The sequence below is a fragment of the Elephantulus edwardii genome, unplaced genomic scaffold, assembly GCF_000299155.1.
Source record: "Elephantulus edwardii isolate Elephantulus edwardi_28Jun2011 unplaced genomic scaffold, EleEdw1.0 scaffold00113, whole genome shotgun sequence".
Taxonomy (NCBI): Eukaryota; Metazoa; Chordata; class Mammalia; order Macroscelidea; family Macroscelididae; genus Elephantulus; species Elephantulus edwardii.
Genome location: NW_006399863.1, coordinates 10,320,232 through 10,444,031, shown reverse-complemented (window position 1 = coordinate 10,444,031; position 123,800 = coordinate 10,320,232). Strand labels below are relative to the sequence as shown.

General features: G+C 46.4%; 3 protein-coding genes across 5 annotated transcripts in view; all 3 read left to right on the top strand.

Moving 5' to 3' along the window:
• Positions 1-8,824: 8,824 nt before the first annotated feature.
• On the top strand, positions 8,825-70,782 carry RAD54L2 (RAD54-like 2 (S. cerevisiae)). 2 transcript variants are annotated; one of them, XM_006892268.1, is made up of 21 exons: positions 8,825-9,016; positions 40,073-40,274; positions 41,499-41,638; positions 42,074-42,190; positions 42,716-42,942; positions 43,654-43,836; positions 43,986-44,119; positions 45,403-45,599; positions 46,636-46,978; positions 47,679-47,856; positions 48,983-49,234; positions 49,700-49,818; positions 51,701-51,819; positions 58,017-58,116; positions 58,982-59,187; positions 59,522-59,694; positions 60,190-60,386; positions 63,198-63,397; positions 65,209-65,298; positions 68,071-68,163; positions 69,617-70,782. In XM_006892268.1, the coding sequence occupies exons 1-21, from the start codon at positions 8,878-8,880 to the stop codon at positions 70,609-70,611; spliced, it is 4,404 nt and encodes a 1,467-aa protein (XP_006892330.1). In that variant the 5' UTR covers positions 8,825-8,877; the 3' UTR covers positions 70,612-70,782. The 2 variants fall into 2 exon arrangements, with proteins under 2 accessions (XP_006892330.1, XP_006892331.1); XM_006892269.1 differs by lacking the exons at positions 8,825-9,016; positions 40,073-40,274; positions 42,074-42,190 and having other exon boundaries at positions 41,564-41,638; positions 69,617-70,651.
• A 10,272-nt stretch (positions 70,783-81,054) lies between these two features.
• Positions 81,055-109,024, top strand: TEX264 (testis expressed 264). 2 transcript variants are annotated; one of them, XM_006892266.1, is made up of 4 exons: positions 81,055-81,312; positions 91,620-91,841; positions 105,210-105,378; positions 108,735-109,024. In XM_006892266.1, the coding sequence occupies exons 1-4, from the start codon at positions 81,055-81,057 to the stop codon at positions 109,022-109,024; spliced, it is 939 nt and encodes a 312-aa protein (XP_006892328.1). The 2 variants fall into 2 exon arrangements, with proteins under 2 accessions (XP_006892328.1, XP_006892329.1); XM_006892267.1 differs by lacking the exon at positions 91,620-91,841.
• Positions 109,025-111,848: 2,824 nt separating this feature from the next.
• GRM2 (glutamate receptor, metabotropic 2) overlaps positions 111,849-123,800 on the top strand; it is a 12,241-nt gene continuing 289 nt past the window's right edge. Inside the window, exons 1-5 of the mRNA XM_006892265.1 lie at positions 111,849-111,942; positions 113,575-114,174; positions 117,258-118,095; positions 120,516-121,591; positions 123,585-123,768. Coding sequence (XP_006892327.1) covers positions 113,725-114,174; positions 117,258-118,095; positions 120,516-121,591; positions 123,585-123,768 — 2,548 coding nt within the window. The 5' untranslated portion in view covers positions 111,849-111,942; positions 113,575-113,724. The remainder of the gene's footprint in view (positions 111,943-113,574; positions 114,175-117,257; positions 118,096-120,515; positions 121,592-123,584; positions 123,769-123,800) is intronic.

Sequence of the window (123,800 nt, the reverse complement as noted above, 5' to 3'; positions counted from 1 at the left end):
CCATCTTCTTTTAATACTTCCTGGATCATTTAATATTCTGCCCAAAGCATCCTTGATTACAGCAACTCTAGGTTTGAATCTTAAAAGAAGATGGAAGAAACATATTAATAGTTGAAAATAGAATTTTCCAGAAAATGACACTTGTAAATTATTTTAAATTATAAAATGATCCATGTAGGGTTCTTTCAGTCCATGCTTCCATTGTCTTATTGTCTTCTCCTAATCTACTCTCAGCTTGTGGGCCTTTGGTATCATATTGTGCTACATTTTCAGTCATCTCATATGCACATGAATGCTGGTCCCTGAATAAGGAAGATGGATAAAGAATTGATGCCTTTGAATTATGGTGTTGGTGAAGATTGAGTATACACCATGGGCAGCTGAAAGAATGAACAAACCTGTCTTGGAATAAGTACAGCAGAATAGAAGGCTCTGTAAGAGTTGAAGATGGCAAACTCTTTCATGTGCTTTGGTCATGTTACCAGGAGGGTCCAGTCCCTGGAGAACACCAAAGTGCTTGGTAAAGTAGAGAAGAGGGTCAATGAAAAGATGCAAGATCCTAAGTAAGATGGAGGGACTCATTGGCTGCAACAAATTGTGAGGACAGTGCACGATTGGGCTGTATTACATTCTCGTACATGGGGTTGCTATGAGTTAGAACCAACTTGATGGCATCTAACAACACCTTAATTGAAAAAAGAAAACAAAACAAACCCAATCAAAAACCCACCAAACTTTTATTTGCCGAAATGCTACTTAAACAGAGCTTCTCAGAATTGTATCTAGGGTAAGATAAGTTAACTAGATTTAGAGAAGTCTTCCTCACAGTTCATACTGAATACTGGCAGAGCTCTGGATACCTGCTGTGTGGGCCCGAGTATCTGTAATTTGAACAAATGCAGCTGTGTGGACAGAATTATAGGAGTCAGAACATAAACTCAAAAACCTCCTTGCTGTCAAGTTGATTCTAACTTATAGTGACCATCTAGGACAATGCCCCCTAGGGTTTCAGAGGCCGCAACAGAATCAGACTACCACACCTTCTCTCTCAAGAGCAGCTAGAGGGTTCAGACTACCAGTCTTTTGATTAGCAGCCCACCACAGCTTCATCAGGACTCCTTAACAGTAAGTTATTTAGCTAGAATTGCTTTAGCTCTTGCCTTATCTCCTGTATTCAGAAATTTGTTTCCTTACCCTTTTTACCCACCTCAGATTATATACTATTTTTTTCTTTGTGTTTGGATGAAAGAAGGAGGGAGTGTGAGGGAGAGTTTTCCAACCTAGATTTGTACAGTGGAAATTGCCTGTGTTATAAGGGTCTTCTCACAGTAGAAATTGTCATCCCTGCTTTAGCGTCTATCTTTCCAACCCAGTTGTTCTCTTGGGAAGGCTGTAGCTGACTGGAGAATTATATTAGCCTTTCTTATGCACCTCTTACCATATCCTTCCAGGGCTTTAATCCTATTTATCTAGAATGTCTGGAATCGATCCTATGGGGATGTGCTGCTCATTGACCTCTTGGATGAAGGGCCTAAGCTGTGGGAACTTTGGGAAAAACCCAGCCATTGGAGATTATCAAGGGTGTGGATAGCAGAGGCATCATATGAGAAAGTTTGCTATTTACACTTAAGAAACAATCTATTGGTATCATTTTTAAGGAGCTCTAGTGGTACAGAGGTTAAACACTGAACTACTAAATTGTCAGTTTGAACCCATCAACCACTTCATGGGTTTATAAAGTCCTAGTAAGCAACTTCTGGTCTCTTGGTGGTAAGGAGCTGCACTGCCCACCCAAAGGCAAGTGGTTCAGATCTACCCATTGCTCCCAGAGGAAGATGGACAGTCCCCTCCTGTGCAGTTTATTGCTTCTGAAAACCCACTGGAGGGTCAGTTATGAGTCAGTTTCAAATCGATGGTCCATTACACAGCAATCTACTTCAAGGAGAATACAGCTTCGGAAACCTTATGGGACTTTCTGCTTTGTTCTGTAGGTTCTCTTAAGAGTTGGGCTTGACAGTATACAGTGACAGTATACCAACAGATCTGAAACCTTGCCCTATCCTGAGACCTTCTCAGATCTCTGATATGCTCAAGCCCATTGTTTCAGTGATTGTGTCAGGTGAGGGTCGTCTTCTCTTTCACGGACCCTCAGGCTGTGCCTACCCTGTCTTGTACCTGGGACCAGAAGCTCTCAGAGCTTCTTATGGCAAACTGTGCCACACCTGGCCTGCTATCAGCTCCTAGATTAGTGAGAGCACCTCCTCTGACTGCTGCCCTTCTCACTTACTGGGCACCCCTACCTGACACAGTCCATGGCCACCTTTGTTCACACTTGTATGACTCAGATCTGCAGTGACTGTCTTCTTATGCCAGCCATCAATGACTGGGTACCCTACTTTTGCTCATGCCTTCAACAGGCAGACACCATCTCTAGCCAGGCAAACTAACTAGCCTACACTTCTCTGAGGCCAACAGAAACTCTTCTCAGCCTGGGTTCCCCACCCCTTGAAACATCCTATTACATAGTGGTTGGCTATTTGCATTTTAAAGAGCTTTTCCTTAGAGTTCCTTGAAATAGCTGGTTCTCCAGATTAATTTAAAATAGAATCTGATTCCCAGAATTTGCCTCTTAGAAACAGTACTCATTCTCGCAAAACAAGGATAATTGATGTTGTCTACAACGTCTCCAGTAATGAACTGGTCTGAACCAAGACTCTAGTGAAGAACTGCATCATGCTCATTGACAGTACACCGTACTGCCAGTGGTATGAGTCCCACTATGCGCTACGAAGGGGGCTAAGCTGACTCCTGAGGAGGAAGAGATTTTAAACAAAAGAATGCAGAAATCAGCAGTCTTCCAGAGGAGCGGTTCCAACAGGGCAAGCTTCTTGCATGTATTGCTTCCCTCCCCGGCCAGTGTGGCCACCCAGATGGTTATGTGCTAGAGGACAAGGAACTGGAATTCTACCTGAGGAAAATCAAGGCACAGAAAGGCAAATAAATCTCCCTCCCATTTTAGCACATGTATTAAAGGTGTTTATTCTAAAAAAATAAAAAAAAGAAATAGTACTCATTAAGGTGCAGCACACCCATAATTGCCCTGCAAGTTTCTCTGCATATTAGAGGCTGAGCCCCTCCACACTTGTCAATGGGCAGTGTTTCACATGAAATGAGGACTGACCCTCCTATTGCCTCCCATGGTTGGCTTTTCCTGCCGCTTCACTTTATTGACTTTCTGAAGATCAACCAACAGCAAAACTAGTTCCTTCAGTAGTTGGTATGGTTCCAAAGAGCTGAGAAAAAGAATTTATGGCATTATATCTATTAAAAAAAATTAGTGGCTTATACAGGAGAAAGAGAAAACCAAACTTTAATGAGGCTTTAAGAACTCCATCACTTTCCAGCCCTGTCTCTTTTACGGATATAAGTCTTAAGTACTGATTTTGGGGGGTTTTAAAAAAATTCTTTTGGTTTTTTTTTTTGTGTGTGTGTATGTGCCTGCACCATCAAATCAGATCTGACTGGTACAGGAGAAGATTGTCCCTCCTTCTCCAGCACAGCATCTGGTGGTTTCAAACCATGCACTTTTGGGATTGCAGTGCAGCTTCTTACCACTAGGCCACCAGAGCTCCCTTAAGTATTGTTTTAAAGTGGCTAGTTTTTGGGTTGGAGGCTGGACTAGTGTGTTTCTGTTCTAAGTGGTTGTCAGAGGCTTGATTCTGTCAGGAACTTGAGGCAGAAGATTTTTTTTTTCTTTCTCTAATTTTTAATTGGTATTTTAACAGAAGTTTACAGACAACTTGGATTTCCATTCATTCGTTTTTAAACATTCTCCCCCACCCCTAGTTCACCTTTCTCTTTAAAAAGATGCTTTCATTGTTGCTGAAGATAGTTTGAAAATATTTGTTAGAGATTCCCGTGTCCTAGTCTGGACCATGTTGTTTTGCCAGCCAAAAACATCTCTGGCGTTTGAATCCACCAGTAGCTCCAGGGGAAAAAGATTGGCACTCTCCTCCTGCTAAGATTTGCAGCCTTAGAAATCCGGATGTGAGGCGAAATCAACACGATGACAGTGAGTTTGAGTTTTGAGGGGTATATAAACAATTTATCCATGTCCTTACTTATCTCTGGTGTTTTTTTCTCTAGGAAGATAGGCATTTAGATTACTTGAAGGTACTTGCTAATGAAAATTTATTCTATAAAAGCCACTCTTTAATCAGCTAAACCTGCTGCAAGCAAAGCATCCTTATCTCATGCAGTGTAGATGAAAAAGGGTATGTTGATTAAAAAAATTGACTTCCAAACACAGAACAGTTACTGATGAGTTGTCATCATACTAATAGTCAAATAAATTATACCTCCAAAGCTGTTGACAGTATCTAAATTATTGATTGTGTCCTTCTTAAAATTTACTAAAATGAACCCAAGACAAAAAGATAATAATTCCCATAAAGAATGATTATCCACCAGCTGCTACACGGGAGAAGGATGAGCAGTCTCCTCCCGTGCAAATAACTGCCTCTGAAAACCCGCAGGAGGGTCAGCTGTGGTTTGGCTCCAATTCGATGGCACACAACCCAAACAGCATAAAGATTTATAATCTGCCTTGGTACCTGGTATTACCTCACTAATTGAGTATTTCATTATTCAACATTTCATGTTATGAAATAGTAAAATAATCTATAACTTTTTTGCTTTAACAATGTCTGGTAGCAATGAACACTGAACTGTGAGATGAAATTAGCACTGGTATTGATGACGAAAGTATGTGTAAGTTTGTCTGGGTCATGATTCTCAGTAGATGGTGTAGCATCTTCCATTTTGTGCTGTGATGTATTTATCCTCAATACATAGTGGTTTGGCCTAGAGTAGGTGTATTCGTATGTATTTATGGCTCTCCTTGTTTCCCTGTGTCTTAATGCCTTTTGCAGAGACTTTTGGAAGCATTATATGCAAAAATTTTTATTTTGTTGCTACGTTTTTTCACATCTGTTCTTTGTTGTTGTTGTCCTGAGAAGCTAAATATATAATCTATCTGGATAATAAACTCATCATTGTTATTTTGAACTCTTAGCAGTTCTAAACATATTAAAGTCTTGGTTTTCAAAATTAAAGGATCCAGTTTGCTTCATGATTTGATTGTTTCTGCATGTTGTTGTTGTTGTTGATTGCCGTCAAGTTGAGCACGACTCATAACGACCCTATGAACAAAAGACCTGAAGCCCCTCTACAACTATTCACATTTATTAAAGTTCATAGAGTTTCCAGAGGCATGTTGTTTAGTAAGTGGATGCTACTACTGCTTCCATAGGAATATACATATGTTGTTTCAAATTTGAACATTGATAAGATATTTTGATTTGAGAGTAGTTTTTTCTTTAAGAAAATAGACAATGTACTTCAGCTTTTCTTTTGAGCAATGAGAGGAATGTAAGGATAATTTGTTGATATTGTTGACCATATTTGTCTTGTAAAAAATGATCTACTTTGTTGTTCCCCACCCTAGTATTTTTTTATAAAATTCTGAAACATACAGAAAAATTGTAATGAATGTGCATTTTAACATTTTGCTATATTTATCACTTAGCTGTTTCTTATAAGCCTCAAAAAGAAATTGCCTTTATAGGTGGTGTTGTTATTAGGTGCCGTTGAATCAAATACAACCCATATCAGTCCTATGAACATTCTGAACCTTTTCCCATCCTGTGCCATTTTCACACTTCCTGACATTTTTAGAGCCCATTTTGCTAGTCCACCTCATCAAGGTCTTTCTCTCCTTCGTTGACCCTCTACCTTTCTGGGCATCATGTCCCTATCCAAGGAATCGCCTCTTCTAGCAGCATGCCCAAAGTCTGCAAGGCTTCATCATCTTTGCCTCCAAAGAGTACTCTGGCTACACTCTCTCCAAGACATATTTGTTGTTCTTTTGGCCCTCCATGGATTATTCAGCGCTCTTCTCCAGTACCACATCTCAAAGGCATTAGTTTGTCTTCTGTCATCCATATTGATTGTCTAGCTATCATATATATAGCAAGTGATCGGAAAGACTATGGTCTGAATTAGACACACTTTAGTCCTCAAATTGACATCATTACTCTTCAATAATTTGGAGGGATCCCTTTTCTGCACTTAAGGCCTTTATGAGTAGCAGATAGTTAAATACTACTTAAAGCATTCAGCTGTCAGGGGTAGAGGCACTGACTAACATTTTCCCTACCCTGTGTTTCTGTCTATTGGGAACTATATTGTTGATTTCACTCACTCACTCACTCACTCACTCACTCACTCACTCACTGCCATTGAGTCAGACTCATAGCTGACTCCTCAGTGGGTCTTCAGAGACTGTAAATCTCTTGGGAGGAGACTGCCTGTCTTTCTCCCAAGGAGCCTCTTAAAGGATTTGAACCACCAGAGATGCTACCTTTGAGTTAGCAGTGCAACACCCTATGGATTACACCACCACCCTATAATGAGAATTTGAGTACTGATTGTTGTGTACTGTCTGGCCAGAACCAACCCATAGCTGACCCTCCAGTGGATTTTCAAAGGCTGTAAATTGCATGGGAGGAAACTGCCCATCTTTCTTCCAGGGAGCAGTTAGAATCCGATAGGTTTGAACCTTTGGATTGGCACCTCTGTTCCTTAAGCCACTTAATTCGGGAGCTCTGGTGGCCTAGTGGCAAGAAGCTGTATTCCAATTCCAAAGGTACGCAGTTTGAATCCATCAGTGCTCTGTGGGAGAAGATTGGGCAATTTCCTCCTGTGTGATTTGAAAACCCACTGCAGGTTCAGCTGTATGTAAGAGATTTTCTGAGAATGCTAGAGAACTGATCTTTTTGTTATCAAATCATGCATTATATAATTTCCCCATTATTAACAGAAGAATCCTGGTCTCTGAAGGTAGAGACTGTGTAGAAAATCTCTTTGGAGGATTTAGTCTCAATGCTGAAGTAAAAGAAATGAGCAGAAGTTTTCAAAGGGCAGCTCGAGAAGACAAAGCAAAGTATTATGATGGAATGTGCAAAGACCTAGAGTTGAAGAATTAGAAGGAAGACTTTATTTAGCATTTCTCATACTGAAAGAACTGAAAAACAAATTCAAGCCTCAAGTTTCAATACTGACAGACACTATGAGAAAAGTCTTGAATGATCCAAGAAGCATCAAAAGAATGTGGAGGGAATACACAGAATCACAGTACAAAAAAAGAATTGGCTGACACAGAATCACTTCAGAAAGTATATGGTAAAGAGCCAGTGGTGATAAAGGAAGTTCAAGCTGCACTGAGGAATCAATGGGATATATGTTCCAAATCACAGATACAGCCCTGGACATGCTCACTAGTCTGTGCCAGGAAATTTGGAAGATAGCTACCTGGTCAGCTGATTAAGAGAGATCCATATTTGTTCCCATCCTCAAGAAAGATGACTCAACAGAATGTGGAAATTACTGAACAATATCATTAGTATCACATGCAAGAAAATATTCATCATCCAAAAATGCTTAGAACAGTACATTGACAGAGAATTGCCAGAAGTTCTGTATGTTTAAGCACTATGTGTTGTGCTTGACTTGATGAAACAAGTGTCTGCAATAGATTCAGACAACAGCACTTGGGAAGATGACCAAGATTGTTTCTTTCTGTTGGAACGTAGAGTAGCTGTGAATTGGAGCTGACTAAACAGCATCTAATGTGATTTACTGCCTCCAAAAACCTACTAGAGGGCCAGCTATGGGTTGGTTCTGACTTGACAGCACACAGCAACAACAACCATAAGAGTCTAGGTTAAGTACAGCATGTGCCACCTGCAGGTCAGCACATCAGAGAGTGAATGGTTAATAATCTGCATCCTTCTAACTCTAGGATAAAAAGATACAATTCTTGCTACTTACTGGTGGGTCAGGAAGACAGAAAAGCAGTTTGCCAAATCGCCCCTATGAAGCTTTCAGAAAGGTTGATAATGGTCATCAGTGCCACCACAAAGGAGGATGCTTCCAGAAGACTGGGACAGTTAACAAAGACTTTTTGGAAGAGATGGAGCTGGAAGTGGACCAAGAAGTAGGATAGGACCCAAGGGTAGGGGAACAATCCAAACTGGGCATGCTGGGGGCCAACTTCCCCACAGTGTGGGAGGAGTGACACTCAAATGAAGAGTCACCTGTCAAACAAACTTTCATTCAGGTGACTCTAAGGAGACTACCTGTGTATTGCTCCAGGTGGTACCGACCTGTTCTCCAGACACTCCCAGACACTGTACTCCCAGACACTCCCACTGCAGCAGGGCTTTGTCCGAAACACCGTCCTTCCAGGTATCTGTGTAACTCTGTCAACTTCTAGCTTCTGCTGAGTCCCTGACCCTTACAGAAAGTAGTCTCTCCTAGGTACTTTCTAGTGCCCTAGCATTATTTTCTGTTCCTAACGCCGAGAATAGTACCTGTAGTTTTATATACATACTTATGCACATGTATAAATAGGTAATAGGTATAGAAAGTTGGTACTCAGGAATTAATTCGTGCATGAAGGAATGAACACATGGGAGATTCGAAGTATGTAGTGATTTGTTGCAGTGATGGGTTTTTTGGTGTGTTCCTCCCCCCCCCCCTTTCATTCTAAGTATTTACTTATCCAAGCAGCTGAGAAAAAATCTGAGATTGAGGGAGAATTCTCAGGGTGAGTGCACTTGTGGAGATGGTTGAGGCTTGAGTGAGGTTAATTTGCCCTCCTTTGGAAAGCTCCAGGGAATTCAGGTTTGGCTTCTTTCTTTCTGAAAGATTAGCATTCCTAAGTGACTTTGGTGATTCTGATGCTTCTCTCCTTCCCCTCAGGACATCTACAGTGGACCATGAGTCGGTAATGCCCACTGAGGTCCTCTGGGAGCCATGTCAGACGAATCCGCCTCAGGGAGCGATCCAGACCTGGACCCGGACGTGGAGCTGGAGGATGCGGAAGAGGAGGAGGAGGAGGAGGAGGTGGCAGTGGAGGAGCACGACAGGGATGACGAGGAGGACCTGCTGGATGGTGAGTGACTCTGGTGACTGCCAGTCAGCCTGATCTTTTGTCTGATGCCATTTTTTTTAATTAATTATAATGAAAGTTTATAGAGACTTTGGATTTCCATTCATTCATTGTTGTACTTTTCTCTCTGCCCACCCCTTCCCCCCAATTCATACTTTTCTTTGAAAAGTAAAAGAAAAATTTTCATTGTTATACAATCCCTTCCCCCAAGTCTACTCCACTATGGAGCCTTCATTCTGGACTCCTGTCATGACAATAATACCGAATCATATATCCCTTTTAAACAGTTCTTTCCCTCATCTCTTTTTTTTCTTAAATTTTTTATTTTATTTTATTTTATTATTTTTGTGTGCGTGTACCATCAAATCAGATCTGACTGGTACAGGAGGAGATTGCCCCTCCTTCCTCAGCAGAGCATCTGGTGGATTCGAACCGTGCACCTCTGGGATTGTAGTTGCAGCTCCTTGCCACTAGGCCACCAGAGCTCCCCTTCCCTCATCTCTTTTAATGCAGTATACATTATTTATCGCCTCTTTCTCAGTCTCCCGCCAACCCCAATGTCAGTCCCATTTTACAAGAATGACACTGTATAATATTTGTCCTTTTGTGACTGAGATATTTCACTCCGCGTAATATCCTCCAGGGTCACCCATTTTGTATACTCTTTCATGAGTTCTTGTTTTTCAATGCAGCATAGTATTCCATTGTGTGAATATACCACAGCTTCTCTACCCATTAGTTTGTTGATGGACACTTGGGTTGTTTCCATCTCTTTGCTATTGTGAACAAAGCCGCAGTAAACATGGGTGTGCATATACCTGCTTGGATGTCAGTTATGGTCTCTTTGGGGTATATTCCCAGCAGTGGAATTGCTGGGTCAAGTGGTATTTCTATTTGCAACTTTTTGAGATAGTGTCATACTGCCTTCCATAGTGGTTGCACCATTTTATACTCCCACCAACAGTGAATAAGGGTTCCAGTTTCTCCACAACCTCGCCAGCATTTGTTTGCTGTTCTGTTAAATTTTACTATTCTTACTGGGATGAGATGATATCTCATAGTTGTTTTGATTTACATCTCTATTAGAGCTAGGGATTTTGAACATTTCTTCATGTGTTTGTTTGCCATCTGAATGTCTTCTTCAGTGACGTGTCTGTTCATATCTTGTTACCATTTTTCAGTTGGGTTGTTTTCCTTTATCTTGTGGTACTCTAGTATTTTATAAATTCTAGAAGGTCCTTATCTGACATGTCATTACCAAATACTTTTTCCCAGTCTGTGGCTTCCCTTTTTACCTTATTGGAGAAGTTTGTGGATGTGCATAGGGATTTGATTCTTAGAAGGTCCCATTCATCTATTTTATCCTCTTCTGCTTGTAGAGTCTGATGCCATTTTTTGCTGAGAGAGCATGATGTTTTGGTTGGATTTTGTAGGACATCCGTGGTGAGAGGACACTAATGGGTAATGCAGTTCTCTGCAGAGAACTCTTATACTTGTTCTCAGGAGTGGATTGATGCCCTTTATAGAAGCCTCATTTAGTCCTGCAAGGACCTTTAGCGTCCAACTCATGTTTGACAGATTTGAAAAGGAAACATACTTGTCCAGGAATGTTGAGGAGTCAGTGGCAGCATTCCTGTGACAAGAATGATGGCTTGAGGGTCATGGATCTTTCAAATGGCCATAAACAGTATGGGAGTATCTGCAAGTGGTCTTTTTGAGCGTCCTAAAGTGACACAGTTCTTTGTGTGTGTGTGTGTACTTAAAGGACTCTTCTCCAGAGAGATCCTCAGAGAAGTTCATAGCCCAGGAAAGCTTACTTCACTTCCTGCAGAGCTACTTCACCTCCTGGCCTCTTCTGGTGGCTGTAAACTGCCTTGAGCGGGAACTGAACCACCGTAGCTGATGGAATCTTCTGGACTTCTGTTTGGATTGCTCACTCCTTTGCCCCCAACCTACTAAAACGATTGCAGAACTTCTCAATTAATTAAAGCCTTACATAGCATGAGATTTAGCTGCTTGTAAGCTTCCTACTAAGAGTTTCTATATAATAGTGCATCCTAGTGGAATGAACCATTGCCTTAGATCATCATTAGGTATTTGGAGCTGAAGGGGCTTAGAAAATGCAATTCTGATATCCTCCAGATTTCTGGAGGATGAAAATATTGATCCTCTTTCCTTGCTGATGTTACCATCTTCAGTTCTCATTCTTCTTAATAACTGCCACATGGCTCCTGAATCTACTTTTTCCTCCTTTATGCTGACTCTGACTCTATGCTTCCAGGCTCACTGGGGATCCCATGAGATTGCAACTGGGACCCCTTAGGAAAGGCTGCCTGTTGGAGCCCCTATGCAGGGCATGAAACCCAGCACAAATTGATACAGTTCTGTGTCAGTTCCAGCGCTGACACTTCTCCCTGGTTATATAACCTTAGCTAGCTGTGGTGTCTGGAACCACTTTATTCCTGGTAGTGCTGAATGTAGGTGGGGGAAGCACTGCCTGTTAGTGATTCTGAAGTTTCCAAGAATAAGTTAGTTTAGTCTTTAATTCTATTTTTATTTCTTTCATGTGGGATCACTCATACTGAGGGAAGTAAGCAAGAAATCCCCTTATTTCTGTCTTCTCATGCAGTTACCCACCATGTTTATTTTTAAAAGGCATTTCCTAGAGATTTTACTCTTAGAGGTAAAATTGGAAGAGAAGCTCCTGAGAAAACAGTGTCTAGCCATTGTCACTTACGTCCTTTGGCATAGTCTGAAAGGAAGGACTGTGCCCCTAGGAAGCTGGCCAAAGACTGCCAGTTGTCACAGGTAGCATGTTGCTCTTCAGGGAGCGTTAGCTGTTCTGGGCGGACCAAGCTCTCCACATTCAGCTAACTAGGCAGTGGGACTTCCCTCCTGTGTTGAGTGGTTTTGGTTAGATGTGGGACATCTTTCTGACATTCTCAGAGATGAGAAGAATGAGGAAATTCTTGTATAGTATGTGGTTTAACTGTAACAGACAAACTTATTAGGTCTTTATTCACGATTGTTGGAGTTGATAGGGGACTACTTTAAGAATTAAGGTCAAGATTGCAAACAGGAAATTTTTTCATATTTGTATGTGTTGTCTTTTAAATTTGGACTAGACTAATCCTTTATTTGTATTAGAAATAATATCTAGTCTAGTTTGCTTAACTTTGTTCATGGTATTCTTTGTTATAAAGAAATTTGCCATTTGATTGTAGCCAATAAGTAGTCTTTTTCATTGTTTAATCACAACTTGTGATCTTTTTCATTGTTTAATCACACTTTGTGAGTGGAAAAAGAGCGTTGAGAAGAGGCATATTTTGAAGTTTGGAACATAATTTCCATCAGCATCATCAAGCCAACAATGCTTTTATTTGGATTTTTTTAGTGAAATTCCTTACACTACCCGTCTGTAAGATTTTTGTAGAACCAAACATTAGCTTTACATTTTCTTGTACTCCTCTCCATGTTTCTCAGAAATTAAAATAGAATTCTTCAAGGAATCAGCCTTAATCTTCTTTACTTTTAGCTCAGAATTTCCTGCTGTTGGCTGGTTTGCTGGGAACTCTGTAATTCTTGCCTGTTGTTGCAGAGATGGCCAGAAATCTTCCATCATGTTGCTAGCAGAGATGGCCAGAAATCTTCCATCATGTTGCTAAACAGGGTTAACATGAAATTTGTGTGTCGTATGTGGCTGGAGCATCAGATGGGCTGAAAAGATAGATATTTGTGTTTGCTTACAAGCATTTTTGTTTGTTTTCTATTTTTAGCCTTCATTTTACTAAAACCAGTGGTTTTCATCCAGCAGTGATTTTACACCCCAGGAGACCTTCAGCAGCTTTGGGTTGTCACAGTTGGGGAGGTGCTACTGGCATCTATGGGGTAGAGGCCAGGAATGCTACTAAATACCCTCCAGTACACAGGACAGCTTCCCACAGCAAGAGTGTTATCCAGCCCCTAATGCCAGTGGTACTGATGCTAAGAAGCCCTGTGCAGCTGTGGCATCGTTTTTTAAATGGCTTACAGTTGTTTTCCTTCCTAGTGAGAACGGAGAAAAAGCTCGCTGTTTCTTTATATCAGGTTGGTTTGTTTCATAGGTTCGTCAGGATGCTATTAGTGCCTGTGCTCTCAGATCTCATTTTCAAAGATGTATTTAATTTAAAATCCACTAAAGCTCTTTAGTGTTAGTGTTAAGAAGATTTATTTCTTCCCCAAAAAACAGTGAGAATGCAGTTTCCCACTCCTGGCCCTCAGTCTGGCTTCTGTGACCATTGTGAAGGTAAATCACATTTTGGTTTACATGTGTTTATCATGGCAAATATATTGACTTTTGTGCCATTTCTAAAGTCATGGACTGCTTTGTCGCACAGAAACCCTCAATCTGTGGATGCAGATAGTAAAGAAACCTAATGGAAACAGCTCTCTTTCATCTCGCTGAGGGTATTTACTCAGGTTTTTCTCTAGTGACAACTTCTGACAGAAGAACAAATTAATTAAAAACAAATTCAATAGTTATTGGGCATTTATTAGTACTAGTTGGTTTTTTTTTAAAAGGCATTAGAAATATAGTAGTAGATGAGATTACAGAATTATTTGCTTTTAAGGAGTTACCTTTTGGAAGGAGAGACAGACTATAAACATCTAATCAAACACGTTACTAAAATTACATCTGATCATGATAAGAAGAACCATGAACTTAATAAAGGAAGAGAATGAACCTCAGTGATAGGGAAACAAGCAAATGAAACATCTAAACTCACTGCCATTGAGTCCAGTGTGACTCTCGGTGGCTCTTTAACCTTACAGGCCTGTAGGTCAGCACACAGGTTTCCAAGGCTGCCCATCTTTAGGGAAGCAGGTTGCCACACTTTTCTCTAGCAGAGTACCTGGTGGATTCGAATAACTGACCTATCTTTTTTCAGTTAACAGTCAAATGCTGTGACTACTGTGACCAGGGCTCCCTCAGTGCTAGGGAAGAGTGATTAATTTTAACCGATAGCTCAGGGAGCTAATCTGGGAAGACGACATTTGTGTTCAATTTTCAGAGGATTAACTTTTAATTTGCTTTTAAAATACTGTATAAGACTGTTATTGTAATGTATTTGAACTTTGTAAGTAAACCGGTATAAAATAAAAATTTAAAAAAAAAATTAAGCTGGTTTTCTTCTTCATGACTCTACTCTCATATACGGGAACTCTGGTGGCCTAGTGGTAAGAATCTGCACTGCCATCCCAAAGGCACATGGTTCAACTCCAGTAGTTGCTCCACGGGATAAGGACTTCCCTTGTGAGTAAACTGCTTCTGAAAATCTTCTTGTGGGTCGCTATTGGTCTGTCCTTACTGTATGGTACTCACCAAAAACAGCTCTCATAGATATATAATAATAATGATGATATATAATAATTAAAAAAATTTTTTTTTAGTGTCCTGTGTGGTGTTCTCCCTGCTTTGGGTGTTTTGTTTGTTTGATTTGATGTCCCTGGGTGGACAAAATGCTTTAGTTTAATTAAACCTCTTTGAGTTTAATTCCTCATTATTTTTCTGTTTTAACAGAAAATGTATATTCTGTCTTTTGTTTAGTTTTGAGCCTATTCATTTAAAGTTATGGATTTCCCTTTAGTAGCAATATCAGGAAAATTTATTTTCAAAGGAAAGCTATTATATAATTTACATCTAGTAAAATTCACATATTTTATTTACACAGATTTCATGGTTTTTCATATATATGTACACCCATGTAATCACCACCATAAATCAGGGTGGTGGTGTTGTGTACCACCAAGTTGGAGCCAACCCATAGCTGATCCTCCAGTAGGTTTTCAAAGGCAGTTAATCACACGGGAGGAGATTGCCCATCCATGTCCTGCAAAAGCAGCTGGTGGCATTTGAACCGTGGACCTTCAAGATTGCAACACAGCTTCTTGCCACTAGACCACTAGAACTCCCTCAGGATATAATCAGAATAGAGAAAATAATCATCTCTGAAGAATGTTCTCTTGTCTCCCTTTGTAGTCCGTTTTCAAATAACAACAGGACTGATTGCTATTGTCATAGAATAGTTTTGCCTGTTTTAGAATTTAAATAAAATTGTCCTATAAGTACTTTTTTGTGTTTGACCTCTTGTTCAGTATGATGTCAGGGGTTTTTCTGTTGCATGTACCCATGGTTGTTCCTTTTTATTGTTGATTAGTTTTCCATTTGCATGAATACACTACAACTTGTTTATCCAGTCACCTGTTGAGAGACAGTTGGCTCTTAGGAGTAAAAGTGTTCTGAACATTGCGGTCAGGTTTTTGGTTTTAATTAGACTTATGCAACCTATGTTTTCATAGCTGTTGAGTAAAATACCTCGAAGTGAATTAGAAGGTCATAGGGTAGGTTTGTTTAACTGTACAAGACGTTGTCAGCATGTTTTCCAGGGTGATTGTACCACTAGATGCTCTGCCAGCACTGTATGAACGTCCTAGGTGCTCCATTTCCTGCCTGCACTTTGAATGGTCAGTCTTACAAGTTTAGCCATCCTAGCTAGAATGCTTGTGGAATTTTATGGCAGTTTTTAAAATATTTATTTGGCTACTGATATTGGAGGGATGCATCCTGTCTCCATACCTTTTCAACATGTATGCAGAGCAGATTATCCGAGAGGCTGGGCTCTATGAGGAGAATTGTGGCATCAGGATTGGTGGAAGGTCTCTTAACAATCTCCGTTATGCAGATGACACAACCTTGCTTGCTGAAACTGAGGAGGACCTCATGCACTTGCTGCGAAGGGTCAAGGACTGCAGCCTTCAGTATGGACTAAGGCTCAATGTCAAGAAGACAAAGATTCTCGCCACTGGACCAATTGGCAGCATCAGGATGGATGACGAAGAGATTGAGAGTGTTCACAGCTTCAGTTTGCTCGGCTCCACAGTCAACACTCTTGGCACCAGCAGTCAGGAAATCAAAAAGCGTATCGCGATGGGAAAGTCTGCTGTTAGGGACCTCTCTAAGGTACTCAGGAGCAACAGTGTCTCTCTATGGAGACTAAGGTGCGCCTGATACAGGCCATGGTATTTGCAATCGCTTGTTATGCATCAGAGAGTTGGACAATGACTAGGGAGGACAGAAGGAGAGTGGATGCTTTTGAGCTGTGATGCTGGAGAAGGGTACTGAATTTACCCTGGACTGCCAGGAAAACAAACAGATTCATCTTGGAGAGGATTAAACCAAGCTACTCCTTGGAGGCAAGGATTCTGGGGCTTCGTCTGACATACTTTGGACATGTTGCCAGGAGGGACGGACGGGTCCTTGGAGAGGGACATCATGCTTGGGAGGGTGGAGGGACAGCGCAGGAGGGGAAGACCCTCTATGAGATGGATTGATTCGGTGACTGGGGTAATCAGGATGGGTGTGTCAGAGGCGGTGCAGTTGGCGCAGGATAGAGTAGGGTTTAGGGCTGTTGTGCATAGGGTCGCTATGAGTCGGAAACGACTCGACAGCACATAACAACAACAACAACAACTGATATTGGTCAGTTTTTTCATTAATCGTTTGTGTGTCTCCTTTTTTGTCCTTTTTTTAAATTGGGCTTTTCTTAACTGTGTTGTAAGGTTGATTTGTATGTTGTGGATACAAGGTTTTGTCATACATATTACTAGTTTTCTTCAAGACCATGCCTTACCTCTCTCTTTCCTTAACAATCTTTTTTTTTTAATAAAAATAAAATTTCATTTTGTGATTTTAACAGACGTTTACAGAGAAGTTAGATTTTCACTCATTCATTGTCTTGAGTGTTTTTTAAAAATAATTATTTTATGCTGATTTACTTACAAAGTTCATACACATTTTTTTTCACACTGGATCTTTCCCATTTCCTTTACCCACTGCTCTCCACCCATCAAATTGTGAGACTGTGATTAACACCTCCACCCTCATCCCCTGCCCATCCTCACCCCTCTGCTCCCACCCTCATACACGGTCTACAATAATGGTCTTCTGCAGTATTTGTCTTTATGGGACTGAGTTAGTTCACTTAGCATAATGTTCTCTAGTACCTAGCAATAATCTTTCGGAAAGCAGAAGTTTTAAATTTTGATGAAGCACATTTTACCAATTTTTTTTTTTTTGTGATTTGAGCTTTTTATATCCTACCTAAGATATATTTAACCTATCCCAGGTAGGTTAATATTTTTTAACTGTTTTTTATTAAAAGTTTTAGACCTTTGGTTCATTTTGAATTAATGTGTTCATATGAAATAGACTGAGGTGAAGGTTCAGTCTTACTGTTTTTTCCTCTGGATAACTATCACAAATGGATAGGTTGGAAAGATTGGTCTTTATCCCACTAAGTATTTTAGGATCTTTTTAAAAATAAAAATAACTGAATATAAATGTTGATGCATTTCTAGACCCTAGTGCCCTTTTGAATATCATGATTAATGTAACCTTAATCAAGCATTTAATTCCAACTTTGTTCTTTTGCAAAATTATTTTGGTCATTCTCAGACCTCTGCATTTTTTATGAAACTTTTAGTTCAGCTTGTCAATTTCTATTTTTAAAAATCCTGGTGTTTTGGTAGTGATTAAAAAAGGTCTAGATTAATTTGGGGAGAATGAACATCATAAAGTGTTGAGTCTTCTGTTCCATGAACATGACATAGCTTTGTTTATTTTTCTCCTTTTTGATTTGTCTCAGTATGTTATGGCTGTTTCAGGCTTATTGATTTCTTGTGAGGTTGTCAGGTAGTGGCTATGGTTAGAATAGCAAAAAAGGTGAGCACTGCATTGCCTTTTAGATCTGGCTTTGGAAGTTATTCACTGTCACTTCTGACTCATTCATTGGACTATAAGCATGTCACAAGCTCACTCAAGTTCAAGGGAAAGAAATTAAAATATATTTTTTTAATAGAAATATCAAAGTCACACTCCAGGAAAAGAAAAAGAGTGAGCTAGCAATCTTTGGAACCTGCTACATTTTGTCCACAAGACACTGTGATTCATAACACTCTCACATGAAAAATTTAGTGTTTCCTCTTCTCCAAACTCTGAAAATCTCATGCCATTACAACATCAGCTCAGAGCCTTGGTTGTGTTGTTGAGTACCATTGAGTCAGAACTGACTCATAGCGGACCTTCCAGTGGATTTTCAGAGGCTTTTTATTGCTCGAGAAAGATTGCCCATCCTTCTCCCACGGAGCAGCTAGTGGATTTTAACCATGTGCCTTCAGGATTGCAGTGCAGTTCCTTACTATAAGGCCACCATATTGTTATCTAAAACAGATCCATGTGTGAATATGATTCTCAGATATATTTCTTTGGGTCCAGTCCTTAAGTATAGTTCTTGATATGAAGACCTTTATAAACTTAAAGGGATAGTATCTGTTCTCTATCCTTTACAAAATGTTGAGACAGACATAAGGTAGACAATCCTGTTCAGAAGGTATATTTCTGGGGAAAGATCTGAAATTCTTAGCTAAACATACTTCCAATTCCCTGATTAAAAGCCCAGGATTGCTTGTTGTTATTGTTGTTGTGTTGTTTTTTTAAATTTTTTTTTTAACAGAGGTTTTGGATTTCCATTCATTCATTGCCGCAGTTTTCTCTCTGCCCACCCCTCCCCACCAGCTCACTTCCCCCTCTGAAGAGAGAGAGAGAGAAAAAAAAATTCCTTCATTAGTATACAATTCCCACCCTGAGTACACTTCTCTATGCAACCTTAATTCTGGATTCCTGTGCTAACCATAATAATCATATATCACTTCTAATCTATTCTTTCCCTCATCTGTTTCAATACAATATACATAATTTATCCAGTTTTTTCTGTCATACCCCCACCCTGATGTCAGACCCATTCTACAACAGTGGCAGTTGTTATTGTTGTTAAGTGCCGTCAAGTCATAGGCGACTCATACTGACTCTGTGAATGAAAGTCTTCACCACTTGTGTGACTTTTATCCTTTCTCTAGGTTCATAGGGTTTCCTGAGGCAAGCTATTATGGAAGTGGATGCCACTCCTGCTTCCAAGCTTGTTTTAATTGGGGAGCTCCACCACACACTGTCCGCCAAGGGTAACCATTAACACATTTGACATATCAGTGCCACTGTGTTCAGCTTCACAGTTACCACAAGTTACCTCTGTATGGCAAGTGGACACACCAGGGCTATATGACCTAGAGGAATGTTTCACCAAAAACAATGAAAAACAGGCCCTTGGGATAGGCCGTTGGTCCCTAATGTATTTTACCATTCAGGCATACCCAAATACTGGCAAACTCTGGGCCTACCTGAGGCCCCCAGTTCATCTGGCAAGTCCAACCTGCTAACACCCACTGGTGGCAAAAAGAAAGCCACAAGCGCCCTGAGAGTTCCATACTTGCCTCTCTTCAAGACACAAGAGGCCGCATCCAGCTGACACGAAGACTCCCCCCAGGATCGCTTACTGATACTAATTCTCCAGGACTTTTGGCTCTGGGCTTGTACTTCCACCCTCTGAGTAATTTCTTTTCTTATCACAAAAAAATAATTAGTTTACAGCTAAATAGTTTTCTCAGCTGGCTGACTGACCATTGAAGTTAGGGTTCAATCATTCTTTTAATTTCTTACTGTTTGTTTCAGGTCAAGCTGATAAATTCCTGTATACAGTGTGGAGTCTTATTTCATTAGATACTTAACAGATAGTTAAGATAATCCCTTTTCTATTTGGATTTCTTGAGAAGTTGCTCTGGAACAGTCTCTTGAGAATTGTAAATGCTCTATTGTTTAACAGAGGAGGTCTGTTGGACATGCCTTTAAGATCTTCAGAAGGCCTTTTATCTATTTGAAAAACCTGTAGGCATTACCTTAAATATTACTTAACAGAGATATTAACAGATGGTTTTATAGGCTCAGGCTGGATTTGTTTTACTGCAAGTGATAAGATTGCTAAACTTTCTGCCACATCATAATGTCTTCTTTTTTCCAATTTCTAGTAACATTTCTCTTTAAATCTTCCCTGCTAAGTCGTGAGGTCCTTTTAGATTGACTCCAAATACAATGCCATAGTTGCTTTTTTTTTCTTGTGGCAGTACCCCAGGTACAAAATTTGTTTTTATTACATCAAAAATCAACCCCAAATGCAATGATTTCAAACACCGTTGTACTGTCATTCAATTTCTGTGGGTAAGCAGTTCAGGAAGGACTTGGCTGGCAGCCCTCTGCCTCCAGTATTACAAGGGGGAAGAGAACCCCATCAACAGCCCAATTCCTGTGTGGTCAAACATACCTGTCATACTCCATGTTCTAATCTTGGGCCAAGTCTAATATAGAGTGTCCCTGACTTGCTACAACATTGCTGCGCTGAAAGGGAAGCCTCTCTTTCCTGGGTCTCTGCCCTGCTCAGGCAAACGTTGCAAAATTCTTTTATTTCTGCCAAATACCTACCCACGAGTGCTCCCATTCTGCCAGTAAGCCCAGGCTTGAAGGCACCCAGCTCTAGCTCCATGGGTTGGAAGACCTAGCTCCTCGATAAATGACCAGTGATGTCCACTCTGCCAGCAACACTCAGTTTTCTTGCTTTGTGAGCTGGGAGCTGCCACTGCCGCCACTGCCATTCTTTCCTCTTGTGCTTTGCTGCCTGTGGTCTGTACGATCTCTCCAGTGTTAGGGTTCTTCAGTTCTGGTTTGCACAGGGAACTTGGGTCCACAGGACACACTGCAATCTTTTGTTCGTTCTTCATAGTAACAAGATTCCTATTTTCTGCCTCTGATGACTGCTTTAAACTCTGGCAGGATGGCAAAATGATCTAATTCCATGTTAGCATTCTACACACTTTATTTGCATGGCCCCATCGTTATTAACAAACTATACAGTTCCCTTGGTAGGTCACAAATGCCTCACGTTTGCATAGTAGTACATAGTTATTGTGAGATGCTGTGGAGTTGAGTACGACTCATAGTGCCCTATGACCAACAAACTTGAATCCCGTCCTATCCTGTACCATCTTCACCATTTCTGATACACTTGAGCCTGTTGTTAAAGTTATCACATCAGTTTATTTCATTGGCAGTCTTCCTCTCCTTTGTTGACCCTCCATCTTTATAAGTATGATATCCCTTTCCAAGGAATAGCATCTCCTAGAAATATGTCCAAAATATGAGAGATGAATATTCACCATCCTTGCCTCTAAAGAACACTCTGGCCGCACTTTTTCGAGACATACCTATTCATTCTTTTGGCAGTACATGGGATAGTAAATACTCTTCTCCAGTGCCACTGTTGAAAGGCATCAATTCTTCTGTCATCTTTATTCGTTGTCCAGCTCTCAGATGCATAGCAAGTGAAAGACAATGACTTGAATCAGGAGCACCTTAGTCTTCATATTGGCATCATTATTCTTCAGTATGTTGGAGAGATCGCTGACAGCAGACTTTCCCATTTCCTAATCTTCTGACTGCTAGTACCAAGGGTGTTGATTATGGATCTAAGTAAGATGAAATTATTGACAATTTCAGTCTTTTCTCTGTCATGATATTACCTATTGGCCCAATGCAATGGTAAGGACCTTATTTTTCTTTATGTTGAAATATAAGCCATATTGAAGGTTGTAGTCTTTGATTTTTTTTTTAAATTTTTTGTTATTTTTGTTTGTGTACCCTCAAATCAGATCTGACTGGTACAGGAGGAGAGTGCCCCTGCTTCTTCAGCAGAGCATCTGGTGGATTCGAACCGCATACCTCTGAGATTGCAGTGCAGTTTCTTGAGTCTTTGATCTTTTGCAGCAAGTGCTTCATGTCCTCTTCACTTTCAGCCAGCAAGGTTGTATCATCTGCATAACGCAGGTTGTTGGTGAATCTTCCTCCAATCTTGATGACACGTTCTTCTTTGAGTCCCGCTTCATAAATTGATTGCCCAGCATACAGATTGAATAGGTGGTGAAAATTACAAAGCCAAGAGCTTCAAAGCTGTATTAAATAATCCATTGCATTTAGCCATATATGGTTTAGATTTCTTTTAGCAGAAGTTTATCTTGATTATGGATTACACATTTTTATTTCTTTGTATGTCTAATGATTTTTAATTAAATAATTAGATTTATGAGTAATATGTTGTTGTTGTTGTTGATTGCCTTCGAGTTGAGCATGACTCATAGTAACCCCATGAACAAAAGGCCTGACAGCCCCTCTGCAACTATCAACATTTATCAAAGTTCATAGAGTTTCCAGAGGCATGTTGTTTAGGAAGTAGATGCCACTCTTGCTTCCAAACCTGTAATAGAATGTTATTGGTTGAGTCTCCTGTGATGCATAGCAACCCTGTGTATAGCAGCTGTGAACCCTTCCCTTTCCTGAGACAGTCTCATTAATTCTGACACACCAACCCCAATTACCCCAGTCACTGTATCAATCCATCTCATCTTGGATCTTCCTCTCCTGCACTGTCCCTCCATCCTTCTGAGCTCCAAAGACCAATCTCTCCTGGTGCCATGTGCCCAAAGTAAGTGAGGTGGAGCTTCAAAATCCTGGCCTCCAAGGAGAGACTTGGTTTCACCCTCTCCAAGACAGACTGATTTTTTTTCTTGGCAGTCCATGGTATGTTCAAGGCTCTTCTCCAGCACCACAACGCAAAGGCATTTTATTCTTCTTCTGTCATCCTTAGCATTTTGGTATCTTCTTCTGAATAGTGTTCAAATACTCGTTAGTCACCATGTGATAAAGTGAATCACTAACCAAACACACTGATGTCAAATCCATTTTAAATCTATTGGCTTTCTGAGGTTGTAAATTGTAATGAGAACAGACTGTTGCTACTTAGTCCTACATAATGACTGGTAGATTTGAACCACTAACTTTTTAGTTAATAACATAATCAAACCTTCCTTCACAGGATCTACAGGGAGGCAGAATTTAGAGCTTTAAAAAAACAACAGCAATAACAAACCAGTTACTATCAAGTTGATTGCAACTCACAGAAATGCCAGGTCTTGCAGGCATAGAGCTAACTCTACCACATACAGCTTTCATTTGTGTTACCTACAGAACCACATCTTCAGGCCCTTCTTCTGAAGTGCCTCTGGGTGGGTTCAGATTGACAAAACTTTTTGTCTTAGGAGCCAGTTGCTTAACTATTTATGCCACTTAGGGATTCTTGCCAAATTAGAATTGGGATATACTTTGGGTTTTACAAAGATTGTCATGCCAAAAAGCATAAGCCCAAAGCTTCCTGATTGAACACTCTTGAAAAGGGAGCTCTGGTGGCTAGTCCAAGGAGTTGCATGGCTTATTCAAAGGTGGCACCACAACTCTGGCAAGTTGTGTGGGAGAAAGATGGACAATCTCCTGTGTGATTTAGAGCTTTTAAAACCCCACTGGACCATCAGCTGTGAGTTGGTGACAGCAGTAAGAGTGAGCTTATTTGGAAGAACAGAATGCTTAGCCTCTATCATGTATTACTCACATTATAAATTATAATTCACATAAAGCCTGTTATTAAATCTTTTAAAAACTCACTATACTTGGAAAGAATCAAGAAAATGTGAACCTTACTGTAGACCAAATTCAGTTAAGAGAACCTAGCCTTCATGGCCTAGTTCTTAGACTGCAAACCAGTCCTTCCTGAGTTACTTACCTACTTGATAATAGAATTACTGTTGTTTAAAATGGTTACATTTTGGAGTGACTTATGAAACAATAATGACAGACAGTCAAGACAGTAATCTGATGTCTAGGGGCACTGTCACAATAAAAAATGAATCCATGTCATTGTATGAGAGATCAAGGAGCAATAGGAAATGGGAATGAAGGAATGAAGAGAGCTGCTATCAGTGAAGATTAGTAGTGAAGGCTGAAAGAGAAGTGTTACTAGAAAGCGGAGGAAAGGAAACATGATGGTAGACGTTGGGAGAGCAGGCTGGGGAACCCTGCTGGTGCAATGGCTAAGTGCTTAGATGCTGAGGAGTAGTAATTTGAGCCCAGTAGCTATTCTGTGGGGGATGAATGTGGCAGTCTGCTTCCGTAACGTTCTACAGCCCTGGCAATGACTTGGTTTTTAGGGAGGCTTACATCAAAGGTATTGTAGTGTTTGAACTGACTCCATTACTCTTTAGCATTTTGGAGAGGTGCCAGTGGTGTTGATTGTGACTCCAAGTAAAATTAAATCCTTGACAGTTTCAGTCCTTTTTTCCATTTTTCATGTGCATTTTTATTTTCTTGATAGTGAGTTGTAATCCATATTGAAGACTCTATTTCATCTTTGATCTTCTGCAATAAATTCTTTGAGTCATCTTCCATTTCTTCAAGCAGGGTTGTATCATCTACATAAGGGGAGGGCAGGGAGAAAAGTCCAACAATGAATGAATGGAAATCCAAAGTCTCTGTAAACTTTCATTAAAATCAATTTAAAGAAAAAGATCTTTCCACTCTGGCAGGTCAGGAACTCCCAACTTGCCCTGGCATTGCTCTTCCCATTTCACTGCCAGACAGGCTTCTGGTGTCGCTGGACTACTCAACCCAGCAACTGGTTGCCACTCTCTTGTAAACCTCGGTTGGTTTCACTTTGTGGTACAGTAAAGCCTGTAGCCGTAGGCTTGCAAGGATCTCCCATTCAGATTTCCGGGCCCACCTTCTTCTGTACAATTTCCTTCTCTTTCATGCCCATTCTCAAAATTTTAATTACTTCCGGTGCCCCCAAATCCCAGTCTCTGTCTCCTCAGCTTAGTGCTGCTTTGCTTGAACTCCAGCTACTTCTGTCACGTTAGTAAATTGTTCCTCGGCAAAGTGGGTGATTGTATGAATCCAAGTAAAAGGAATATTTTTAAAGAGAAAGAAAAAAAAAAATTAAAGAAAAAGGAAAGTTTCCAAGTAAAAAGAAGCAAGCATGATTGTATCATCTGTATAATACTAGGGGCAGTTTACTACTGTGACCTATATTGTGATTCCTTCCCCCCCCCCCCCTTTTTTTTATTATAGTCTTGAGTTGCCTTTGAACAGTGCCTGAAAACCTTTTTTCATATATTTTGTTCATTATTATAGTTAACTTCAAAGGGAGAGTATTCCAGTTACTTGAAGGCCCTCTATGAGGTGGATTGATTCAGTGACTGGGATAATTGGGATGGGAGTGTCGGAGACAGTGCGATTGGCACAGGACAGAGCAGAGTTTAGGGCTGTTGTACATAGGGTCGCTATGAGTTACAAGCGACTCGACGGCACATAACAGCAACAACAACAGTAACAGATGACTCTAAAACATAACCATTTAGAATATATGAATGTCTAGAACACACTGTACATGAATGAAACACAATGTACGTGAATGAAACACAGTGTAAATGAAAGAGTATATAAAACGGCAATGTACGTGAACAAAACAAAATGTATATGAATGATTATAGTAAAGCAGTAGTAAAATAAATAAGAACTCTCTTGAACCGTTAACTCCATTATGGTCATAAGTAGAAGTTTATCCCTCCAGTTCCTTTACATTATATAGTTCTCATTTACTCGACTCAACACTTAACAACAGCAAATTAGAAGGAAAGGGAGCTCCGGTGGCTTAGTGGATTAGGAGTTGCATGTCCACCCAGAGGGAAGCCTTTTGAAACTACCAGCTTCTCCATGTCAATCTCTCTTGTTGAGGGTCTTTTCTTTCTCTGACCCTCCACTTTTTCCACCTTACGTCTTTTTCCAAGGACTGGCCCCTCCTGTAACATGTCCAAAGAATGTGAGAGGAAGTTTCACTATCTTTGCATCTAGGAGAAATCTGGTTGCACTTCTACTGAGACAGATTTGTTTATTCTTTTGGCAGTCCATGGTGAATTCAGTACTCTTTTTTTTTTATTATTATTAAATTTTATTAGTTTTAATGAACATTTACAGGGATTTTGGGTTTTCATTCCTTCATTGCTGCACCGTTCTCTCTACCCTCCTCCCCCGTTTGTTCTTCTTCCCCCGCCCTCCGAATGTCTGTTTTAATTGTCCAATTGCCACAGTGCTTGTCAAAGCCAGTTCTGATTCATCTCCTTTGTCAGTGTGTCCTTTGCCATTCCCTATCACTCCTCCCTGAGACTTCACCCTGATTCATAAGGAAAAGGGGATGGTGTATTCTCTTAGCTACTTCCTGCTGAAAAGGGACGCTGTGGGTTTCAGGGTGAAGATCTTCTCTCACTACTCTAAAGGGCCCCTTTGGCAGTAGGAAACACATAGACTATTATGGAGATTGATTTTGGAATTTAGATGCACTGTTATTAATTGTGCTTAGCCATACATGTTCATATCCTTGAAGATGTATCATGGGGGTGTTGCAACCTAGAAGACACAAATTTAACTAACAAGTTAAAAGTACATGAGTCAAAAATTATGGAAAAGTAAAAGACAGGATTCTTTCATTGTTCTACAAACCCTCCCCCAGGTCCCCTCCACCATGTAGCCATCGCTCTAGACTCCTGTCATGACAGAAATACCTAGTCACATATCTCTCTTAGACAGTTTTCTCCCTCCTCTGTTTCAGTGCAGTATACATTATTGAACCCATCTTACTCAGTCTCTCCCCAACCCCGAGGTTAGTCCCATTCTACAACAGTGGCATCATGCAATATTTGTCCTTTTGTGACTGAGATATTTCACTCAGCATAATGTTCTCCATAGTCAACCATTTTGAATAATATTGGATGAGTTCCTTGTTTTTCAATGCAGCATAGTATTCCATTGTGCGAATATACCACAGCTTCTCTAGCCATTCATTTGTTGATGGGCACTTAGGTTGTTTCTAACTCCTTGCTATTGTGAACAAAGCTGCAATAAACATGGGTATGCATATATCTGCTTGGATGTCAGTTATGGTCTTTGGGGGTTATATTTCCAGTAGTGGAATTGCTGGGCCAAATGATATCTTTACCATCTCCACAATTGCAGGATATTGATTCTTCTGTCTTTCTTATTCATTATCTAACTTTCAGGTACAATGGGAAATAACTAAGAACACCATGGATTGGAACAGGTACACTTTAGAGAGGCCCTTGATAGCCGATTTTCCCAATGTCACATGTCTTTTGGTTTCTTGACTACTTCTTTCATGAATGTTGATTGTGGATACAAGTAAAATTAAATTGGAGCTCTGCCAACCAGTGGCAGGCAGATTGAATTCACTAGCTGCTCCTTGTGAGAAAGGCGGACAATCTCCTATGCAATGTATAACCTCCAAAACCCGCAGAAGGGTCCAGCTTTGGGGCTTGCGGCTGTTCAAACTCAATGGCAATGAGTTTGAGGTTGTATTATTATTATTATTATTATTATTGTTATTATTATTATTATTGTTATTTTCTTCTTGTTATTAGGAGCCATTGAGGCTGTGTATCACTCATGGTGACCCTATGAATGACAGATCCAAACCCTGGCCTATCCTGTGCCATCTTTATTATCCCCAACACTCGTGCCCATTGCCACACTCTCTGTATCATTACATCTTGCAGAGGGTCATCTTCTCCTTCCCTCACTCTCTACCTTTCCAAACATGATGTCCCATTCCAGTGAATAGCCTTTCCCAGGAGCATGCCCAAAGTATGTGAGATGAAGGTTTGCTGTTTTTGCCTTCAGGAAGCACTCTGCACCTTCTCTAGGTCACATCTGTTTGCTTTTTGACAGTCCGTGGAATATTCGGTACTCCTCTCCAACACCACAACTCAAAGGCATCAATTCTTCTGTCGTCCTCATTTATTGTCCAGCTCTTTGATGCATAGCAGGCAATTGGGAAAACTATGGTTCAGTTGTGCTCCAGTTAGTCTTTAAGCAGACATCCTAAGGCATCAGTTCTTCTGTCGTCTTCATTCAGTCGGGCTCCAGTTAGTCTTTAAGCAGACATCCTTGGACAGCAGACTTTCCTGGTGCTGTACTCCTGATCTCCTGACTGTTGGTACCAAGGATGTTGATTGTGGATGCAAGTAAGATGAAATCATTTGTAATTTCAATCTTTCCTTCATTTATCTTAGTGGTGAGAATTTTTGTTTTCTTGGTGTTCAGTTGTAATCTGTACTGAAGGCAGCAAACAGTCTTTGATCTTCTGAAGCAAGCGTTTCAAGTCCTTCTCACTTTCAGCAAGTATGGTTGTGTCATCTGCATAATGTAGGTTGTTAATGAGTCTTCCTCTGATCTTAATGCTCATATTCTTTTTCATAGCTTCTTAATGATTTGGTCTCCATACAGACTGAATAGATCTGGAGAAAGGATATAGTCCTGAGGTATACCTTTCTTGATTTTAAACTATGTAATATTCCTTTGCTCTATTCAAACAACAATTTCATGGTCTAGGTATAGATTTTGCATAAACATAATTAAATGTTCTGGAGTTTCCATTCTTCTCCATGTTACCCAAAGTTTCCCATGCACTTTACTGCCTCTGAAAACTCTCTGGAGGGTCAACTTATAGGTTGGTTCCAACTCGACAGCAAACAGCAAGTCATTAAGACATAGTCATTCTATTATTCTCTGCTTTCAGCTAGAACCCATCAGACAGCAGCATCCCGGTGCCATTGCCTTTTCTAAATCCAGCTTGAACTTCTGGCAATTTTCTGTCAATGACTTTTTCAAGCTATTATTGGATGATCTTTAGCAAGATTTTATTTGCATGTGATGTTAATGATGTTGTTGTTATGTGCTGTCGAGTTGCTTGTGATTCACAGCAACCCTATGTACAAGAGCCCTAAACCCTGCTCTATCCTGTGCCAGTCTCACTGTCTTCAATACACCTACTCCCAATACCCTAATCAATTCATCTCATCAAGGGTCTTCCTCTCTTGCACTGTCCCTCCACCCTCCCAAATGTGATGTCCCTCTCCAAGGACTGGTCCCTCCTTGCAGCATTCCCAGAGTATGTCAGACGAAGTTTCAGAATCCTTGCCTCCAAGGAGCAGCCTGGTTCAACCCTCTTTAGGATGAGCCTGTTCATTTTCCTAGTCCATTGTATATTCAGTACTCTTCTCCAGCACCACAGCTCAAAGGCATCAATTCTCTTTCTATCATCCCTAATCACTGTCCAGCTCTATGATGCATAGCACGCAATTGTGAAGACTATGGCCTGGATCTGGCGCACCTTAGTCTCCAGCCTGACATCATTGCTCTTCAGAACTCTGGATAAGTCGCTGACAGCTGACTTTCCCACTGCAGTTTGTCTCTTGATTTCCTGGCAGCTGGTACTGAGAGTGTTGATTGTGGAACCAAGCAAACTAAAACTGTTAATAATCTCAATCTCTTCACCATCCATAATGATGCTGCCAATTGGTCCAGTGATGAAAGTCTTTGAGCTTCAATCCGTATTGAAGGCTGCAGTCCTTGACCTTCTGCAGTAAGCATTTCAGGTCCTCCTCAGTTTCAGCAAGTAGGGTTGTATCATCTGCATAACATGGTTGTTGATGAATCTTCCCTATGCTGCATTTCTCCTCATAGAGCCCAGCCTCCCAGATAATCTGTTCTGGATACAGATTGAAAAGGTATGGAGACAGAATACATCCCTGGTAGACACCCTTCCATTCAGTGTCTCCTTGCTCTGTTCTGACAACTGCCTCTTGGTTCAAGTATAGGTTTCGTATAAACACAATCAAGTGTTCTGGGATTCCCATTATTCTCAGGGTCAGCCACAGTTTGTTGTGATCCACACAGTTAAAAACCTTTGCATAGTTAATGAAACACAGATAAACATTCTTCTGGTACTCTATGCTTTCTGTCAAGATTCATCTAACAGTAGCTATAATATTCCAGTACCATGGCCTCTTCTAAACCCAGCCTGCATATCTGGCAGTTCTCTGTTGATGTGTATTGTTCGATAATTTCCACTTTCTGTTGGATCACCTTTCTTCAAGTCAGTTGGCCAGATTGCTATCCTCTAAATTTCCTGGCATAGACTGGTGAGCACATCCAGTGATGCATCTGTTAGGTGAAACTTACCAGTTGATAGCCCTTCAATTCCAGGGGTCTTATTTTTGGCCAGTACCATCCATGCAACTTGAATTTCTTCCATCAGCACCAGTGGCTCTTGATCATATGGTACTTCCTGATATACTTCATTGTTGGCCAAGTCTTTTTGATACAGCAGCTCTATATTCCCTCCATCTTCTTTTAATATTTCCTGGGTTGTTCAAGATTTTTCCCATAGTGTCTGTCAGTATTGCAACTTGAGGCTTAAATTTGTTTTTATTAGTATAAACTTGATAAATGCCAAGCAAGTTCTTCCCTTTTTACTTTCTAAAAGCTTCAGCTGTTTGAACATTCTATTATCATACTTAGCTTTGTCTTCTTGAGCTGTCCTTTGAAATCTTCTGTTTATTTCTCACTTCCTAAGGCACTCCCAGGGGAGCAGCCACCAGGCCTTCTGAGCTTTTGGCCCCAAGGCCAAGAGGAACAATTTAGAACTTGTTATGTACCATCAAGTCAGAACTGACTCATAGCTGACCCTCTGGGAAGTTTTCCAGAGCTATAACTAGTACAGGAGGAAATTGCCCATTTTACGTGGAGCAGCTGGTGGATTTGAGCCATGTGCTTTTGGTATGGCAGAACAGCTTCTTACCAGTAGGCCACCAGAACTTGCCTAGTAAATCTTAATTTAGTGCCTAGTAATTCTTAATTTTTTTGAAAAGTATTGAGGGTTTTTAATTTGGGGAGGTTTCAAATAATTAAAAAAACAAAACAAAAAATATTAAAAGGAAAGATATTTTCATAGCTTTCTTCAGTAGTTACGAATATAAGGCCAATTCCCTCCAACATGGGGTATTTGGAATCAGAGCTTTAACACTGTATCATTGTGCTTGTACATAACTTCAAAGTGTGTTAACTATATTCTCTGAAAGATAATATCTTAGAATAAAATAAAACACAATACCTTTTATCATACATAAGTTTTAAAACAATAATTTTTTAATATAATCAGATAGCCAGATACTCTACAGTTGTCTTTCAAAAATTGCTTTTACTGGTAATTCTTTGTTCCTTACATGGTCCATATCTAGTTGATAAGTCTTTTGGATCTCTTTAGTCTATAAATTTTGCTACCCTTGTTTCCATTTTCTTTTCCCCTTGCAACTTATTTGCAAAAAAGGCTGCCTAATTGTCCTGTAATTTTTCATATTCTAGATCTTTCTGGCGGCAGCACTGTGTCTCCTTCCATGTGATTTATAGCTGCCGAAAATGGCTGGAGGATCAGCAATTAGTTGATCCCAACCCCTTGGCAAGGAGTCTGAGGGGGGTTTTTTGTTTTGTTTCTGCTTTTAGATTTCTGTCCTGTGTATTTTTGTATATTGGAAATGAGATTTTAAAATGTGTTCAGGTTCAGGAGCTCTGGTGGCCTAGTGGCAAGAAGCTGCATTGCAATCGCAGAGGTATGTGGTTCAAATCCACCAGATGCTTTTCTGGAGAAGGAGGGACAGTCTTCTCTTGTACCAGTCAGATCCAGTTTGACGGTACACACACACATACACACAGAGAAAATAATAAAAATTTTAAAAAAGTGTATTCCGTTTCAGTGTTCAAAAACTGTCCTTCATAGATTGTGGCATATATATCCCTATTGCATCACAGCAAAAGTCTTCCTCTACCTAGAGGGAAATGTGGAGGTAGAATAGACAGAACAGCTGAGGAAGACAGAAGAGCCCTGGAGATACTGGTGGTACCTCATACAGTAAGGGAAAGGTAAAGGATTTTCTTTCAAAGCTGCTCATTTCCTGAGCTAGATAGATGGTGTTCAGAACTCCCTCCCCAGAAGCTTATGTAAGTGTTCTTTGATGTTTGTTTAACTCTGATGATTACTAGTTCACGTGAAGGAGAAAGTTCACAGGTATTTGCAGCCAAGGCTGATTATACGGTCCTGAATGGGTCAGTAATTAATTGTCATTGGCTCTCAAGCCAGCAGACAGTAATTTACCTCAGTTGACTGTTTACCACCTTTTTGATGTTTTTGTCTTTCCCCCTCCATAGCTATTAGTGGGTTATATAATAGAACGTAAAGGAGTGCTGTTGTTTGAAAGTGAAAATTTGTTATTTTAGCTAGTCCATAAAGTTTCATAATTGAATATTTTGAAGGTACAGAAGAACAAATAGTGGTTAAGGGAACAATTAGTTATTGTAATTTTTGATATAACAGTGTTTTAAAAATAAAGAGTAGTTTGCTAAGGTGTGAGGTACACACAAAATATTTATGATGTTAAACAGATTCATCCTGGAAAGGGTTAAACCTGGCAGCTCCTTGGAGGCAAGGATTCTGAGGCTCCATCTAACACACTTTGGACATGTGAGGAGAGACCGGTCCTTGGAGAAGGACATCATGCTTGGGAGGGTGGAGGGACAGTGCAGGAGGAGAAGGCCCTCTATGAGGTGGATTGATTCAGTGACTAGGGTAATCGGAATGGGTGTGTTGGAGACAGTGCGATTGGCACAGGACAGAGCAGAGTTTAGGGCTGTTGTACACAGCGTCGCTATGAGTCGCAAGTGACTCAACAGCACATAACAACAACAACAACATCGAAATCAGAAATTTCATAAGCATCACTAAGTAGCAGTGAAGCACTGGTAAAATACTGGTTTAAATGACCAAAACCAAACCAAATCCACTCTGTTCAGGTCTTTCCCAGCTCACAGAATCCTGTAGTGGAGTGGAATCGCCACGTAGGGTTTCAAAGGCTGTAACCTTTAAGGAAGCTGACTGTCACATCTTTGTCCTCACAGAGTGACCAGTGATACAGTAAATGGCTGACTTTTTGGTTGACAACCAGACACTTAAACCATGGTACCACCAAGACTTCATGGCTTATATGTCAGTGAACCTTAAACTAATACATTTAATGACCAAAGGATCTTCATTTAACCCAAACCAAGGACTGCTTGGTGATAAGGAGCTGATTTAGACCTGTAGCTTCGTATAAAGAAAAAGGGGGAATAAGGAAAAAGGGAAAACCTCTGTCTGAACTAAGTGTGAATAAGAATTGTATGTACTTACTATGTCTGATCATCTTAAATTGCTGGTTTATGTGGCTACGGTTAGCCCCATGTCAGCTCTCACAACTTGGAATGTTCCCTGGTAAATCTTTCAGTGAGAAATGATTAGGTTCTGTTCTTCCAAACATCCTTTCCAACAGTTTGCATAGGTGAGCCAAAAGAAAGACCCAGAGAGCAATTAACAAGCTCCCACTGCCTTGTTATCTAAAGCCTGCCCTCTGTAAGCTGGGCTTGTCCTAACCTCCTTCTCTCTAAACTTGTCTCAAGCTATTCTTCCAAATGGTTGCTCAATAAATTTGGTTGTTATAGAAAAATAGAAGGATAAAAAAGAGCTTCAGGCTAGGAGAGTGACAACATTCGTTCTTAGTACTGGGCCAGGATACCTAACAAAGCACCAAGCTCAAGTGTGCCAACCTCACCCCAAGTGTATAGGCCACACTGCAGTACTGGTGGAAGTAGCCATTTGATAATGGCTATCACCTCTTGGGGAGTCTTCTGTCTAGCCTGGTTAGTGCAGGAGGAGGAGTTTTGCCTCTCATTTTAGGAGCATTGGTGGTTTCAGATAGGATTTTGCTTTCCATGTGGGAAATCCAGGTTCGATTTCCACTTGGTGCTCCTCATGTGTAGTTACCACTTATCTACCCATGGTAGTTTGTTAACAGAATGTTTAGATTTAAGATACACAAGGAAAGGCCTGAAAATGAGCCAAACAAATACTCTATAAGTTACATTGAACTAATCATGCAAGTGGCAATTCAGGAAGAAATCTTTCTGGTTTCTGAGTTCTGGAAGGCGGTGCAGCGTTATGTGACAATGGTGTAGAAAGAGTAGCTCTTTGAAGGGATGAATGCCTGAAGGATTATCTTAAAGGGCAATAGAATTGCTGACCTTTTTTTCCTGTGAAGTTTCAGATCAAAATTGGAGAACATTGTTTGAGGAGGGAAGTGAACTTGGGAGGGTAACAGATGTACAGCTCCAATTTTAGTTCTGAGGCTTGTCCAGATACCTGAGGAATCGTGTCCTCTTCTTTAGCAGGTGGGACATGTCTGGTGAGCCAAGGCTCGCCACGTTTCCCATGCTTCTGTCATGGACTCTGCTGTTTTGGGGAAACCTTTTGTAAATAACTTGCTGAGAATCCAGTAGCAATGAAAAGGAGAGTGAAGCTTTAACCTCTCATGCATGTTAATGGCATTGTAGTGTCTCTTTGTGACCTTTCCTTGACCATTTTCTCCTTGCATTTTAATAAACCTGTTACACATACACACCCCAAAACCCCAAAGAAAACAAAAACCCTGTCTGCCTGAAACCTTCATTGAACAGTCAGTGAGAGGGCAGAGGAAGGGGTTGCCAGTGTTGCTTCAGGGAATAAATCATCCTGGACATTCAGGTGCAAGTGTGGATGCTTGCATGCACGTGTACTTGCACACACTTTTACCGCCACGTTTGCCTCTCCTACCTCCTCTTCCTTCTAAATGCAAGGACAGTAGAATGTAAAATGCTTTTTGCAGTAGCCTTGTCAAGGATGGAGGTTGAATTCTGTGCCAGCATGCAGGGAAGGATCTAAGTCAGCCTTGGATGAAGGACTCCTGGGAAGAAGTAGAGAAGTGCTCACTGTGTAGGAAGACCCTTTCTGCTGCTGTGTTGCTGACTTCATTTTTATAGTCTCTGTTTGCTTGCATATATTTTCCCAGCCCATATCTATTTCCCATGTATATTTTGCTTGTGCTTCTGCATCTGTCTTGAGTACCATTTCTTCCTTTACTATTAGCTGATGCCTACTCATTCTGTTAGACTAAACCTGGGTCTTACCCTTTCCTAGGTGAGCCTGGATTAGGTTTCCTTTCCTAATGTGCTTTTTCTGACTAGTAGCCACTCACAACATTGTATACCTGTTCCCCTTGTGGTCCATTGCACTTGGCTTTGACTCAGGTCCTGATGCAAAACTAGTGCCCGAAAATGTGGTTGGCTCAGCTGAAAGCAGGGATCAGGAGAGGCAACATGTGGTTGGTTTGTGGCAGCAGTTAAAATACAGATATAGCCTTACATGAAGTCTATGTAAGAAACACTTATAACTCAGCAAACTGCTGTTTGCACATGCCATTTCAGATTCTCACTTTACGTTCTTATTTCTAATCTTCCAGGAAAGGATGCTAACCTCCCCAACAATTGGAAATCCCATTTAACTTTTAACTCTCAAAATTTAACTACTAACAGCCAACTATTGACCAGAAAAAATACCATAAACAGTCGGTAAATATATATTTTGTATATGTATTCTGTACTGCACACTCATAAAAATCTGCATTTTTAGTATGAGTTTAAAAGATATTTTTCTAAAAGTTTAAGGTTTTTCACAACCTGCTAGCGAAGTTGCAACATGTTTATGATTTTGTTCATGCACAATTCATTTGTCTTGAAATGATAGGCAGCTGTGGCCACAGATCGTCATTTATGGCATGTATCAAGCAGTTGAACTTTTTCTTGTAAATATCTTGACTCTTCTCTGTTTCTTGGGACTATTTCCAGCATTACAAGTGACACTTCATATGGATCCCATGGAGTTATCCAAGGTTTATGGTATTGCAGTAACCACAAAGAAAAATACATGCAAATCAGGAGAGAGCACTTTTTTGTTGTGAAACAATTTGCTGGAGAGATGAACTGCTTATTAAGGGGTGATTAGTGTCACAAAGTGATGGGATTTTTAAAAAAATCTCATTATAGGTGAATTCATTCATTTTAAACTTGTGTTATTCAAATATCAACTTTATAATTGAAGCCTATATTTCACTTACTTACTTACACACACAAGTGCTGTCTCCCAGCATGGGTGACTGAGTCCTGTGCTTTGTGCAGACCAGAATGGAACCCGTGAATGTGGAGCAGCAAGATTCAAAGCAAGAACTGCCCAGCTGGAAAAATCCATGCTGTTAATTTCTCCTCCTGCTTATTTCCTACATACTCATGTGCAAGCCTTTTCTACTTTTCAGAACTTCATCATCTTCCATTTAGAGTAAAACTCAAAACTCATTGCCATGGAATGGAACCAACTCATAGTTGACCCTCTAGCAGGTTTGTGGAGACTGTAAATCACACAAGAGGAGATTGCCCATCTTTCTCCTGTGGTACAGCTGGTAGAATAAGGAAGATGAAAAAGAAGTAGTAGAGTAAGGGAAAGAAAAACTCTACCTTGTAGACTTACTGTAAGTAGAAAAGATGATCTATATAAGAGAACAAGCCTGTACCTTTTACCTGGAATAGTAGTAGTAAGAACACCACATATGTTGTCTACTATGTTATGGGCATTGTTTTAGTGCCTTGTTTAGGCTGGCACATAGAATTGTCACCACAGCCTTTGAGGACATTGGAGTTGTTATTTGCTGCTTCTAATTGAGGAACTGAAAAGTGGAATAAGAGGTAGAACTGGAGTTTACACCCCAGCCTTCTGGCACTGTGTCCAGATGGTTAACCTCTCCACTGTATTCACTTAGGAAACACTAGAATGTCATGCTATTTTAGAATCTGGCACCAATATAAAAAGGGATCCCAGGGGACTCTGAATAATAGGGCAAGGCTGTATTGAGGCTCAGAAGGTGAGCAGTGTGGAGTATGCCGAGCGTCATGAGTCCTTGACTCGGCCACTGGTTACTTGTTAGTGTGTTTCAGTACAATAGGATGTGGCATCTATCCTTCAGAGTGGGGAGATCAGCTCCCTAGTTCATTGGTCACAGCAGAGCAACTCACATCCCTTTACCAAAGCTTCTATGTTAGAATGTTTCTTACGTTTACTTTATGTGTGTGTGCGCGCGTGTGTGTACCATCAAATAGGATCTGACTGATACAGGAGGAGATTGCCCCTCCTTCTCCAGCAGAGCATCTGGTGGATTAGAGCTGAATGTATAGCTGTGTTTCATTGATTATGCTAAGGCGTTTGACTGTGGATCATAACAAACTGTGGCTGACTCGGAGAAGAATGGGAATCCCAGAACATTTAGTCATGCTAATGAGAAACTTGTATTTGGACCAAGAGGCAATCGTCAGAACAGAGCCGGGTAACACCACATGGTTCAAAATTGGGAAGGGTGTACTCCAGGGATGTGTCCTATCCCCATACCTTTTCAACCAGTATGCAGAGCAGATTATCCGAGAGGCTAGGCTCTATGAGGAGAAGTGTGGCGTCAGGATTGGTGGAAGATCTATTAACAGTCTGCGTTATGCAGATGATACAACCCTACTTGCTGAAACTGAGGAGGACCTCATGCACTTGCTGCAGAGGGTCAAGGACTGCAGCCTTCAGTGTGGCCTGAGGCTCAATATCAAGAAGACAAAGATTCTCACCACTGGGCCACTTGGTAGCATCAGGATGGATGGCGAAGAGATTGAGATTGTTCACAGCTTCAGTTTGCTCGGTTCCACAGTCAACACCCTTGGCACCAGCAGCCAGGAAATAAAAAAACATATTGTGATGGAAAAGTCTGCTGTTAGGGACCTCTCTAAAGCACTCAAGAGCAACAGTGTCTCTCTGGAGACTAAGGTGCGCCTGATACAGGCTATGATCTTTGCAATCACTTGTTATGCATCAGAGAGTTGGACAATGGATAGGGAGGATAGAAGGAGAATTGATGCCTTTGAGCTGTGGTGCTAGAGAAGAGTATTGAATGTACCATGGACTGCCAAGAAAATAAACAGACTCATCCTGGAGAGGGTTAAACCAGGCTACTCCTTGGAGGCAAGGATTCTGGGGCTTCGTCTGACATACTTAGGACATGTTGTAAGGAGAGACAGGTCCTTGGAGAGAGACATCATGCTTGGTAGGGTGGAGGGACAGCGCAGGAGGGGAAGACCCTCAATGAGGTGGATTGATTCAGTGACTGGGGTAATCGGGATGGGTGTGTCAGAGGCAATGCGATTGGCACAGGATAGAGCAGGGTTTAGGGCTGTTGTACATAGGGTCGCTATGAGTTGCAAGCGACTTGACGACACATAACAATAACAACAACAACAACAATCTCTGGGATTGCAGTGCAGCTTCTTGCCACTAGGCCACCAGAGCTCCCTTTACTTTTATTTTTGAGACACTTGACTTAATACTTAAATAAAAATGGCTGAATAAATGAAGAGGCAAATCTCCCTTATAGAAAAATTCCAAATTTGTGTGTGTGTGTGTGTGTGTGTGTGTATATATATATATGTGTGTGTGTGTGTGTGTGTGTGTGTGTGTATTTGAAACAAGAAAAATAGAAAGCTATTAATAGAATACCTCAGTAATAATGGCTCTAGATAAGATCTACTGATGAATGCTAAAATTAGTAAGTGAAACTTTCAAGGAGAAACAGGATATTGTATAACCTCAAAGTATCTTCTGCAAACTACTTCTTTTTTGTTGTGGTTTTAACATATGTTTAGGAAGTATTTAATAGTCTTATCTTCAGGAGGTGGAGCTTAACTCTCTTCTGCTTGAATGTAGGGTGGAGTTGGTCCTAATGAAGATTAGATGGTGGAAAGGGAGAGATAGTAACCACATACCTTTGCATTGGCAGTGCAGTGCCATACCACTAAGCCACCAGAGCTCCCTTATTTGTGGCCAGTGACTTGATGGCACATAACAACAATAACAACTCTTTAAAAGACATGTGTCCAAGGGTATGCAGGACAAAAAGAGAAAAGATGAATGAGCTGTCATGGATTAAGAAAGACAAAAGTCTGCAGTTTGAAACCATCAGTTGTTCCGTGGGAGAAAGATGTGACATCTGTTTCCATTTAAAAAAAAACAGGCTAGTAATTCTACTGAGAAGTTCTGTTCTTTCCTGCAAAGTCACTAAGAGTCAGACTTGACCTGATAATTGGATTTTAAGAAGCCATGATCACTAAATGCAGCATTGCATCTTAGAACAGAACAGAAAAAGGGCATTGATGGGAAATTGTTGCAACCTGCATTAAGTTAGTAGTTTAGTGGGGGAAAAAACAACCAAAAAACAAAAAAACCCCTCCTGGCTTATTGCTGCCTAAGAACCATGTGACATTGACTAGAGCACCATAGTGCTCTAGTTACAGCATTTATGTTTACATATGGCATTTTTGGCACCTTAGTTATGGTGTTCTTGTTCTAGTTTTTAATTAATCTTAACACTATAAAGACCTTTTTTGGTCCATGCATCTGTGAGACTCTTGAGGACTTGGGGACAGGCTGATAGTCTGTGTTTCTGCTAAGGCGTGCCTACCCAGCGAACAGAATACTGCCTGCCAGGTCAAGGAGAGGGGTGTGTAGCTGGAACTCCCCAACGTGAATGTAAGACCCTGTTGGTATTTGATGCTCCATATGACATTCCTTCTGCTTGGAATCTCTTCCTGTTCCTTGCCCCATCCTTAAGTACTTTGAAGCCTTGTGCTCATTTCTTAAAGCCTAATTAACATTTTATTTCCCATATCATTCCTTGTATGATCATGTAGTGTGCAGTGTCTCATCCATTCCCATGACTCTGATACAGTTATTCTTGGTTGTACTAATTATCTCTGGTAGAAAAATGTTATCAAGCTTCTAGTATGTTTAGATCTGCCCCTCCTGCAACATGCTTCCTTTGTTTTATCTGTGTTTGTACATGCTGTCTCTCCCTGAACAAAACACAAGATCCTTGAGGGAAAGAAGATCCCTGAAACATCTAGAAAAGCCATGTGTTAAGCTTTATTAAATGGCTAATTGAATGAAAATGCCTTGAGACACTGAAAAGGGGATTGTTTTCCCTGTTTGGACATGAAGGGTGAAAGGACTTGACCTGGAGTGTGAGGTGTATTGGGTACCCAGGCTGTTTCAGCAGGCTGTCTCTTTCTGAGCAGTCTGAGCTCATGCTGCGTCCTTGCTAAGTTATAGTAAGAGGTCTGGCGGTCAGTGTGCAGCCTACTCAGGACCAGGCTTGACTCTGGGAATGCACATCAGTCCTCACAGCAGCTCTGCAATGTAGATGTCTCTGTCCTCCTTTTATAGATAAGCTCATTAAGTTTCAGAGAAGTTTAAATAATACCTTAGGTCACCAGCCATTACGTTCTTGAGTTGGGATTTGGATACAGGTGTACCTTCACCCCCACTAAAGCCGCTCCCTGGCATTCCTTCCCTCTTGTCTTTTCAGACCCATCCCTGAAAGGCATGTGCGGCACTGAGTGTGCCCAACTGGGAGAAGATGGGCAGCAGCCGCCACGGTGCACTTCAACTACCTCATCTCAGTCTGAGCCTTCAGAGCCGCTCAGGCGCCACCAAGACAAGAGCCTTGCCTCTGACGACCCCAAGAAGAAGAGAGCTCAGAAGCCCTCCCACTTGAGGCGAAACATACGGTGAGCTGTGGAAGCATAAAGATGGACTGCCTTCATCCTAGAGCTGGGGACAGCAGGAGGACTGGTTTGAGCGGGAGAATTTGCTTTCCAAAGGAGAAAAGTGTTAATGGCCCCTATTAGCAGTGACTTGGTCTAGTACCAACATGTCTTGGAGAAAATGCAGTTAGAGTGCTCTTTGGAGGCAAAGAAAATAAAGCTTCATCTCATATACTTTGGTCATTTTGCTGGGAGAAGGCCATTCTTGAAGAGAGGTATCATGCTTGGAAAGGCAGAGAGTTCCTGAAGGAAAGGAAGACCCTTAACTAGTTGGATTGACATAGTGACTGCTACAGTGGGTTCTAGTGTCAGAAAATGTGAGGACAGCGCAGGATATGACAGGGTTCAGATCTGTTGTTCATAGGGTGACTATGGATTGTATGTGACAGCACCTAACAATAACATTAACAGTAAATGTGCATCTCGGAACCTTGGTTGTGGGCTGGCTCAGGGTGTAGGGAGGAGTGGCACTTACCCTTAGGGGAATGCTTTGCTCTTTGTAGACTTCAGGAAGCAACTGAAAGATGATAGAATGTTCTGGGTTAGCTTCTCTGTTTCATCTTCTGTTTTTCCTTCCGTGTCATAATAAGGAATGGGATAAAATAAGCTAAATTCTCATCTTTTTAGAACTCAACTCCAGATACAGGAGACTGGCCCAAAGCAAAGTTTCTTCTTTGAGCTAAGAAATGAGCAGATACGAACTTCTTTAACTTTCTGAATGTCTTACAATTCTTACTTCTATCAAGTAGCAACTTGTGTAGTTGGAAGGAGACAGATGGTAGTCCCCCTACACTTAAAAAAAACCCACAATAACTTACTAGTGTTATTCCAAGTTTGGAATAAGGAAGTATAATCACATATAATCCCACTTCCCCATATATCAGCTCTGATTTTTTAGGATCTCTCTTTATACTTTATAACCATGCTACTCTTGACTCTTGATATATTGTATTTAGAGACAAGTTGGCATGGTATGTATCGGGTAAAATAGTACGGAAGATTTATTAGCCCAGAACCACTTAGACCTTCAAGTCCCATTTTTCTCCCTTTCTCATTATAGTAGGACTGTAGGGCTTCTCCTCCTCCCTGCTAAATCCCCTGAGCTTGGCAATGGTGATTGCCCTCTTTAGTCTTGACATTCTATGATTTAAATCTCAAGTGAACCCACTTGTGTGTTCTCTTGTCTAGAAAGCTGCTCCGGGAGGATCAGTTGGAGCCAGTTACCAAAGCAGCACAACAGGAAGAGCTGGAAAGAAGGAAGCGCCTGGAGCAACAGAGGAAAGATTACGCAGCCCCCATTCCCACTGTTCCCTTGGAGTTTCTCCCTGGTAAGCAGTGGACCTGGCTAGGGTGGCTTCATGCTTCCTGGAGAAGAGGCCCACTTGTTGAGGGATAGGTCAGCAATAAGATTGTAGAAATCCTTTAGAGTCATTCAGCTTATTGATAGGATGCGTTCAGAAGAATTTAATTCTAAAAGTTAAGGTCAATGAAAAGATTCTCTTCAAATTGCTTTCATGTAGATTTTCTTCCCATAACTTTGGATCTTAATATACCAAGAGGTTGAGACCTTTTCTAGTGGCCAGCGAGAAGAATCTAGTAGAGAATAAGGAATTTGGAAAGAGGGCTATAGGTTTATGGGATGGGCTCTACATCCTGTGCTCAGGGGATCCTTTCCATTGAGAGTCTCCAAGGGTGGTGACTCATTTTGGGTAATTTGTTTGATCTAAATGTCTTTCTGACATTCCTTCTGTCTTTTTTTCCAGAAGAAATTGCCCTAAGAGCAAGTGATGGTCCCCAACTGCCTCCTCGGGTCTTGGCCCAGGAAGTCATTTGCTTGGACAGTAGCAGTGGCAGCGAGGATGAGCAAAGCAGTCGAGATGGTAAGACCAAGCTCGAGGTACCTCTCTCTCCTACCCCAGGTTTTGCCTTGGGAGATAGGCTATACCTTTGAATAGAAAAGCGGTCATTGCCATCGAGTTAGAACCAGCTCATAGCTGACTCTCCAGCAGGCTTTGAGAGGCTATAAATTGCAGGAGAGTAGATTGCTCTTCTTCCTCCTTTGGAGCCACTGGTGATTCAAACTCCCAGGGAGATGTTGCATTTAGGTCAGCAGTGCAACTCACTTCGTCCTCTGCCCCCAAAGTTGAACAGTAAAGAGTTTAGCCTTTCCTCATGCAGTTTGAGGTCTGACTTGACAGTTTCCACTGAGTCTCCTACGTAAATGTAAAAATTGTCTTTGTCTTAACATGAAGCTACAAGAGAGAAAAGATAAAACTCACAATTTTTGAAAGTGAAAACACGTTCTCACTTTTAAGTTTCCATGTATGCTTTGCTGCTCTGACAATGGGAAGTCACGTGTCCCTGTTCTTGGACTAATTTTTTTTTTTTACTCCTGGCTGTCTCAGAGGTGATTGAACTAAGCTCTGGAGACGAGGACACTCTGCACATTGTGGACAGCAGTGAATCTGTCAGTGAAGAGGATGAGGAGGAGGAGAAAGGTGGCACCCATGTGAATGATGTCTTAAACCAGCGTGACGCCCTGGGGAGGGTCCTTGTCAACTTGAACCACCCTCCAGAGGAGGAGAATGTCTTCCTGGCCCCGCAGTTGGCACGGGCAGTGAAACCTCATCAGGTACAACACATCTTCCCTCCCATTTTCCTCTGTGCTCCCTTGTGGACACTGCCTGTTGGTGATTGTGTAGCTAGACAGCCTGAGAGGTGCTTCTTGGTACCACAAGCTGTTCTGATTCTTCCCCTTTGAATTGATGCTTCACAATTTCTGACAGGTAGGATGGTCTGAGGAAAGGGAAGATAAAACCCTGAAGTTTACCTTATCTTGTGGATTTCTTGGCTAAGTCTTAAGCCAGCTTCTGTGAGATGAATAAAACTGATCTTGAAGCTACATTACCAAAGGCAGCATTTTTATTTAGAAGCTATATCTTCAGAAGAGACATAGCTATCAGATGTCTGGGGGACTTTCCAGTAGAGAAGAGAGAGCACTGTTAGGATAACGTATTGCTTCAGAGCCTGGATCCAGGATCAGTGAGTGAGAGTTTCGTGAAGGCAAATGGAAGAACTCTAGCAGTAAGAGTGGCTCCATATGGAATGGAATGCTTGATGCTACAGATTCTTGTGTCAGGTGGAAAAGTTTCTTTCACATTTCTTCCCAAAAAGACAAACACTGTGTAATAGGCCAGTCATGGTCCAGGGAAACTTCTGTAGCTGTCAGCACTAGCTATAATGCCTCATCATTTGCTTAATTCTGACTAATCCCATAGAGAGTAAATTCAGAATCCTGGAATTAGCTAGCCCCTTTGAACTTTGTCTGTGTTTCTCCTATCAGATTGGTGGGATCCGGTTCCTATATGATAACCTAGTGGAGTCCCTGGAGAGGTTTAAAACCAGCAGTGGCTTTGGTTGTATCCTAGCCCACAGCATGGGTCTAGGGAAAACTTTGCAGGTGATCTCTTTCGTTGATGTCCTCTTCCGACACACGCCAGCCAAAACAGTCCTTGCCATTGTTCCGGTAAGAATTCGGGAGGATTCCACTCAGTAACCCCTCTAAAGAGCTCTGACTAATAAGCCTTTACTAGAAGCTAAAAAACATGATAAACTTAGCTCTGAGTTTGTCCCTTAAAAACCAAACCCTCTTCTTTGGACTTGGCGTTTTGACAGGTCAATACTCTTCAGAATTGGCTGGCAGAGTTCAACATGTGGCTTCCAGCTCCTGAAGCCCTTCCTGCTGACAACAAGCCGGAAGAAGTTCAGCCCCGATTCTTTAAAGTTCATATCTTGAATGATGAGCACAAGTAGGTGGCCTACTCTCCCCTCCCTGCCCCTTTTCCTTTTAGATTTCCACGTCAGGGGCCCATATATCAAGATGCTGTGTTGGGATATGTGCCCTACCAGAATCCTTTTGATTTCTTGCTGGGTCCCTTTTTGCTATTTTTTTATTTCTCTCTTCTAAGTTGTATTTGGTTTTTTCCTCTCCCCAGTCAAGCCAGAGTTTTGTGGCCTAAAAGCTGGTTTGTGCTCTGTTTGAAGGTGATTTTATATATTAAAGGTCTACATTCATGGTCATGTTTTCTCATGTGTAAAATTCAACCAGATGGAACAGACCTTTCCAGCTCTTAGCTTTTTATGTTTTTCTGTATTTAGAAACTCAGTCACCAATATCTCTTCTTTTAATCACTGATCTTCAATTGTCCTTTAATAGCACAACTTCCAAAGCTTGGAAAGATGCAAACCTTGTTTTTATTTTAGATTTAAATTCAAAATAAAAAGGGGTTTATATTTCCATTCTATAAAGTCAATGTGAGTTCCTAAAATCTAGGACTGTTTCTTGATCTAAAGTAGCTATCTAGCTTCATTCATTCGCCTTACGGACATGGATGATTGAAAAGCCTCTCTTTTCTTCAGAGGCTACCATTTGTGATGTCTGGTCACCTCCAGGGAGACTGTGAGTGGTCTTTTGGGCTGGCGTCACCTGCCCTGCTCTGTTTTGATTGCAGGAAGGTTAGGGCACGAGAAGTTAATGACATTTAGCCAGGACACTTGTTTAGGAATTGGGGTGACTTTCGGTATTCATTTGGTTTCTGTTGCTCTTTTTCTTTTATTGCTTGTCACACTTTACTCAACCGGTGCCAGGAAGGGGAAGTGAATAGTGTCACCCTTCCTCCTATTCCTTGTATTTATCACAAGAATAACTTGAAAGCCTCCTCCAAAGGAAGAGCTACAGCTGTGTGTATACATCCAAGAAGAGTGTCATTTTCATTTACCTTGTGTTGTTAAATGACTGTGTATCTTGCTGTCTAACTGTCCTAAGTTACCCAGTCCATCCTCAGTGCAATTAGAATCTCCAGGACACTAGGGAAGTCCTTGGGCAGCTGGCCAGCGCTATGCTTGCTGCCACATGAAGTCTTTGACAATGAGAAATTCTGAATGAGTATCAGCACAGCTTGGATTGTGAAGAATTCTTCCCGGGGAGGAGTAGAAGCAATACTACTTTTTTTGTGGCCAATCTTTTTTTTTTGATGGTTCTATTGAGATAGAATTTGCATAAATAACACAGTTCTCTCTGTTCACTCTGTAGGACCATGGCATCTCGTGCTAAAGTAATGGCCGATTGGGTGTCAGAGGGTGGGGTGCTGTTGATGGGGTATGAAATGTACAGACTGCTCACCCTGAAGAAGTCCTTTGCAACCAGTAGACCGAAGAAAACCAAGAAGCGTTCTCACCCGGTCATCATAGATCTGGATGAGGAAGATCGGCAGCAAGAGTTTCGGAGAGGTGAGCAGTGTGCCCTAGGCATTTCTCATTGGGGACATTCCAGGAAAAAAGAAATCGCTTATACCAGTTGTACGTGGGCAAATATGAGGTGTTTTATTGCTGTGACTTGTTGGCATGAACTGAAAATCCTGGTCCCCAGGATGGGTGGGATGGCTTCTGCTTGCCCTCAGAAGTACAGAGTACTGAGTGTTGCTTCCTCTGTATGCAGTAGGGTTCCAGTTAGGTCAAACTGTGAACTGGTTCAGGGGAGATTCCCTCTCCAGTCTGGCCAGTCCTGTCACAGAGCAGCTGGGAGAGTAACTACTCCCTTTATTACTTCCTGAAATAAAGGAAATGTGCTGAGAGAAAATATTATTTTTAAAAAGTAAGTTAATCACTAATACAAAGATTGAGTAGAATTGAGCCCATTCGCTTGTAGTCAAAGCTGTTCCTGTGTGGTTCTAGATAGATCTGTTTCCTCTTCTAAAGGGCCTTAGCTACTTTGGGGAATGGAATCTTTAAGGGTACCAGGGTATAGTTTCTTCATTTCTGAGGCTATAATCTAGTTTTCTTCTGTGGAATAAACTTGCAAATTATTGACCGAGGAGTAGGTATGGAAAGATGTTGTCGTGTATTCAGCACCCACCAGCCAGCGCTCCAGTGTGGTCAGAGCTCACGAAGGTGTCTGGATTATTCTCCTCGAGTTTCTTCTAAGACCACATTTTTATTCTTACGCTGCTGCTGCTGCTCTGCTGTCCAGCTGATACAAACCCTGGGAATGCAAGTCAGGTGTACCTTGCCATAAGGAAATATTAATAACAACGAAAAGGAAGGAGAAAAAAAATGATAATTATGGCAAGAGTAAAGAGTCCAAGTTAGCTTCACACCAGATGCACAGACGCTTTAGTTGTTGGCTCCCTTTTACCGCTGGGGCCTGATTCTTGCTTTCCTGCTTCCTTCATTTCTTCTGTCTCCTCCAGGGCACCCTTACTTCTCATATTATTGAATAAGAGCAGGCCCTCTCACCCTCTGACTCCGGATCCTCTTCCCTCCCTAGAGTTTGAGAAGGCCTTAAGCCGCCCTGGCCCTGATGTGGTGATCTGTGATGAGGGGCACCGCATCAAAAACTGCCAGGCCAGCACCTCGCAGGCCCTGAAGAACATTCGCTCTCGCCGCCGGGTGGTGCTGACCGGGTACCCCTTGCAGAACAACCTCATTGAGTACTGGTGCATGGTGGACTTTGTACGGCCAGACTTCCTCGGGACCCGACAGGAGTTCAGCAACATGTTTGAACGCCCCATCCTTAACGGGCAGTGTATCGACAGCACACCTCAGGACGTCCGCCTCATGCGGTACCGGAGCCATGTCCTGCATAGCCTGTTGGAAGGCTTTGTGCAGAGGTGAGCCCTGTGTTCTGAATCCTCACCCCAGGTGCAGTGAACGTGCCCAGGCCATTGTGAAGAGGGAGATGATTTTGCAGTAGAAGGATCCCTTCCTAATGGGACAGTAGTAAAAGTTTCCTTTGTATGCATAGCCAGCAGGTAATAGATGTCCATTGTTTTAGTCACCTGAAAATTTGACCTACAGATACCGCTCTCAGGTGTTAATCTTTTTTAAGACTCTAAAGACAGTTACATTACTTACTGACAGAAGAGAGCATGGGTAGCATTCTGCTGACTTGGCTGAAAGAATAAAAGTTAAAAGTGGTGGCTCTGAGAGTATAACCTCATCGGACTTCAGTGTCTTAGTAGATGTAGTTAAGACTAGTGAAAAGTAGTCCCTTCAGTTTTCCTGTTGAGATGGCCTGTGTAGTAAAAGCTCAGAAGCAGTCTTAAGCCAGAATGAGAACCTGGAGTTGCCTGGCCTCTGTCAGTCAGTAATCTGGGACAGGTTACTCTGCCTCTTTGCTTTAGTTCTTCATCCTTGAAGTAATCATGTCTTTCTGATGATTGCTGAGCCTGTCTTCACTATTGCAAGGCAGTGGTATCTGTAGAGATCATCCAGAGAGAGGTTTTGGCAGGGGTGCGGTGGTTCTCTTTATCCTGAACTGACCCCTCATAGCCACAGTATCTGCCACTACTGACCCCTTTGCTTCCATAGGAGAGGCCACACTGTGTTGAAGATTCATCTCCCTGCCAAGGAGGAAAATGTGATCCTGGTGCGGCTTTCCAAGATCCAGCGAGACTTGTACACACAATTCATGGACCGCTTTCGGGACTGTGGGAGCAGTGGCTGGCTTGGCCTGAATCCCCTTAAGGCCTTCTGCGTGTGCTGCAAGGTGGGCTGGGGTCTCTGAGAAGATTGAGATAAGAACTAAGAAAGCTTCTTATCCCAAGGGAGCTATTCTTGATCTTTGATAAGGGAAGAATGACGCAACAGTGAGCCATTGGGGACGCCTAGGAGAGATGCGTTAACTGTGCTGTTCAGCTGTACAACTTACTATTCCAGACGTGAAAAATTACTTCCTTCCTTCTTTCTCCATCTATCTTTTCCACATAGAAAAGGAGACTGGCAGAGGAACATTATGGAGAAGAATTTATTACTGCCAGCATAATAAAGATTCAAGTATGTAGCTTAAGCAAGTTACTAGATTCAGTTTTTTATTTAATCAAATTGGAATTTCTTTTATCCTTATAATGCTTGAGATGGTTTAGATGTAAGAAGACATAGATGAGGGGGACAAGATTCAGATAGCTTCAGCACAAAGCCTCATAGTGTTGTTGAATATCATCGAGTCAGAACCATCTCATAGCTGACCCTCCAGGAGGTTTTCAGAGGCAGTAAATCACACAAGAGGAGATTACCTATCTGTCTCCCGCAGAGCAGCTGGTGGATTTGAACTATGTGTTTTTGGGATCCCAACACAGCTTCCCACCAGAGCTCCCTCATAAGTAGATGATAAACCCTGATCTGGCTTTAAAATGGACAAATGTTTCCTTTTGCCTCCTAAAGGACCTCTGACCAAGCTCTCAGCAGAGTTATGATATCATTCCCAGTAGACTGTTGATTCACTGAGACAGTTGAAGGTGTATATCCAGGACAGTCGAGGTTTCAGGATGTTTCATTTGTAGCCTAGACCAGGATAAGGACCAGGTAGGGTCTATGAGAATGCTCCAGTGCCAATTCTCACACATACTCACATACACACACAGCTGCCTTTCTCTATCCCTAGTAATTCTTTGCTTCTGTCAGAAATAATCCCTGAGTGACTTTGGGTCAGTTGTCTATAAGTCCCATATATTTTATTCAAAGGGAGAGATTGCTTTTGTTTGATGATTGAGTAGCTTCCTGGTGCAGCAATGTGTGCTGTGGGAGGTGTGCTTAATCAGGCACAATTTTCCAGACTCTGGGATACTCTTCGAGTTCTCTGACCTGTGTCATCTCTCCTCTTCCTTGGACATCAGATCTGGAATCACCCTGATGTACTGTACGAAGCCCTTCAGAAGGAGAACCTGGCCAACGAGCAGGACCTAGATGTGGAAGAGCTTGGCTCAGCAGGGACCAGCACCCGTTGCCCATCACAGGGGACAAAAAACAAGGGGGAGGACAGTGCCTTGGCCTCCTCACTGGGAGAGGCAACCAATAGTAAATTCCTACAAGGGGTCGGCTTCAATCCTTTCCAGGAGCGAGGCAACAACATTGTCACATATGAATGGGTGAGTCATACAGCTGTTCCATGGTCACAAACCACTACTGGGAATGGATGGTGTGAGGCCTGCCTGTGTAAAAAGAGTACACAGTACACCTCATTGCCAAGGTCTTTGTAGAAAACCATTAAAGGGAATGGTGATTGTTAAAGGGCTATGTGTTTAGGTATTATTGTAATGACAGGAGTCCAGAACAAGGCTGCATAGTGGAGTGGACTTGGGGGGACGGATTGTAAAACAATGAAAGAATTTTTCTTTTACTTTCCAAAGAGAAGAGTGTACTGCGGGGGAGGGGTGGGCGGGGAGAAAAGTGCAATAATGAATCAATGGAAATCCAAACTCTCTGTAAATTTTCATTAAAATTAATGATAATAATTCAAAAAAGGAATAATGAGCTGCTGCCTCAAGGGAGGATTTTCTTTCTAGTGAGCTTACCCTCAACCTACTTCAAGCTGCCTTGTTTTTCTCTTGTAGGCCAAGGACCTTCTGACTGATTATCAGACTGGAGTCTTAGAGAACTCTCCCAAGATGGTACTGCTTTTCCACTTGATTGAGGAAAGTGTGAAGCTTGGGGACAAGATCCTTGTGTTCAGGTAGGAGAAGAAGTTCCAGGTGAAGCTTCTCTATGGTAAAGAGTGACAGCCCTTGCAGAATGAGACCAGCCAGGGCCACGTCAATCCGCTTTTTCTTCTCCATGCCTCTGCATTCCAGTGCTTATAGTGGTAACTTTGCACTTTTGTCTCTTTCTGGAAGTTTTTTTAATTCTTAATGTGGTTTTTCCATAGGGAACTCTGTTAACATCACTGATAGAGGATGCCTGAGAGGATTATAGTCTAAACCAGGAAACTATGACACAGGCCTAATTTGACTTGAGAGCAAAGAATGATTTTTTTTACATTTTTTAAAGGATTGTTAAGGAAGAAAACCCTAAAAACGATAAAAGATTGTGCTATTAAAAATGTATGTGGTCAGCACAGCCTGAAATATTTACTACCTGGCTCTGCACAGATATGTTTGCTGATTCTTGCCCTAATATTAGTTTTCCTCCATCTACAATTTTATTTTTAAGCTTTGTATATAAGTCTCAATAAGGAATGTGATTTGTTCAAGAGTCACATCCTCAGTCAGGCCAAACTTTGTGTCTCCTCAAGCTCTGACTCCTCAGAGGACACAGGCAAGAAGGAGATGGATTCTTTGCTCTGACAAATTGTGCTCTGAGGAGAGTTATGTGGCAGGGACTCAGCAACCTCAGTGTGAGGACTTCCACTTGTGATACGTGGTTCTCAGGAAGAGCCTGGGTTTATGGGTCTGGGGAGACTGACATTGTATAACTTAGAAGAAGTGGTGGGGTTCCATCTTTCTCTTAAGATCCCTTAAGATAATCAGGTCTAGGGTACAGAGAAGCCTGTGCAAGCTGGAACACAATGGCCCTGCCTTGCTTGTCTAGGTTTCACACTTCTTACACCTCTGACAGAGTCTTCATGTTTTCTTCTCTGATTTTAGTGGAAAACATTTGTGTTTTCTTTCTCTCAGGTTTCTACCATATACAGCTTTCACAACTTTTACTGTATATTTATTCATATGATGTTGATTGTTGTTGTCGTTGTTGTTATGTGCCATCAAGTCACTTGTGACTCATAGCAATCCTACATACAACAGCCCTAAACACTGCTGTATCCTGTGCAAGTCGAACTGCCTCTGACACACCCATCCCGATTACCCCAGTCACTGAATCAATTCTCCTCATCGAGGGTCTTCCCCTCCTACGCCGTCCCTCCACCATACCAAGCATGATGTCCCTCTCCAAGGACCTGTCCCTCCTTACAACATGTCCAAGATATGCCGGACAAAGCCCCAGAATTCTTGCCTCCAAGGAGCAGCCTGCTTTAACTCTCTCCAGGATGAATCTGTTTTCTTGGCAGTCCATAGTACATTCAATACTCTTCTCCAGCACCACAGCTCAAAGGCATCAATTTTCCTTCTATCCTCCCTAGTCATTGTCCAACTCTCTGATGCATAACAAGTGATTGCAAAGAGCATAGCCTGTATCAGACATATTTTAGTCTCCAGAGTGACACCATTGCTTTTCGGTACCCTGGAGAGGTCCCTAACAGCAGACTTTCCCATCACAATACGTTTTTCGATTTCCTGGCTACTGTTGATTATTTGCTATTTATTATGATGTTGATTATTTGCTGTTTATTACTAAGCACTGAACTAAATATCAGAAATTTTCAATTGCGGAAGCAGGGAATTGTGAGAAAAGAGTTTTTTGGTTTGTTTTTTTCCTAGGGATGGAGATAATGATAAAATAATTATGTGGCTTACCTGGTGAGAGCACTTTTGGTTGCTCTTTGTGCGTTTCTTCTCAAGGAGACTTGGCTGTGGCAGCTTCAGGTGCCAGAGGCTGCACATGAGTGTTACTCTGTTGGAGAACAAGATTCCTTCTGAACCAAGTGTTGTTAACTTTTTCAGCCAGAGCCTTTCCACCTTGGCCCTCATAGAGGAGTTCCTTGGGAAACAAGAAGTGCCCTGTCTGCCTGGTGCTGAAGGGCAAGGAGCCCAAAAGTGGGTTCGAAACGTCAGCTACTTCCGTAAGTCTTATTTTACTGCTTTGTTCTTAGACACTGGCGAAGTCTGACAAAGGGTTTGCTGGCCTGCCTTCCCTTTATCTCTCCTCCTATTCTCTTCTCCATCAAACTATAGACATATCAGTGATTAGCCACAGGGCAGGGAGAGCCTAAGATCTGCTGCTATGAAAGGCATTGACCTAGAAGGGTGGAGAGCTTGCAGAATTAGGGGGAGTATCGAGTGGTTTAGTGGTAAGCAGTTGAGCTGCCAACCCAAAGGCAAGTGGTTCAAGTTCACCTGTTGCTCCAAGGAAGAAAGATGAGCAATTTCTTCCTCCCATGTGATTGATTGCCTTAGAAAACCCACTAGAGTGTTTTTTTGCAGATTCAGCAGTACATAACAACAACAAAAGCGTGGAAGGCATAAACTATGTTTTTATCTGAGATCCTACAACTTGTAGGAAAGTACAAAGTGGCACTGACCTGGAAGGCAGAGTCATCATGGTGAGGATAGTCGAAGGCTGCCTGAGGCAGTGGGACCTGAGCCAGGTCCATAGCGATGGGAAGAAATTGAATAATGCAGAGCAAGAGTGGCACGAAGATCATTCCATGTGGAAGGAGTGAGTGAATGCTGAGCCTAGAGCATTGTCAGTGAGGATACAGTAACCCTGCGGGGGTAAAATGAATTCTTGGAAAGATGTGTGAAAAATTAACTTTTTATATAAATGACACATAACTTTTTATATAAATGACACAGATATAATACATGTATACAAATAGGTCTGTGGTAAGAGAATTTCAAGGGGTGCAGTCATTAGAGGAAAAGATGTCGTAAAATATGCTTTTTGAAAAATAGAAAACTCACTACCATAAAATTTATTCCCACTTCTGAGAACTCCATGTGAACGCCCTGTAGAGTGTTCATAGTCGTATTGTTTACAGACACAGATCACCAGGCCTTACATCTGTGGTACTACTTATGGACCCAAACTACCAATCGTTAACATAAGCAATTTACACCATACAGGGACCTGAAAGAAGGCACCTTAGTGAAGTAAAATGAAAGAAAAATTGAGAAACATTTGCCTCAGCACCGTTGACGCTCAGTGTTGTGAGGAACTGTTCTGTAGCATGTTTAGCAGCGTTGCTGGTCTGCAGTCACTAAATAGCAGTATCACCTTACCTCTTCCAAGTACAGCAAGAATGTCTGTAGACGTTGCCAGTGTCTCCTTGGTTAAGGGGAGGCAAAATCATCTTCAGTTGACAGCCTAGAGGAAAGATTAAGAACAGTAGGGGCTCAGGGGGGGTTGATGAGCCTGTCAGTTCAGAGTTTGTCCCGGAGCCTACGTTCAGTTTCCTGTTAGGTGCCATTGAGTCAGTTGTGACTGATGATGATCCTGCAGTTAACAGAACAAAATCACTGCCTGATCCTGCGCCAGCCTCACAGTTGGCTTGAGCCCTTCGCTCCAGCCATCGTGCAGTCCGTGTTGTTGAGGGCCTTCCTCTTTTCACGATCCTTTACTTTGTCAGACACTGGTCCTTCCTCATAACATGGCCAGAGTACATGAGGTGAAGCTGCACCATCTTTACTTCTGAGTCACATTCTGGCTGTAATTCTTTTGAAGTGGAAATGTTCATTCTTCTTAGAGTGCACAGTGTATTCAGTATTGTTCACTGGCACCATAATTCAAACCATAATTCAAAGGTCATCTTCAGTCTTCTTTATTTTCTACCCTTTTCAGGCATATGATGTGATTGAAAATGCCATGGCCTGGGTCAGGTGCACACAATTAAAATGATGACAATGTGTCATCTTTGTATGTCATCACTTTCAAGAGGTCTTTTGTAGCATTTTTGCTCAATGCAATATGTTGTTTCACTTTTTGTTTCTAAATTTTTTTTATCTTGTTGAGCATACACATAGCATAACATATAGCAGTTCAACAGTTTCTAGACATAATATTTAGTGACATTCATTATGTTGTTGTTGTTATGTGCCATCGAGTCGCTTGCAACTCATAGCGACCCTATGTACAACAGCCCTAAACTCTGCTCTGTCCTGTGCCAATCGCACTGTCTCTGACACTCCCATCCCGATTATCCCAGTCACTGAATCAATCCACCTCATAAAGGGCCTTCCCCTCCTGTGCTGTTCCTCCACCCTCCCAAGCATGATGTCCCTCTCCAAGGACCGGTCTCTCCTCACAACATGTCCAAAGTATGTTAGACGGAGCCTCAGAATCCTTGCCTCCAAGGAGTCACCCGGTTTAACCCTTTCCAGGATGAATCTGTTTGTTTTCCTAGCAGTCCATGGTATTCTCAATACTCTTCTCCAGCACCACAGCTCAAAGGCATCAATTCTCCTTCTATCCTCCTTGGTCATTGTCCAACTCTCTGATGCATAACAAGTGACTGCGAAGACCATGGCTATATCAGGCGCACCTTAGTCTCCAGGGAGACATCATTGCTCTTTAGTACTTTGGAGAGGTCCCTAACAGCAGACTTTCCCATGGCAATGTGCCTTTTAATTTCCTGGCTACTGGTGCCATGAGTGTTGACTGTGGAGCCAAGCAAACTAAAGCTGTGTACAATCTCAATCTCTTCACATCCATCCAGATGCTGCAATTGGTCCATTGGTGAGAATCTTTGTCTTCTTGACATTGAGCCTCAATCCGTATTGTAGGCTGCAGTCCTTGACCCTCTGCAGCAGGTGCTTCAGGTCCTCTTCAGTTTCAGCAAGCAAGGTTGTGTCATCTGCATAACGCAGATTGTTGATAAATCGTCCACCAATCTTGACCCCACATTTCTCCTCATAGAGCCCAGCCTCCCGGATAATCTGTTCTGCATATAGGTTGAAAAGGTATGGTGATAGGATGCATCCCTGGCGTACGCCCTTCCCAATTTTGAACCATGCAGTGTTCCCTTGCTCTGTTCTGACGACTGCCTCCTGGTCCAAGTTTAAGTTTCGCACTAGAACGATCAAGTGTTCTGGGATTCCCATTCTTCTCAGAGGCAGCCACAGTTTGTTATGATCCACACAGTCAAATGCCTTTGCATAGTCAATGAAAAACAGATAGAAATTCCTCTATAGCTGTCAAATTATGCAATCATTCTCCCCCTTCTTTCCTGAGTTATTCCTTCCTTATGAACATAAACTCAGTACCTCCTAAGGTTTCTATCTAATCTTTTGAGTAGTTGTCATCAATTTGATTCTATATAGATAGTTTCTAAAAGAACATAATGCCCACAGCAGTTTTTTTCCCACTGATTTCTCATAAGGGAACTCTGGTAGCTGAGAGGCTAAGGAGTAGTACTGTCAACCCGAAGGCAGGTGATTTGAGGCTCCTGGAGGGGAAAACGCAAGGCAATTTCCTCCCCTGTGATTAGAGCCTCTGAAAACTTGCTGCAGGGTCAGCTCTGAATCAGTTCCAACTTGAGGGCAATTGATGAGTGAGTGAATTGCTCTTATACTATTGCTCTTTTTAAGATGACTTCAAGGGCTACTTTTGCTTTTAAGATTTCAAGATTCAGTGATGGTGCAACAGTGAATGAATGGAAATCCAAAGTCTCTAAATTTTCATTAAAATTAATAATAATAATAAAAATTAAAAATAGAGGGGAGAAGATTCACTGATGACAGTAGTTTGAGAAGTTTATCTACCGACTATTGCTCTGGAAAGTCAAGAGTTCATGATAATTTGAAAATCTGTTCTGCATTTTCTTCCTTTTAATCAGGATTCTTCTATGGAATCTTTGATCAAAATGTTCAGTAATGGTAACTAGGCACCATCCTTTTGTTTGTATGTGGTGTCATGGCAAAGGAGGCAGCTGTTCAGTTATGCCATAGTTGTCTTCTACTCACTCTCCCCCTTCCTCTGTTGCTCCAGATTCTTGAACATGTGCTACTTCCTGAAATGGTTGTGCATTGACCAGTTGATTTTGTTCAGTAATTCTATGTATTCTTTCCATTTTCTTTTGATGCTTCTTCTTGTTTTTGTTTTTTTTTCCTTCAGGTATTTCAGCTTGAGAAATACTGACTGTGATCTTCCTTTTTTCGTTTTCTAACTCCAGATCTTTGCGTGTTTCATTATAGTGCTTTGCTTTGTCTTCTCAAGCTTCCTTTTGAAATCTTCTTTTCAACTCTCATATCATCATTTCCTCCTTTCACTTTAGTGTGTCTACACTCTAGAGCACGTTTCAGTCTCTTGTCTCTTCTGGCATAGATTTTAGTCTTTTCCTTTCTTTCTCTCTTCTCCTTTTAATGGTCTTTTCTTTTGTTATATATGATGCCTTTGATGTCATCCCACAGCTTACTGGTCTTCCATTACTGGTGTTCAGTATATTAAATCTGTTCCAGAGATTGTCTCTACATTCAGGTGGGATACATTCAAAGTCGTATTTTAGCTCTAGTGGATGTGTTTTCATTTTCTTCGCCTTCAGCTTGAACTTGCATGTGAGCATTGAAGAACTGATCTTGTTCTGACACATAATACTACGATTCTTCTGTATGTATGTCTACCCAGTTAGTGAGCTGAATTCAGAAATTATAGAGCCTCAGGTTAGAAATGTAGATTGGAGTACTGATTGAGAAAGCTAGTGATCAGTGAATGTCTTGTTCTTGTTTTGTGCAGTAGAATTGGAACCAACCCATAGTTGACCCTCCGGCAGATTTTCAGAGACAGTAATCACATGGGAGGAGATTGCCCATTTTTCTCCCACAGAGCAGCTGGTGGATTTGAACTGTGTGCCTTTGGGATTGCAGCATTGCTTCTTACCAGTAGAGCTCCCTATAATCAGTGTCTAGGGGACACAGATGGGTTTGCTCTCTACTGCCAACTCAAAGGTTGGCTGGTGAAAACCATCTGCTTCTACTAGGACAAAAAACCTGGAGAACGGCTTTCATTAACATGCATTCAATGCCTTTGAGTCGATTCTAATGCATAGTCGCCCTCTGTCAGATTTCCAAAGCTATAAATCAAAGACTGCCCATCTTTCTTCCTCACAGCATCTGGTGGATTTGAGCCACCAGATATGCAAGACCTTTGGGTTAATAGTGCAGCTCTCTAGAGCCTCTGTCACTAGAGTTCCCGTCCATTAAGATTACAATTGTAAAATTTCCATGAAACAGTTCTTCTCCATAATACATGGTATCAGCACAAGTTGGGGTGTACTAGGTAACACCCAATAGCAATATAACTATAGTAACTTAGTTCTCCATGCCCTTCGCTTTACCGTTTTGTCCATTTCAGTGGAGGTAAAGGTTGTCCCTTCTCTTACTCATGCCTCTTAGCTGCAGGGTTTTTTTTATCTCTTTTTTGAGCTCTCCTCCATTCATGTGTCTCGTTCCACTGCTCTCCATCTGTTCCTATTGTATATCTCTATAGCAAGTTTTCAGATCGCTCCACATCTCAAGAAGCCCTGATGGCATAGTGTGGAATGTATCAGATTGCTAAGTGAAAGGTTGGCAGTTTGAATCCACCAACCACTCTGTGAAAGAAAGCTGGACAGTCTCTGCCTGGAAAGATTTACAGTCTGTAAAGGGTCTCCAGCCAACGAGTCAGAACTGATGCAGCGGTAACCAACTTGATTTTATCACAAGTGTGAGGAGTCCTACTTGTACAATCATTAAGCATTCAGCTGTTAACCAAATAGCTCATGGCTCAAACCCACCAAATATTCGGGGGGGGGCGCGGGGCGGGTTGTGGCAGTTTGCTGCCTTGAAAATTTAGAACCTTGGAAATCCAATATGAACGTTTACTGTGTCCTATAGTTTTGTTATTAAGTCAGAATTGACTCTGTGACAGTGGATTTGAGGTTTTTATAGCAAGTTTGTAGCCTCTAGAGGAGAATGTGTTAAAAATGCGCATTCCTTGTGGAAGAACATCATCCAAATCAGAACAGAATTCTTGGTCCACGTGCACTCGCTCACCAAGGCTAAGAAAGAAAGGTCACCTTGAGGCATCCTTCTTATTCTAAATTCTACCAACTTCAACCTTAGAATTGATGCAAAGTAAAGGGGAGAAATAAAATTGATAGTTCTTGATGCCCATGTGAATTGCCTGAAATATTTTTAAGTTGATGACTGCACCTCAGTGTAGACCTGTGAAGTGTCCAGGAGTGTATCTTCACAGTGAAGTAGGTTTTATTCTTTCTTTTTAAAGCCCAGTGATACTGCTTTGTAACTCATCTGTTCACTTCTGGTGGTTTGTTTTCCTTTCTAGGGTTAGATGGTAGCACCCCTGCCTTTGAGAGGGAGCGGCTCATTAATCAGTTCAACGATCCCAACAACCTCACCACCTGGCTTTTCCTTCTCTCCACTAGGTGAGTGGAACTCAAATGGGGAGGTTACAGGAGTTTGTGTGTTCAGGGCAATTGACCACATAGGCTGAGATCCCAAAGACTCCTCCAAATTCAGTCAGAACTGATCTCAGCGTTTTACCTAGTTTTGGAGCTTAGAGGGAAGACACTGAGGGAGGTTTCCACCAGGTTAGAAGAACGGTGACAATGGAGCAAGGAAGTTCTTTCCACTGAGTTAGAAGAGCAGTCATGATAGAGGCAAGGAAGTTCTTTGAGACCTTTATTAACAAGGAACATAACTGGCTTTTCTCCTATGAGTGTTCTGATACTTAGATTGTATAGTGAATGTGACAATGCTTGAAAAAGTAGGAAATACAGTATAACTGGTAAATGCTAATAATTGGGATGTTATGTGTCTCAGGCCAACCAACTCAAGAGCTGGGCTGCCTTCTGTCATCAGAATGCCCTTGGTAGAATATTAGCCAGTCATTCTCCTAAGATATTAGGCTAAAAACATCACTTGTGTGCAGGTATTTCTCCTTGCCAAGGGGTGACTCTGGGCATCAGATGTGAGACTCCTGTTATTGTGAAGTAGAAAGTGGGAATCCCTTCCACCCCCAAGCTGGTACACATTTCGGTGTTGGATTTTCAGGGTACACTTTAGTGCTTGAGGAACAGAAAGGATAAAGAGAGTATTGTTGGAGTTGTTGATTGCTATTGAGTCGAGCACGACTCATAGTGACCCTATGAACAAAAGGCCTGAAGCCTTTCTGTAACTATTGTCATTTATCAAACTTCATAGAGTTTCCAGAGGCATGTTGTTTAGGAAGTGGATGCCACTACTGTCTTTAAGACAAAAGTTCTCTGATTGTTGACTTGTCTTTTAAAGGGCTGGTTGCTTGGGTGTGAACCTGATCGGTGCCAATCGAGTGGTTGTGTTTGATGCTTCCTGGAACCCTTGCCATGATGCCCAGGCAGTATGTCGAGTATACCGTTACGGCCAGAAAAAGCCTTGTTACATCTATCGTCTTGTGGCTGATTTCACCCTGGAGAAGAAGATCTATGACCGGCAGATTTCTAAGCAGGGCATGTCAGGTGGGCCATCTTCCAGGTTCAGGGAAAGGTACAGCTGTGGGAGGAAGCCATAGAGCATAGGTCAGAGGTTTTGAATGATAGAAGGCCAACAGTTCTCCTTTTTCATTCTCATGTCCGTGAAAGCATAAGAGTGGATGGCCTCCACTTACTGAAAGTAGGTTTAATGTGAAGAGCCAAATTCGTTATGCCAAATTCTTGGAAATGATGTCTCCATTTCCCCAAGACCTCAGATATGGCCTGAGAGGAGTTAGAAGGAGATGCCACTGATTCCACCGACTGTGTGTTTGTAGTCGTCTTAGCCGTGGACCAACTCTTCTTGGCTTTTCTCTTTTAGACCGAGTAGTAGATGATTTGAATCCAATGCTGAATTTCACACGGAAGGAGGTGGAGAACCTGCTGCACTTTGTGGAGAAGGAGCCAGCTCCCCAGTCATCCTTGAATATAAAAGGGATCAAGGAGTCAGTCCTGCAACTTGCTTGTCTCAAGTACCCTCACCTCATCACCAAGGTGAAAACCTGGCGACGTGCATCCCTCACTGGGGCCATCTCTCTTCAGGAGGCTTCTTGGGCAAGCTTCTTTCCCCCATTGGTATCTGTGTCATGTTGACACCTTGAGATCATCTAGTTCTTTTCCTTGCCCCTAATCTCTCATCCTCACCTCTCATTTGAGTGCTGAGCTCAGCCATGTGGAATAATTAGGCCAGTGTGAGTTTTCCTCACAGAAAGAGAGGGGGAACTTCTGAGACTATAGTTGATGAATTCTCTGAACTCTCTCCATTGTTGCCGTGCGGAAGACAAGCTTGGGTTATCTAAAACATGTACGCAGTTAGAGTTTTGAATTATGCTCTCAACGGGAGAAAAAAGAAACCTAATTGTGTGTCTGAGCAGATGTTTTACTAGGGCTGTAGACTTTTTTTCCTTGGTTTCAAAGCAGAGTTCATTGTGCATCATTCATGTTGGCATGAAGGCTGGTAATTAAATCAGCATCCTCCTGTGTCCCCAGGAGCCTTTCGAGCATGAGTCATTGCTCCTTAACCGAAAAGATCACAAGCTGACCAAGGCTGAGAAAAAAGCAGCCAAGAAAAGCTATGAGGAAGACAAACGCACATCTGTCCCGTACACCCGCCCATCGTACGCACAGTATTATCCTGCCAGCGATCAGAGCCTGACCAGCATCCCTGCCTTCAGTCAGAGAAACTGGTGAGTCACTGCAAGGGGGAGGCTCTGCTTCTGGGCCACACTCAAATCTTTGCCTTGTTTTATTTTTTTAAGTTTATTTATCTCCCCCCCCCCCCGCGCCTTTGTTGTGTACCATAAAATCAGATCTGACTGGCACAAGAGATTTCCCCTCCTTCTCCAGTAGAGCATCTGGTGGATTTGAACCGCATACCTTTGGGGTTGTAACGCAGATTCTTAACACTGAGCCACCAGAGCTCCCTATCTATCTATCTATCTATCTATCTATTTATTTTTTATATAAACTCTTTCTTTTATACTGGTTTACTAACAAAATTTGTACACCTTGTTTTCACACCAGGTACTTCCCATTTCCTGCATTGTTTTCTTATTTAAACAAAAGGAGCCCCAACAACTTATACTTTGGCTGCTGTGAAAGAATAGATTCTGTTCTTATGTGAGGGGTGAACACAGCTGGAGTTTTATGTGGCTCGGGTTTTCATTATCCTAGAAGAGTCAGCTGCTGGCCCTGTGACACAGGAGACTGCGCTAGACCCTGGGGGCTATGAGCATCTAACTGTCTAAAACACAGAGAGGCGGCCCTCCCACACAGCTGCTCCCCCTTCTCCTAGTACCTTGGCCCTAGAACTTGCCTTAGCAGTGAGGTTCATGAAAAACTAGGTCTTCTCTGAGTTTTCAGAAAATTGCAGCCAGGAACTTAGGTTGCTCCTAATAAGATTTTACTCTGACTGCCACAGTCGTGAGCAGAAAAGATCTCATGTTCAGTGTCTTTGAACGATTCTGAACAGAATGGGAGCTGAGAAGCAGTAGGGAGAGTTCCTTTTTGAAAGAAAATGCAGAACAGTAACTGTACTTAATTGCATTTTATTTTGAGACAAGGTGGCCTCACAGGTCTCATTGGTTATCTTGAATTACAGATAATTTTTTTTATTTGAGGGAAATACGGTTTTTTCTTTTTGAACATTTTACTGTGATTTTGATGGAAGAAATAAACTGTTTACAGAGCATATTAGTTTAACAATGTATATGCATTTTGTTCCATTATATTAGTTATGGTTCCCCCCCAGTGTAACAGCCAAGGAAGATACATATAAAATTTAAGTAGATTCTCAGGTGAGAAACTTGCCAAATTAAATTAGAAAAGTAACTGAAACTGAAATTTTAGAAGACTTACTTAAAAAATTTGTAAAATTTATAAATTTGCTACATTTTATACCCAAGGTGATGTAATTTTATACTTCTTTCAGGTAAGAAGTGATTTTCTTTCAAAGCCTATAGATTTTCATTTCTGTGTGATCATCCAAGATACCTTTGCCTGGGAATGTGTGCTCCATCTCCCCTTCCCTTTTTCTTTCCTACTAAGCCTGAACGCCATGGTGGAAAAGCCATGCACAGTGCGCTAGCCGAGGACATTTCATCACTATTCCTGGGCCCTGCTGGTTCCTGATCTGTCTGGTTATATGTGAGGAGGCCTTCTCGTCCACTTCCTGGCCTCAGCCCCTGTAGGGTGTGAGGTTCGCTTGGTTGGGTTCCTGCCAGCCTTCTGACTCTGATTCTGGGAGGAGTCTCACTGCTCTTTCTCCAGGGCTCAGCTGCTGCAGTGACACCTAGGAGGAGACAGTGAGGACATGGGCCCAGCCCAGGTGTAGCTCGCTGTGACTATTTGACTTCTGTGGGACCTTGGGAATACACAGGGTTCAAGGAGCTGCCCAGTGGGACCTGCAGCAACCTGAGATCAGCAACCCAATAATGAATGTCTTTTAGCTTTCAGTCAGACGAGGAAGAAATGAGTCAGATAACCTTAGAAAGCTACAGCCACTTAAATTTAACAATCTGTTGTCAGGAGCAATTTCTCACCATATCAGCAGTAAGGTGAACGATGATGAGTACATCATTGGCTGTAGGGTAGCATTTTGGGTTGAGACTGGTCGGAGATGTAGCCCCAGCACCCGTACTGGCTGTGGCACTGTGCCATTTAGAAGGCTGACTTTTGTGCACAGTAGTAGTCATGGCTGTAGTAGTCATGACTGGACAGGTACTCTGGAGACTGGCCCAAGCCACACCCTGGGGCAGCCTGGAGAAAAGTAATGCAGTGCAAAGGGAGACCCTTGCATTACTTACTGAGACTTAAGGTGAAGAGAGAGTAAAAATGATTCGAGTATCAGGACGCAGGATCTTGGAAAATCACCTGAACGTTTGGGGCATCATGTGGCCCCTTTTCCTTGAGTGAGTGAGAAAATTCAACCTACTGATTTTCACCTTGGCATGCACTGTGGTCTCAATTTTTCTTCCCTCAGCATGTCTCTGCATCTTCCTGACTTCTCTCTGAGGACTCCTTCCTAACATTCTTGTTAGTTTCCATCAAGTCTGTTCCAACTCACGGTGACCCTGTGTGCAGAGTAGAGCTTCGTGGGGTTTTTAAGGCTGTGAACTTTGGGGAGCAGATCACCAGACCTTTCTTCTGCAGCACCTCTAGTCGTGTTTTAGCTTCCAACCTTTCAGTTAGGAGATCGGCACCAACCTGAAAACTCCTCATACAGAGTCTGTGTTCTAGAGAAATTTAAGTCCCCAGACATCTCCAAGAAAATGTTGGCCCTCAGAGATTTTGAGTCTCCTGAGACTCTGCCATTCTGTCTTGAGAGTCTTGAGTCTTGTCTCTTTTTCAATTGACCAGATTCTGCAGGTATTTTCCAGTTCTCTCTCTCAGAAGCAATTGTGGATGTAGAAGGGGGATAATCTGAAGAGACCTGGTTGCCTTTAGAGAAGTAAGGGCTATTCTGCTGAACTCTTGGCGTGCTTGCCTTTCTCTCACAGGCAGCCAGCACTGAAGAGCGATGAAAAGCCTGTGGCCAGCGTGCGCCCTGTGCAGTCCACCCCTATTCCCATGATGCCTCGGCATGTTCCACTGGGAGGCAGTGTAAATGCTGCCTCTGGCACAAATCCAGCCATGAACTTCCCAATCAACTACCTACAGCGTGCCGGAGTCCTCGTACAGAAGGTGGTCACCACAACAGGTCAGGAATCCTGGATTGAGTTCCAGAGGTGCTCTCTTCTGCCTTTCCCCACCCCTTCTCCTCTCCAATTACTTTATTTATTTAGAAAGTATTTATCAAATACATTCAGTATTCTTGGCCTTCCTTACTACGATAGATGCATTACATAAAAATAGAAAAGATCGCAGTCCTTGATCTTGAGTGATACACACTTGAGTGATAGATTAAGAGTTATATAGAACTGGGTCTTTTTGGTCTATGGGATCTCAGAAGACTTCACAGAGAATATATGACGTTTTGAGCCCTGTCTGACTGAAGTCAGCTGGGTATGGGGGCCAGCCATCTACCTCTCTAGTCATTAGAAGATCTACTAGTTACTTCTTGGTGAGTTTGATGTGGATTGAGCATCATCCCACCCAGCGCCTGGAGGTGGCTCAGTGGATCTGCGGGGAAGCCCACTCACATCCTAAGGTTGGTTCTGTGACTCAGGGTAATTGGGAAGGAAAACATTTCTCATGATTGTGCTATTTAGAAATATTTGTGGTATGCAAATTTCAATGAAAATTATAATCCATTATAAAAACATTTGAAGTTAAAAAAAACTCCTCATAATCCCACTTTCCTACAGATTCTTTTATTATTGTTATTAACTACTAAAGTTTAACAATAGACACAAATCACTGCCAAGGAATTTGCAATAACATTTTAGGCCTGTTGAATACTAGAATAAAGGCAGAGACACCAACCATTGTTAATATAGCAATTTCTACCTCTATATACCTCAACCTTCCAAAGTACATTTAATGAAATAATCCTAGAAATACTTTATTCTGAAATCTACAAATGACAGACTTTGGCTGGGCTTTATCAGTTATTTATTTTTAAATTCAAGCACGTATCTGAAAACAAGTGTTAAATGTCTTAAGAAGTTACCTCCTTGTTAAGCATATGTATGGCGTTATAAAGCAATGGCTTGAATTTTGTTAACAAGCCAGGTCCAGTGTTGGTTCGTGAGCCATATACACAGATTTGTCTTGCTTTCTTTTGACCAAACAAATCTCATATTTTCTTGCCTTGTTTGTAAAACGAAAGGTTCTTTTCCCTGGCATGTTCATCACCTGCATTTCACACTGGCCAAGTAACCTCCTGGCATTAGTCTTTCCAGAAAGCCAAGTCAGAGCAAACTGGCCTCCCTTCAGTGGGCAGGCAGTGACCCCTCCCTGCTGGGAAAAAGCAAATGAAACTTGTGAGATAGTAGCCTGTCCTGTACACAGAGTTTACAGGAAGAGAATCTTTTCAGCACATTGGCCTTTTCTCAGAGGCCAAATCCGTATATAATTTTCATCAGGCATTAAACTTCAGGATTCATCATTGATTTTTCTACTGAGTTTTTGAAAATGCTCTCCATTCCTTAGGCAGACGTTTAAGTAGTGGCAGGAGGGAAAGATGATGATGATATTTTTGGAGCCTAAAGTGATATGGAGCAGATATGTGCAAACGATTTAGGAAAGTGGGGGAAATACACTGGAATAACCATTTGTATGGCCTTTTTTCCTCCCCCTAAATAATAAGGGATGAATTTTTAATCAAATCAATAGAAGTTATCAAGAGGCTGATGGTATTTTAAAAATTATTCTCATTTTTCTAAAATTTTGCTTAGGCCATTCTGAGAGCACATATCCTCTTTCACTTTACTTGATTCTAAACTTCTGTCCCATTGAGAGGCTTTAGAGAAACCAGTGAGAAATGCAGGTGGATTTGGAGTTTGCCTTTTCTTTCCTTTCTTCTGTCATGCCCTTTATAACTAAAGTTGAGATCTATGTCTTCACTAGATATTGTTATTCCTGGACTAAACAGCACCACAGATGTACAGGCAAGAATCAATGCTGGTGAAAGTATCCACATCATTCGTGGGACGAAAGGTGAGAGCCTGACTGAGCCCTGCCTTGGGTTGAGAGTGTGGACCTAGGACATGCTCATAGCTCATGTGGGAAGGAAGGTAAAGATTGTGTGTAAGAATGTCACATGTTAGGGGGAAGCATAAGAAAAGGATATTTCGCATTACTTACTCAACAGCGTTGCATAAGGCCCCAAGAACATCAGCCAGTGGCTTAAAGAGAGCATTAGGGTCCCTTCTTTGGCATATCTTTCCATCATTCTTTTCAAGGAAACTCTTTAGAGTGGGAATGAGTGGACGCAGGGACAGAAGTTGAAGGGCCTGAGCTGTGAAATGTGTTAAAATCCAACATGTATGTTATTGTGTCTCTTTAACCTCGTTCTGAGATTGGAGAATGGGAGGTATTATCTATCTAGGAAATGTGCTGTGTAGGTGGATAGTACACATTGGCTGCATGATAGGATGTTTTCATGCACTAATGTAAAAAGTCTACATCTGCCTCTGGCCTTTTATTGAGGGAGGTGAAATGAATAGAATGAGAAATCCTAGAATGGACAATGTCAGAAACCTAAGCTAGGCCTTTCTTTCCCATCAGCCTTTAAGCCTCATCATTGAGAGACTCCCAGAGGCTTTTTGCTTGGTAAGGTTTTTCCTAGTCTTTGTTGGGTCAAAGTACATTTAAGCTCAGGGAAAGGTGCCATGAAATGGGCCACCACACAGAGAAGATCTTCAGTAGTCTCTTTAGTGAGCTCTTCCTAGCTTGCAGTCAAGTTGGCAAACTATGGCCCATAGGCCACACATTCAGCCTGTTGCCTGTAATAATGGCCTGTGAGCCAAGAATGGTTTTTACATTTTCAAGTGGTTGGAAAAAATGTAAATGAATGTTATTTTGTGATGTGTTATAATTATATGAGATTCACATTTCCATGTCTCTAAGTTAAATTTTACTAGTGCTGAGCCATGCCCAGTGATTGCTGCATTGTTTGTGGCCTATTTGCTGTCTTGTCCTTTAAGACAAAATTTTCCACTTTCCCACACCAAACTATTACTCTCAGGTAATCTTAAGCCTAAACCCAAAAATATCCCTTGAAATCTTTTTTTTTAATAGTAGTAGAAGGATTAATTTAATTTTTTTTAAAATGTATTATTAACTTAAATGAAAATTTATGGACACTTTGTATTTCCATTCATTCATTGTTGTACTTTTCTCCCCTCCCAACCCTCCCCCCTAGTACACTACCCTCTTGGAAAAGTAAAAGAAAAATTCTTTGATTGTTTTACAATTCCTCCCCCCAGGTCTACTCCACTATGCAGCCTTCGCTCTGGACTCCTGTCATGACAAAAATACCTAATAACATATACCTTTTAAACAGTTTTCTCCCTCATCTGTTTCAATGCAGTATACATTATTGAACCCATTTTTCTCAGTCTCACCCTAATCCCGAGGTCAGTCCTGTTTTACAACAGTGGCACCATGCAGTATTTGACCTTTTGTGACTGAGATATTTCACTCAGCATAATGTCCTCCAGACTCACCCATTTTGAATAATATTGCATGAGTTCCTTGTTTTTCAATGCAGCGTAGTATTCCATTGTGTGACTATACCAGAGCTTCTCTATCCATTCATTTGTTGGTGGGCATTTAGGTTGTTTCCAACTCCTTGCTATTGTGAACAAAGCCACGATAAACATGGGTGTGCATATATCTGCTTGGATGTCAGTTATGGTCTCTTTGGGGTATATTCCCAGTAGTGGAATTCCTGGGTCAAATGGTATCTCTATTTGTAACTTTTTGAGAAAGCGCCACACTGCCTTTCACAGTGGTTGCACCATTTTACACTCCCACCAACAGTGAATAAGGGTTCCAGTTTCTCCCCAACCTTGCCAGCATTTGTTACTTGCTGTTCTGTTCAATTTTGCTATTCTGACTGGGGTGAGATGATATCTCATAGTTGTTTTGATCCCTTGAAATCTTAAAGCCAAACACTGGTTTAGCTTAACTAGTTAGGCATGTCTGCCTTGAAACTTGTGCTCTTTCAAAATCTGTCTGTATGAAATCAAATTGACAACAGCAACTGGAGAGATTAAATAGGAAATTTATGGGATAGTGAGTTTGTGTTACTGAAGGAAAGACCGGACAGAAAATGAGGATGAGAATGATTGCACAGAATGTAATCAGTGTCACTGTTTTGCTATGTACATTTCTCATCAACAAGATCCCACGTAAGGGTTTGCCCACTTCCAGCCTGAAACACTAGAGAATTGTTCAAAAGGTACACATCATACCTGAGAGAAGGTGCCTTGTTGGACAAGAAAGCAAGTCTTGAATTATTCCTGTGGAGGGAGAGTGGAAATTGAAACAATCTGCCCCATTCTCCCAAATCCAGAGGAAGATCTAGAAGAGAGCAAGAGTACCTGGGAACAGAGTACTCACTTGACTCTCATTTAAAGAAATCCCATTATTTCCTCCATTATATTGAACTCTTCCTGATGTTACCTGTTAACTGTCTGCGTCTTCCTTAGAGGTTAAGCTCCATAAGATGGGACCCTTTATCTGTCTTGTGTGTTCTTGTACCTCCAGTGTCTAGAACAGTCCCTGCTACACTGTGGACTTGCAATCAGTGTTTGTGGAATGAATGATTAACTGTGATTCTTCTCGTTTTTCATTTCAAGCATCTCAGAAGGGCTTGAGACTCACTTTTTATAGCACTTTGTCAGGCCACAGTGCCAAGACCTGGAGTTTCCCAGAGCTGGCTGTGTTGTATGTCTGCTTCTAGCAATCTGTGTTTCTCCTTAGGGACATACATTCGCACCAGTGATGGGCGGATCTTTGCTGTCCGGGCAACTGGCAAACCAAAGGCCCCTGAAGATGGTCGGACAGCTGCCTCAGGTATAATAATTTCTACTTTCCATTGACCCACACATGGACTTCTGATGCCTTAGTGGTACAGAATTGTGCTGCCAACCCAAGGGTACACAGTTTGAACTGTTCTGTGGGAGAAAAATGGGCAGTCTCCTCTCATACAATTTACTACCTCTTAAAACCCACTGGAGGATCAGCTATGGGTCAGTTCTGACCTGACAGTATACGTTAACCCACACAATACTTTTTATTTGTTTGGTTTGTAATTAATTTATTTTGTTAAAAGATAATTTGTCCAGAATTCAAAAGGCATGATTGGTTAAAATGAAAAGTTTAATTTCTTCCCACTATGATTGCCTGTCACATCTTCTACTAGTTTTGTTTTTTTGTTTTTTCTAACTATTCTGTACATATACATGATACAGCAGGATCTGTGTAAAACTTTATTTCTTTTAAAGCAAATACTAACGTACTATAATATATTCTTCAGTCCTTTATTCACTTGCCAGTATATCTCAGTGCTTCTGCCTCGTCCTTTCTCAATGTCCCTTGTTGAAGTTCTTCACAGGATGCCGCGAGAAGAGAACTGAGTGTCTTAGCTGATTTTCTGCTGGTGGACATTTAGATTGTTTCTTACCATGGTCACTGACAGTAATAGTTCACAGCTGTGTAGATCTATCTATGAGGATAAATTCCTAGAAGTGACATTTCCAGGTCAAAGAGTTATGTGTGCATTAGCAGTATTAGAAACTCTTGTCAAATTCTCCTCTATAGAAGTGATTCTAATTTACCATCTCGCCACCATAGTATGAGGACCAGGTACAACTATTGCATTATGCAGATTTGTGTTGGAAAACAATTCTATGAGCTCCCATATGTCCTAAACTTGGACACAGTGATTGTTAACATTTTAATTCATATTCCACCCTCCTCTGTTTCCCTTTTCATTGTTTGAGCCATTTTAAAGTTGAAGATACCACGTAATTTTATCTTTAAATGACTTCAACATTTTTTTTTCTTCAACATTTATAAGTGTGCTGAAGTCAACGAGAATAGCGCAGTATATATAGTTCAGATCTGTTTTTCCTAGGGTCTCTATTAATGTCTTTTTTTCTCTCTCCCTTTCTCCCTTCCCTGGTCCCTAACTGCTTCCTACCCCTAGGAAGAGTACTTTCTACTTAGAAGAATAGTTGTTACTTATTCATTATCTCTTAGGATTCATGGTGACCTTGGAAACTAAGGTGCAGAGATGTTATAAGTCTTATAGATAGATTTATTTGCTAAATAGAAAATGAGCCATATAACCAAGAAATGAGTGCTTGCTTGCTTTCTTTGTGTCTGTGAAATGCAAAAGGTTGATGATCTGTTTGGACATTAGTAGAACTTGAGGACTATGGAACAGAAAATTTTTTTTCCTTTCTCATTTCTTCCCTTTCTCCCTGGACATTCTGGTTCTCATTTGCCTGTTTTCTGTCCCCAGGTTCTCAGGGGTCTTCTCGCGAGTCCACAAGCAACGGCAGACATAGTGCCTCATCCCCCAAAGCCCCAGAGCCGGAGGGGCTGGCCAGGCCTGTCTCTCCTGACAGCCCGGAGATCATCAGTGAGCTCCAGCAGTATGCAGACGTAGCTGCTGCCCGGGAATCCCACCCGAGCTCCCCCAGCACCAATGCCGCCCTGCCTGGCCCCCCGGCCCAACTCATGGACAATAGCTCTCTTCCTGGGACCGCTCTTGGGACTGAGCCTCGACTTGGGGGTCATTGCCTCAACAATTCCCTCCTGATGACTGGCCAGCCCTGTGCTGACAGGCACCCAGTCCTGGACTTGAGAGGCCACAAGCGAAAGTTGGCCACACCACCTTCTGCCCAGGAGTCAGTCCGCCGGCGATCCAGGAAGGGTCATCTGCCAGCCCCCGTGCAGCCGTATGAACACGGGTATCCAGTTTCTGGCGGGTTTGCCATGCCACCCGTCTCCTTAAACCATAACCTCACCCCCCCTTTCACCTCCCAGGCTGGCGAGAACTCCCTGTTTATGGGCAGTACTCCCTCCTACTACCAGCTGTCCAATTTGCTGGCAGATGCCCGCCTGGTGTTCCCAGTGACTACTGACCCTCTGGTGCCAGCAGGCCCCGTCAGTTCCTCTTCCACGGCTACCTCAGTCACTGCCAGCACACCCTCCTTCATGCTCAACCCCTCTGTACCAGGGATCCTACCCAGCTACTCACTCCCATTCTCACAGCCACTCCTGTCTGATCCGAGGATGTTTGCGCCTTTTCCCTCCCCTGTCTTGCCCAGCAACCTTTCTCGGGGCATGTCCGTCTACCCAGGCTACATGTCCCCACATGCAGGATACTCAGCTGGTGGCCTCCTGCGGTCCCAGGTGCCTCCTTTTGACTCTAATGAGGTTGCTGAGGTGGGGTTCAGCTCCAATGACGATGAGGATAAGGACGATGATGTGATAGAGGTCACTGGGAAATAGCTGGGGAGCCCCCCACCACCACCTCACTCGAGGACTTCAGCAGGTTGCCCACCAAGCTGGAAGGCAGTGACCTGGGTTCTCTGAAAACAAGGCAGTTGGCAAAAGGGAAAAAACAGAGGGTAAAGGAGCATGGTTGGCCGAAATGGCCGGACTCTGTTGCTGTCTAACAAACAAAACATTTAACAGGGCAGCAACAGCAGGGGAAACAGGGACCCAAAATAGTGACGAAGGAAAAGAGGGGCAGGGCAGTCTGCCTGTCTTCCAGCCTGCCTTGCTTATGCTGTCTGCTTGCTTGCTAACCCATCTGAGTGTGGAGGCCCGCATCCCATTTCTGTGTTTGGAACATTCTCTCCAGAGAGAGCTGCCTTACTGGGTGACTTACCTTGGCCTGGGGAGGGGAGGGAGGGTCGCAGAGGGCGGGCAAGCAAGGGAGCAGACTGAGATTCCATGTGAAGTGGGGTCTCTTTAGGGGGTGGGAAGGAAGCAGACCAGACCAGGGTGTGTGTGTGTGTGTGTGTGTAAGTATGTATGTGGATGTATTGGTCTCGGGGTGGAGGTGGGGAGGGAGGGAGGGAAGAAGGGAGGGACTAAGGGGAAAAACCTGAAAATGATTATATCTTTTTTAAGTGGAAATCAGAATGTGGTGGTTCATGGCAACTATGAGTGTGAACTTCAGGGTGAGCCCAGGAGAAGAGCCATGGAAACCGCACGTTTCCTTCTAGTTGGGTAAAAAGAAGACCCAGCTAACCCAAGTCCCTAGTTTTAAGAGTCACATTGTTTTAGAATTTGGTGGAAATCATGAGAGAAAAATGGGCATTAGCAATCCACTTCTTTCCCCAGGGTGCTGGCTCTGAGCAGCTCTTCCTTCTAGGGAGTGAGATTGTGCAGGGCTGGGAGGAGGAGGAAGAGGAAGAAGAAGCTGAGGTTGTATGTGTGAGTGGCCTGGACGGGCTGACGTGTGTCGGAGCTGGAAGGGGCGGTCTTCACAGGGACAGAACTGAACCCCCACTGCCTATCACGGTGGCCTTTCCTTACCCCTCCTCTTCCTACTAGAGAGCTCCGTGTTAATTTATTTCTTGTGGGCAATTATTTATTATTTGAATTTTTCACGTGTCTTTTTTGTTTGTTTGCTTGTGGGGGAGGGCTGGGAGTCAGATGGACAGAAAAGATGGAATGTTTTAAGAAACTCCAGACCTCTTAAAAGCTGCTGGTAAAACAAAAACAAAAAAAAAAAAAAGAAAGAAAATAAATGAAAAATATTCTGGAGTGGATGGTGGATTGATTAGGGAAAGAAAATTAGCCTTGACCAAAGTTTAAACAACCATGTTTTCGGGAAATGGCTTCACAGAAAGATTAGGGAATGCTGGGACTGGGTAGTTAGGTGGGGTGAGACTCACTCTGCAAAGACCAAAACAAATTTGGGGCCCGTGGACTCCTGGGATAACCTTAAAGGCAGGTGCTCTGTGTATGTAAATGAAGCTGTAGAGAAGGGGGCCGCTGGGTGGAGGAACAGACCCTTAATTTCCTGCTGGGAATTAACTGGCTTCTCCAGCTTACCAGTTGATCTGTGTGAGTCTCATGTCTGTTACTTCCACCCTCCTCAGAGGAAGCAAGGAGGAACCCTCATGTCTTGATTTGTCTTTTTTAAAAAAATAAAAAACCAAACCCAAACCAACACAAACCCCTAACACATCAGTCGTTCTGGATCTCTCCTTTCTTGTTGATGCTAGGGGTGAGGCTTGTAGTTCTTAAGCATATAAACACTGGCTGTTTCCTATTGGCTTTCATTCCTTACCCTTGTCCCACTACTGAGTGCCAGGCATTCCTTATGATGAACATGCCTTGCCTGGTGTTAGAGCTTTACCACCCACCGGAGCATAACCTGCCTGGGAAGCTACTGCACCTTCCTCTTCCTAGCCCAGGAGGCAGCCTCAGCAGTAGTAGCTGCTTCTACAAGACTTCTGACCAACCCCTCCGCGTGCATTGTGGGAGGGCCTTGACACTCTGGGACTGTCTCCAGAGAAGAGACAAGGAACTGACTGCGTGTGTGTGTGTTTGTGTGTGTGCTCGCATTCGTTCGTTCCAGTAACACCAAAAGTGGAACTTATAGAGCTTTCTTTCTCTGTTTTCATAAGCACCCTGTCAAATCCTTAACTTTGCTACTCATAGAAGCCTTAGATCTACAGTTTAGCTATGCAAATTACTTTTGAAATATAAAAATAGCAGTTCCAACCAGTGCTTTCTTTTTCAGATGCATCCTAAGGATGGGAGAGGGGTGATAGGATTCCGTTGGAGTGGGCATTCTGGTATAAGCTTGTACAGTAATGCGCTTGTCTGACTCTCCAGTCTGCAGGGCACACTCAAGGCCCCGGCTGCATTGACTCTCTAAACCCCCAGTGTCCTGGGACCCCAAAGAGTGTGTGTGGTGATGGTGGTGGTGGTTGGCAGGAAGGATGGTTACTTTTGTATTTGCTTCTTGGGAATCATTGCAGCATACAGCAGGATTTAGAACCCATCACAACCCATTCACTGCTTGGAGTGGCTGTCAAAGCTGTCATGAAGTCAGTGAGTATTCTGAGAGGTCTGTTCTCTGTCTTGTGGTTCCAGGCGCTGGGTCTTCAACTTAGGAGAGGCTGTAATTTGGGGTTACCTGGCTAGAGAAGGCTTTCTCTTAGAGTGAGAGAGAGAGAGAGAGAGAGAGAGTGTGTGTGTGTGTGTGTGTGTGTGTGTGTGTGTTTGGGGGAGGGATATAGATAGAACTTGGTAGGATGGCATATGGAAACAGGAGAAAATTGGAGTGCTACTATATCTTTGTTTATGGAGTTTTTATTTTGTTGTTGTTTGTTTTTTAATTTTTTTCCTTTTTTAATGGACCTGAAAGTACTTCCCTTCTGTTACCTCTTTCTGTTAGTAGGCAAATGTGCATGCACACCAAACATCAGAGAGGAAAAGAAGTGGCTAGGGATCTGAGAACCATGTTTTATAGCCACTCTGTTCAGGAACACTTAACAGTGGCTTCCACCCATCAACCAGGCCAGAGGGAAGGAAGAATGTGATAGGAAGGAGAGGGCCTATCAGCATAAGACTAAGTTCTCTCTCATTATTGTCTTCCACAGGCTATTTTCAAGGGTCTCTCAAAGACCCATGCATCAGTTTTAGCCCATGTTCTCAGGCTGATACCACAAGACTATTGAAGTGATTTAGGAATACTGTTTGTCCTGATGCATCATTTCATTTTCCAGTATCTTTGTAGATAAAAATTGGATAGGGATAAACTAGCCTTTTTTTTTTTTAAGCTTTTTTTTAAAAAAAATTTTATTTTATTTCATTATTTTTTGTGTGTACCATCAAATCAGATCTGACTGATACAGGAGGAGATTGTTCCTCCTTCTCCAGCAGAGCATCTGGTGGATTCGAACCGTGTAACTGAGATTGCAGTGCAGCTTCTTGCCACTAGGCCACCAGAGCTCGCCACAAACTAGCCTTTTAAGAAAATAAGTGAACCATGTTGGCTCAGAATTGTTCTTTGGTTTGGGGCACTGCAGAGCCCTCACTCCCTTGAGTTATGCTTCTTTGGCATCCATCTCATCATCTCCTGACGGAGGGATAAGTTTATTTGGTCATTAGAATTCTTCTGCTGTAAGAATTGGCATATGGAGTCATTATATGCTTGTCTCAGTTAAATATGACATTTTCCACTCTTAAGAGCATGAAGCAAATAACTAGGACATGTTGAAAGTGTAGTTTTACAGACTGGTTAAAACACAACCTGGCATTGCTCTGGAACCAAGTTCCCATCCTGGCACAGAGCAGGCCTTCTGAATGCTTTACATTCCTTGTTAGAACTCCTGGGTCAGACCCCCTTTGCTCTTGCCTTCCAGCTCCCTGTGATTTCTCAGGAGACCAGGCTTTTGTTTCCAAGTCACGACCTCCTGCACACCCAACAAAGTAGCTCTTACCCCATAAAAATTCCTAAAAGCAGGGTTCTTAGACCACACACACACACACACACACACACACACGATCCCCAGGTGACTTTCTGACCCTCTGCTGAGTGTTCATAGGAAAGTGGCACCTAATGGCTTGTGAGAATGCCTTGGTCTCCCTTAGTCACCATTGAATTCTGTTCCCCTCCTACTGACTTCTGCTCTGTGTGTTCCTTGGTGTGACCCCTCAGTGTCTGTTCTAGTAGGGCCCCTACCTCCCCCCCTGGGCCTTTAATGAATTGCTGAGTCTTAAAACAATGAACTTTCTGAGTGTAGGAGTGTCTAGCTTTGAGTCTCTTTCCACTCTCACAGGTTTATGAGACAGTACTCTATCGCATTGGGTAGCCAGGCAGGCCAAGAAGAAATAGTGGATGCCTGGGGAGGTTTGGGCACTCTCCACTACACTATTGGTGTGATCATTTGGAAGTGGGGTCCTCATACTGTGACCTGACACAGGATCTTCCCTCAGAGAGCTCAGCCCAGGGTGTGTGTGTTTGTGCGCGTGTGTGCGTGCATGTGTGCCTTGGTGTAAACTGTTATCTGATTGTGTAATTTAGGGTGGGCTGGGGACTCACCAGGAGATTCTTCAGTCTGCCCAAGACTGGTTTTCTGCTGTTCCCTCTTTGTTCAGAGGCGTCATGGGAAAGGGGCTGGCGGGGGGGGGTGGGGTACTCTAGATGTGTTGAGGGAGTTGCAATGGATAACCACTGAGGTCACACTGCTGCCAGGAGTAGAGGTACATGAAGTGGCCCAGGGACCTGGCATCGGGCTTTGGTTTTCCATCTTCTTTCCTCAGGTTGCCCCTTGAGGTCTGGGACCTCCACCCAGGACCTGCTTTGAGGAGTGTCTGTAGCTGGGGGTCCCAGCTGCAAGTGTGATCATGAGCTTCCCTCCTTTCTTGGCAGGGCAGGCGCTCCTGCCCTAGAGATGGGCAACTGGCTGTTTCTATGACGTATTTATTTTTACTTGTGTTTCATGTCACTTTTTTTAAAAAAAAAAAGCAAACAGAACAATTGTAAGTCAGTATAACTGCCTATCAGTTTTCTTTATTTCTCTTTTTGTAAAATAAAATTTAAACTCTATAAGGCAGTGGTGTTTGATGAAAGACTTGTCGGCACAGTGGTTTGACTGGGTGGTGGTGGTGGAAGAATTATAACTTGGGACATAGTTAGCACTGCTTTCCTAGGTGGGAGGAGAGGGCACATTGTGTGCAGGTTTCTTAGTGGGACTCATTAGACTTTTTCTGCTTTGCTCACTTACAGGATCACATTGCAGGGCTGGAGGGGAAAAGGAAACTTGCTGAAGCAGCTTGCTGTGAGCTAGCTCGTCCTCAGCCAGGCCAAGTCCTACAGGTTCAGTCCTGGCTGGACTCTCAGTAACTGGGGTTTAGGTATGGCATACCAGCCCTCAGAAGGCAAGAGATGGTATGCCTTTGATTGCCCAGTGACAGTTTCAGAGCAATTTAAAGAGCTTGTTTGTTTTCCAGTTATCATCCAGTGTGAACTGTCTAGCCCCTGGCTCCCTGGGGTGGGGGGAGGGAGGCTGGGAGGGAAGGGCATAGTCCACTCCCAAAGGAACCAATGGAGAATTTCCATGGGAGGGGTTTGGAACTGGAGGAGACAAAAGCCAAACCCAGGCTCATGGGAATGATAGGAGATTTCATGCTCTTGGAAGTCAAGTCTCTCTAGTGAGGCAGATGGTTAACCAACTCAGACTGCTGGGCTACAGGGAAGAAGAAAGTGCAAAGTAGCCTGCTGCCTTCTGGTGGCCAGTCAAAATCTTGCAAGTATCCTCCCAAGAGCTACACTTGCACCACTGAGAGCAGCCTGAGAGGAAGCCTTGCAGAATGATGGGTGGCCTTCAGCTCCAGCCAAAGGCTGACTCACCTCCCATGAAGGTGCTAGCGTTCTCCAACTAGACTAAAAGAAATGAGCAGAGAGGACAAGATGAGGAAGGAGTAACTCCAGACAGTGAAGGCACATGCTGCTGGTTTCTGAGTCAGTGAGCGCCCTGGCTCTTGGGTCACAGGAAGTTCTTCCAAGTAATAGACCACCTGCCTGATAGATCTAAAAGACTAACCACAGTGCCTGACACGCATAGGCCAACTCGAACTGCCATGGCTATTCCAGCTTAGCCTGGGATGTATATGAGAGACAAGCTGGCCACTCTGCCAGGCTGCCCAGAGGCCTAGGACAGACCTAGCTCTAAGGATAAAGATTTCACCCTCCCCTGCCTGTAGGGAGAATCTGAAGCAGAACAAAAGGAAGCTAGGATTACGAGTACCTCACCTGTCCTTTTCCAGTACACTAGTTCCACAAGAAAATGGAGCCAACCTGTGGCTGCTGTTTCCACACTGCCCCACATCTGCCTTGCAGTACCCCATCACAATGAGTCCATTGCCAAACATCAGGACTCCACAGCGTCACCAAGGTGATCTCATCCTAGCTGAGCCTGTGAGCGTGGCTGCATTCTCTCCACCTCCACGATTGGTCCTCTCAGGAGGGCAGGGCTTTATCCTAAGGGCCCCAGCAGAATACTTTGTACTTTACAAGTTCTTAGAAATAGCTGAAGATTGTGTTTGCAGAGAGTTTACAGTTGAACTAGGACTCCAGAGGAGACTAGTGTCCTTCAGGTTAAGTGACCAACATCCCGGGGCTGGGGTTCTGGCTTCGTCACTCTAGCACGGTGAGGGTCACCAGCTGACATCCTTCTCTAGGGGCCCAAACGTCATTGTGCTCCGGCCAACACGGATGCCATGGGGATGTTGCCAGGACGCACCGCCTGCCCGCCCCCCAGCAACCCCGAAGTTTGTTTGAAGGCGGGAGGTACGCGGTGGGCTCCACCCCTGCCAGCTCCCGGGGATTGGCACGCGCCCGCCGGTTGCTATGGAGAAGAACCCGGGCAGGCCTCCGCCCTCCAGGTCCCGGGCGCACGCGCCCACGGCCACGGCCACGTCCCGCCGCGCGAGGGGGCGGAGCGAGCGTGCGCGGCGAACGCGCTCAGGCCCCGCGACCGAGCCGGGAGCCGCCCGAGCCGATCGGCGTCCGCGGCGGGGGGCCGCTGAGGTGAGGGCTGGGCTCGAGGGCTGGCGTCCCCGCCGCCGCGGTCCTGGAGACCCTGCGCTGCACGGGCGCGGCCGCGGGGTTCCCAGTGATCCCCTGTGACCCTCGCGGCCCGGCTCGTCCGTTCTCTGCAGCTCATCTTGCCCCACTGCTCATCCTGGCTGGGTCCGAGGGTCCAGGCCAGAAGGCGACTTTGCGCCCGCCCGTGCTACGCCGGGGCCCTCCTCCCCCTATCTCAGCGGTCAGCGCGGCGCGGAGCTGCCTCTGGGGCCAGGAAATGAGGGGAAACTGAGGCACGAGCGCCCTTTGAACTTGGACCTCGTCCCCAGGGGGTCGCGCCTCCCAGCCCAGGCTGCAAAGTTAACGTCCCTCCAGTTGCCCAAGGTCGTGGCCGAGGTGCAGGGTGCCAGCTGAGCAGAAGTTGGAAGCCAGGGGTGGGGCCGCGCCCCCGCCCGCCCGGCGCAGGCCCCGCGGTCCCGGTCTTCCCGCTGGCGCTCAGGCTGGTCCGGTGGCGGGTTCCTTTAAGGGCGGAGCCCCGCCGCCGCCGCCGCGCACGTGAGCGCCACCAGGAAGCTGGCGCGGGACGGCCCTCCTGGACGCCAGCTCCTGTCCAGGGACGTCTACCCCGACCCGGGGGGGAAACTGAGGCCTCAGAGGGAGCACGGGCTGCCCAAGGTCACCGGCAGAGGGGTCTTATCCCGAGCCAGGTGTCCTCTCGGGAAGATGGGGTGGCGTGGCGCTCCGAGTACAGGGTCCTTCCGACAAGCCTGACGTTAGGACCCTGCCTTTGGAGCCAGATCACTCCAGGGGGGTGGTGTCTGTGGACCAGTGAGGGGCAGAGGGATGGAGGGGCAGCGTAGGGCCCCTCCCCCTTGGACTTGCCGTGGAAAAGGGGGCGTCCCTAATGTCCCGCACAGTGGTTATCTCCTGGGATACACGAGGTAGCATTGACTGTTCCTTTCTGCCCCCAGTACCGGAGCATTTGGTCCCTGCAGGACTGGACGCCATGAGCCGCTAGAAGTGAGCCGTTCAGGTGAGCCTCTCTAGCCCCATTTCCTTTCCTTTCCTTTCCTTTCTCTTCCACGTGGGAGACATTCACATTGCCCCTTCCCCTTTTCCTACACTGACCAAGGCTCTGGGGTCCCAAGGCGAGTTCGAGAGAGGTTGGAGCACAGTTGGCTTTAGGGGACAGGAAGTGTGTAGCTGGGAGGATCCATGAGTTAATCCCGGGATAACCGGTGGTAACTCTAGAAGTGTCTAATATGGTGTAAATGCTTGAGCCTTCCAGAAGCTTGGCACAAGGAAGGAGAAAGCCGAAATGGGGCCTGCAGTTGGAACAGCCTGGCTTCCCATTGCTTGTGTTTTGACCCAGGTGGCTCTTCTAACATTTGTGTGACCTTGGACAAGTCTCTTAAGTCTTCAGCCACTCGGTTCCTCTCTCTAGACTGCTGGATTGTTATTAGAATTAATGAAATAGCAGCATTTCGACATATAGACAGTGCTTGGAGGCAAAGGAGCAGGATGGAGAATGGGTCTAAAAATGATAAACAGGTGGCCAGGAGCACCATTGGGTGAGAAAGAATGGACCCATAGCCGACCAGCAGGTTTTCAGAGGCAGTAAATCATTCAAGAGGAGATTCTCCCAGGGAGCAGCTGGTGGATTTGAACTATGTGCCTTTGAGATTGGTGCAGTTTCTTAACCACTAGGCCATCAGACCAATGTTTGGCACCTGAATGTCACCAGACCAGGATTTAGGAAAGCACTTTGCTACTATGCAACAAATATTGTGAACTCCTTGATTCCAGAGACAATTTTGCAACATAAAACCGTGACACCCCAAAAAACCTGTAGGGGGGAAAAAACCTGTGGGGAAACAAATTCTGTAGATCTAAGTTTTTGCCAGAACTTCTGAAGCGTTACCTTTTCAGCTCCAAAACCTTTTAAGTGCTTGGGGAGGGATTGTAGTCCCTCCAGTGGGTGGTATTTTCCTGCCTCCTCTAAGTCTTTGTGCTTTTGACCCCCCAGGAGACTTCAGATCAAGATTCTATGTAAGGAGGTCCAGCCTCTGCCCTCATGCTGTGTAGAGGGCTGAGCAGTGGGTCTCAGAGTAGAGGGCTCATTTGCTCTGTGTTACATTTCCATGACTGCACTTGGTCTGCTCTGCCTCTTGTGTATGTTTCCCCTTTTAGCAGTCTGTTCCCCTTCCTCATTGCTTCTGCTAATCTTCTGTGGGGTTGAAATAGTGGTACCTCAGTTACTCAGTTGGTGCTGCTGTAACAAGCATCCCACATGAGTGCCTTTAGTGAACAGATTTATTTTCTCCCAGTTTAGGAGGCTAGAAGTCCAAATTTCTGGGCACCAACTCTAGGAGAAAACGCTCTGCTTTGGGGGAAAATCTTCCAGCTTCTATTCCTCAGCTCTGTTTCTCTCACTTAGTTGGCTTTTGGCTGTATCGAATCTTTCTTTTTTTTATATCTCCAAAATTATTAGGTTTAAGCTTAAACGGATATGTACTCATTAACATAATGGAGCAAATCTTAATCCTAAGTAAAAATTACAGTGACAGGAGTAAAGGTCTTGATCGAGCATATAGTTTTGAGGGACACAGTTATATCTATAGAAATTGGGATGAAGTTTGTGAGCCTAGTGGCTCCACTATGAGAAGCTTAGTGCTGGACTTTGCCCTAACAGCTGAAACGGTTTTGTTCTGCCCTCTCTTGGTTCTGGATGGATGATCTGGACAGCCAAGGTCTCCACAGGCCAGATATGCTTAGCAAAGGAAAGTTTCCTGTGAAATTCTCTTTCTATGTAACTTTTTTGCCCCTGGAGTTTTTGTTCTTCGTGGTTTCTCTGTTTGCTAATAAGTGTTTGGACTCTGGCATTTGCCTTTCCTCCCTCTGGCAGTGATCCATGAGGCTTGAGAAGGCTGAGCTGACAGTGTGGCTCAGCTCTGAGATGAAAGAGGAAATGGGGGGAACGGCAGACGTCTGGTCTCTGGCCCATCTGGAGGGGTGACTGGCGAGGCCTAGGAGTAAGTTCTCAGGCTCCCTGGCTGACTCACTCCTGTGCCCTTCTATGACTCAGTTTCCCCTGGTGTGACTAGGGCTGCCAGCTAACAGGCAGAGCTGTGCTGAGAGCCTCAACTATTGTGATTAAGAAATAAAGCAGCTTGTGGCTTCTGTCATACTGTAGCTCTCTTCTAGGTCACTGTGTGTGTAAACACCTCTGGGCCCTCCCCTTCCTGGGTCAGATCACCCTAGGCAGGGCTGAGACAGGGCCAGAACGAGCTGGCAGGCAGGTGGGCACGCTGGTCGAAGCAGGCTGCCAGCCTCCTCTTGCCTCTATCTCCTTTGCAGCTAGCTGCCTTGGGGCACAGTGTGGGGGCCCTGGAGCCATGTCGGACTTGCTGCTACTGGGCCTAATTGGGGCCCTGGCTCTGCTGTTGCTGCTGACGCTGCTGGCCTTCATCGGGTACTCGGGGCTGCTGGCAGAGGTGGCAGTGAATGCTGGCTCACCCCCAATCCGAAACGTCACTGTGGCCTACAAGTTCCACAAGGGATCTTACAGCAAGACTGGGCACCTTTTCACCGAGAGCTGCAGCCTTTCTCCTAAACTCCGCTCCATAGCTGTCTACTATGACAACCCCCGCATGGTAAGGAATCTTTTGTGTCTAGAATTGGGATTTTTGTCCCATGTGGACCTGGGGAAGGCCTTGTTGTGGGAGAGGCCTTTTGGTTCCTAAGCAAAAGGATAGAAACATCTTTGGGTAGCTCTGAAGAACAAATGAGTTGAAGCCCCTTTTTAGCCTGAGCATCTGCTGCCTTATTACTTCCGTGGGTCAGGTTCCCGTGGCTTATCTCTGCCCATGGACCACTAAGTGTGGTCAGCTGCACCCCTGAGTTCCAAACCTCTGCTGGGACTTTGGGCCCATGTTACCTCTTCGTGCCATCTATCACTTTCGTCCCCATTTGAGGCCAGCCCTCAAAGACCTGGACTACTCAGAATCTACCCTGTCTTTGGGATCAAGTCTGTTCTCAGCTCTCTGCTGGGGTTAGAGGCCCTTGAAAACTGAAAGGCAGCTTACAGTGCCACCACTCTAGCCATTCTGATGGCCCGAGGACTTGGTGTTTCCTTGGACCACAAGGGACCTTGTTTGTGGGGGAAGGCCTCAGGGCAAGTAGGGCCAAGGGTTCTGCCTACAGTGCCCAGGATGCTGGAGCCAGAGACTCACCCAGCAGCATCCCTGGCACCCTGTGGGCGTCTGGCTATACTTATGGCCTGTAGTGAGTCAGGGCTTGCCAGTGTGGCTTCCTGCCATGCCATGGGGTGGTGTTGCCCACAGCTGGATGAACTTGCCAAGGGCTCTTCAGCTTGTCTGGCCCCCAGCTTGGCTCCAAGCTAAGCATTTGACATTCTCAGCTCCAAGTTCTTGGCATGGAGAGACAAACAGGCAAATCTACAGTCCACTCGCTGGCAGTTAGCTGGCCTCAGGGCCTCCCTGTAGCTCTTGAGTCTCCTTCTGTTTAGGCTACTTCTTTGGAACAGGGCTGCACTGACTCCCTTTTTGCTGGGCTCTGCTGGACTCCTGAACTTGAGAGATGAATCAGATCTGGCTCTACCCTCAGGAAGCACTGTGTGGTCGGCAGATCACTCCACATGAATGTTGATTCTCAAGCGAGGCACTTCTCAGTGCCCACAGAGCTTTGAGTTTGGGCTTAGGGCAGGTGCTGGAATTTGCTGGGGAGAATCCGGGAGGAGGTGGAACTTCTCATAGGAATAGAATTTTGTTCTGCCTGATAAAGAGAACTGTTAAGAACAAAGGCCCAGAGACCTGGGATGACAGATGATGTACGGCTGATGGAAGTGTGATGAGTGGAGAAAGAAGTGCCAGAGTTTACTGGGCCAGATTGTGGGGAGGTCTGTCAGGTTTGGAGGAAAGGTGTGGTCCAATTTATTGCCTTAGGAGTTTAATGGAGAGGAGATGAGGCTGAGAGATTGAGTCAGGCCCAGGTGAGAGGAAATGTGGGATGGGGTCAGGAGCTGACATTTGACTAGTTGTGAGGTTTTGAGGTCAGTGTGACTGGGTGCTGGTGATGGAGTCAAAAGCACTGGGGCTTGAATGGGGTGAAGCAGGCCCTGGGCTGTGGGAAGTTCCTAGAGCAAATGTCCCACCTCCACCCCTACAGGGGTCTGTTGTGTAAGTCCCTCTCCTTCCCCTGCCCCTCCTTCCACACCTGGTCCAGGTGGAACCCTCCTTGTAGCCCAGTGGGAGGGAGGAGAGTAATTGCAGCTGTTCTTTCCTCATTCTCATGTCTTCCTGTTCTGGAAGCAGCATGCTGCCTCTTGGGTCAGAGGTGCTAATTCCAGGATGGGAAATGGCCAAGGCAGTACTGTGGTGTCAGCCCTGGAGGCTGATCCAAGCAAGTGTGAGATGGGTGAACCCTGAATTTGGACATACTCCTCACAGCTCCCTGGCTCAGTCTCTGCCTCTTCCAGGCAGCACACTCCGCAGCTCTCTCTGAGGTGTGGAGGATCCTGCAGACCGGGCTCTGTCACTGAGCTTAACATAAACTGAGTGCCATTCTGGAGGGCTGTACCAACCTTGGGGTCGGTAGCCTTGGGTTTCAGGTCCATCCTGTCACTGTCCAGCTGTGTGGCCTTGGGCATGTCATGTAACTTCTCATTTCCTCATCTGCAAAGTGTTGGTAAAATAACCTGCTGTTATGTATGCTGATGAGGATTAAATTAAGTGACATAGTCACCCGCACCTGGCCCTCACACAGGTGTTTAACAATAGGAAAAAGAAAGAAAGAAAAAAACTTTAAAACACAACACATCACCAAAATTGGAGAGTGGCAGCTATATGTGGAAAAAGTGCATGTGTTAGGGTATGCAGAGGGATTAAACTGAGCTTTTGTGAACCAAGCCTAGATCAAGGAGCCTGCTTATGACTGGCTGGCAGGCAGATGAGTTAACAGGACAAGATAAACACTTTGATCTTGCCTCTCTCAATCCTGGATCACTCCAGGAGACAACTATGTCCTCATTCAGACCTGGGTCATTCTTTTTTTTTATTTTTTAATTTTATTATTTTTGTGTGTGTGTACACTGTCAAATCAGATCTGACTGGTACAGAAGGAGATTGTACCTCCTTCTCCAGCAGAGCATCCGGTGGATTCGAACCATGCACCTTTGGGATTGTAGTTCAGCTCCTTGCCACTAGGCCACCAGAGCTCCCCTGACCTGGGTCATTCTGACAGGGACACTTGGACCTTTACCCACTGTGGTAACTGGGCTTTGGAGATCCTGAGAAGTTCAGGAATCCACTGACCCTCCAAGTCTCAGGTATTCTTGGCCATCACACTGTCTTGACCCACAAGGACCTGAGTCCTGCTCTACCCTGCTGATTTTTAGGAAGGAGGAAACTTGGTGTTTAGGAGCGAGGGACCAGTCAGATGTTTTGCTCCCATTTGGTGGTTTGAGTACCCAGTCTGTGACAGACCTTGATGAAAAAGCAGAAGCCACGGGACCCTCAGGAGCTCTCAGTATGGTTTGGAGAGGGGAGCTTGAAGGATAGGCCTCATCCTGGTCTTGGAGAAACTGAAGGATCTTTCTAATCCTGAGCTGCCTCTCCCTGCCATGTCCTGCGCTACATATTCCAGATCTCAAAAGGAAAGGACAGGATGCAGGCATCCCCATGCCTCTTCCCTTCCTCCCTCAGTGCAATAGAAGTCAGAATGTGCACCACTGAGAGTGTAAGGAAGAAAGGATGGTCTAACTTCCACATTGGGTGGCTATAGCTAGGTTTGAAGTCACCACCTTATTTTGGATGTTGCTACCCTTATGAACTGTAAGGAAATCAAAACACAATTGCATTGGGTAAGTCTGCTGTCAGAGGCTTCTCTAGAGTTCTGAGGAACAATGATGTCAGTTTAGAGGCTAAGGTGTACCTGATCCAGACCATAGTCTTCATGATTACATGCTCTGCGTCAGAGAGCTGGGTAGTCATTAAGGATGACAGAAGAATTGGTGCCTTTGAGTTGTGGTGCTGGAGAAGAATACTGACCATACTTTGGACCATCAGGAGAGCAAATAGGTCTGTCTTGGAGAGGGTGAAACCAAGTTTCCCCTTGGAGGCAAGGATTTAGAAGCTCTCTCTCACATACTTCGGGCATGTGGCCAGGAGTGACCAGTCCTTGGAGAAGGACATCATGCTTGAAAGGGTGGAGGGACAGCATAGGAGAGGAAGACTCCAGATGAGATGGATTGACACAATAATGGGGGCAATGGGATTAGGTATGTCGGAGTTAGTGACACTGGCTCAGGATAGGGCAGGCTTTAGAGCTGTTGTCCATAGGGTCGCTATGAGTCGAAGTGACTCAATGGCACATAACAACAATTCTCAAGGGCGCTCCAGTGGCCTAGTGGCAAGAAGCTGCACTGTAATCTTGAAGGTGCACGGTTCGAACCCACCAGATGCTCCACAAGAGAAGGAAGGGTAATCTCCTCCTGTGCCAGTCAGATCCGACTTGACAGTACACGAGAATAAAAACAACAGCTCTCATGAACAGTGGACTAGCACCTCCATAGCCATACCCCATAACTGATTGACCTCAGGGAGAGGGAAAGCTGGGTCTAGCAAAGCCCGGCTGGGGCCCCTCCTGATCTGGATGAGAACCTGGGGTCTCCCTGTCCCAGGAAATAGTACAGGAAAGGGCATTCAATGGCAGAAGAGTGACAGTTGTGGACACTCCTCAGGTGTCACATGAGCTTCTAATCAGTCTTAGGGCCCTGTGTGGGAAGAGGCTGCCAGAGCTGGGTAAGCTGTTCCTGTAGGGCAGGAGGAGCAAGTCCATCCCCCACCCCCTGGCTGGTGAGGGTGGAGAGGTGCCAGCAAGCATGTGGCAGGAAGTGGGCAGACTCAGCAGCAGCTCTTAGGTCCTCTCCGCTCAGGGTCCAGCATTCATGGAGTGCAGGCTGCTTCCTCCTCACAGATGTACGCATACACATACTCAGATATATACCCCCACGCTGGTCCAGTTCCGCTCTACCCCTTGCCCCTTTGAGATGGAAACTGTTCTGCCCTCAGCACACTTTCTGAAGTGGAGGTTGTAGGCTCCCCTCCTGGGCCTGGCTCCTCTGGGCATCTTGAGGGTTGGGAATAAGCTGGGAAGACCCTGAGCTCCGTACTTGTTCCTGATGACAGGTTCTAATGGCCAGGCTACTTTCACTGTACTCATGGACACGCCATCTCTCATCCCACCTGATGCTGCTACATCTCCATTGCTGTCTGGGGTCTAAGCTGCCTTTCTGCCTACCCTCTCAAGAGCCTGACTGAAGCAAAAAAGGTGGGGAAGCCAGTTCAATTTACCTGATTAAAGTAAATCTGAGTCTGCCACTTACATCTACCACCTAGTATGAGGCATCTACGCCAGGCAAAGAGTGTTTGAGCGGACTGGTTACCTTCTTCGGTTCTGCCTTTTGAAAGCTAGGTTACATTGAAGCTCCTTTTCCCCCCTGTTTGTCCCGGGAGAGTCAAGGCCTGGGGCCATGGAGTCTGCAGGCACTGAGGCTTATCTGGTGAGAGTTCTGATTTAGGCCTGTGACACACATTCCCTTCCTTAGTGAGTGTGGAGATGAGTCCTGTGCCCTCTTCAGAGACACTGGGATCAGATGAAGGGGAGTGAGGGTAGGTAAGATTTCCTTGAAGGATGTAATGCTTCAATAAGAGCAACAAGAATGTAAACTGGGCTGCTGTTTCCTAAGGCCCCAGACCGTCCCCGCCCCTAGTTTTCCTCAGGCTCAGAGGAGGCCTGGCTTTTGCTCTGGAGCAGGCAAACCCATACAGGACAGTTCCGGGAAGGTGGGCCCCTGTCTGCCCTTTAGAGCTGCCCCAGGGAGGGAGGTAGGATGAGGTGTGAGAGGAGAGAGCTTTGGATTTGCTTCTGGGTGTGAATCAAGACTCCAAAACTTAAAAAAAAAAGACTCCAAAACTTAATGAGCTCTGTGGCCCTGGGCTAGTTACTTGATGACATCTCTTAATTTGTTCTCTCATCTGTTAAATGGGATGAAAGAACCCCTACCCCTGGGATTTTGACTTTGTGGTTATAGAATGAGAAAGATAAGTCTTGATAAAAAGAGTGCTTATATTTAGTAACAATAAGGATTGAGACATTGATATATTTTAAAAATATGGATGCATTGCCATGGGAATGTGCTGTGAGAAAGGACAGACACACAGACTTGCTTGTACATGGTGCTTATATATAAAACTGTGTATCATGCCCATTGCTAGGAAATGAATTATTATGCATGAGTCAGACAACTTATCAGAGAGCCTCTGATTTTGCAACTATTTCATGGATACTGTTCTTAATTATCCTATCTAAAGAGACTCTTCATAAAATTTTTCATAATTGACAATTATACATTTACATGTTCATCACCTGTCTCCCTGCTAAACTTTAAGTTCCAAGAGGACTTGTTCTTTGCTTGTCACATGTATTCAATGACTTATCCAGTGCTCTTTGTCAATAAAATGCTCAGTAGATTTTTTTTTAAGTGCTTGTCTGGCACATTCACTCACTGCTAACAACCCTCCACTGAGCATCAGAGATTGTGAGTCTTAATGGGAGTTGACTGCCCAGCTTTCTCCCACAGAGCTGCTGGGAGATCCGAACCACCGGGGGCAAGTGCCTTTGGGTAGCATCATAGCATGCCGTAGCCTACGCTACCGAGCTCCTTTCATGCCTAGTCCATAGACAGCCAACTCTGTTTCTGCCAGCGGTGCTTTGCACTTTTAGGAAGCCTGCCCACCTACCTCTTGCAGGTCATCTGGGCCATTTGGAGAGCTGTAGTATAGGGACAAGCCGTTGTCCAGTGCATTCCTAGGCAAGGCCCATTTCTGGAGCTAGTCTGCTTGGATTTGAATCCTGGCTCTAACACTGCTGTGCTGTGACCCGTGGCTGAGTGGCATGGCTCTCTGGACCTCCGCATCAGGGTTGATAACAAAATCTATTGCTCAAGGCTGTTGTTAGAATTGAACTCACTGCTGTGTGGAAGGCAAGTGATGAGGACCTTATCAGAGACCAGCTGTTGTTAGGATTAGGGTTCTGGGATGAAAGAGAAAGTTTCCTAAGACTCTTGTGGTTGAGAGCTCCCAGAAAGCCCTAGACCATTCTCTAGGGGTTGACATTCTGCGGACCCCCCTCCTCAATTCTCCCTGAGTCTGGTCCCTACCTCCTGACCTATATATCTTTGTCAACCTGTGCCTTGGGGCCCAGTGTGCCTCTGCATTCTACCTCCTTCCTAGTTCTCTTGCACTGAAGGCATCTTTACCTAAATTGGTGGTAGGCAAGGCCACTACTTTTACTCCCTGACGTGTGGATCATTGCTGGTACTAGTTCTAATTCAGCTCTTGTTTTGGGTACAGGGACCTTCCAAAGAAATGACTAGTTCAAGGAGGAAACAGAACAGGCAGATGAGACTGGGGGGCCCAGATTGACACTCCAGTGTTAGGAACATCTTAAAGCAATGCTTTGGACCACAGTGGGTAGAATCTTATCAGGCCACCTCTACCTTCTGGGACCTTGACACTCCCAGTAGAGTAGTCTTGCAGGGCTGGCCTTGTGTTCCCCTGGGAGCCCCGGGAAGCATTTACCGCTCCTGAACCAGCCGTGTTGCTCTGTGGCCTGTCCTATATCTCCTTGCTGGTACCTGATTCAGCTGCCACCTGGCTCCAGCCAACCATGGGCTGCTGGGCAGATATGGGCTTGCTGAGCAGCCTCTTAGTCACTGGTCATGAGGAAGGGGCGGTGAGTCTTCACCGTGTAGTTCGGAGAGGGGAGGGTTGCTCAAATAGAAAGGAGTACTGTAACCCACATACCCCCAGAATCCCAAGAGTTCTGTCTCCATCCAGTGTGACAAAAGCCCTTCGCTTTCTCCACTTACAGAGAAACATTTGCACGCAGTGCATACCTGTGCACGAATCACTGCTAAGCATGAGAGATCCTAGGGAGCCCTGAGCCTTCCTACCTAGAAATCTGGAGTCAAACAAGAGTAAAGGTTTGAAGGGAGGTGGGGGAGCCATCAGTTACAGTGTAGCACAATACCTCCCTTTTGTGAGCTTTGGGGATCAGAGAGGAGGGGCCACTTGTATGGGGGTGACCCAGAAGACTCTTGAAGAGGAGGATTGAGCTGATGGACAGGAGTTTTCCAGGCAGAAGGGACTCTGGAGTAGGGTGAAGAAGGACATTCCAGGCAGAGGAAGTAGCTTACGCAAAGGCAGGAAGCATGGGAGGATGTGAGGATGTGGCATGTTTGGGGAGCTGCAAATAGTTCCCTGTGGGCGTGCGCAGGGGCGTGGTGGGAGAGGAGGCTGGCAAGGCAGACTGGGCCACCGCCTGGATCTGTCCCTCCCTCTGCCACACAGACGCTCAGTGGGCGCCTGCCCACCTGCGCTCTGGCCTCTGTTGGGGTCTGGAGAGGCAGAAAGGGAGTGTGAGAGGAGTGTGTGCGCAGATCTGGGCCGTGTGGTGTGGGCCACTCTAAGACATGCTTGGCTTTGAGGAGGAGGGGTGAACTGAGGGAGAGGGTTCAGTTTCACTCTGAAGATGAATTTGAAGCCATTAAAATATATGGGCAATCACATGTGTCCCTGATGCCTTTTAGGAGCCCCATGAGGAACACCGAAATGGTCCTAGAAAGGACTCTGATGCCTGAAACCAGACAGGACTAGGGATAGAGAGCGATCAAGTGACCATCCACCCATTTTTCCATCTCATCTCTATGAAATGTCTCCTCTGTACACCACAAGTTGCTTGGATTAGGGGCATGAAGGTAGACACTGCCACAGACATACCCCTCGGTCTGACAGTGTTTGGCCTGCTACAGCTTCAAATTCTGGCCAGCCCTGTCTTGGGGTGTGAGCGGGGCAGTTGCACCATCTGGAGATGCGAGGTGGTATTGCAACCAACAGTCTCAATTGCTTGGGTGGGATGGGAGGAGCTTGAGGCCTGAGAGGTACCAAACCTGCAAGGTAGACTTGATTACTTCAGGTGAGCAGGAGTGTTTACAGCAAAATGTTGAAGTGTGGAGGGAGAGGAGGGGTGCCACTGAGGCACCATGAAATGTCCTCCAGGGGGCCTGAAGGATGAGCAGGGAGGACCTGCATATTCAGAGGTTTGAATGGATGCACCTTCTAGGTCAAAGGAGTTGTCTGGCCTGTGTCACAGGTACTAATAGCCACTAACAGTAGTGGAACATTTGCTGAGGGCTGGACCCAGGCTGGCCTTCCTGTGCAGGGTTTCATCTAATGTGGCAATTCTATAAGTAGATGTCAAAGAATGGGGACTCTGAAAAGCTAAGTAATTTGTTCAGAACCACGCAGCTCCACTTTCTTGCCCAGACCTGCTTCTCTTCAGCAGTTATGGGCCTGACCCACTGCACCGCATTGCCTGAAACCCAAAGCCCTGAGCCTGGGGACCAGAGCCACAGGTGATAAGGGTGACTCCAGGGGCTGTTCACATTTGAGAACTTGAAGTTCCTAGTAGAGGAAATGATTGACATGCCCATTGAAAGATTGGAATTTTAGTCTACCCAGGGTACCTTGGAAGCAAGGCCTGGTGATCTCCTGGAAAATTAAAATCAACCATTGAAAGTTCTATAGGATGCAATTCTGTTTTGAAACGCATAGCGTCACCATGAGTTAGAGTCATCATGATGGTGGTCATTTGAGCTCGTTCAGTTAGTACCCAAGTCTCGGGCAAAGCATGGCTCCCAAGGATAGGACCAAATCGGTCAGAATAGAGGAGACAGACAGGGATGAGAAGGTACAGTGGTACCTTGGAATGGGACAGAACGGAAGGACAAAATTCAGAATAGGTAGAACTGACTTTATATGGCTGGGAAGGTGGGGTGAGAAAATAGAGGCAGAGAGAGTGCCCTGCTTAAATTTATGAGTCACTGTGCCCTGAGGGCAGCAGATAAAAGGGTCTTCAAGTATGGATTTGTTAGCACAGAAGTACTGGAGTTTCTTCCCCACCTGGTTGGGGTGGGTGGGAATAGAGCCAAAGGGCAAGTACTAAGAGCACAGAGATGGTGAGGCGTGGGGGGATTGGGGAGCAAGGTCTTTCAGGCTTAGCCAGGAAACAGCTTGGGGAGTGAGGCAGGCGTAGGTTGGTGAGGGAATGTGAGAGAATGTCGAGACCCGTGCTGTGGTCCCCACAACGGCCTCAGAGGAGGATGCTCTTGCACAATTTTCTCAGCAACCTAGAGGTCAGCATCCTGGTCGGGGCTCCCTGAAGCTCCCCCTCGCCTGGTCGGATGCCTCTTTATCCCTGAAAAACAGACACGCACATACGCTTTGGCTTCCCCGAACAGCTCTGGATCCTTTTTCTTGCTCCCACCTTCCAGTTTTGTTGGAACCTACTCCTTTGCCTGCCACAACTTCTCTGCCAGTGAAGGCTGCTCACTTCTAGGACATGGGAGGGAACCAAGCTCAGAGCTCAGCAGGAGCAAGGTCTTGGGAACTGCTGGCCTGTAGGCCTACCTGTGCCTACAGGGCTGCGTCTGGGCAGGTAACACCAGGAGGAACAGAGGTCCCTGAGTGGTGCTGTGGATGTGCAGTGTGGGATTGGCCCTTGTAGGGGAAAGAGGTTCCAAAGATCTTTCTATCCTGCCCTGTCTTGGGCCGCTGGAAGACAGGGATCAAGTCATTCTCTTGCCACGACCCTCAAGTCGCTGCCAGCATATTTGGTGAAGGAATATATGAAGGGCTGGATCAGAGTCCTGCAGCGGGGGGCCGTGGATGTGTTCCAGCAGGGAAATTGCTTCGTCCTGGTGTTTGAGGTTTTGTGGTTTGTCAGAGCTGGTGGTTCTATAAGGCTATGCGGAAGTAAGAGTCAGGGGACCTCCTTCCTTCCTTTGCTCAACCCTGACGCTCCTTCTCTGCCTCCCCAGGTGTCACCTGAGAAGTGCCGCTGTGCAGTGGGCAGCATCTTAAGCGAAGGTGAGGAGTCACCCTCCCCTGAGCTCATCCAGCTCTACCAGAAATTTGGCTTCAAGGTGTTCTCCTTCCCGGCACCCAGCCACGTGGTGACAGCCACCTTCCCCTACACCACCCCCCTGTCCATCTGGCTGGCTACCCGCCGTGTCCATCCTGCCCTGGACACCTACATCAAGGTGAGACACAGGCCTGGTGGATAGGTGGGAGGACTGCCCAAGGTGACTGGAACTGTGAGGGGAACTGGTCTTAGGAGGAGAGAACTCTGTGTCCCCTGTGGAGTCAGTGTCTGCCGAGCCAGGAAATGGGGGCAAAGGCTGCTACGTCTCTTCCAGAGCATCTCACAGGAGCACAGGGAGCTTGCTCAGAAAGCTGGCCTATCGATCCCGCTTTGCTCTGACCTGAGACATCCTTAGTGTTCAGGTGGTGGGCAGGTCTTCATTCTGCTGGGGGTGTACAGAGCAAAAGCTCTGAGGCTCTCAGGTGCGCATGTGCTACGTGGACCCTCGGCTTCAAGCCTTGAGCCCTGTCTGTTCCCTGGACCCAGGGCGGAGCACAGTAGCAGGCCCCTGTCTGCTTCACTTTCTGGGCTGCACCCTGCCTGCCTGGAGGAAGGACGAGAGTCAGCCATGCGAGCCCTGCTGGGAGTCTTTTTCTTTAAAATTTTTAGTAGTTTTTCTTTTCCTCTAAAACCTTTCGTAAACTTGAGTCCCAGGAAAATGACCACAGTTTGGACCAGGAAAACCATTGTTTATTCATTCATTCAGCTTGTTGAATGGCTTTGTGCCGTATGTTTTTCTGGGCACAGTGATACATGGGCATGTGAAATAGGTGGCAAAGGTGGGTAATTAATGACAGACAGGTGGGATGTGTGTGCTGGAAAAGAACAAGATGTAGTGGTGAGCAAAGTCAGGCTTACCGACTTGGACAGAGTGGTCAGGGCTCGCCACTTTGGAGGAGCCTCTAAGGCAGAGCCATAGGAGAGTGGTCAGAGGTGGCCTCTGAGGAGGAAACCTCTAACAGAGCCGTAGGAGAGGGAACGTGTGGAGAGTGGGTTAAGAAAGTGGCAAGTAGAGAAGGGCAAAAAGCATAGGAAGTCAATGCATGGTTTCCACAGTGATCTGAGCCTGGTCTGTACAAAGTCGACTGCCGTGCCCTGTCACGGTTGGTAGTGGCTCTGGAGATGGAGGCCAGGGCGAGATTTGTGATCTGTTTGTGGGGCAGTTCTGAGGAATGTGTGGGTATTGGATGTTGGAGGAGGGAAGGGCAGGGATCGCCATGGAGGGTCTGGTTCCCTGTCACTTGAACAGGTAGGTTGAGTGTGCAAGGGGGCTCTTCCCTGAGACATAGGGAGTAGGGGAAAGGCATCTGGGGCAGATCAGCTCTGTTGGCTGTCAGCAAAGCAGCCTGATGAGAGACATCCAAGTGGAATGTGGAGTTGACAGTGACATGTGCAGAGCGTCTGGAGTTCAGAGAGAGCATTGATCTGCTGACTGTGTTTGGAGACATTATTATTTAACTGGACTGCTCTGAGCCTCCTGAGCGCTCTGGACCAGGCGGGCATTTGATGGACCATGGTGGACAGGGCTGTGCAGAGGGTGTAGCCATTGTGGCTGGGGTCAGGGTGTGTGGTCGGAGAACAGGCAAAGATGGAGTGAGCGTTTAGGAGGACTTGGAGCGGCCTGTGTGGCTTCCCCCAGAGCAGTGTAGGGAAGAGGATTTGGCCTTGATGGAAGTGGAGCTGAGACAAGGCCTAGGGGAAGCGGGTGTAGGAGTCAGCTATCAGACTCCTCTGATGAATGTGGCTCTGAGTGACCAGGTATGGCTTTGGTGGCCAAGACTAGGAAAGAAAGAAGCAAGATGAGAAGACCTGGAAATGGGAGGGCTATTGTGACAGAAGTCAGGGGCTTGGAAAGGACAGAAATGGTTTTCCTTTGTAAGCTGAAGGGTAGCAACAAGAAGGGGAGTTGGGAAAGGTGTACATGTCTGGGGGCTGGACGTGAGCCTGGAGGCCAAGGGACAAGACGAGACAGGAGTTGAGGGCGCTGGCTGGTGGTAAGGACAAAAAGGGACACCTGTGTCCTTGGCCCACACCGCATGCCTCCTGCGGGCTGGCCTCACCCAGCTCACCCAAGGAAGGGATGATGTGTGTTTTCTCAAGTCCTGCCTGTGTTGTCTTCAACTCCAAGGGCTAGACTGGAAGAAGCCACCTGGAAAGAGACTTCCTGGGTTCCAGACCTCAGAACAGAGCTCAGGCATGTGGTGTGGTGGCGAGCAGCTCAGCCATCAAAGCCTTTCCTAGCTTCAGGATTTATTTTTAGACACCTTTGTCCAAATTTCCCGGCCCCAACAGCTTCATAAGTTGCCTGCTTTTGACGTCACCTCTTTGATGAAAGTCTTCCCTCCTTCTGTCAGCCATGCTCCAGGCTGGAGTCTCCTGGGGTGGGGGCTGGAGCCAGGGCAGTACCTTTCTCTTTTCTGGGATGAAGAAACCAGGGATACAGGGGAAGAGTGAGGGGTTGCTCCCTCAGATGTAGGTGACATACTTGTGTGGGCTGGGCTGTGAGCTGTAAGAGTGAGGACTTCAGGCTGCCTGAAATGAAGGGGTGACCCCTTCTGCTTGTTCCTGAGAGGGTTCCTATGCCGGTGCTTCATCTAATCTTGTGGCCAGGGGAACAAAGCCAGGTAAGAAATGAGGAGGAGGCAGTCTGTCTGCTCCTCTCTGCCTCCTGTGGACACGGGGCTGGCCCTGTGCCACTCAGCCCTGGAAACAGAGAAGGGAGTGCAAGGCTCCCTCCCACCCCTGCCCTCTTCCCCACTGCCCTGAGGTCAGGGAAAGGAGGCTGCTAATGAGGCTCTGGGCGCTTCTGCCTCTCCCAACCCTGACAGCTGGCTGCCTTTAGAAGAGTAGGGGTGTGTGTGTGTGTGTGTGTGCGTGCGCGCGCACTTACACATAAAAGCTCCCCCTCTCCACCTCTCTCGCCTCTTTGAATCTGAGGGTGGGACAGCCCTGGAGGTGCTTCAAATGGAATGACAGCAGCCACTGGCCTTTACCCCCCACCCTTTCCAGGAGGGTTAAGGGAGGCCAGGAGTTGGTTAGCAGGAGGAGGGGAGGCGGATTTGGCAGACTCTCCTGCCTCCCCAGAGGCTGGGGCCAGGAAAGGGGGTGATGGGCCTGGGAGAGCTCTGGTGGTGGAGGTGGAGAACAGCTGATGTCTCTTGGCTGTTGCAGCTGTGGCTGAGCTGGGGCAGGACTGGCCTCCTGGGACAGCAGTGGCTTAGGGTGTCAATGTGAGGAGCCCGAAGAGAAATCGCTACAGGAAGTCTGGAAAAGATGGCTAAATCCCAGCTTTTTGGTCCCAAAGCAGCCCCCAGGTCTCCTGCCAGCCTTTCCTAGTATAGAAGGCTGTATGATAAGCCTGGAACTTGGTCTTTCTCCACATGTTCTACAAGAGGGTCCCAGGCTGAGCACCCCAAGACAGTGTGTGTGAGGAGGCTCTGGGTACTGTGTGGCTGTCACTACATATGGATAATAGCACGGTTTTATCAGGCTGCTCCACTGGCTTCCAAAGCAGTGCTTCTTGGGCAGGAGACTTTCCTCTAAACCCCAGGAGGGAACTGAGCTTCCTTGAGTGACAGGACCACAGAGTTTATGGGACCCAGATGTCAGTACAGGCCCCAAACTTCATCTCTTAGGAGTTTTACTGAGTATCCAGTGATAGGTCTGGGGGTTGTGTGTAAAAGATCCCCTGAGCCAGAGTCATATCTGCCTGTAGCTATTGGAGAGATGGTAATTGTCAAGATTTAGAGTCTGGTCCGGCCACATCTCCCATGCCTGACTTTTCACCCATCAGGATACAGAATCTTCTCTGTGTACCCCCTCGCCCAAGGTCTGTGCTTTTTGAGACTTTTCAGGGAAGGGCTATTGTGAAATACTTGAGGGACCTCCTCCCAGATTCAGGACATTGTCCATGGAGCTGCCCTTTCAGGCTCCAGGAGTGCCAGCAGGCCCTAGAGGTCACATGTGACCTTTATTCCACAGAACTGAAGGAAGTAGAGGTTGCTGAGGGGAATAGAGTGATGCAGCGATGAGAACATGATGACAGATCTGAGGGAGCTAGGCTGACTGGAGCTGTTATGCCAGGTGTGTAATAGAGTGGGCAAGGACCCGCTGCTGCTGGGAAGAGACCTGGGGGAATCTACCAAGGTTTCCCCAGGGATGGGAGCCACATTTGAACCCGTCCCTACTTCAGCTGGGGCATCTCTGCCTCTGGGCTGTACAAAGCACATGACCTTGTGAGCTTTTGTTTGGAGGAAGGAGGGCTTCCAAGCTTAATTGGTTTGAAAATATCTGTCCAGAGGAAGGTACACAATTGGCCAGATGCCCCGTCTCCAACTGTGTGTCTGTTGCAGGATTGAGGATGCTCTGACAGTTACAGAGCGAGTGAAGCTGGAAGGTGCCAGGGCCCACCCTTTATACAGTAGGGCAGGGGCAGTACTCCTAGAAGATATTGTCATTTTTTTATAATTAATTTTAATAGACATTTACAGAGGTTTTGGATTTCCATTCATTCATTGCCGCACTTTTCTCCCTGCCGACCCCTCCCCACCAGTTCGTTCCCCTCTCTGAAAAGAAAAAAAAAATTCCTCCATTAGTATACAATTCCCCCATCCTTTCCCCTCCACCCCCCACCCCAGTACACTTCTCTATGCAACCTTAATTCTGGATTCCTGTGCTAACCATAATACTCAATCATATATCACCTCTAATCTGTTCTTTCCCTCATCTGTTTGAATATAATATACATAATTTATCCAGTTTTTTCTGTCATGCCCCAACCCTGATGTCAGACCCATTCTACAACAGTGGCACCATGCAGTATTTGTCCCTTTATGACTGAGATATTTCACTCAGCATAACGTCCTCCAGGGTCACCCGTTTTGAATAATATTGCATGAGTTCCTTGTTTTTTAATGCGGCGTAGTATTCCATTGTGTGAATATACCACAGCTTCTCTATCCATTCGTTTGTTGATGGGCCCTTAGGTTGCTTCCAACTCTTTGCTATTGTAAACAAAGCTGCGATAAACATGGGTGTGCTTATATCTGCTTGGATGGCAGACATGGTCTCTCTGGGGTATATTCCCAGTAATGGAATTGCTGGGTCAAATGGTATCTCTATTTGCAATTTTTTGAGAAAGTGCCACACTGCCTTCCACAATGGTTGCACCATCTTACATTCCCACCAACAGTGAATAAGAGCTCCAGTTTCTCCACATCCTCGCCAGCATTTGTTGCTTGCTGTTCTGTTAAATTTTGCTATTCTTACCGGGGTGAGATGATATCTCATAGTTGTTTTGATTTGCATCTTTCTTAGAGCTAGGGACTTTGAACATTTCTTCATGTGCTTGTTGGCCATCTGAATGTCTTCTTCGGTGAAGTATATTGTCATTTTTAAGGGAAACGGGACATGGGAACCGTGGGGTGCAGAACCTTTGGGGTGCTTGAGACCGAGTTCCTGTTTGCTGGGCATCAGAGGCAGTGCCTGGAGCAGCCATCTGGGAACGAAGGAGCAGGACGCTGTAGAAATGGGTCAGCCCACTGACCTGTGGGCCCGAGGGAGCTTGCAGCTGCATAGTCGAGCCTGTGGACTTGAGACGCCCCTGTGATTGTTTTTCCTCAGCAAACCCTGGGGAAGTCTGAGTCCACGCTGAGACCAGAACACTGCTGAGAAGCAGCCTCACTGTGGCAGCAAGAATCCACATGCGGGAACCTCAATGGGAACGTGAGGCTTGAGCTAATGTGAGAGGGTGCTCAGGCTTTGTTTTTAATAAGGGAGGCCCCCCCTTGAGCTCAGTCACTTATTCAACAGTTATTTACCAAGCCCACTTCTGTGCAGCACTATTCTGGGCATGGGGGGAACCAGCTAGGAGAACCAACCAGCAGTCAGAGTCCTAATCAAAGCAGATTTCCCATCGTTTTACAGACAGACTGGCCTGGGGAGAGGAGGTTACCTAAGGTCAATGATGAAGCAGTGGTTCATTCCAGACAGAATCCCCTAAGCTGAGGATCATTAATAGGACTACATGCCTTTTGCCTCTTTCAAGAGTGGAGTTGGACCCTGTATACTAAGGTAGTTGTATGGAAATGGCATAGTACCTGCAGCTTGAGTGGCTGAAATGATTATCCACTTATTCCTCTGTATCCAGCCCTGCTGGACAGACTTGGGAGCTGAGGCTGCTAGTCTGAGAGACTGAAGAAGAGCACACTTACCAGCCAGCTCTCAGCAGCTGCAGGCACAGGAAACAGCTGCTGAAGGTGTCTCATCAGTCCTCATGTCATCACCTTCAGAGAGGTAGAGGCGTCCCCAGTCCCAGGCTTACCTCACTTTAGCTCCTGGACTGGCTCACCTGCCACTGTTGCCACCTGCTAATTGGTCTGCTCCAGCATAGAGATGAAGGCACCTTCAGCAGTGACAAGCCCCTGACTCTCTCTCTTTGCCCTTCTCCTCCAGCCTCAGGATTTCACCACCCTTGGAGAGCAGACAAATGAGTTCACTGGAGAAGGCAAAGCAGCCTTGGAGCAGGCATATTCTTTGGGCTCAACCCCAAAAGATGAACAGTGTTCACCTGTGAGAAGGCAGGTCGGGCAGAGGTCCTGGCAGGACCAAAGTATAAAGTATGGCTTATGTGTCCAGAGTGGCTGATGTAAGAGTTGAGAAAAGCTATTGATGACTGAATATCGGCCCAAGAGATTGAACTGGGTCCTGCAGGCTCTAGAGAGCAGATGAAGTCTGAGCAGAGGAGCAGTGGCGTCTGGCCTGAGCTTTGGGATGGGACTCAAGCACAAGGAGAGGAGGGAGAGAAGCCAGAGGGTACAGAAGTTGGCTCAAAGTAGCCATCTGATAACCTCAAGCCAGGAAGAGAAAACAGCACCCCTCTAGGCCAAGAGTGAACCTCCTTAGGTAGCTCCCCCAGAGAATTGAGTTGTGGGGGTCTTGCCGGAGGCCAAGCTTCTTCCCTCTGTTGGTGCAGGCACTTGTACCTGCTCCCCAGCCTCTCTGGCTTCCCTATTCTCAGGACTGAAAGCACAAAGCCAGCCTTTGCTGGGGCGGGCGTGGGAGCCACCACTCTCGAAATACCAGCTCAGTTATACCAGCTTGGCGGCTCTGCAGGACCTTGGAGGCTGAGACTTGTCTGGATGGAGCTGTAGGGTTGAGCCGTCAACACCAGAGGAGGCCTTCATCCTAAGGCAGATGGAACTTACCGAGGAAGAACACCGTTTCTCTTCTCCCAAAAGTTTGTGATTGCAGGGGCTCAGGAGTAGGTAGAAATTCCAAGGAGGGCTTCCTTACATGATGGAGTGACCATCAGAGAAGTCAGTGGGAGATGAGAAATTTAGGACCTTTACCTCCTACCCCATCCTCTCCTCTGCCTTCTCTAATCCCAGTTGTCTACCTGTCCTTCCCCTCTGGCACTTCCTGACTCCTCCGGCTCCCAGGTGCTTGGCTTCATAGCGCTCCATCTGCATTGAGCAGCCTTCCTGCTGTTGGATAATCAATCAGCAACATTTTTGTCAGTTTGTGAGCTTTCCAGGGCTCAAGGTCCTTGACTCCACAGTCATGGCAAAGATTGGCTGGCCCTAGGAACAGGGTGAGCTGTAGAATGTCATCTGGGAGGGATCCCTCACTTCTCAGATCTGGAAGGAAAAGCAGTGGTATCCCAGACTGGCCACCTTGTTCTCTGAAGAGTTCCCTCCCCGTAGGATGCTCGCCATCATGTTCCTCTACTCTCTCATCTTACTCTCCAAGAGCCCAGGAGGGCCAGGGCTGGGCCGAGGTGGGATGAGTATTGGCCAGTTGGGTCTGGAGCAAAGAAGGAGTGGGCATGGCTCCTGGGTCAAGAGCTTCTCAAGTCATTTAGCACTAGGACACTTGAGGGCCTATGTCCTGTGTGCCTGCTTTGAAGGGGTCTCTGTTCCTCTCTACCACAGCTCATCCTGGTGCTCAGCTGCTGCCTTGGCCCCCTCCACGGGCTGCCCAGGAAGCCAGGGACGAGGTAGCGCCAGGGAGATGAGCAGAAGTGTAAATTGTGTGGCAAGCTGCCGGCTTCGAGGTGAAAATGAAAAGTCCTCAGGCAGTGGCAACAGTGGGCACAGCAGGCTGGGGTGCCAGGCACAGCACCCCGTTCTGCCTCACACCTTCTCTTTTGCAGAAGCGACTTCCCCAGGCTCCCTCCCAGCTGGGATGCCTGGCTCCTCTGCTGCTGGGCAGACTGCTTGCATGTGGATCCCTCAGATCAGCTCGGACTAGCCCCCACTGCTGTTTGGGGGGAAATGCGCTGGAATTTTGGTGATTTTTCTGGCCTCAATGTTTGTGATAGTTTCATTACCAATTATTTTTGGGTTTTTCAAGTATACATTCATTCTATTTTTAAATTATAGATGCTTTTATCTGTCTTTTTCAGTTATTTGTTTCTTCTGAGATCATGTCCCAACTCCTCCATTCTCATTTGGGGAAACAGAGGCTTAGAGGGAAGCTAGTCCTTTTGTCAGTAGCCAGGCCAAGTCTCTGAGCTCCTGCCTGAGGCTCCTTACCACCTCCTGATCCTTCCCTGGTGTCCCGTCTCTTGTTTCCTGTCTCTCTTGCCTGTCATTCTCAGGACTTGGGGCCCTCTTGCTGAGGGTCACAGGTGTTCACCAGCTCCTTTTCAAGCTCTCCTTGTTAACATCTCATGATCCCCAAAGCCATCTCATGCTGGCTTTGCCTGCCCAACACACAAGCTCAGGTTCTGGGCCAGAGGCTGTTGGGAGGCCTGATGGGTATGAGAGGACGCCCGCCTGCCCGCCCATGAAGGAAGTTGACGGAAGTTCCTGGGCAGAATAATAACAGCATGCTCTGTTCCAGCCGCAGCCTCCCCGCTGAGCCTCCCCCAAGCACTTTGCACATGCAATGCAGACCTGCTGCCTGGGGGACCTCCCGGGTCTGAGCCCCCACTCACAGGGACTGCTGTGCTCCTGCAGGCGGGGGCATGTCAGAATCTGTGTAATTAAAAATGAGCATGCATCACTTCATCCAGCAAGGAGATGCCACCACCTCGGGTGGGACGCCACAGCTGTTTGCTGGCTGTGTAGCTGCCCTGCTGACCAGCCTGGCATGTAGAGGGCAGGATAGGGCTTGTCAGCTCAGGAGGCCCAGGGGCACTCACCCTGGGGCAGGAGATAAGGGGCCATAATGGGCTGGGGAAGGCATCCCTTTCTGGGCCCAGAGTATGTGTGGGTATGTGACCTAGTAGTTGGCCCAGAATCATTGTCCCCTCACTGTGGGAATCTGGGGCCACCTCACTTTAAGTAGACCCATCCTCTGGATAGACTCCGTATTCGGTCTCCAGCTGTTTTCCCACCCCCAGTGACTTCCAGGGCACTCTGAGAGCAAGCCTGCCTCCTCATTCTTGTCTGTATCTCTTCTGATTCAGTAAGACCTGCCAGTGTAGGCACTGCAGGGCCTTTGGGGAGATCTTGGCCAGACCCCTTTTCAGTAGAGGACCCTGAGCTGATTAGGCTGAATGCTTGTCCCCGCCTAGAAGATGGTTCAGCCTGAGGTGAAGAAGGCATGTTCCATGGGTGGCAGAGGCAATGGCACCATAGCATGAAGTTGGTGGACTGTTCCCTCTCTTGTCTGCTGGCATCCCTAGGTGATTGAGCCAGTGTTGGTGGGGGCCATGCAGGTGGTTGAACTTCCCTGGAAACCCTGGCATCATAGGTGACATTCTCACATACCACTCAGGTTCTCTTTCTGCAAGTCGGTAGACAGAAGCCCTAGAAGTGCATCTGAGGGACTGGAACCCCTGAGTCCAGTTTCCAGCAGTTTCTCAAGTACCCGGGCATGATGAGCTCTGACTTCTGGTTGAATGAGGAGGACTGTCTGTGTCTCATCAGGGTTCATTGGGTCTGTGTGTGGAGGTGAGCTGTTGTGGGCTTTGTTGGCTGACCGGTGGCTTCAATGGCTTGAACAGGTTCTCCTGTCCCAGCAATGCTTCCTCAAGCCTCTGATGCCTGGGAGGACTTCAGCCCCATTCAAGCCCCTTAGAAGTACCAGCCAGTGTGGCATTGAGCTGGTGTCCTTGGCCCTCTGCAGTTGGCTCACCAAGGGATCCCTGGGGTTAGCTGAGGGAGAGGCAGCTGGCCTTGCCTTCCTCTGACGATTTTCCAATATTTACCATCTCAATGACATGCCGCCCTGGGGCCACAGCTCCTCCTGTGCAGCGAGGACCTGTGAATCGACCCCAGCTGTCCCTCCTCCTTCTGAGGCTGTACCTGGCTGGGAGGGGAGAGGCTTGTCCTCTTTGCCAGATCACTCAGGGACATGGCAGAAGATGAACGCTTGTTTCTTCACTCTCTATCGCAGCCCCCTACCAGACCCATTCTTAGTGGGAAGAACATTGAAGGGAGGGCCTCTTCAGAAGAGGGTGCAGGGACAGATAAGAACGCTTGCCTGTCTATGGGCCTTGGTGGGAAGTTTGCTCCTTTGCCTTCTCTCTGCCTCTTCTCTTCTATATCTGAGCCTCAATTTTGACAGGACCTGGCATGTGTTATGATTTGGGCCTGAACCGTCAATGAGAATTTAATTAGCTCCTTGCCTGTCTCTAGCAGAGCGGGTCAGGGCCTCGAGGTAGCAGTGGAGGAGGCTGGGCTGGGGTACATGGCTCCCCCTCCAGGGTCCTGGGGACAGGCTCAAGCAGCTGGCACTCCCTGTGTGGGACGCTGTGAGGAGGGAGGGCTGGGCAGGAAAGGAATGACTGTGTAGCCAGGCCACAGTTTTCTCTCCCTCCTCTGTCTCCCCCATTCCTCTGTTCTCCCCGATGGCTTTGAGATGAAGGCGACGGCAAGGATGGAGGATGCAGTTTCCATGGTAACGGGGCTGTCCACAGCCAGGCAACTTCAGACCTGGGCTCTCCGGAGGAGGCAGATGCGCAGAGCAGCCGCAGAGCTGCCTCCTGCTTGCCAACGAGGGGGCTGGCAGAGCAGGTGGCACAGGGTGGCTGCCTCGCACTACCCACCCTAATGCCTGGCCCAGAGGGGAGGGTGGAAAGAGCATTACTCCCTCTTATCCTGCTACTGCCAAGTTCATCCAGAATGGAAACTAGGAAGGAAGCTTGGGTGCCAGTGGGGGCTGTGGTAGGATTGTCCTTGGACTCTGGGTGGACACAGGCCCTGGTATCTGGAAGTATCCCACGAGCCAGCCATCTACAGCCCTTGAATGGGCTGCCAGGTGGCTGATAGCCACTCAACAGGACCTTTGAATGCCCAGAACATGAGGATACTGGTGACAACTATTCCCTGACTGCATGGAGGGGACCTTTTGTTCCCTCTGGCTCCCAGGGAAGGCCCTAGACCTTCTTCAGAGAGCCTGCTTGGCCTTAGTCCTGACCCTGATGACTTGTCCGGGTTTGCTGAATGTTGTTCAGCAAACAGGCAGATGCCTGCTCCCAGATTCTGGCAGTGAAGGGGTCTTGACCTTTTCATTGGCTCTTTCCTACTCCCGCGGCCTTGAGTACCTCTTATTTCCTGATGTTGTGTCCTTCCTCGGCCCCACCTGTGGGCCAGGGCTAGGTGGGTATCAGTTGTGGGAAACCCTAGGTAGCGTTCCTGAGAATCAGGAGTGACTGGCCCTTCCTGGTGCTGGAAGTGCTGCTGAGAAGGCATCACTATACCCTGGGCTTGCAGTCTCTTGGTTGTTCCAGATGGGCCAGCACTGGGTTCGTGTGACAGAGGTCAAAAAATAGCCAAGTTGGGAAAAATTCCTGGCTTCAGACTCTTTAAAAATAATTACTTCCTCTGGGATCAGATTGACAGCAGCAGCTCGAAAGATTAGATAGGAAACTTAGGGAGCTATGAGTTTGTGTTAACAAGGAGGAAAAAAACACCTAAGAGGATTGAGGTTATACAACTTGGAAAAATCTCATCAGTGTCACCGAATTGTACAGAGTTCAAAGTGTCTGTCAAATTGATGTATGTTCTACCGTATACATTAGCAACAAAGCGGAAAGCAAAATAAACCATTAGAAAGTAGAATAATAATGACTTCCTTCACTGACGCTGGTCTTGTTAGCACAGTAGGGAGCACACCCTGAGGGCGAAAGGCTTTCTCTAGGTCTGTGGAGTTTAGTGGCTGAACTCCTGCTGGACCTTGAAGGGCCAGGCCCTCTGCCCTACCTGATCCCACATGGCCATGCAGGTCCTGGCTGCAGAAGTCATTCAGGGTCACTTCTCCTTCCCCCTCTCCTTTGGGCTCATTGTTTACCCCTCTTTGCTTTAATTGGAGGGGGTTCCTTGATCCCAGATTGGCCTGGCAGACAGACAAGTGGAGACCTGGAGTGGCTTCTCCCCGCTAGGCGCTAAGTCTCTCATTACCACTGAGTGGAAGGCTCATTTCAGAGCTCATGGTGAGAGCCGGGCGGGTGCTATAAATAGCCGTCTTGTGAAGGGTGGCGGGCGAGCAGTGACAGGGCAGGGGCTGCACTGTCATCTCAGTGGTAATTGTGCTCCATCACTGGAAAAGGAGGGTGGGTTCAAAGCAAGAGACACTTGACCCCAGTTCTGGTTGCTCCTGCCTGTTCCAGGCAGCTCGTGCATGTGTCTCTGTCCCATTTCCACACACGCCAGGGTGGGAAATATCAGGCTCTGTGTCCACACGGGGGCTGGGGGGTAGTGGAGTACTCATCTCAGAACCTGAGGGCATTCCTAGATACAGGTGCTACCGCCCACTGGGGAGTCAGGGTAGAGTCCAGGCTGGACCTACTTGGCCAGCCAGCCTCTGTAGCCTTGGTTTGATCTCCTCCCCATGACCTCTCAACGATCTAGGCTGTTAAAACCCAGGATCTAGATGTGAGCAGAGGGGAAGACTAACTTTATCTGACAACCTTGGAAGTTGTTACAAACCCAGACCAGCTAGAGACTAGGAGCAGAAGTGTGAGTTAGCTGGCCTGGGGCCATTGTCCAGGATCTGTCAAAAATATGTCTGCAGGGGAAAGACTAGAAGTCAAGAGCTTTAGCCTCCCTTGGTGTCTTTGTCAGGCCAGATTGTCCAGGCCAGAAGAGGGGTCAGGGGTCCTAGGAAAACAAAGGTCATACCTTGGTTTGGTTTAAATGCCTGGCACTGTAGTCATGGGTCCCTGCCCCAGGGTAGTCCAGGGGTGCTAAGCTTAATGGCTGTGTTAGACCACTGGTTTTTTTTTTTTGGTTCCAGATGCACGCATAGGATCAGCAGTGCTATACTATGCCCTAGTGTTCCAAGCTCACATCTGCCATGGGGCTTTGTCCCTGGGTCTTTCGACTGCTACTTCCTGAAGTGAGGCCCTGCTGCTGGGCTGCTCCATGTGCTTCCTCAGAAAGATTTGCATTTGGGAGAGATAGAGACATGAAGTAGAGTCCATCATCCCCCTAGGAGGGAGTAAGCCTTTGACAGTTTCTTGGGTCACCCAGGCACAAGTGGATCGGGGACCCTATAGCGTTCATCCGTCTTTTTGCTGTTTCCTGCCTCCGGTTAGGAGCGGAAGCTGTGTGCCCATCCTTGGCTAGAGATCTACCAGCAAGACCAAATCCACTTCATGTGCCCGTTGGCCCGGCAGGGAGACTTCTATGTGCCTGAAGTGAAGGAGACGGAGAGGAAAAGCCGGGGGTCTTTGGAAGCTGACGACACCATGGTAGATGACACAGGTAAGGGCGGAGCCCACCTGGAAACAACCCCCTCCTCCCACTTAGTCTAGATTGGCATTGGGTTGGTCCAGTCATTGAGTGGCAGACCTAAAGGCAGAGCTGTCTGTGTGGATCCATGTAGATTTACACACATCGCTAATGAGTAACACTGATAAAAAGGCCCTGCCCAGTGTAAACACCAATATAAAGCTCCCTTCAAGTACAGCAGAGCTTCCCTTAAAGACACAATTGACAGACAGTGGGATTCTGAGGCAGCTCTGAAGGGGTCACTTGAGTGAGGCCAAAATTGTCACTGGGTCTGGATTATAAGGAGAAGAACAAGGTAAACTCCTATCCCGAGGGTGGAATCCCACCTAAGGCCAGCTTCTTTCTGCCTGTTAAATGTTAAGGGATGCAAGCTGGGCAAACCCCTAACCAGAGTAGTCGGCATAGATCAACCTTGTGGGCATGCTAGGAATGGTCCTACCCAAAGTGAGCCAGGAGGTCAGAGCCCCCTGCTCCTTCCACAGGAGAGCTGCCTACCCCCTATTGGCTTTGTACCTCAGACGCAGGCCAGCAGCTTTCTTACCTGCCTGCCATTGCTGTGACCTCCTGTGAGATTCTGTAGCTGCCCCCTGGAGCAAGGAGTCCCACTGCATACATCCCAGGTGGTCTCAGAGGACCCAGTATTGGCTATCCTGGTGGAGTCCAGCGTAACCCCTGGAGGCATATGACCTCTGGGCACAGTAAGAGCTGAGGAACCAGCCATCCCTCTAACACCTCTTTTAGCAGGTTTCCCTCTGCCCAGCCAGTCGTCACCAGCCAAGGTCACCCTAGAGAGGCATATGTCGGTGAGGGCGGGGGTACCGGGAGGCAGGCTCCACTCCCTAGGGCCCGTGTCCAACAGAGTTAACTTCATCTGCCACTTAATTACCTCCATGGGGCTGCTCCCACCCGCCTGGTAGTGCCCGCTAGACACTCTCCAGTGCGCCTACTGTGGGCACAGAACATGACACAAGGTCAGCAGCCCCAGACAGTCCTCAGGGCAGGAAGCATGGGAGCCTTGACCTTCCTGCGACCTCCCTCTGATGTTTGCCACCCCTTCCTCAGCCCACCCACCCAGCTTCCTTCCCCCAAACACTGCCTGCCAGGGGTGGTGACGGACTACTTGACACCCACTGCAGCTGGCTGCAGCCCCAGCTCCCCACGCCCCCCAGCTCCTTGGCCTGTCCTCCCTGCCAGCCTGCCCGCCCACTCCCTGGTGTGAGGGCCGAGAGGTCTGCCCACCTGACAGGGCCCATCCTGACACTGAGGCGGGCCCTGGGTGTCTGCCCACCAGGTGCATGCCAATTGCACAGCAGTGTGTGGTGGGAGCCTGCTGTCCAAGACGAGGCCTGCCCCTGCCTGCCTCCCCACTGGGGCCCTGGCTTGGGCTAGGAGGTGAAAGGGGGTGATTAGCTGCCTTGCTCCTGTTATTACATTGATGTATTATTTAGCTCCAGAGAGGCAATGAATATTTGATCTCCTTGCACTCTCTGTGGGCAGAGGGGAAGGGAGGGACTGGGGTGAAGGTGGCGACATCACATCCCTGCTCCAACAGCCATTGGAACGGAGACTTGGATTGTATTGGCTCTGCCTTGTATCCTCTCCCTGAGCCACAAGCCCAGGGCTCACTCCTGTACAGATCTTGGTGGTTTGAAAGGATGCTGCTACCCTGCCTGGGGCTTCTTCCCTGTCTGGGGCTCCTTTGCCTAAGTGTCCACATGCCCCCTGAAGGTGTTCATGCTGATTGGGTCCTGGCCTGAAAGGGGAACCCTGGGCCCTGTTCTCTGAGCATTCTTAGCACAGACGTGGAAGAGAGGAGATGGCCGGATGGCAAGCAGCCAGGTTCCTGTACCTGGGGTCCCAGGAGGGCAGTTAGGTGTGTAGGCAGGCAATCCTGACAGCTTAATGGGGCTGGGAAGAAACTGTCCCCCTCCTTCCAGGCCTAAAGTTCTTGTAGCACTAATTACCATTTAAAGATTGAATGAGGGGCTAGAGTGACCCCTGCTCTGTTCTGAGGTCAGGATGACCATTCCCAGCAGGGTTTGATATGGGCTTCATGTACATGCCTCCACCCCACTGTACAGCCCCCACCCAGGAACTTTTCTTATGGCTCCAATAAGTGGAGGGCTGTGGGCCAGGAGCTTTGTACTCCTGAACTCCTTTACCTCTGCCAGTGGGGCCTAGAGGGGATCCTCTCAGGACTGAGGGGACTGGTGGAACAGACACCAAGTTTTCCCACCCTTAATCCTAGGCCTCAGAAGAAGCACAGTGGTCAGTCCAAATGCCAGTCAGTCCCCACCTGTCCTTGGCTGGGAGTCCATCACCATGGAGATGAGATGGGCGCTCAGGAAGTGGCCCATCCTTCCCACTCTTGATGTTTGGAAAGGAGAAAGCATCATCCTTCTTGCAGCTGGATTCCTGCGCATAGTGATCCTGAGCTCTGCCCCACCTTGCCTGCTCTTCCTCATTGCTGTCCTCTCAGACCAGCATTCACTGCCCCCTGAGGGAGGAGATGGATTGAGGGTATGGAAGGGGCAAGAAGCACAGCCCAGGCCCTGTCTTGGAGCTCCTCAAGCACCCAGAGAGTGCCCTCCTTTTCCCCTCCTGATGCCTGTGGTGCAAGAACTGCCCATGGGGGTAGGAGTGGGCACAGGGACAGGGGCTTCTCTTGTTGACCTGAGCATAGAGGAAGAAAGCCCTCAAAGTGCTGGCCTTCTCCACTCCTTTGCAACTGCTTGAACATTTCTCAGCAATTCTTCCCCCCAGCACCTATCCCATCTCCTTCCTCAGGTTAGCCTCAGAGAGATCTCTCTGCTTTGAGCCAAGGCCAGGGTCAGCCCTGCAGGGAAGGGCAGGTGTAGGTCTCCTGGTCCTTTCTCCAGTGTCCATGCCTTAAGGGTCCATGTTCTTTTTAGTGGCCTTAGACAAACCACTCTCCAAGCCTGAAATGGGAGGGAGGGGGCATGTGGCTTGGGCCTCTTTGTTCTCCATCCACCCTTCACCTCAGGGCTTAGTGTCCCTTAATGGACTGGGATGGGGGAGGCAGGAGCTTTGTGGGAGTGCAGGGAACTGAGGCTAATTCAGGGTGGGGCGAGGAGTCAAGAGTGTCTGCCTTCTCTTCCTCTTCTTTCTCTCCTGCTCCTCCTCCCTCTCATCTGTATAGTCTAGTCAGGGCAGAGGGCAGAGGGCAGCTGGAATGAGCCTCCTGAGTCAGGGGCGGCTTCATTATTCATGAAATGATGCACGTGGAGTCCGGCCAGGCGAAGAGCTTCTGCCCTCTCCCTGGAGGGGTCTGGCTTCCTCTAACTTGTGCTCCTCTCTTCTGGCTACAGGGGCTGACACGAGTGACAAGAGTTCTGTCAGCCTGGATGTGGGGCCTGGCAGCCGGGAGCCTTCAGCTGCCACGCTGTCCCCTGGGGCAAGCAGCCGAGCCTGGGACGATGGTGACACCCGCAGCGAGCACAGCTATAGTGAATCTGGAGCCAGTGGCTCATCCTTTGAGGAGCTGGACCTGGAGGGCGAGGGGCCCCTGGGGGAGCCACGTCTGGGTCCTGACGCAGAGTCCCTGGGGCCTGACAAATGGCATAGGGAGCCCAGTACTCCTGAGAAAGGCGAGGAGTAATCCAGGCCCACACCCTCTCAGGGCACAGATGCCGAGGAACCGAGCAGACTCTTCCTTGTCCCCTCCTGAGCATGGGCCAGGGCTAGGTCTGAGATGACCTGAATCTCCCAGCTCCTGTCCGCAGGCCTCTAATCTAAACCTTCTACTCACTGCTCTCTTGGCTACTAGGGCCAGAGGAGCCAGGAGCTATTCTCTCCACCAGCCCCCAGGGCCTACCACCCTTGTTGTCTTTTTTCAGGTTCACATGGAACTTCTGGGACTCAGAATAAAACAAATGATTTTTTTTCTTGTTTCACGTGGATTTTTGTTGTGTGTTTGTTGGTTTGGTCTACCTTGGGGAGCCCTGTGCATGTAGCTGGGAGGAGGCAGGAACCTCCCTAATATAGGAAGAGGAAGGAACATAGCCAGGTGCCCTGGGATGGAGTGGGGAAGAAGGTATACTCCACTCTCCTGCTCTTTGACTCTGGTTGACAGATGTCCCTCCACTGAAGAGGGCCATTGGAGGACAGCAGAGCAGGCAGGGAGTGTGAGAGCTGAGTGTCTGGGGCTCAGGAGCAGGGAGCTTGCAGTCTGCCTTTGTCTGCTTCCAAAGGATGCCTTTATGTCTGTGGCAGAATGTGCCACTGCTCACTGCTACCTCCCCAGCAGGTGAAGACGTCACTGCCGTGCCTGCTAGTGCCATGTACCGGCGTGTGTGACGCACACACATGCACACGCCTTCCATTCTGTGCACATAACCATGTTTGGAACTGCCATCCGTGATCCAAGTGGACAGCAGGTTGTGATTGTGACTGGCTATGGTTATTATCTGTGTGGATGATTTCATAGCAGTGCGAGGGTCACCGTGCTTGTGTTGCTGTGCTTTGTGTGACTGTGGTTGTCGTACAGAGTATGTAAACCTGGCTAGCTGGGAACATCTCAGTAGGGGCTCCCTCTGTATATAGCTCCCTATGTGTGGCTGAGTCTGTGTGCAGCTGTGATTGTATTTTCATATGTAAAGCTCTGTCCAAATATGTATAGCATGTAAAGCTATGTGTGTTCATATGTATCCATACATACAGATGTATATGTACTGTGGCTGCGTCCATGTGTTCACCCATGTGTGTGTGTGTTCGTGTGTCCATGTCCCCAAATCTGGGAGTATGCCCTTGCCTGTGTGTATAGCTGGGAGTGATGGCTGTGCTTAGAGATGTGTGTAACTGCACATCCATGTAGTGTATGAAGTTGTGCAGGCCACTTGTCGGGGCTGCGCGTAGCATTTGCATATAAAGCCCCATGTCTTCTGAAACTGCTCAGTGGCATGAACTGGGCATGCAGCTTCTCTAACAGAACCTTCCTGCTGTCATCCCCTCTGTTGCTGAGGCCTGGCCCATTGCTCACCTGCCCCAGGGAGCTGCACTCTGCATTATATAGAGAGGGGGAGGGCAGTTAGTGGCAAGTCAGAACTAGAAGACTACTCTGTCTCCCTAGCCTTGTCTGACAGCTCCGAACCCTCATCCTGCTGCCACCTCACCTCCTTTTAGTGATTTGAATTTGTGTTTGTTTGTCTTTGATGTGACTGTTTTTGTTCAAAGCTGTTCTTTCCAGAGCAGTGGGGCATTGGGTTTCTATGTGTTCAGGGGAAAAGCTTGTCCTTGGTGACCTGCTCCGCAACTGCCGTGCGCGCACATGAGGGTGTGTGCACAAGGAGCCTGGAATCTGCGATGCACTCATTAATACAATCTGAGCCAGCTTTGCCTTGACACCTGTGGAGCAAAAGGCCAGGGGCAGGGGACTCGATATGTGGACTGTGCCCCCTCAGCACTTGCTCTTGTGTATGCATGCCAGGGGTGGGGAGGGGTAGCTAGCAAAGGGCTAAGGGCAGATTTTAGCACAGGCCCCCTTCCTAAAACCTCCATCACAGTCTGGCACCACAGCTGGAGTATCCACCACTCAGGGGTGGCCTTCCCCATCCCAGTTGTAGGAGGCAGGAGTCAAGAGACTCTTCTCAGAGCTGTCCTCCCTCTGCTCAGGCTCCAGCTCCAGCTCCCTCCCACACAGCAGCCAGTTCCAGGAGCCTTTCCCCGGGCCCTTTCTCCTCACAGATCCCCTGCCAACTCCAGCATGGGTTGACTCTACTTGGCTCTGGCCCCTCTTCCGAGTCATATAGGTTGACTTCTCTTTGCTTTGAACGTCCTTTGCATATGAGAATGGGGTTGAGAGTCAGATTAAGGAGGTCAGAGCTGGTGTCTGAGGGCATCTGCAGGAAGGAAGGGAAGGTCTCTCCTCTCCTCTGCCTCCCCCAGCCTCATCCACCTAGTGACTAACGCCCTGCTTCTCACCTGTAAGGGGGCAAAGACACAAGCCTTCACCCACACTCATGAATGTCTCATGGATGTGAGAACAAGGATAGATCTCCTGGCCTCAGGCTAGGCGTTCACCCATTTCCCATGTGCCCTCTCTACTTATCCCGCTAGGACCAGCCCCTCTGCCCTCATAGATGAGAACCCATGGCTTTGTGCGAACCTTTCAGGGCTCATTGGCCCGACCTTGTCAGCCTTGGGGCGCTGAGGGCCCCATCTAGGCACTAACTCCAGCGCAGAGCGGGAGCGCCCGGGGATTCAGCACCACGCGGCGGACAGCTCCGGGACCGGCCAGCACCGCGAACAGTCAGAGCCGGATGCGCGGGGCGCAGAGGGGTGGAGGGGTCCGAGGGGAGGCGGAGGCCGGGCTGGGAGCGGGAGACCCGGGGTGGGGAGGGAGCGAGGAGGGGCTGGGGGCGGGCCGGGGCCGGGGGCGGGGCGGCCGCGATTGAAAGCGGCGGGGCGAGCTGGCGGACGGAGAGCGCAGAGCCGCGGAGCGAGCGAGCGAGCGAGCGGGAGCCCAGCCCGCGCCTCCCGCTGCTCTCTTCCTCTCCACGCCAGAGCCGGGCGCGCCAGGTAGGGTGAGCCTGGGGATCTGCGGCTACTGCCGACCGTATCCGTCCTGACTCGCGTGCCGGGGACCCATGGGCCCTCGAGTTCTGATTCCCGGGCCGGGCCGGGCCGCGGCGTCCAGAAGGAGCTCTTGGCGAGCTTGGGGAAGCGGGAAGATAGCTCCGAGCATCCCGCCTTTCCTGCCTGTAGGATGCGCGCCCTGCATCGCACTCCCTTGCTTCTGTCCCTGCCCCTCTGTCCTTCGGGCGGTCTTTCTGCTTCTATCCCCCCCTTCTTTGCCTTGCCTCCCGAGTTTGCTTGCTCCCTGCTCGAATTTTATGGCCCTGGCACCAGAGCTGCCCTCTTTGGGGGCTCTGTTCCCCTCTGAGCCTCCGAGCCTGCGTCCAGGCCTCTCCTGTGGAGAGCTTTGCAGCCTTGGCTGATTTTGGTGTCGGCTCTATCTGTCCCTGACCCTTTCTGTGTTGCTATCCATCTCTGCCTCTCCTGTTTGCCGGATCAAGTAGCTCCTTTCCGTGGGCTCCCCACAAGATCCCATCCCCTGGTCTGAGAACCAGCTAGATTAGCCCTGAGGAGTGGAGAGGGAGAAAGTGAGGAGCTTCCGTTTCTGTGGCCCTTGAATGAGTCGCTACCATTCTCGAGCCTCAGTTTCCTTTTTGATTCTGAGGAAAGATGTATATCCCTTTCCCAGGCTCTCTAAGCCTGCCTGTGTGATTGTTAAAACGTGTGTGAGGTTGGTGTTAGGCCAGGAAGTTGGTGCGTAAGTGATGGGGTACTGAGTCCAAGAGGGAGGGCCAGTGTCTCTGAGGGCCAGAGTGTGGCTGGACAGGGCCCTGAGACTGAGGATGGAGGAATGGGAGAGGGTATCATCCTCGGTTTGATGATGAACTAAAGAGAAGGCTGAGGCACCAAGTCTCAAACAGCATTCTGGATAGAACTAGGGAGTCCCAAATCCCCACCCCCGCGCCGGGCCCATTTTGAGACTCTAATCAGACCAATGGTTCCTCTGCTCACATTTGGTTACCCTGTTGACTTTAGGACCTGTAGCCAACCAAGTGTCCCTTCCAGAAGACATTCTCTCCACTTTACCATCTTCCCCACCCGCAACTCCACCCCAGGACCCAAGATCTCCATTCATAGCTTCAGTCAGGAGGTCTGGCCATGGCTTTTTATAAGTGCTCACTTGGGATTCAGTCTCCCCAATGGTTGGAGACTATCCTTTGGAGAATATCTCTTCCCTGAAGCTCAGGGTGAGTATTGTATCCTCAAGTTTGTAACTCTGAAATGGCCTCTGTTGCAAAAATGTTGACTCTGGGGTCCTGGATGGTTGGTGTGCTGGATGTCAGACATCCTTGATCCACAGAAGACTTGTGGTGGTTGAGGGGGTGCTGTTTCCTGTCTGGTACCTAGCCTTCACTCCTGTGTCCTCTCCCTCTGCTGAGTTTAGGATAGACACAGGGCTCATCTCCAGCCCCAGATCAAAGCAGGACAGGAAGGCAGGCCCAGGAAGTGCCACTGGAGCTGCTCAATCTAGTAATGACTCTGCTCTCTCACTGGCTCCAGGTGGGGGAGAGGCAGTCGAAAGGACAAGGCTCTCAGTTTCCACTTTTCTGGGTCTGTTTGTCTGTCTTTCTGCAGGAGCTGGGCCTTTTCTTCTCTCTCTTCCTAGCTGCCCTTTCCTGGCCCTTTCCCCTGCCCCAGCATTCCCCACTCTTTGCCTTTGCTGCTTCTACACTCATCCCGTGGAGGTCCAGGTCTGCTGGGCCCTCGTCAGTTCCCCTTTTGGTCATGGGATCGCTGCTGGGGCTCCTGGCACTGCTGCTGCTCTGGGGCGCTGCGGCTGAGGGCCCCGCCAAGAAGGCACTGACGCTGGAGGGGGATCTGGTGCTGGGTGGGCTGTTTCCGGTGCACCAGAAGGGCGGCCCCGCCGAGGAGTGTGGTCCGGTCAACGAGCATCGCGGCATCCAGCGCCTGGAAGCCATGCTCTTCGCACTGGACCGCATTAACCGCGACCCGCGCTTGCTGCCCGGCGTGCGCCTGGGCGCGCACATCCTCGACAGCTGCTCCAAGGACACGCACGCTCTGGAGCAGGCGCTCGACTTCGTGCGAGCCTCGCTCAGCCGCGGCGCCGACGGCTCACGCCACATCTGCCCCGACGGCTCTTATGCCACCCATGGGGACGCTCCCACTGCAATCACGGGTGTCATCGGAGGCTCCTACAGCGACGTCTCCATCCAGGTAAGATGGGCGGGGACCCTGGGGAACTGGGACTGGAGGCAGAAGTCTGGACCCCGAATTCCCTCTGAGAAATTGAAGCTTTTTCAAAAGCTTTATACAGAAGACTAAGAAATTATAAGAAATTACTCTCTCACAAAAAGGTGGGTGGATTTTTAGAAATGATGTTTCCCCCTCCCCTTTATCTTTATTGGATTGGCTGAAAATCTTGAAGGCCAGACCCCCAGGTGTGAATCCTGGCTTTATTGATTGTGCGTTAGGCCGGTAAATTATCCATTCTGTGCCTCAGTTTCCTTGTTATAAAATGAGACCCTTAACATTCCCACCGTTGAGCTGTGATGGAGGCTTAATGAGGCAATCAATACATATGCAAAGTGTAATAAAAGGGGGCCTGGCAGGTCAGAAGGACTTAATTAGTATTAGCTGCTATTATTATTAACCTATTTCATAGGTGAGGAAACAGAGGCTGGGTGATAAGGTGGTGGCAAAGCAGAGGTGAACCTCCGGCTCTGAGCCAAGGCCTTTCTCATCTGTTAGTCTCTTCTTGGTTCGGAGAAAGGTACACAAGGAAAAGCCAATAGCGATTCTGCAAAGAGAAATAGAGAGATGGATGACCAGGAAGAAGAGAAGCTGATTCTATGTGGTGCTTGGGAAGTAGGCTACCTCAGGGCCCTTGGAAACACAGGATTTGATTGTAAGGAGAGGGAACCAGATCCCCCTCCGCACAAGACCTGGGGTCAGAATTGCTAGGTGTGCAGATAGCTTCCTCCTGCTCTTCCCTAAACTGTCAGCAGAGGGCGCTCTGTTGTCCAGCATCTTCGGAGCTGCCGCTCCAGCTGATATACTTTGCTGCTCCGAGGTTGTTTTCTGGTCGACCTGGATGAATTAGCCCAGGTAGGGTTTCCCTTCTCCTAGTCTAGGCCCCACCTCTCCAAGATCAGACACCTGCCTACTCAGTGTTCAGCATAGGATCCTGGAAGATGAGGCCAAACCTGGACTGGAAGGCATTCAAGAGGAACTTTACATGGGGCCTGTTTCCCTGTTTCCTTTTGGAGGCTGACTCAGGGCACTGCCATCAGCGGCCGGGCCAGGGACCCAGACCTGGAGCACTTGTTATGAGGGAGTCAGAACTAATGTTAGCTGCCCTGGGACTGGAGAAGTGTCTAGGTTACGTTCCTGGAAGCCAATTTCAGCTGCTGAAGGTGGTCAGGGAGCAGTTTGAACAGGTGTGGCTGTACCAGCAGTGACATTTGCAGCTCTGCCTTGAGGACAAGGATGAGTAGGTGGCTTCCCACCTGCAGATTCTGGGGCAATTTCCATGTTCTCTTTAGGGTCCCATGCGAGCCCGGTTATGTCCTCCTGCCCTCCTCCCTTAATGACCCACCTGCATTCTCCGTGTGCTGGCAACATGCCTTCTACCTGCACCTGCCCATTACCATCTCCTTCCATTTGTACTTTTCTCTCTTGACTATGTCCCCACCTCTGATTACCATCAAGCTGGATCCAACTTAGAACTGACCTTCCATTCTGTTTCTAAGACTGTGTATTGCATGAATGCGATTGTCCATCTAACTGCCAGAGAGGTGCAGACTTTGTGTTTACAGTGCAATTCCCTATGAACTGCTCCACCATGATGCCCCAGTACTTTCTGTATGGCAGGCACTGTGGTCTCATGCACATGATTGCCTTTCCTTTCTGAGCAGCCTTGGGAGGCAGAGATGAGAAACTATGGCACCACAATATGAAGTGTGGGTGTGGAGAAAGGGGAATGAGCAGGAACACTTGAACCGTCAGAGTCAGAGCCTGTTTTCCCAGCTACAGATATACCCATTTCTCTCTAATCGACTGGTTAGGTTCTGAAGACCAGGTCGTTATGCTGACTCCCATCAGATTTAAAAAAAAAAAAAAGGAGGATGACTATGCAATTGCATAACTCCCAAAGTGCCTCATTACATAACTGCCAAACTCCATCAATACAAAACGGCCAAGCCACTGAGAATCGCAGCCCAGCCAAGTGGACACGTAACCGTCACAGCCAGCTGTACTCTCACCTTGGTATTTGTTATAGCCAGCTGTGTTTTGCTCATATGTAGAATAGTGAGATAGCGTGAAATGTTGGATAACGAGGTAGTCATTAAGGAGAAACAGAATCTGCTTTGGGCATTTTGCAAGGAAGGACCAGTCCTTGGAGAAGGACATCATGCTTGGGAGGGTGGAGGGATGGCATGAGAGAGGAAGACTCTGGATGGGAAGGATTGACTCAGTGACCAGGGTAATGGGGGTGGGTGTGTTGGAGACAGTGAGACTGTCCCAAGATAGAGCAGAGTTCAGAGCTGCTGTACATAGGGTCGCTATGAGTTGCAGGTGACTCAATGACACTTAATAACAACATGGTTAAAAGAACCCAGCCTGTTCCTGTTCCATCAGATGACCCTTTACTCTCACCTACTCGCCATTCTACAAAGTCCTTAGCAGGACCCCGTTCTCAATGGTAGGTGCCAGGGAGTCAGTGGTAGAACAGGAAGCCTTGTCTATTTCAGACTCAGAGACCCAAAAGAAACCAGTACCTGAGTTCTGAGTGCCGTGGGCGCCTATGGTCTGGGTCTCCCTTCCTAAGAAAGCCTTTTCTTTCAACTTGTGCCCCATTCATTCCATTTTTCCTTCCCTTCATGAGAGGTGTCATCTACCCTTGAACAGGTGAAGTACATAAGCACCGTGATCACACACCTGATGCCATCAAGCAGTCAAGTGCCAGCTCCCTCTAGTGGTCAGATCTTCCCTGGGCTCCCTACCTTTGCCACTGCTGTGTGTCTGGGGAGGGAAAAATGAGGAAGAAGCTGGGAATGGCTCCGATTCTGTTTTTTGGGCCCTGAGTCTTCTCTCTCCAAGCCATGGGGAAGGCATAGGAAAACCTCCTTCTTCCCAGAAGGAAGACACATCCAATCAGGGTAACAGGTCTTTTGGGAGAAGGTAGTCTGGAGTCTGTTCTCATGGACATGTGACTCAGAGCTGCATTAGCTGTAGGGGACGCAGCTCCTGACAGGGCTTCACTTGATCTCAGACCTTTGCCCTTTCTACTCCTCCAGGTGGCCAACCTCCTCCGGCTGTTTCAGATTCCACAGATCAGCTACGCATCCACTAGTGCTAAACTAAGCGACAAGTCCCGCTATGACTACTTCGCCCGCACGGTGCCCCCTGACTTCTTCCAAGCTAAGGCCATGGCAGAGATCCTCCGCTTCTTCAACTGGACCTATGTGTCCACCGTGGCATCTGAGGGCGACTACGGTGAGACTGGCATCGAGGCCTTTGAGCTAGAGGCGCGCGCCCGCAACATCTGCGTGGCCACTTCGGAGAAGGTGGGCCGTGCCATGAACAAGGCGGCCTTTGAAGGGGTCGTGCGGGCCCTGCTGCAGAAGCCCAGCGCCCGGGTGGCTGTCCTGTTCACTCGTTCCGAGGACGCCCGGGAGCTGCTCGCGGCTTCCCAGCGCCTCAACGCCAGCTTCACCTGGGTGGCCAGCGACGGCTGGGGAGCCCTGGAGAGCGTGGTGGCCGGCAGTGAGGGGGCTGCTGAGGGTGCCATCACCATTGAGCTGGCCTCCTACCCCATCAGTGACTTTGCTACCTACTTCCGGAACCTAGACCCCTGGAACAACAGTCGGAACCCCTGGTTTCGAGAATTCTGGGAGCAGAGGTTCCGTTGCAGCTTCCGACAGCGGGACTGCGCAGCCCACTCACTGCGCGCTGTGCCCTTCGAGCAGGAATCCAAGATCATGTTCGTGGTCAATGCCGTGTACGCCATGGCCCACGCGCTGCACAACATGCACCGAGCTCTCTGCCCCAACACCACACGTCTCTGCGATGCCATGCGGCCTGTCAACGGGCGCCGCCTCTACAAGGACTTCGTACTCAATGTCAAGTTTGATGGTAATGGTGCTAGTCCTGAAAGGGAGGGGGGCAGTAGGCCCTCAGGTCTAGTTACTCGGCCTAGAGAGTAGGGCTGTCCAAGGGGGCTGGTGTCAGTGAAGGACAAAGATGGCTTGGCGGGAAGGGCTGCATCTGGAGCCACGACTGGGCCCCAAGTTCTGAGAGCCTTCCAGAAAACAGGTATCTGATCGGGGATCAGGTCTTGTCACACTGAGGGACTCTTATTTTTTTTTTAAGATAGATCTTTTTTTTTTAAATTAATTTAGTTTGTTTATTTTTCATTTCAATGAACATCTACAGAGATTTTGGAATTCCATTCATTCATTGTTGCACCCTTCTCCCCGCACAAACCCCCCCCCTCCCCCTGTTTGCTCCTCTCACTTTACCAGCTCCCCCGCCCCCAACAGACCAAGGGGAGAGGCCAGAAGCTGCAAGCCATGAGAATCAGAACAAGGAAAAACATCAGGATGAGGATCCTTTGTGGGGAACATTCTTCTCATTCCTACTTTCCCCCTACTTTTTATTGTTTGAGTCGACTGAAACTCTATAGAGCCAATTGGTTTTCCCTTCAACAACTCATCACACTATGGTTTGTGACACTGATTGCAAACCCTACATTGTAACAATGCTTTCCCTATTTCCTCACTGTGTGTCCCATTTTCATTTGTCCTTTCCTGTCCATTCCTGTCTCCTGAGCTTTATGGATTTTGATCTTACATGATTGATGGGTCTAAGGTATGCATTCTCCCATGGTGTTACAGATCTCATTATAGGCCTGTATATTGTTGGGCTAAAAGTTGAGTCCTGAGAGTGATTTCAGGTCCAGGCTGAAGGGTAATCAAGGGTCATGTTGTTGTTGTTGTTATGTGCCGTCGAGTCGCCTGCAACTCATAGCGACCCTATGTCCAACAGCCCTAAATTCCGCTCTGTCCTGTGCCAATCGCACTGTCTCCGACACTCCCATCCCAATTATCCCAATCACTGAATCAATCCACCTCATAGAGGGCCTTCCTCTCCTGCGCTGTCCCTCCTAGAATATTCCACCAGTCTCTATCAGACCTACTGCATTTTTTATTATTTTGGATTTTGCTCCATAATTTACTCCCACTGTGTCAGGGACCATCTATTATGATCCCCTTCAGAACAGTCAGCAGTGGGAGGCGGGCACTACCTAGTTCTTGTGACCTCAGGGTCATGAAGACTAGAGTTCACATTCCTTTGGATCAATGGTCTTTGATTTTTCCTAACTCTTCTTTTCTCTGGACGGGGCGAGACCTCTTGTTGTAACTTAGATGACCATTTGCAAATTCCCAGGATTCTAATAATTTAATCCTAATCTTTGTTGTTTTTTTCTTTTGTGGTGGCCAGTTTTGTCAACACAAAGATTATTTTCATAAAAGTTTCAATTTTTAAAAAGAATAGCCCCAGAGAAGAAATCCCATCTTTGAGAAGAAGTCGTGGTAGGAACAGTGGGAATGTCTTGGAAGCACTGGCAAAAGACTAAGACATAATAATAATTCCAATAAGATTACTATTCAGAATCACAGACTCATCAGAAGGATTTGGGTTGGAGTCTGAGGTCTGATAATGTCAATCTCACGGCCTTGAGTGGGTTTATGATAGGCGTAGAGTTGGATTTTGAGGTTGAGTTAAAGAGGTTGAGAGGCTTAGGGGAACCTGAATTGAATCTAAGTTATGTCACTTACTCATAGGACCTTGAGGATATTGTCTGTCTGCTTGAGCCCTGATTTCTTATAGGAACCTAGAATGAAAGGAGTCCTTGCTTTTGTACTTGGCTGGTTCACAGGGAACAAGGGGGTGGGGAGTGGACATGATCTGAGTCCTGCTGAGCTGGACACTGGTGAACGTTAGTGCTTGCAGATGACTGCTGAGGTTGGGGCTCACTGGGATCTGCTTAGAACTGGTGGACGCTGGAGCTGGGGTTGATGTTTATGGCATTAAGTGGATTCAGGTTGAACCAAGGTTAGGTTTAGCCTGGAGTCTCTGTGTTAAGTTCGGGGAGAGGGCTTTGGTGTGTGCTGTGATGGAAGTGACAGTTTGGGACTTGGGCTGGTGTTTGACTTGGGAGTAGTTGGAGGCTAGCTTGAAGATTTGGTATGGGGATCATGGTTAGGCATCAGTGTAGGTGCCAGGTTTAGAGACACATCTGGGGTTATAGTTGGAGCCAAGTTGGTGATGATAGGAGTTTGATATTGGGCCTATACTTGGATAGAAATTAGTTAGAGAGTCTCTTTTGGAAAAATGACTGAGGGCATTCAGGCCTTTACTATGGAGAGAGGATAAGAAAGAAAGTGGTGGCATGAGCACTGGGGTTTAGGTTCCATGTTGGAACAAGAGGTGAAATCTCATCAACATAACCCACCAATCAATCCTCTTTTACTCCCCTCCTTCACCCCCAGCCCCTTTCCGCCCAGCCGACACCCACAGTGAGGTCCGTTTTGACCGCTTTGGCGATGGCATTGGCCGCTACAACATCTTCACCTACTTGCGTGCGGGCAACGGGCGCTATCGATATCGGAAGGTGGGATACTGGGCAGAAGGCCTGACCCTGGACACCAGCCTCATCCCGTGGGCCTCACCCTCGGCCGGTCCGCTGCCCCCGTCTCGCTGCAGCGAGCCCTGCCTCCAGAACGAAGTGAAGAGCGTGCAGCCGGGCGAGGTCTGCTGCTGGCTGTGCATCCCGTGCCAGCCCTACGAGTACCGGCTGGACGAGTTCACCTGCGCAGACTGCGGCCTGGGCTACTGGCCCAACGCCAGCCTGACTGGCTGCTTCGAGCTGCCCCAGGAGTACATCCGCTGGGGTGACGCCTGGGCTGTGGGGCCCGTCACCATCGCCTGCCTGGGCGCCCTGGCCACGCTCTTTGTGCTGGGCGTCTTTGTGAAGCACAACGCCACGCCAGTGGTCAAGGCTTCAGGCCGGGAGCTCTGCTACATCCTGCTGGGCGGAGTCTTCCTCTGCTACTGTATGACCTTTGTCTTCATCGCCAAGCCGTCCACCGCGGTGTGCACTCTGCGCCGCCTCGGCTTGGGCACGGCCTTCTCCGTCTGCTACTCGGCTCTGCTCACCAAGACCAACCGCATCGCGCGCATCTTCGGAGGGGCCCGGGAGGGTGCCCAGCGGCCACGCTTCATCAGTCCTGCCTCACAGGTGGCCATCTGCCTGGCACTCATCTCAGGCCAGCTGCTCATCGTGGTGGCCTGGTTGGTGGTGGAAGCCCCGGGCACAGGCAAGGAGACGGCGCCTGAGCGGCGGGAGGTGGTGACGCTGCGCTGCAACCACCGTGATGCCAGCATGCTGGGCTCGTTGGCCTACAACGTGCTCCTCATTGCCCTCTGCACGCTCTATGCCTTCAAGACCCGCAAGTGCCCTGAGAACTTCAACGAGGCCAAGTTCATCGGCTTCACCATGTACACCACCTGCATCATCTGGCTTGCCTTCCTGCCCATCTTCTATGTCACCTCCAGTGACTACCGGGTGAGTCACCATGACGGGGGTGAGGAACAGAATGCTGAAAGTTTTGTTTCCTGCTATCGTGTTTCATCTTCACTTATATCTTATTTAATGCTCACTCAGGGACACAGAGCGTGTGGTGGCACAGATGGGACTGGACCCCAGGGAAAGGGAGGAGGTGGAGTGGGGCCTGAAGAAATGCTCAGGGAGGTGGAGAAGTTAGAGAGCTGAGAAGAAATTTCAGGACCCAGATGTCATCCCTTAAGCTGGAAGAAGAAAGAGGGCATAGAGATCTGTCCCCATGGGCAAGGGCTCTGCTCTGCTCAGCAGAAGGACAGCTACAGAAGGGGAACCCTAGTTCGCCCTTGCCCTTGGGAAGCTCCTAGAGTGTCTGAGGTCACCAGGGATACTGATGACTGGTTTGGGTTAACACGAGGCCCCTAGTGAAAGTGAAAAAAGAGGCATGTGAGTATATGTGTGTGGTGTATATACAGTGAATCAGGGAGGGCTTCTTGGAAGAGTAGTTGACTTGTGCTTGGTGGGATTGTTGTGTACTGTAGGGTCAGAATTGACCCATAGCGGACCTTCTGGCGGGTTTTCAGGAGACTGCCCATCCTTCTTCCACAGAGCTGCTGGTGGCCTTGAACCATGTACCTTTGGAATTGCAGGACAGCTAAGAAGGCTTGGCTAGGTAGATGAAAGAGTTTGAGGAAGACAGCCAGTACGGAGGCTAATTGGAGTAGAGGCTCCACACTGATCTTCTGTGTTGCAAAGAACCATAATGGAGGAAGGATGGGGAAAGATGCAGGTAGAACAAGATGACAAAGTTATCAAGTCCTATCATTAAAAGGCTGCTGAGCTCCAGTGCCCCCCAGTTGTTAGTTGTTCAGTGCAGCACAGTGTCACCTGAAGATGTGCAACATGACAGCACAGGGGTGGGAGATGAAGCCAGAGGACACAGGAGGGTGGGGCAGGCCCAAGGTAAGGGGCTGAGGAGCTTAAAACAGGTGAAAATTGTGTCCCTGTTGGCTTCCAAGCCAAAGCTGGCATGGAGTTTCTCAATGAGGTCTCCTTGGCTGTGATGGGAGATGACTGCTTCACATTGGGGGGGTGGGTATGGGAGGGACTGTCAGGGAAGGCCTCTTTGAGAAGGTGAACTGAGCCCCAAATTATAAATGGGTCATTTTGGTCAATTCCTATGATTCTGGGCTAAGTTCCATGGCTCTTCACATTTTATAGATGAAGAAATGGTGACTCAGGGAGGTTCATTCCCTTGCCCAAGGCCACCCAGGTGGGTGTGCTGAGCAGGGAATGAACTGGCAAACTTAAATCTTAAAAATCCTTAAATCTTAAAAAATCCTTTTAAAAGATCCCTAAAAATCAAAGGAGATGGAAAAGTGAGGCAGAGCTATTGCAGGGGTGCCTTCCCCCAGGACAGAGATGTGGTGGTGCATTGCTGGGGACCAGAGGCTGGGCTGGGCTGCTCTGCCAGCACCTGCTTGGCCACCTGCCTGGGTAGTGGAGGCCAGGGCTGAGGAGGGAATCTGCTCTGACTCAGCCTAAATTTGCATATTATTTGCATGCCAATCCTGAGAAGGCAAGGATTCACAGGGCACACAGATACCCATTCTGAAACAGGCATGCACATGTGCACACACATCCTACAACTTACACCTACACACACACACACTTTACCCCATAGAGGCACGTGCCTTTGCAGAGATATACAGATATACATGAATTTACGTGCATGTGCTTTATACCTACCTGCACACACTCCACACGCTTACATTCAACCACATGCTCACTCCCGGGCTGGAACTTGGAACTTGTGGTGCAAATGGTCCACTAGGGCTGATCCTGGGACTGGCCGGCCTTCCTAGAAAGCCTCTTAGGTTTTCAAACAGACCAGGGCCCGGTGTAGGGAAGACCATTGTCCTCCCTGCCCCACCCATCCAGCCCTGACCTTTGAGAGGAAGGACTCGTCCTTGACCTGTGCCTGCTCCCCCACCCTCAGGTGCAGACCACCACCATGTGCGTGTCGGTCAGCCTCAGCGGCTCCGTGGTGCTCGGCTGCCTGTTCGCGCCCAAGCTCCACATCATCCTCTTCCAGCCGCAGAAGAACGTGGTTAGTCACCGAGCGCCCACCAGCCGCTTTGGCAGCAGCGCTGCGGCCAGGACGGGCTCCAGCGTTGGTCAAGGTCAGTCTCCACCCTGAGCACCGTTCCCCACC

What these genes read in the sequence shown, in the direction of transcription:
- RAD54L2 (XM_006892268.1), top strand. Translation starts at nt 8,878, where the DNA reads ATGTCAGACGAATCCGCCTCAGGGAGCGATCCAGACCTGGACCCGGAC. An exon ending in TTGGAAGGCTTTGTGCAGAG is followed by an intron (nt 46,979 to 47,678) that starts GTGAGCCCTGTG and finishes TTGCTTCCATAG; the next exon opens with GAGAGGCCACACTGTGTTGA. An exon ending in TTCTAAGCAGGGCATGTCAG is followed by an intron (nt 59,188 to 59,521) that starts GTGGGCCATCTT and finishes TTTCTCTTTTAG; the next exon opens with ACCGAGTAGTAGATGATTTG.
- TEX264 (XM_006892266.1), top strand. Translation starts at nt 81,055, where the DNA reads ATGTCGGACTTGCTGCTACTGGGCCTAATTGGGGCCCTGGCTCTGCTG. An exon ending in CCCTGGACACCTACATCAAG is followed by an intron (nt 91,842 to 105,209) that starts GTGAGACACAGG and finishes GCCTCCGGTTAG; the next exon opens with GAGCGGAAGCTGTGTGCCCA. An exon ending in CACCATGGTAGATGACACAG is followed by an intron (nt 105,379 to 108,734) that starts GTAAGGGCGGAG and finishes TTCTGGCTACAG; the next exon opens with GGGCTGACACGAGTGACAAG.